The sequence below is a fragment of the Vanellus vanellus genome (assembly GCF_965231255.1).
Source record: "Vanellus vanellus genome assembly, chromosome: 5".
In the NCBI taxonomy this organism is placed as follows: domain Eukaryota; kingdom Metazoa; phylum Chordata; class Aves; order Charadriiformes; family Charadriidae; genus Vanellus; species Vanellus vanellus.
The window spans coordinates 63221316-63339058 of record NC_138910.1 but is presented as its reverse complement, the minus strand read 5'-3'; the positions used below and the strand labels follow the sequence as shown (position 1 = coordinate 63339058).

At 40.3% G+C, this 117743-nt stretch overlaps 4 protein-coding genes across 4 annotated transcripts; 2 read left to right on the top strand and 2 right to left on the bottom strand.

Annotated features, from left to right (window-relative positions):
- Positions 1-1097: 1097 nt before the first annotated feature.
- LOC309672865 (protein SPO16 homolog) lies at positions 1098-9399 on the top strand (the record flags this gene model as incomplete). The annotated part of the gene is made up of 5 exons (XM_082484479.1): positions 1098-1166; positions 3113-3206; positions 4320-4488; positions 7359-7437; positions 9280-9399. 5 exons carry the CDS (start codon positions 1098-1100, stop codon positions 9397-9399), a joined length of 531 nt encoding a protein of 176 aa, XP_082340605.1.
- Positions 9400-9504: 105 nt separating this feature from the next.
- On the bottom strand, positions 9505-31499 carry GLMN (glomulin, FKBP associated protein). Its single transcript, XM_082483322.1, has 18 exons — positions 31301-31499; positions 30678-30803; positions 29120-29239; positions 28186-28294; positions 26720-26966; positions 26153-26252; positions 22337-22524; positions 21802-21855; positions 20833-20863; positions 20378-20467; positions 19795-19836; positions 19637-19710; positions 19228-19312; positions 16919-17028; positions 15758-15821; positions 12144-12267; positions 10637-10719; positions 9505-10501 (listed from the first exon to the last, which is right to left on the bottom strand). Exons 1-18 carry the CDS (start codon positions 31364-31366, stop codon positions 10394-10396), a joined length of 1821 nt encoding a protein of 606 aa, XP_082339448.1. The 5' UTR covers positions 31367-31499; the 3' UTR covers positions 9505-10393.
- A 1660-nt stretch (positions 31500-33159) lies between these two features.
- On the top strand, positions 33160-75322 carry RPAP2 (RNA polymerase II associated protein 2; the record flags this gene model as incomplete). The annotated part of the gene is made up of 13 exons (XM_082484665.1): positions 33160-33220; positions 33911-33956; positions 35005-35119; positions 35797-35895; positions 36852-36917; positions 38143-38231; positions 40500-40535; positions 41421-42360; positions 43425-43519; positions 45901-45981; positions 53018-53086; positions 73890-74039; positions 74606-75322. Coding segments are annotated over 13 exons (1848 nt in total). The 3' UTR covers positions 74607-75322.
- A 27162-nt stretch (positions 75323-102484) lies between these two features.
- GFI1 (growth factor independent 1 transcriptional repressor) lies at positions 102485-112291 on the bottom strand (the record flags this gene model as incomplete). The annotated part of the gene is made up of 6 exons (XM_082484109.1): positions 102485-102663; positions 104749-104914; positions 106469-106606; positions 106696-107111; positions 111697-111903; positions 112177-112291. The coding sequence occupies 6 exons, from the start codon at positions 112289-112291 to the stop codon at positions 102485-102487; spliced, it is 1221 nt and encodes a 406-aa protein (XP_082340235.1).
- Between the last annotated feature and the right edge of the window lie 5452 nt (positions 112292-117743).

Sequence of the window (117743 nt, the reverse complement as noted above, 5' to 3'; positions counted from 1 at the left end):
GCTGAGTCCAATCCTTGTATATTTTATATTGGTATCAGGATCAATACTGGTTCTTTAGTATTACTAATGTTAATTATTTAGTCTTAGCCTATAAAATCCGTTTATATTTCAACCCTCAGGTTTCCTTGTTTTTTTTCCCCCGATTCCCCTTCCCGGGTGGGGAGGGGTCCGTCGGGTGAGAGAATAATTACCTAAACGGCAATAAATTGTTGTGGATTCCTCAGACCACGACACTGACGGCGGCCCGAGGCGGGAGGGCGGGAAGCGCGGGGGACGGGCAGGCAGTCGCTGCTCCGCCTTGTGGCCGGCTCGGCAGGGCCGCCGGGATTTCATTGTAGCGCCTTACCAGGCTTTTAAAATGAGGAGAGGCCCCCATTAAAGTTTATATGGGGAAGCGGCGGGCACAAAGGTTTGGCGGATCCCAGCCCTCCTGCTGCCCCCCCCCACCCCCACGGCGGGGCAGGAAACACCAGCGGGCGCGGCGGGGACGTGAGGCGAGGACGGGCCCAGCCTGCGGGCGGCCCCGCGCTCCTGCCGGGGAGTTTGGGTGTCCCCAGCTGCCCCACATGTGCCTCACTGAAATAGAAACGCCTGCCGAGCTGGATATCCAGGAATGTTTTCAGGAGAGTGAAAGGCAAACACGATGGTGCTCAGGCCTGCAGCGTGGTGGGCCGCTCAAGGCCGGGCAGGAGGCCCGGGGCAGTCGTCCCAAAAATAACTCACTGTAAAAGGTGCACAGTGCCAAACGTGCCCTTTGAAAACAGGGCGAATGTTCCTCAGTCACTTTAAGTAATGTTTTTCTGAAGTCATTTGTTCATTATGCTGCTCCCTCTCATACACCTCTCAAATCCAGAGTCTTTAAAGCCGTTTAAGTATCTAATTGTCATCTTAAATTAGTTCAATGATAGTGGGCACCTGTATATGTTTTGGAGAATTAGGTGGTGCCCTGGTTTTTAATCAGATCTTGAAGGGACCCAGATGCCTTAAATATTTTGCTTCTTCAATTGGCAGGTAATACTTGTCATCTTTCTCTCTCCAAGCTTTTCAGAAGGCAGCAGCTGAGATTTCACTGCAGAGGCATTATACCTTTGAAAAAAATGGCAGCAAATGGTGGGCAGGAGCAGTCAAGATGGATAACAACAGTTATTATGAGTACAGCTCTGCAGGTACAATACCACTTGTCAAGAACAGCATCTGACTCACTAAGAAATGCTGAAAGAAGCATTTCCTAGATTCTATACATGGAAATATTTTATACAATGTCAATGAATATAGTTGAGGATAATACAGTGACATTAGCACACTATAGTAGTGGTTCTTTTGTGTGTGTGTGGTTTTTCTCCCAGCAACTTCTGTAGCTATTTAGTATTCTTGTCACCTGCTATTCTGAGTTATACTGCTTAAGGATCGTCCTCCTGACTCATCATTTTTCCACTGCACTGATGCTGCTTTCAAATTAGCACTATGAATAATTCCATCAGAAATGTTTTTAATTTTCTGATTTTTTTTCCCTGAACACTTTATTTTCTACTAGGCAGTATCAACATTGGGGTAGATTATTACTCAGTAAGTGTGCAATTCAGTTTAAAATAGTGAGTCATACAGATACTGATGTATATTTATATCCATTAGTATCAGAAGCCTGGACTCTGTTCCTCAGTAAAGTGAAAGGGTATGTCAAGGAGCTGGTAATTAGTTCCTGCAGCTGAGACCAATTTCATGCCAGCTGGAGAGAATTTAGAGGCAAGAGGGCTTTGATTCACAAGCAATGATATCTTATGCTAGCTTGGCTGATGAGGTTATCACCCCATCTCTGCTGTATAAGTGGGTGAATGGTGTTGAAGTAATTCCTGAAACCACATCCGTTTAAAGCCTGTTCTTATTTGCCTGCTTGTCTTGGAATGACAGCTTGTGAACTGTTCTGGTTTGGGAACAGCTTCAAGAGCAACTCAATCCATAATATGGTGGGAGGTATTGCAGGGCAGTGATCTCATCAGCTATGCCAGGATAACTTACTCCTAATAATAAGAGCCCCCGCTCTACTCAAAACTAAAGCCGTTGGTAAGGATTCCCAGTGAGCAGAGATATGGAAATAGCTGAATACAAATCAAAGATGGCTTTTCTTTTACAAAGGCATTGGTTTGGGTTATGAGCTTTCTCTTTTTCCTGTGCAGCTATCGTTTTCTTATAGCTGTTATTTATATTTGTGCGTTAAATAATTCACTGCCAGCAGTGGCTTTGAAGCAGAGAGTTCTTCCAAAATTATAGTTGTACCTCATAAGCAGCTGTCATTGAGTGTTCCCTTTCCACACCAATTGAAAGCATAACATTTCTGGTTACTGTCTCCTTCAGGGTTCACTTGCTATCCTGAATTTATTTTGTATTCTTCCACTAAATCACAACACTTCAGTATATTGGCAGGTTGGCTACATTTTAAATGGGCAGGTTAGAGAACATGTCACTAGCTAAAAAGGATTCTGTGATTTAATCTTTAAAATGTGTGTGTTTGAGCAGCTTCTGTAGAACATACTGCAGAAATGCTTTTTGCAGGCTGAAAAATATATCCAAACCCGCTCAATTCCATAGATGATTATGTTGCATTGTGCCATGTTCTAATTTTCCTGAGTGAATTGCGTTCTGTCAAAAAGCTTTAAATAAAATCATGTCCCATACAGATTTTCTGAACTATCTTCCAAATGAAATGCTGATATCTTGGAAAATAATGCAGTTTTATTAACCAGAGTCATAGTAACACACTACTGTATCTTCCTCATTTCTGCAAATCCTCCTTTAGCACATATTACAAAAATAGACTGTAAAATGTTTGAGCTTCTTTATGTATTATGCCAGAGTTTTCTGGTGTAAACTGAATTTATGCATACAAAATTGGCATTCAATGTTCTATAACTTCCAATGCAAATATTTCAAAATTTCATTAACTGAAAAAGTTTAATTAACAGTTTACTACTTTTATATTGCAAGTGGAATAAAAAATATTTTTAAACAATGATGCTAAAGTTCTATCTATAATGGTTCAGACAATGCTTTACGAATATTTCTAACTTGTTGGCTGAAAACATATTTTAAAAGCAACTTTTTAAAATTTATTTAGAATCATGAAATTTCTACAATTCTACAGAGGCAACAACACCGAATTCGATATTCAGAATCAGTGGAAATTGGATCTGTGATTTTTTCTCTTTCTGGTACAGTACTTTGAAGTTCATGTTTTTAAACTCTTAAGCTGTAAGGAGGTACAAGATCAGGCCCTGTTGTAGGCTACACTAAACTGAATAAAAGCTGCCTTGTTGGAATGTCATGCAATAGTGGAAGGAGCTGTGCTGTGCTCCAGAGGATGGAGCAGAGAACTTTGAGCATGAAACATTTTCATTGGTTTTTACTTTTTTTTTGATGTATTGTACTGTTTAGTAAATTCTTGTTATAACTGACCAACGTTATAAGGCTGTTGTAACATTTAGTGCGACAAACGTGTAAGACAGCCACCAAGGTTTTTAGTATTCATGGCTGTAAACACAAGAGTGAAAGACCCTTGGCTTTCGTCTGCCAAGTTGAGTTTGCAGACCTGGTGGTACCAGAGGAGATAGGGAAAGGATTCTTTGAGCTGGCTTGATTAGGAAATCACTGAAACTGCAAATATGAAACATCTATTATCTATCCTTTCTTTTTAGAGCAGAAGATGCTTTAGACAGATAGACAAGATCCTTAAGATGAAGCATTCCTGAACTATAAGGATTAACGAGGCACACATTGACCTAGTCTTTTGCATCCTCCATTGTTAAGCCTCCTAAACATCAGTCTTCTTAACTTTCCCTTTCAGAATAACTTAGTTGACGGGGTTATAATTTCATGTTTCATGGTAGCCAGTTTAGCTTACTTTTAAGATGTTACAGCTGTGTTTATTTATCTTATTTAGAAACGGGACTTGCTGAGCCCTTCAATCAGTCTTTGCATTTGCCCTAAATTCATTCCATTATAGCACTTGCTTGTTCCTGAAGTGTGTGCTTTCAAAGGCATTCAGATGTCTGTACTTTGAGTGGATTGAATCAGTTGGGGTTTTTTTATGTTATGGTCAGAAATAACCTCTGAGTTATTTGTAGTTTTATCTTAAAAATAGTAGTCATCACTGGCCAAATCTCATGATTACATTTCACTGTCAAGATGTGTAAATTCATTCATGTGTTTTGTTCCATCACCTTTTAAACTTAATGTTTGAATAAGAATTCTGCTTCCTGGTTTGTGGTGAGAATTTAATCACGTTCCTGCCATCATGTATACGTTTATATCAATTTCTTCAATAGGTGTTGCATTTATACTGGCAGACACTCAAGACTTAGTTATGACAAGGGAAGAACCGTTTTTCAAAAGAATTCAGAGGTTCATAAACATTCATCGGAACAGTTTTTTGGTTTTGACAGCTGCTCTTCATGGACCAGAAGAATGGAACGTCATGTTTAGGATTCAGAGAAGGTATGATTTCAACATCAAACCAAAATTTTTATCACTAGGAAGAAATGAAGTAGTTGTCTTAGATTCAGCAATGTTATTTTAGGAATTATTTTCAGGAATATGAATTTTCTTTTGCTAATGCACTGGAAAATTATTTAAAGCCTATGTTTATTGACAGCAAATGAAAAGAATACTAAGTGAATCAATCTGAAATGTCATAGGTAACAAAAGGGGACATTCCTCAAAACATAGCAAATAACATCCCTTTCAATCAATTTAGGGAGTGCTATGTAATATAATTTTTTTAAAGTATTCTCTTGAACTGGAAAATTGGGCAGTTTTCTTAGCTCTGTCAGCATCTTTTCACGGTCATTTTCAAAACACAACAGGCCAGTTTCCTTCATGAGGAAAGGCTTTATTGTGAAGTACAGATTCTTTACCAGCTTTTAAAATCTGCTTACTTGGAACAGTGTCTGTTATATAGAGCTAGAACAATTGAAATAATCAATGTTATTTTACACCAAAGTATGAAACTGGACATTAAAACTGGTTTCTTTAAAACTGTATCTGTGATTTCTAATGAGACCTGAAAACTTGCATGCTTCAGTACCTACCTGCTGACAACAGTTATTAGGTTGTGCTCCATTCTTGTAGTCAAAATTTTTTTCTGGTAGGTGCAGGAGTCCTAACTGCAGTTGATTTTCACTCCTGACATCAAAGAAGTGACTATTCTAATGGAGCCTTTGATCTTTACCTCCTTGAAACTAGCACCAGTTTCGTTAAATCCTGGGCACACTGCCAAATGCTGATGAGTAGCAGAGCGTATGGGATGAAATGTAGGAAATCTATTACCCATTTGTGAAAATTCCCTAAATTTTCATGAGAGGTCTTAAAAGCTTTGCCACCATTCAGCAAGAACATGTTATTCAGCTGACAGCAATGCAAATTCTCAATCTACTTTGTGGTTGGTACAACAGATTTTGTGCATGTGTTGATCACTAACAAATGTGATGTTTTGAAACTATATTCCATTTGTTAAGTCAGTAATTTTATTAAAATAAAAAGAATAGTTTTGTCATTGCAGGCCATACTAAATTGATGTTGACAAGGCATAATTATATTTTGGATGCACGTGCTTTCTTACTACTCGGTGTTCTGCTATTGTCTGTAAATCAGTGACTGAACTTTTGCATTGGTTGGGTTGAAATTTTTGCCATATTCTCTCAAACCACAAGTCACCTGTTAAAATACAAAGTCCCCTGATATTTTGGGGACTTCCTGCATTAGTTTCTTTCTGCTTATCTATGGTTTTGTTGCCATTGGGAAAGATTTTTTTTTTGTTGTTATTAACAAGAACATTATAGGATTGTTGTTTAACACCATGAACACTTTATGTAAGGTTGTGTTTATCATGGGGGAAGGAGGAGAAAAGCAATCATCTTTATCACCACAGCTCAAATCAGCATTCCACTAATATCCTCAGTAAATCCATATATTAATGTTTAAACACTTTGGAGCAAAGACCAGCCTTGTGTTCTAATGGCCAGTATTCTGACCATTGATCAAATTAATAAAATACAAACTAAATTTAGATCTGCTGTAATTGGAAGGAAAACTATTGATAGAAATGGATTTTCGTGGATCTAGGTAAGTACATGTAATTGTTTCTTTGTTGCACTTTGTTCATTCACCCTTTGCTTAGCCCACTGCTAGTGTTAGCAAAGTTTCATCTATTTATTTCCCTAATCCATAAAGGTAAATCAAACCAGTTTCTGCATCAGATTTTAGCAAAACTCAACAGTGACCCAAGTACCTACTCTTAGGGAAGGACACTGCCTAGAACATTATTATTATTTTTGCTAATTAGAAGAATGGGTAGCCAAGTTCAGTTGAGGTACCTAACCAGCATGGGTCTTAATGTGAATGAGTCCAAGTCATCAAGCAGACTGAGTTGAAGAACAGGTGGTAGTCACAAGGGGAGGCCACAGGGGAGTACACAATTGACCAGCTGGGTACTTTCTTTGGAATAAATTTTTGGTTATTTAAAATTCCTCATTCTTTGTTGTTAAGTCCCTATCATGTTTTAGCTCTACAACAGAAAACAGAAGCAATGCTAACTTTGTTGTCATTGTTACAACATAATTAAAATACAAGTCTTAAGGAGAGACTGTGCTTGCCTAAGCTTTGATCTCTCTTCCGTGACTGCACTGAATGACAACTGATGCTAGTATTTTAAACCTTCAGATTCCGTTCTGAAGAATGAATGCATATGAATAACACTATTTACAGAAAGAGAATGAATTCTAGGTTAAATTATTTGAATGAACAAGTCTTTACATGAAATTCTTAGCAGAATTATCCTATTATCTTAATTGCATCCGACATACAGATTGCTATATTTAGATAGTACACTACAAAGTTTTAGTTCAAATTCTGAAGTATTTTTAGCACAGTGTTTTTAGATACTCTCCTGTGTTCTTCCAAAGCCATAAAAAAAAAAAACTAAACTAACATTTTTTTTACTGGTACTGAGAACAGTCTTCAACGATATAGCAGAAGAGGGTTTAATTCTCTCTGAATGTACACATGCTTAAGAAATGTTGATTGATAGATTGTCAGAGCCCTAGAAAAGAAAATGAGCCCTAGAAAAAGAAATGAGCCCTTCCAAATCCCACCTAAACAAGTGGTACAGAAATGGGACAGATGGTTATACAAACAGCATGAACCCTCCAGTTGCCTTTAAAGATAAAAGCAATCTTCTACATACTCATGGTGAAGGCGCAGTAAGTTGTTGTTTACAACACATGGGAATGCTTTTTGGGTCTTATGGCATAAGAAATTAAATGTGCACTCTAAAAGTAACCTTAACCTTTATTTATTTTGATGTGTAGATTCCTGGGCAGTAATTTACGTGTAATACCAGTTCATAATAGTGCTGAAACTGTTAAGTTAATGCTAACTATAGCCAAGGTAAGTGTGGTTGCATATACTTAAAACATTTTAGTTTTTCAGAAGTATATTAGCCAGGAAAAGCCAAGAACTATAAAATATTTATTTTTCTTTCATGGAATTTTTTGGGTCACATTGATCACAATGCCTCTAATACATTGAGGCAGGATTGTCACTCTGATGCTTTAGCTGGGTCTTTAAACTATTGTTAAAGGTAACTTTAAAAGCTCTTATTAGCATTTATGAAGACAAAAGAGCTAATTCCTCTGGAGTTCTTGGAAAGACATAGACCTGTTGGAGTGAGTCCAGAGGAGGGCCACAAAGATGATCAGAGTGCTGAAGCACCTCTCCTATGAGGACAGGCTGAAAGAGTTGGGATTCTTCAGCCTGGAGAAGAGAAGGCTCCAGGGAGACCTTTATAGCAGCCTTTCAGTACTTAAAGAGGGCTTACAAAAAAGATGGGGACAAAGCTTTTAGCAGGGCCTGTTGCAATAGGACAAGGGGTAATGGCTTTAAGCTAAAAGAGGGAAGATTTAGACTAGATACAAGGAAGACATTTTTTACGAGGGTGGGTGATACAGGTTGCTCAGGGAGGTGGTAGAAGCCCCATCCCTGGAAACATTCGGGTCAGGTTGGATGGGGCTCTGAGCAACCTGATCTAGTTGAAGATGTCTCTGCTCATTGCAGGGGAGGTCAGACTAGATGATCTTTAACGGTCCTTTCCAACCCAAACTATTCTATGATTCTAATTCAGTTTCTATTTACTACTGCACTTCATTTAGTAGTGGAGAACCAGCATGAGATCTAAATATGTAATGACTTCAACTTAAACTAAAAATGACAATCTGAAAACTCAAGTTTTAGAGTTCTGGATTTTTAACGATGCACATACTAGTATGTTATTTCTACAGCTTAGTGAGTGTAATTTATCTTTGTATCTGCAACATATCCTGTATGCATCAACACAATATTAATTAAATCTGTTTATTGAACCTCTTTAAAGAACATTTTTCTATGAAAATTCTAACTTAGATGCTATCTATAACAGTACTAGCAGCATCCTGTGTACCAAAAATAAGAAGAGCAGGGTGAATGACATGTTAGAAATCGAACATGAATCTATATTTTGTCCTCTCCTGAAGTGGGCATCTTAATAAGCATTAACCTATTCAGAGTATTCATCATTTTAAAATTGTGTAAGCTACGTCTCGCTTATTATATGGCAAAAGCTGTTAAATATTTACTACGATGCTTAATGTTGTACTTAAACTTTTTATGGACTCTACTAATGTCTGGCCCAGTCTCTTAATACAGCATTAACCTAAAAAGCTTTTAAGGTTACTAATCATCCTATAAACTTGAGTTTGCTTTTCTACTTGATCAGAATGTTTACACCAGATGTCAACAGGAGAGCCCCGTAAGAAGTGATGATAGTATATACCACAGATCTATCAGTTGCCATTACATTATTTCTTACTGATGCAGCGCGAAGCCAGTGTAATGAGCTCATCTTTTGCCAGAGAATCCCTAACTGGTATAGGGCCTAAAAAATGACAGGCATGGCCAAGGGAGCAATACCATCCATCTAATCCTGAGCTACTGTACCCAACTCTTGTTGAAATACTATCCAGATAATCAGATGCAATGCTGCCAGGACTGGTTATGTTAGGACTAGTCTTGCACCTAAAGGTAGACATCCAATCACCTCTGTGTCTTCGTTCCTGATTATCTACTTCAGAAAACATGACTCAAATTTCACAGCTCAATAGTTTTACATTTGTACCATCTGAAAAATAAGATGCTGAATATTCTATTACCTAAGAGTTACTGTGTCCTATTCATAGTATTTTTCTTTCCTCCAAGATAACTTCCAAGCCACGAGCAGATGATATTCGTTACCAAATGGCAATGACAAAAACTCAAATAATAGAAAACAGTCCAGTTTGGAAGATGCTTCAGGAGTACCAGTTGCATTGCAATTAATTTAGTATTTTGGTTTTTTATTCATAAATAGAGTAGTTACATTTTAAACAAAATACAGATTGTTCTTAAAAATATAATTATATTTCAAAAGACTGTATATACAATTTATGCACTTGGAATGAAAATTTATATTAAATAACTATACAGTGAAAAATAGCATACGTTATACCAAATGTGCATTCTAAGAAAAAGAAAAAAAAAGCCATCCTTGTTTTAACTTGATTATGAATTTAGGAGCTTGTCTGTTTATAATAATTTCCCAAAATATTTGATATCTTATGGAAAACTTTATCATTAAAAATGAGGATGATAAAAAAAATTCTAAAATGCAGGTTTCCCATGCATAAACAGGTGTATGTATGAAATCTTATACAGTGTGTTTTTTAAACAGAAGTGTTATCTGTTGTTTTACCAAGTTTTAACATCTTATTTGGCTCAAAGTTGATGTGTTTTTCTTTAAACCTGTTTTCATTTGCGAGTGTTTCTACTATTATCTATCTATAGCTTAGTCCTGTCTGTAAATATAGAAGCTTGTTTGTCAACATTAAAAAGAGCTAATAAAAAATACCTTGTGCTTAAACAGTTCTTTTTTAATGGTTCTCCAGTCACTTTATAAAAATCTTTTTAGTTCACACACCAGTCAGCAACTATTATCTAACAAATTTTGAAAATGAACAGAAAAATGCACAACCATACCTCCTTGCCACAGCATAAGAACAAAAAAACATTTTAGTTTCTAAACTTAAGAAAAAGCATCAACTTCTGTAGAGGAGTACTTTGGTAAATAGGCCATCTCTGTGAATAGCATAAAACAACAGTAAAAGAAATAAAAAAAAAGAACAGCAACAAGACATAGGAAAAGCAGCGTTTGCAATTCTTCTAGAGGCCACTCTAAATTGGTCTTCTTTAAAGGTTGGTAGCCTCCTTTTCAACTAAAGTCTCCTGGTCTAAATGATCTTACAAGAAGTATGTTAATTGAAATACTTCAGCTGACCTAACTATTTTCATCCATTACAGCTTTTATTTTCACTTCAATGAGTTCTTCTACTCGAGCTAGAACACTTTCTATTAAATCAAATGTGAAGAGAGCCGAGTGTAAAACCTGAAATGACAGAAGAGATTAATGTTATTTTTACAAGAAGAATTTTTTTTTTCCTCCTGTATGCGTACTTTTGTCTTCAGATTGAAAAGAAAATCTCAATACTTCTGAACAACTTTGAAGGAAATGCAAACTCACCTGAAGCTGCATTTCAGTAGTCATGGCAGGCATCTTTTCCCCACTCACAGTTACAGAACAGATTGTGTTAGAAGTGTGCGCCTCTGTAAAAGAAAATAACCACCCAGAGATCAGGCTGCTGTTTCACGTAACTTTTAGAATGAAAAGAATATTTAATACATTAGCATTTCTAGACAGTAATTGTTAAAGAACACAAACCTAAAGACAGACTGAACACAGGACAGAAGGTGCTGAACCTTAAGAGGAAGCCAGTTTGAGCTGGATGCTATCTCTACACTTTCTACGTCACATAGGACTACATTACTAAACAGGCAATATCTGCAACTCAAAAAAAAATATCTATATAGCTAAAATGCTCCTGAAAAGGAAATAAAAAATATTAAATCTGATTGGTTTGTGATACATTTTTTAATATTTCCACATCCAGAGAGATAGAAGAAGGTTCTTTAGCTTGACTTAATGAATCCAGACATTAAATACATATTTTATTAAGAAAAGGCCGCAGGCTTCTCTGTTTCAGGCAGATTATTTGCAGCAAGCAAAACTACAAGGACAAGTCTGAAAACTAAGGGGAAAAATTCTTACATTCAGACCACATATTTGAAATTCAAGATAATGCTTGCAAAGATTATACATTGGGGAAAAATGCTAAACCATTTACTATTATGAGTTTGATGTCTCTTGAAGTCAAATCTCTTTATGCTTTGTCAAAGGCCAGAGAAATGTAAGAGGGACTTAAAGAAAAAGCTTCCCGATTCATTTTAAAGGATTCGTTTTAGAAAAATATCCACAGGTTGCCTTCAGAAAAATTCCCCTTCTCTGCCTCATATAGTTTACAATAACAGAAGAGAATAAAGACTAGAGGCCAAAAGCCATACTGACATTTTTGGTAGCAGAAGCAAGTTCTTTGGGCTGTCTTAATTATACTGCAGACCACAAAGGAACAGAGGATCTGACATACACAGAGATGGCCTAAAGCAGCTATAGCTCTTATGCCCTGTGGAATGTGTCTGCTTAACCCACAGCAGAATCTGATTCTGTGTCAGATTAAAAAGTAAAAAATAATAAAAAAAAATCCAGCATTTAATCCTTCAGGCTTTAAGAGAGTACCTATTTGCTGTATGAATTATTTCTGCTCTTGTTAACCTCCCCACACCTGGATGGCACCTAAGGGCTATATATTCAGAGACTTAGATGGTCCTGTCTAACCTTAAAATCAAAAGTATAAATGCAGAACAAGCTTTGAAGATCTTATTGTGACATTTCTATCAGGTTTCCGTAAGGTTTACAAATGCAAGGAGAGGGAAACAAGTTCAGATTTTTCTGACCAATTATGAAAATTATTAATATCAAATATAGCATCTACTGAATTACTATTTGAAATTCAGAATAGGGTCAACAGTTAAATAAAACGTGATCTATACAGCACTCACCAATTCTTTGTTTCCAAAGGATTTCCAAACTTTCTAAATATGAACAAAGCTAAGAAAAAAAGAAAACAACTAACCTCTTCTGTTTTCTTTCTTATTCTTTATTTCGGCTTCATAGTGCGCTTTTGACATATTGAGTCCAACATGCAGTGGTTTTAAAAAATTTTGCTCAATCTTGGCAAGTGTGGTCCATACACCGGTCTATTCAAACAGAACACAGAAGGTTACAAATTAAGTTTTAACAGAGCATTGCAATGCTAAGTTTTCAAGCACAAGTTTTTAGACTAGTCTTTATAACATACACTTCTGTGCTATGAGGAAAAAGAAAAAAAAGATTCATCCATTTAAACATGAATAGCATCACGATGGACATTTAAGCTCCTTTTCCTCACTCTCACATTTTCAATTATTTGTTGAAAATTGGAGGATGAAGCAGCCAGAAAAAAACAAAGGGGGGGGGGGGGGGGGGGGAGCAAACTTAGTACATAGGCTGATAACTACAGCAATGGAAACGCACATTTTCAACTTATTCTTGTAAGCAAAGCTGAAAGGATCTTGGTATCGGCGGGGGGGGGCAGTACTAGCCACTTTCTCAGGCTAGAATCTCTACAGTGGGCAAACAGCGGTTGTAGATTCCCCCTAAGATAATTCAGCAGCAAAATGGCACAAAGATTTAAATTCATATTCCCAAATTAACACTATATTGTGATGCCAAATGAAAGCTCTGATAAATGTCATGCTCCCCAGATATATAAGGGTCTTTTCTATATTGGATTCGGTTTAAAAAAGCATTGTAGGAATGTTACTGGATACGCTACTACCCTATCCTTGGGCACAGTAGCCAAAGTGACACATGAACTTCTCCCCAATTTGGCGTGGGTGAAAGAAGGAGTTTACAGTAATGGCACTCAGGAAGCAAGAGATAAAAGGAAAAGATGCTCAAAAGCAAGGCTGTTCAAGGTTACAGAGCCTGAGAGGAAAATTTCTCTGCCTTGGCATCTTATCAGCTTGTAGTTACAAAACTGCTGTAGAAGGAAACAAATATAAAGCAGTCTTTGTGTCTTCAGATATAGGAGCCATTTATGTGACTCCTTTCTTCAGGCAGTATCCTCAAAGGGCAGAGTAGGGACAATAAAAATAAGAATTCTCAATGTTAAATAGTATTGTTCCTTACAGCAGAAAATTCACCAAATTTTAATGCTAAATGACACAAAGTTAACTGGTCAAACAAGAAAATTGGTAATTACTTCCACCAGAATGGGGCTAAAAATGAAGAAATAACTTTCCAGAAAAATACTGATTTTTAAACTTGATTAATGAAAGTACTTGTTACACAGGAATCCAAAAATCTGACCTGACACGAAAGGAAGCATTTTCTGTCTGCCTCACTTGCCCTATATGAACGGTGACAGGGAGGAAGTCAAGAACTGGCAGGGCTTAAATTTAAGGGAAAACTTCAGAAGACGTGATGCTATTTTCTCCTCAAACTGTAGGGACATTCTTTATGCCCGGTACTAGACAGCACTATTACAGCAATTGTGTGCTACCACGTATAAATTTGTTACGAATAATAAAAGAGGAATACTCTCTTTTCTTACAAAGCTATGCATTTACATGAAACTGAGTGGACCATAATAAGCACTTGAATAGTAATCACTTTGTAAATCTGAGAAATTGATATAGTCTATCAATACTAACTAATTACATAAATAGTAAAGTAGAAATGTACCAGTTGAAAACTATTTTTACCATTAATTTTCATTACAGTTTTGGTAATCAGTGCAAGCTATATTACTATTATTCTACTTAGATTAATTACATCATTAGGCACTTATAATACTTGTATCCCTAGATCTCAAAGTGCTCTAAAAGTAGGTCGGATTTTTTTGCGTATTTTAGAAAACAAAAAATGATATGCTGAAGTCTATTCCTCCAAATCACAAGGAAAGTCAAGGAACTAGAGGAGAATAACAAAACATCTCAGGATACTTATTGCTGGTTTGAATATTCATCTGACTATGACACTGCTTATTCAAGTCAGAGAAGGCTTTATTGTACTTTAAAACCAAAAAGCAATTTTTCTTTAAACTGTCACTAATTTAAACAAATATTTTAATGCAAAAATCAAAACATTGAGTGCTAAGGAGAATAGTTTGGGTTGGAAGGGACCTTTTAGGGCCATCTAGTTCAAGCCCCCTGCAATGATCAGGGACACCTTCAACTAGATCAGATGATACTTGTTCACTACATGATATAGTAAATAAAAAGCTACCAAACTGCATAAATTAGAGGAATGGTGGAACACAATGATTTGAAAGAGTCAACAGAAGTTGAATTGACTATTAGAATAAGTAGCCCTTTGGTAGTGGAATGTAATTGGAAAACTAAACACAAATTTAATTCCATTGGCTCTTCAATACTATAGTGACACAATGCAAGTCAGAGAACTTATACATCAGCTGCAAGAATATGGAATCCATACATTGACCAAGTTGTGAAATTCAAACAACCTTCCCCTTGAGTATGCAGAAACACATTTCCATGAACTGCAGGTGGACAGGACTGACTGTACATAAAACCAGCAGATCCATCATAATATACTACACTGAAAAGCCATGCAGCAGTTGCATAACAAATAGAGTTTGCACTGATCTACCAGTAACAAATGTTGCTGACTGCTTCAGACAGAAAAGAGCTAAACAAAACAGAGAAGAAAGAGGTGGGGATTGCAACTAAAGCGATAAAATCCTGCTTTAAACTGAGGCAACATAATACTATATCAGTAAAATACATAAGAGCAGCTTCTATTTTTTAATATACTGCAAAGTTTAAGTATGCAGAGTATTTCTGAAATAGTTACGTTCAAACATTTGCATAGAGGAGAAATGAAGGTAAAGAGGTATATCTATAATAACAACACAGGTGAACTGCAGTGGTGGGCAGTTTAGGCAGGCAAGTTACCTTCGTGCATAAAACATTCTAGGCCGTATCCAGTAAAGCAACGTAGCAGAAAATTGGATAGGTCTGGCCATTCCTTTGTTACTTCAGCAGATGGATCTTACAGGCAGAATTTTTTTGATGCTGGTACCTCAAGAAGCTTTTAACATGTACCTATCATGCAGCTGCACAGTTGCTGCAAATATAGAATACTGTCTTGCACAGGCTAAAAGCTATTTAAATATGATTATTAAATAGTTTCTAAGAAATATTAATACTATCAATTTTTAGCATATCACACAAAAAGTATTTTGCCTAGAGATGAATAAAATTGATTTCTTGAACTGTAAAGGTTTGTATTATTAAGAAATTCACTTGGAGGCTTGCGGGATACCACCAAATAAATAAGCAGTATTAACAAGTATTTTTTTTTCATGGGAATACTTGATAGAGATGTCATTTTATGGTGACATACTCTAAAATTATGGACATAGACCACAGTTCATCAGGCAGAGTAAAAGGATTAGCTTGCTTACAGTAACAATTAAGTATGAATGCAATCAAATTTCATCAAAATAAAAATAACACATCATATATCTCCTAATGTAGTTAATAAAAACATCACTTCTGGATTACTGACCATTGCAAAGAAAAACACAAAAAATATGGCTTTGAATCAAGGATAACTGCGTTCACATGAATCCAGCTCTCAGCCCTTAGCTAATCAATCATTTTCGAATCAATTAGTACTTACTTGATTATCACTTTCACAATCCTTAATGACTAAGTATCTCAGTAGATTTAGTGATGCCATAATCCTGTGAATTAAAAATACACTATTATTTAGAACACAGATTTATATTACAGGGATAATAATTTAAATTGTCCATTAGCCGGACATCCTAAAAATATCCCTTCGTACAAAATGCAACCACTCATCTGTTAAGCATTATAGCCTAGTCTAGAGCACCAGTGTGCAGTAACGTCCATGTTACAACAGCTGACACTTTGCAAGTAAGATTAAAACTGTCAGCAGATTGGAAAAGCCTGGTGATTGAGGGAAAGAGTTCTCTGAAGAGACAGAACCTTACTGCAAAATTTGTAATATGCATCACTGGTGATCCAAAGTTGATATGAAACTAGTGTGACAGTTTTCTTTATTACCATATTGAATTTTTACTTTTGAGTGCTTCTAAAAATATCGGGTATGCTTTTATTTTACCATACTTTTTAGCAGAAACTCTTTATTGCTTTTTCCAGATAAACAGTACAATTAAAGATCACACATCTGGGGTTTTAAGTAGTTAGGTGTCCACCTGGAAACTACCACCCCAAGCTTTACTCATCATATAGGAAGAGACTTGTCCTATACAGAAGATTTTCACAGACATTTCCAGTTATTTTTATATTACTTAATGCAAGTATTTGCTGTTCAGGTGGATCTGTATTTCCCAGCAGCAATCTGTGAAAAAGCCTCAAAAAGGCTGTGTGCTATAAGTTGTATCTGGTAATTGTTATTCCCCTGTGTCACAGAAGAAAACATACCATGTTTCTTTTGTTCCTCCAACTGCTCCTGCAGAAAGCTCACGAACCATACAGTCCTGAAGAAATAATGCTTTACCAATTAGTTCTGTAATCTGACATCTGAGGCCTTATATCCTCAGGGAATGGAGGAATTCCTTTCTTATTGTTAAAATCAATGTAATAGCATTGTGACATTCTTCCATAGAGAGTTAGTTGAAAGGACGGTTGAAATAAGTGATCATTTCTGTTTCTAGTTGCAAAAGCGTAAAATATATTGATGCTGTCACCCCATTAATTACATGACAGCATACCTCCCATTTAGTAAGGTAGTTTGACATCTTTTTAAATGATTAAAAAAGAAGAAAAGCCTCTAACTGTGATTACAACTTACCTATCTGAGTTCTGCAGAAGATCTGTCTCAGCACCTTCTGGAAGTGAAAGCACTAAATCTAGAAGGGAGATCAGGTGATGTCCTGTAAACCAAATGTTGTCACATGTCTTCTGAAAAAATGATACAAAAAGTATAACTGAGTGCAAAATTTAAATCTTAAAGGTATCTTAAATAAATCGTAAATAATTTAACAATTGTGGGAAAACAGAAAGGAAAAAAAAAGTCAAACATAGTAAGAAATATTTTCTAATTACTACATGTGATTGAATTATACAAAGGAGTCTTATCATAATCCTCCCTACTTTGTCTCTTTGTGCCAAGCTGTTTTTTTCAGCTTCATCAGAATAGATTCTCCACCTCTTCACCATACAACCATCTATACAGTTAATATTTGTTTACATAAACTTTGCAAATCCTACTAGGTGGTCTCTTTTTTTTTTTTATACTGAGGTGTGGAACAATTAGCTGTCTTTAACAGTGACCCCATTTCATAATAGTAGTGTCATAATTTTTTTTAAAGATGATCAGGTGTTTTAGGTTTTCTTTGCGTATTTCTAAACTCACAACTCCTAGCAATGCTTGAAAGTAAAGTACACCTTCACCTCTATGGTTCTTTGAGGGAGGAAGGACACTCAGTTACTTTCCTTTGAAAAAGGGAGAGGGGAGAGAACAGAAGGGAGAACCATTTAAGCATAAGATGAAGAGTACTAGGTTTTGAAGTGGCAGAATATAATTATTCTGATGCCGTCTGCATCACAGACAGACCACTCGCTATTTTCATGAAAATTCCCCTAAATTACAATAAATTATGAAGCAAGAAGGCACAAAACAACAAAAAAACACCTGTCACTTCTTTAGCAGAAGTTTTTTTAAAGCCTTTCAGCTAAGACCCTTGAAAATTCCCTCCTGATGAGGATGGCTGAGCCTCCCTGCAGTGGTGCTAACTTTAGGGTGTGCCCATCGTTCTCAAAGAGCAAGTGACCACACACCTAAGTGTCACAGCCTCTTCAAAAGGCTATTTCATGTCAGTACAACGAAGCTGAGAGCATGGAGTTGTTGCAAAGATCCTATGTTGGCAAAGTCCTTCTCTTAGGTAAAGGTGGGGAAGGTTGGGGAAAAGATACCGTACACAGGGCAGAAGCTAGACAAGAGAGGATACTGGGACAAAGCCAGAAATGGACCGGAAAGAAAACTGGTACTAGAGAAGGAGACAAGAAGGGTAACTGTTCAAAGTCAGATCAGATGAGGGACCTGGAAAGATTAAGACTAGCAGGGCACAAAACCTAAGATTTTTTAAAAATTAAAATCGGTAAATGGATAGCGATTGGAAATTGTTATCATTATGTCTATAGCAGAATTGTTTGCAACAAACCTAGAATATTCAAATACATATTATAAGATTTAAAAATTATTTGTCTTTTTGACAGCCAGGCATGGAAGAAACATATTAAGAGAATTCTGAAGCTGCATTCAAAAAAATTAATTACTAAGGAAATTTCAGAATATACTTTTACTTATTCAATTTTACTGCAAGCTCCTTTTGGAACAGTTTTCATATTATCGTCTTCTTCACCCCTGCTGATTCAATATACAGGACAGGCTATGATCTAATAAATAGTAATTCACTGTTTTCTAACATAATTATGCTAGCATAAAATATGCATAAATTTACTATATTGTCCTATTTGACAAAAGGCAGTATCCTTGAGAATCAGAATTTGGTTTGGAAAAGGCTCTAAGCAGTTAAAAAAAAAGAGAGAGAAAAAAAGAGTCAATAATTTACTCTAAATTATTTTTTCCAACTTCCTGGCATAAATGATTATAAAATATGAGATTAAAATAGTTTTGGTCTAGCTCAACCCTCTACTGAATTTAACATTTGTGAAGCACTCGTAATATAATGCTGACTGTCATAATGAAAAACAAGAAAAAACTAATTCTGTCTTGACAGTAGCATTTGAATTATATGCAAGAAATGGGGAAACGTGAGGATAAAATAAAATACTGAATAGTTCCTCTTTGAGAAAGAAGCATGTATTTTCAAGCACAGAAAAGGTAATAATAACTTCTTAGAAAAATACAGTAAGATTGTGCAATTAAAAAGCACATTTATAAAATTATAATGTAAAAATACATACACAGGAAAAAGCTGAATTAATATTTTTAATTATATAATTTCCCTATCTTATGTTTCTTTTCAAGGTGATTTTTTAATGCATCAATCAAAACTTAAGCTGGACACATTTTCTCATCATAATACTAATACAATGTTGAGATGGCAACTTGTTTTTTAGTGGTAATAGCCTCACCGTTAATGATAAGTGAACCTGATCTTTTATATTCTTAATAATGTATCCTTCCACACCAGCATGGTTGCTTGTCTTCAGTAAACACCTTCAAACAAACAAACAACAAGATATTATCTCTTCAAAGGTGCCTATGTAGTTAGGTTAAAACTTAGATGATATTATGGCCTTATTGACTAAGTGGGAGTTTTACCACAGAAAAGTAAGATGACTACATAACCTTTAAACACTGGCTTACATAAGACAGCTGATTTTATGTGAGGCAATCGAAGTTCATTATTTATCCAAAAATTAACATAGTAAAATTAATGTGGTTTACCAGATTGAAACTCTTGTCAGAAATCATTGTATCTATGCAATTAAGTGGCAATAAGGCTGATATTACACCATCTACAGTAATTTGGATGCATACCTGAATAATGTATATTTTCCTTCTGCATCAAACTTGTCTATGAACAACTGCAAAATATTTAAACTCTTCTTTCTCTGAAGAAAAAAAAAAATGTTATCAGATCAATTCTAATTAAATAAATTCAGCACTTAACTGATTCTGTAGGTCCCATTACATACCAGATGCTCTATGGGACAAAGCGTCATAACTTTCACCAAATCCTGCAGTTGGAGAAAGAAAACATAATTTGTAGTTACATACAGATTATTACATTACATCACACTGACTAAAATCTACTCAACACATTAAAACAAAGATCCCAACCAAAACCAAAACCCCAGAGCCCACAAAGCCATGCCTATGAGAAGATTCTCATCAGAGAAATTCACATTAGCTTCAGTGGTTGAAATCCCAGGGCTGATACACAAGACTACTATTCTCGTGCTGCTGGGTCCAAATAAGGGTGTAGTCAAGCAGCAGATTTGCAAGGAAGAGGCAAAGATGAGCAAGTATCATCTTCCAGCAAAGATCAGTGTCCACCTGCCTCAGTGGCCTGTACATACACCAAGTATATTGTAATTGTCACTGAGACTTCATGCTGTAGCAGGTAGAAAAGACAATCAATTCTGTACAGCAAGACACTGAAGGTTTCAATTTAATTACACACGTGTACAAAGGTGCAGTAGTAAGTCCTCTCTCAAACACAACTAGATATTATTTATAATCAAACTTTAAAGACGTCTGTACACTGCTTCTTCTTACCTGTGGTACATTAATAAAATCTCTGAATTCTAAATACTGATGGAGAAGGCTATTATCTTCCATTCTCAATAAACAGCTCTCAAACAGATCCTGCAGGTGGAGGGAAAAAAAAAAAACTGCCAAGATTTTGCACATATATGACATTAATCTATATGTTTAACATTTCATTGCTAAAACCACCTTCACTATAAATGCTCATTCACATATCCAAAGTTCCTAGGAGCTACAAATGTAAGTCATAATGGCAATTTAAACTTTTATGCATGTGTGAAGTTCAATAAATATGTGTTTGTAAGACTGAAGAATACCTAATTAAGCCTCAAAGTATTTCTGAAACTATTATCTGAACTATTATTTGTACCTTTCTTAGAAAGGGAAAATAAAGTTCTACTATTACTTTAAACTGGAAAAAATAAACATTCTAACATTGAAAATTTGATTAAAAGAAAACTTACGAGTCCTTTAGATAACATAGATTCTTCGGTTCTAGAAAAAAAACAGAAACAATATCATATTTAAATTGTTAATTAAAAAGACACTGTTGATAGTTCAGAAGAAATAACAGACCAGAGATCAAAAAGAACTTTTCCTTCAACAATTTTCATTCTATTTTCTAAATATAGTATCTTCATTATTCCTCTCAAAGTTTTTTTAGAATAAACTGGCTGGTGAAAAGTTGAAAATTAGACCCCTCTCTTCAGGGTCAAAAATGGCTCTTTTTTTCCTCAATATTTACAAATGCTCAAAAGCAGCATCTTGTATCTCAGAGGTATCAAGACACTGATTAACAAAGAAAATGAAATTTCTCCTTGATGATTCCATTTGCATAGTTCTGCAAGCCTAAGAAAAACACAGCAGATCCTGAACTGAAGAGACCAGGAAGTTTTGTTTAAATTTTACCAGGCAATGGTAAGCAGTCATAAAGGGAAACTTCCCTCCTACAGTAGTGCTAGAAACTATTTGGTCAACACTGCTGCTTATGGAAGGTCAAATAATCACAATATATAGAAAAGTCTGATTTCTTTTAGAAAGCCTGACCTTTTATCAGAGCGCATATCATACCAGAATACATTCAAATAAGTAGTATCACAATAATCTTGTCTAGTAGTAAACTAATTGTTAACAGAAGTACAAGTAAATATATGCTCCATTATTCTGCATGTGTTTAAAAGACCTTAATTTTGCATTTTCAGAATAAAGTTTCTAAAAATATCCCAATACAGCCTGAAATCAATAAATAAATGCTTTAGACAACTTTTTATATGTCTTAGTAAAAGAAGCCACCTTGTTGTGGAAGTTGCAATTTTAACTCTCAGGTTTAAAAATCTCCTCTGAAATTATCTGGTATATTCAAAATTTGATTCTATGAATTACTATAAAAGACCACACCTACTATCTAGAACTCCAAATACTATAAAGCCTACCTTTTCAGTAGCACTTCAATATGCATCATATTGCATTGCAGAAGGTATGATGGACTAAAAGAGAAAAATTAGGTTTACATTAAAGTGCATAAACCATATACTTTCGCATATAGTTAATATATTTGACAGGATTAGTTTGTGTTTTTTTTTTAATTAGAAAAATATCTTTATAAATGAATAATTTTGAAATAGACACAACATAGCAAGTCAAATTGCTGTTAGTAACTGTTATGTGGAAACTGTCTATAAATACACAGTTGAAAATTTAATACATGTTAATTTTCAACATGTAAATCATTCTACCAGTTTCTTTAAAAAGATAGCTCATCTAGAAGTCAACCATTATAAACTGCAGGATCAGAGTATGTTCTTATGTATATATTATATGCAACATAAAATATAAATGCATAAGTGTTGACACAACACAAATACTAGTGAAATACACGGTTTTTATAACTATTCGGAAGGCTTTCTTCTGCTCAGAAAGAATCTTCAAAGTCCTTACTTATCATAAGTAAGGAGGAACAGTTCTTACCTAAATACCATTGGAAAGCAATCAATGCCAAAATGCTGAACAAACATCAGATATGAAAGACATGCCAAAGAATCTGCAGAATTCTTTCGCTCTATGTCCGCAAACTCCTGATTCTCCCAGCGTGGACTTTTGCCTTTACGATGTAAAAATACTAATGGTATCAATTCTCCTATATTCCACAAAATGTCCTAAAAAAGAAAGACAGATTGCCTACAGTTGCCTTTAAAAGACCTGTATAACAACTAAGTTTCAAAGCTGAAAGCTTTAACTGCATTTACAGTAAATTCTCTTACATAGCATATGTATAAATTAATATAAATATTTTGTGAGTCTTCATGATATATACACATACACAAAAAAGACCCTGCAGGAAAAATAACTACTGTTAGAAGAACGTTACTAAGATCGCAAAGTCAAGCACTCAAAAGTTAGCAAAAGACAAAGTCACCCTGCAAAACCCTAGTTTAGCTCCCTTATCCACAGTGCTATGAATAATGATAGATTCATGATCACATTAAGCCACAGGACCCCTGTGTTTTTCAGATCACAGAGTACTCCATATTTTGTTTTCTGATCAATAACCTATATGCAACGCAACATTTATCTGCTAATGACAAACCCTGCTTTACAGTTAGAATTACCCTGTATGGCCTTTCTTTCCAGTGATGCACAACACAATGACACCTGAGTACTTCACAAATACTAGCGTGATTCCACATACACACACACACATTCATGTGGATTGGAAGGTAGTATAACTCCTATTGTACATATTATGAAGAAACAGCAAGACCAAGGCTAACTCACTATTCTGGGGTTGTCCAAACTGAATATCTGGGACCTCACATTTTGGAAAATCAGGATTACACAAGATGTCATATAGTCAAAGCATGACTTTACTGACCTTAGCTGCAGCTCTCATTACCCAATTCCACAAACAGCAGAAGTGAATTTCTTGAGAAAATGAAGAAAAGGTAATTCATAATTAGCATAAAAAACATACTTTCAGACTGTGCCCAACAGGAGAGGCAGGATAAAAAGCCAGTTTTTCATAGCACCCTTCAACTATCTTAACCATGCGATCAGCTTCTGGTAATCCCTGCCTCCTTCGCTGCACACCCTAGAAGTCCTGCAATAAATGAAGTAAAGGTCTCAGAGACAAGTTTTGCTTTCATTGCACAACCCTGATTGATCTACACTGCAGTTCCATTCTATGCCGAGACATGCTGTAGAAAAAAATGGATGTGATCATGATGGAAAACCTAATTATGGTTGAAAAACAACCAGAAGTTTTGCTAACTGCTTAGTGTGCTTCACTTTACAATCTTAACATTTGGATATAGAATTTTGTGTGAAAAAAACGCTTAGATTTTTAAACACAAACGGGAGAAGAAACAGAGTTGCATCACATGTCAACTTCCAGACTTCCTCTGCATGCATGCACATTTGCAGACACTTATATATAGTATATTTCTGTGCGCTTTCCTCATCCCAGCTGGCTCCAAGTCTTCCTCTTGAAACTCCTTAAGTCTTAGTGTGCCATTCCCTCCCCCAAAATGACACCTTGACTCAATTTCTCTGCTCTTCTCATACTAATTCCTCCACCATATCATATAAAAAGAAGTCTTTCTTCTGACCCCCTAGTTCATAGTTCACAGCCATTTCAGACATCTTCCTCTGATAGCTGGATTTCCTCTGTCCCTCAGCCAGCTTCACCCCCATTCTATCTTCTCTGTAACTTCCATTTCCCTCTTACATAGCTCCAGGCATTCTTTGACTTCTATCTTTCTGTATTCGACTTGTGAATTTTCCTCCTCTAACGAGGGACGACAAGGCAGAACAAAGTCCAAAGCTCAAACCTAACTCTATTCTTTAATACAGTCGACATTAATATGAGAAATAAGTATATCCATAGTTAATAAAACAACTTACAGAAAAGAATTCTAATGGCCAGTTATCAAAACCAGAATTCTATTTTTGTTAACGGTAAGTATTAATAACCAGTTAATAGTAATTTAATGCTCGATTCTCCTATGCATCTAAAAAAGTCAGCTTGTTTTATAAGAGTTGAAGACATTAGCTGCGATCTTGATACAAATGAGCTATTACTGTCTATTCAGTGTTAGCCAACTAGTGTCCCGCTAACTATCCTGAGGGATTTAGTACCGGGAATATTTTCTACCCTTATATTTCATTATAAGATTTACCAGCCTGCTTCTGAATAAACTGTTATAAAATAATCCAGGACCTGGCTGTCAAGAATTTTCCTTCATTTCATCAGCTCAACACAAATCATTGTATAACCACACATTTAAAAGTGTGAGACAACTGATATTTACAAATATTTTAAATTTGGTGTAGTGGGTCTGGCTGGCATGGAGTTGGTTTTCTTCATGGCAGCCTGTATGGTGCTGTCGCTTAGATTTGTAACCAGAAGAGTGCTGATAACATGCCAGTGTTTCAGCTATTGCTGAACAGCACTTGCACAGGGTCAAGGCCTTCTGTTTCTCGCTCTGCCCCCCAGTGAGCAGGCAGAGGGTGGGTGAGAAGCTGGGAGGGGACACAGCTGGGACAGCTGACCAGAATTGATCAAAGTGATATTCCATACGATGTAACATCACACTCAGTGACAAATTGCGGGGTCAGGGGAGTAGTATTTTTCAGGTTAACTGTTGTTCAGAGACTGGCTGGGCATCGGTCTGCTGGTAGGAGGTGGTGAGTGACCTTATCAATTGTATGTATCACTTGGGTGTTTTTTTCCTTCACTTATTAAATTGTCTTTCTCTCAAACCATGAGTTTTTCTTGCTTTTGCCCTTCAGATTCTCTTCCCCATTCTGCTGGGGAGGCCTAAGCCACTGACTGGGTGGGGGTTTAGTGGCCTGCTGGGATCAGGCCACTACATTTGGATTTGTGTAAGAGAGGAAGTATTCTTTACCACATTCAAAACACAAACACAGCACAGCTGTACTTGCTGTAACTTTATTAATCAAACCTACTGCTCTTTCTGAAAACATACAAGTATTGTGTGTTCCAACATACACACGGACTGTACCTGACCATCATAGAATGGTTTAGGTTGGAAGGGACCTTAAAGATCATCTAGTTCCAACCCACCTGCCATGGGCAGGGACACCTCCCACTAGACCAGGTCACTCAAAGCCCCATCCAGCCTGGGGCTATCTCCTATCCAACTGTCTCCTCATAAGGCTTAGTTTTGCTGCATATCTATATAAAATTATCTATACCCACAATAATCTTGCTCTAATAAAATACAGCTGCTATGTGAAACATTAAAAACCAGAGTAACTGCATTGTAGCATGGAGTAGACATGTTCGTGCTGAATTTCCAGCTACAGCATCAGCAGTGGTCAAGCAGCAATTTATATTCTTTAATAGTCAGCTCACACTGCCCTAGGCACATTACAGATTTCTCTCTGTGCAACACCTTGATTAAAGGTAATGTGTAGATTTTGCTTTGACATAATACTTAAGCAAAGATGATCCTTTAGATATTCTAATAAATTCATACATCACCAAGAAAAAGCAGCTGTTACAGCAAAGTAGCAACTGCTGATTTACAGAGCAGTCCAAACTGGTTTATAAGGAGCAAAACTATGTCTGCAAGATTTGTAATTCCCAGAAATGGGACCTGGAACCATTCTAGACATTTATCTACTTGCAGTATCTTATAAGGCCCAGTAAGTCATCCCACTAACCAATAAAGGAAGCAAAATGACCTCTAGAACAAATTATAGGTAATTCTGAACTAGACCACTGGTTTTGCAAACACTGCAATTAATGTTGACTGCACTTACTATAATTTCAGTTGCAAAATGCCGAAAGGGGTGTTCTTCAATGCCTTCAAGTTGCTCAAGCTGAGCTGTCAATAACGGGTATTTCAGGCTTTTCATACAGCTGAAACAAAGAGTGAAAAACAAATACAGACTGTAATAGTGTCACTGATGACCAAGAATAAAGGCTATACTCATATTAGCTGCTGCTATTCCTGATATTCCAAGGAGAAAAAAAACCCCACATCTCCCATAGAAGCATTCCTTAGACTTCACCTCCAGAATATGATTACCCTCACTGTTGTAAATTTGAGAAGAATACCAAAACAGCTTCACAGCACAGAGACTAATATTTCTGCACTATTTCCATGTACTAAAAACCATATAATTATTTTTAACTTTCTTCTCTCACTTCATAAATATGTAAGGCGTGTTTATGGTTTTTCTTTTTCAAAATATCACATTAATTAATATAAGTTTGCAGCATTATAAAACACTAATAAGATGATTTATGTATTGCCTATGTAATAAATGCCTACTATTAATTTTGTTAAGTTATAGGAATACATTACACTAACATAAAACGCTCACAATTTTAATAACTCTTCTTTCAGCTCCATGTCATTGTATTCTGACGACTTTTCCATGTTTTTAACAACTTCATTCACAAAAGGTTTAGCAAAGTCCACCACTGCATTACAACATTGACAGAGACCAAGTTTATCTTCTTGGATTTGTTGTTTTGTATAAGGAACAGGTAAAGGAGTAAGTTGATTCATAATCATGGCCAAAGATAAACCCACTGAATAGGCCTTCTTGTTCTGAAGTTTCAAAAGCACTGAAGGAAAGGAAAAAAGACAGAGAGAGAAGATTTTGAGACATTGTTATTACTTACTTAGTAGAGGAAAATGTGAAGAAAAACAGTATCACTATATACAAAAGCCTTTAATTTCAGGGAAGGAAAGGGACTGACACCTGAAATCACATGAGCAAATCCAGGAAGACTAAACATCATCAGCTAGTTTAATATGCTGTACTTAAGATGACAGTATATTTGAGAATGACAAACATCAAAGCAGTCATGCATTTCAACAGATTCTTCCTTTCTCTGTAGCACCATGACGAGGACTGAAAAAAATCTGTCTTTCTACAACTAGTCTCAGTGAAATAGTATTCATTTACCTGATCTGGAAAATTTATTTACTCTTGCTTTTTTTGCTTGACTCCTCCTGTGCTTGGCAAAACCAGAGGCAACAGCCCAACCTTTCTGCTGAGACCCAACTCTACCTAAAGCAGCTCAGAACTGTTCTATACTTCGATGGCTGAACCAACAGAGGGGCTCCCAGACTGAGGAAGTAGTGCGAGTGGCTCTCCGCTTAAACTGCACTCAGTGCAGGCTGACTGCAGATGGGCTATACAAAAAAATCCACATACTTCTAACTACCAAAACGTTTATCTTGTTAAATTCTAACATAACTCAGAGACTGCTCCAATCAGACCTAAACTTGATATAAGACACTTGATTTCATCTCACATATCGAAACAGAAACTACTACCCATTACCTACTTAGTGGGTGTCCAAACCCAACATTTTTAGTTTTCATATCTAAGCCAGAAGAATGCTTCCCCCCCACCAATCAAATACTTAAACCTGCTTCAATCTGAAGTTTTATACTATGAAGACATGGAATTGTATGTTTTAAAAGTTAAATAATGAAGAATTTCACAAATCCATAGAATTCTCTATTTCTGTAACAACAGTACAAATGGTTTACACCTCTAAATATAACTGTCACAGGACCGAATTCTTGCAAACAATGAAAAATAACTGAATATTGCTTTTTCAACTGATGCTATTAATCCCATCTGAATTCTTTTTCTAACAGGCCAATATAAGCACGAAAATTATACCTCATGTTATTTTGCAAAATATAATAGACTGTAAAGCCTGTCAGGACAGACATATTCTGAAACTCTTCCAGCAAAGGCTAAACTAATTTGATAAACAAATGAGAAGATAATTTAATTCAGAAATCACATGAGAAACTGCACGTTACCTGTCTGCAAAGGCTGAAGCAATAACATGACAGTTTGGCACGCTTGCTCTCCAGAGGTCTGCTCAATCTGCTCAAGTAAACCCAAAAAAAGTTCCTTTGGATTGCATAGCTGCAGGAGAGGAACAACACATATTTTTTAATCACCATGGTCATAAGCTACAAAATTAATCACAGCAAACTTCAATACAGAAGTTCCTGAATGTCAAGAAAGCAGATCTGAACTTCCAATATAATATTTAAGAAAACAAATGTGAAACAGTAAGTACTTCCCTACAATTAATGTCTGCTGTAGAGTGTATATGTGTGTACATTATCATATAAGCTGAAAACATAATAATAAATAATGACTCTAAACTTGATTTCTACGGTCTATAAAAACCTCACAGTACCTTAGCAAAGTAACCCTTAGGAGTAGAGAGAAAAAAAAACTTCAGTGTGAATTCAACTCAAGCTATAGAGTTTGCAAGTTGTTTTTTAAGTACATGAATGAAAGGGAACTAGTTTTCTAGATATTTAAAATTTCCTCCCCCCTACTACTCCACCAGAATCATCAGGTACTCGTTTTCATGCTGTATCTGCAGTAGACAAGAGGCAGTATTTCTGTGGCTGCTCTGACTGCAGCAGCTGGCTATCAAAAACTTTATTAGTTCTATCTGCATTTTTCTTCTGGGTAATGCTCTGTCTCTTTGTTTTGCCCAGTTACTTCAAGAGTAACTTCAATTTCACAAGATTTGTAGGAGGTTAATTACCTCTGAGAACACTAAGCCTGTGGCTACTTCAGATCAAACTGGCCCATGAGTTTAAAAGTTATGGGAAATGGACAGAAGAACCCAAAAGTATTCATGCCTTGTTTTCTTTGGAAAACAGAGGGAAAATTAGGACCTCTTCCTTCCCTACAATTATTATATTATAACCATATATTACAAAAACATACCTGTGCCAACTGATCTAGTATCTTCAGGCAATGTTCTCGCTTATCATCTTCCTGTTTATACATGAAAATACATCTAACAAGAGGAGAGATGAGATTCCAACCCATATTCTTGATGATAACCTAAAAACCAGATTTCCAGAGAATAAACCAAAACTGCTCATCTTCTAAACCCAGAAAGATTGTATAAACGAAGGCCAAAAAGACAACAGATCGATGTCCTGGTTGTAACAAACACCATAATAACGTAATTGAAAATTTAACATCTATTACCATAAAAGTTCTGTACTTGACACATGTTGTATTCTCTCTCCCCACACCTATAAACACAGCTGCGTATTTTGTAAAGTTTTCTTCAATGTATTAATTCTAACATGTCAATATGTATTTCTAAGAATTTATATGACAGTACATTTAAAACAAGACTGAGGATTTTTGCTGAAAGAGAGAACGCTTAGACAAATTGTGTTTAACCTGAGGGGATCAAGATCTTCAGTTGCTACTCCAAGCTCACAAAATTCAAAACCAGACTGTGACCCCCATGTAACATTGTCAAAACATTCCATCCTTCACTTTCCTTCTGAACTTCTTATTTATCTGTGTACAATTTAGTACATTCTTCCAGCTCCCCGAAGTGTCTACAGACATTAGCATCTCTTACATCAGCATCAGCTGAGTTGGCTCTTACAGTTTTGGCCAATATTGTTATATCCATCTGTGATAGGTTGACCCCAGTTAGCAACTAAGGACCCACCACCTGGCTGCTCGCTCTCCTCCCCCAGTGGCACGGGGTAGAGAATCAGAACAACAAAAGAAAGAAAAACTCATGAGAATAACTCAGAGATAAGGACAATACAATAAGTGAAGGACAAAAGGGGAGGGGAGAATGATGCAAACCAACTCCCACCAATGCTCAGCCAGTCTTCAAGCAACAGGTACTTTGGAATGGGTCCCCATCACCGTGTTTTTTTAATCGCTGAGCATGATGCTATATGGTATGGAATATCTCTTACAGAAGTTCAGGTCAGCTGTCCCAGCTGTGTCCCCTCCCAATTTCCCTGCTTACTGAGGGGGCAGAGTGAGAAACAGAGAAAGCCTTGACACCATACAAGCACTGATCAGCAACAGCTGAAACACTGTACAAGCACTGATCAGCAACAGCTGAAACACTGGTGTGTTATCAACACTGCTACAAATCTAAAACACAGCACCATACAGACTGCTATGAAGAAAATCAACTCCATGCTCGCCAGACCCAGTACACCATCTGAAATCCTGTTCTGCAAAAGAGGGACACTGTCACTTTCTCTTAATTATGCTTTTATCCTCTCTTTTTACTTAACTCACTGAAAAAGTTATTAATGGTTTTGTTGAGATTATCATGTCTTGGTTTCTGTGAGCAACCTGAAATTACACAAGAATGTGCACTTAACAGCAATTTATTAACTATTCATAGGTACAGCTTTGTTCCACAGTGAAAGCAGCTTTCCCTTTTTAATAAGCAGTTTTAGCTATTTAACAGTGTGTTAGTGCACAATACACAGTGCAAACTTAAACTCACCTTATTTTTCTCATTTTGAATTACTTCTAATAACTGAGCTGCATACCCATCTTCTAAACATTTCTGACCTGCTACCTGAAACAGATCAAAATCTTCTCCTTTGAAATCAGTTTCTTCCAGAACTTGCTAGAAAGAAAATACACACATTTAACTCCACATTTATGAAAGACAAATAAAAAATAAGAAAATCCAAGCTGTCATTTCAAAATTAAATGTAGTGTCATTGTAAGTCTTTTCTTATATAACATCTTTCACATATTAAAAAGCTACCAAGAGCTACTACAGAAGGCAAAGCAGTATTTCAATAGCACTTTCTAATCTAGACTTTTGCGTGTTGTTTGGAAGATGCATTTTCTACAAGAACCTGTAGGGTTTTGTTACTTCAGACAGGTACTGTTTAGTACAAGAACACTTCTTTCTCCAAGAAGCAGAAATTATCAAGCATCTTGGGATAAGCAACACAGAAAAGTCAATGCAACATGGAGGCTGAACTTAGCTGCCCAATAAGGAGTTCTGCTAACAATTCTCTTGTGTTTTGGGGTCATCTTGGTTTTATTTAAAAAATATGAAGAGAAATGCACACTGCTTACACATGTTACTCCTATGGAAAGAAAACTACTTACACATCTTTGTATTATGGCTTGAAGTTCATCAACTGCCATTATAGTTTGAATTTGTTCTTCTGGCATTGAAAACTACTACAAATTAAAGAGTGCAGCATTAAAACACATGAAGTAAAAACAGAGACTGAAAAATAGTCACATTTTTTAAAAAAATACCAACAGAGGAATAATAACTACCTAAACAAACAGACATTATGAAGACCACGTGATAAAAAAAACAGGAAAAAATAATTTTTATGAACTGTACACTATATTATTCTACTCCCCACATTTGCAGGGGACAGTATGACAGAGAGGGAACAACCTGCATTCTATGTACAGGGAAGAAATTCTTCAAGTAGTTTCAGGGTCATCTTAAGAAGATAGGAGGCCTCAGATACTACTTGGACATTGAAAACTGTAGCTAATGCAGAGAAAGTCTGGTCTTACTGTGTACCAAGCGTGGATGCCCATGATACAGTGTATTTTCTGTGACTATTCTCACCAGAGGAGCTCCCGCTCAGCTGTGACTGGAATGGTCTGATCTGATGCCTGGGATGTGCACAGCTGATCCAACCACCATGCCTGTTTCTATCAACAGTCCAATCACTATTACATATGCAGTATCATTTCTTTCTTTCTAGCATATAGGTTGGTCTAGTTCAGTGGTCTTTTACCTCTTTAATTTAAAACTTTCTTGCTAAAAACAAGTTAAACATTTGAGTAACATTAAGCACATACAATGTTTTACATAGTCAGGACCATGAATTACAAATAAAATTAAGCTTTGTTATCCATGTGATCTATCACAGCAGCGGCAACAGTCTTTATAGCTTTAAGTAATTCCATGTACCTAAACCTGATTATATGATCACTATGAGTGTCAATTACCTCTACACCTGGATAATTAGCTAACTATTCACCAAAACCTCCAAGTTCTATATTTATACAGACATCTCAATGTAAAGTCCTCAATCCTTCCTCTTATGTTTGACCTCAGCTACACCACACAACATCTAGATAACTAAACTACCTGGATGTTTACAAAAGAGCAGGCAACTCACAAGAGCTTAGAGAGCATCTGTGTGTGAATTTTGTTATTCAAAGAACAAACAACTCACTTTCTATTCTCATCAGCCTATTTTAAGATATTTACGTCACCACAATCTAGCAAGGTATCTAGCCTGTCATTTTAATTTGGTCATTATCATATACTTTATTACCACATGGTGCATTACTAGAGCCCTTAATTTTACAGGATGTTACTAACCCTCCCAAGACAATTTAAATATACTTCTGAACGCCAATATTCCTACCTTTTCAGCCCTCAGTAACTTTTCAATGTGCTCACAGCCCTGAAACACGCCCCGAGCACCCACCCTGCGCTTCCAGGGATTTACCGGCTGAGCTCGCAGGCGGTCTCAGGCCTTAATACTTAACCCAGTTTCTAATTAAGTCTTCTCAGAGGTTTCAGCGGCAAGTGGACAGCACCTAAATTATGTGAAACTTTCCATTATTAATACTCACTATTAATACTCCCTCCTCTCTAATAAACGTATGCCTCAGCCCCTTCCCTAGGCAGGGTACAACACGCCAGGCCAGTGCGAACAGGCGGCCAACAGAAGCCTTTAACTCACGGCTGAATTAAAAAACCGCAAGACCACCCACCCCTCACCTCAGCGGGCCGCCGGTGCAGCCGGGCCCCGCGCCGCAGCCCCTCAGCCCCGATCGGCCGGACCCCCTGCCGCTCCACCGGACCGCGCCGCCGCCTCTCCCGGTCCGGGCCACGCCGCGACAGCGACTCCGCCTCCCGGGTGAGAGGTCAGAGGGAGGGAAGGAGGGAGGGAGCGAACGAGCGAGCGCGCTGGCGGGCAGCCGCGATGATGGCGGCCGGGAAGCCGCAGGGCGGCGCGAAAGGGAAAGCCAGCCGGCGGCGCTCAGGTAGGCTCCGCGCGCCGCTTCTCCCCGCCCGGCGCTTTGGGCTCTCCCTGTGCCCTCCAGGCCGGCACAGCGGACTGACCCAACTCGCTGTGCAGGGGGGGGAGCGGCGGGAGGGGTGCGTCAGCGGCGCGAGCTCGGTGGGCCTCGGCCGGGCCGGGCCGGGCCGGGCAGGCTGCGCGGTCGGGGCCGGCTGGGGCCGGCGCCACCTGGGCGGTGGGCCGGACGAGGCGGGGCCGGGCGCCCCTCTGTCGCCTCAGGCTGCCGGCGTTGAGGCCGGGTCGTCGAGTCCTGGCCGGAGTGAAGTCCAGTGGTGGGGCAGTTGGAAAGGACAGCGTTTCCCAGCTGTGGGGTGCAGGGGTAAAGCTGGGTGGGAGAGACAGGATTGGCACAAAGCTATTGTCAGAATTATTTTTCCTTGAGCTTTCTGAATGTACAGAACGTGAGGACAGAGAATATGAAGAGAGTTGGGCCTGTCTGCCCTTACACTTATAAGAAACGTGTCTAACTAGTTGTGAAATGATTATGAGCTTACTGAAGTCACTCTCAGCCACCAGAAGTTTCTAAGCAATCCTCTTGATTATGCTTACAGTTCAAAGGTTTTCATATTTTTCACCTTCCAATGTTTTCCACTGTTAAAGGAAGAAAGTACACCAATTCCTATATTTCTCCATTTGCATATTTGATTTCTAGGAAATAAGCATTCAGCTGCTCTGAAGAATGAAGATGCTGCTCAAAGGTATAATTTCTAACTGACAATACGTGGCGTTCATGTCGTTCTGCCTCACTACGTGGCATTCATGTTGTTTTGCCACACTTTGAAAGCGCATTCTCTGCCTTGCATGGGTTGGGTTTTTTTTTGCTTTCTCAGAATACTGTGAGTAACTTCAGGAGATTGCCAGCATCAACATCGCGCAGGCTTGTTTGGAGTGATGCTGTGTAACTTCTAACAGGACACACATATGTGCATTGTATAACGTGCTATAAGTTTATGAATCTAACCTCCACAGTTTTATTTCCTTAGTCTGTAGTGCTTGCTTTTTGCCATCTTAACTTCTTTGCATACTTGCCATTTTTCTTTATTCGCTTTAGAAACCAAACAAGAAGAAAAAACATTTTCTGCCATGGATAGTTACCTGAATGTTCATTGGACTCAGTAGTAGGCCTAGACCTCCAGGTCAATAGCGTAGACCTTTATCGGTTAAGACAGCAGAATGACTGTACATTAACAACCTCTGTGGGAAGCGCTGCCAAATGGAGATTGGAGACACCTAAATGGTTGCTCTCTGGGTATTTGCTGACAATAGAATAGGGGCAAGACTCAGGAACACTCAGGAAATCTACTGTAGTGGTATTTGTTTGATTTATTCCTTCTTTTACTTCGTACCCTCACACTAAGTCTTGTCCCAGCCCTTTTTTTCTTCCCACTCTTCCATGCCTCATCCAGCTCCCATTCTCCTGGCAACACTCCATAAATTGTTTGTCCCAGGCTTTTTGTCCAGCCAGGTCTGGGGTTACCTCTCTTGCAAGTTGGGTAACCTTGTATGGAATTATCGCAGTGCAATGCAAGTCAACACTTTTCCTGGCTGGTGTGGAAATAAAGCAAATCAAGGTTGGAAACTGCTTTGTGGTTATTCCAGAATTACTAGTCCAGTTACTTGTTGCTTTGTTTGGCCAACCTGGTGTGATGCAGAAAAATTTAATTTCAGAAAAAAAAGATAAAGATACAATTGGAAAATTCTTTATGGAAGTCTGTGCTCTGTCATTCAGTGTCAGTTCTGTTACAGGAAAGCAGCTCTGGAGGCTGCTATGAGAAAGAAGATTGAATTTGAGAAAAAAGCATTGTATACTGTTGAACAGCTCCTGGAAGAGAACATTACTGAAGAGTTCCTTCTGAATTCTGTAGGTGTTGCAAGTTTTTACACTGTTTTGTATCTTAGTGTTCGACTTTTTTTTTTTTTTATTGAGTTCTTGGAACAATTTGTTGCAGTTTAAAGTAGGCAAAATAATTTATTCCCTCTCTCATGATTTCTGATGATGATTGCCCTATTTTCAAGGGTTCTGCAGTGAAAAGATGCCCTAACTTTGCAGGACTGTATACATTTTTGAATCCTCACTTTATTACCACAGCCTTCGTTTATGCCTATGTGGTTCTGGACTGATTGATGAAGTATAAAAATTTAGGTCCACATCACATCATCTGTGAGTTTAGACAAAGTGTTTATAATGCCCCAGAGTTTATCTGGCAGTAAAGTTTTGCTAGAATGGTATGATGATTACTCCTGTTAAGGTTGTATATAGGCTGGTAAACAGGTGGACAAAACATGTAAATAGAGGAAAATTATGAAAATAGGTGCAAACAGAGGCAAAATGATGAGGCTTTTCTATATGTAAGAAGAAGTGCTCATGTCTGTCTTCTTTCCCTATTTACCCTTTTACTTTTTTTACTGTGTAGGTTCTAAATGTTGTTTATTAAACTTAATAAATAAGTTATAAAATTAAAAATAAATAAATAAAATAAATAAATAAAAGACATATTTTCCAGTATCTGTTGTTGAACTATTTTCTTGTAATTTTAGGGAAAATTTATTACTCCATCTCACTATAAAGACATTGTTGATGAACGGTCTATCATCAAACTATGTGGTTATCCTCTGTGTCAAAATAAACTGGAAAATGTAAGTTGCTTTTTATTAATGCTGTTATAAGGATCTCTTCGCGATTTTTGTTCTCTTGCATGTTCTCTTTAATTTTAAACTTACATTATTAAACATAGATTAAAATACTGTCATGTAATGGGCCAGGCATCATATTATTCCATTTCAGTATAATCCTTCTAAAGTAAAAGGAAAAATTTGATCAGTTGACAACCATTACTGTGTGACAGAATCAGTTAACATCTACTTTCACAGTAACAAAGATGAATGAGGTATGGCTTCATAGCCTTTCTTTGTGCGTGCAGAGTCTTTCTGATCTTGTTCCTACTTCAGCGTAACCACATATTTCTGAGAAGGATTGATGTGAAAAAAATAATACAGTGCTGGGATATCACTATGTGAATGCATATACATCTGCTCTAAAAATGTATATTACCGGTATCAAAATCGTAGTCGCACTTCTTTAAGTATGTTATGTCAGAGCTTAAGCAGAGCTCAGAGTTCAGTTAGGTAACCTGTGATATAATACCAGTTATGGTACACCTGATTATCTGAAAAAAATCTACTTGAGTGCAAAAAATTTTACTGTTTTGGACTTCATATATCCCCACAGAAATTCACTTGGAAACTGTATTATATTTTATGTAAGTTCCTTTCTGGGTTTGTCTGGGTGGTGGTGGATGTCTTTGACAGTACAGTCTCACGTGCATGTAAGTAGACATGGATTAAAGAAGGACCTGTCTGTAATTGCCCAACACTTAGATAGCAGTAAAGATTCTACCATGGCATCTCAGTTGTTTTATGTTCAGTGCTGGATTTCTTGTAGATCTGAAGTTGTCTTCTACTGATAGAGAGACGTAAATGATTAAAGATAAATTGCTGTTCTTACATCATTAAAATATGTGAATTAAAAGTGAAGTTTTCTGTAAAGTTGTTATAGAATTAACAGTCTTGCTGATGAAGGCATATTGTTTTAGGTGCCAAAACAGAAGTACAGAATTTCAACAAAAACAAACAGAGTTTATGATATCACTGAAAGAAAGGTATGGTAACAAATCTATTTCTAAAGTGTATTTAATATTGTCTCAACATCAGAAATGCATTTTATAACAGTGTTCATATAGTGGCTTGATTCAGTTTGGTTCTTACAAAAATCATTTTCATGAACTGTTAGGATATGAAGTTCTGTGTGCATTTCAGTTTCTAGATGCTCTTTGGAAAGACAACAACCACTTATTTTCTTTTCTAAATTTAAACATATAATGAAAAATTTTATTTGGATAGCAGTTTGAATGTGGTACAGCTGATCTGTTAAAAGACATTTGTGAAGAAATGTTCTCTGTTTTGCTCCAGTATGGTCAATGAGCATTAGTAGGGTCAAAGTGCACATCCTTTTCATTCATTGAAGTTTGCAGTACTGTAGTACAAGTTACATCTTGTGCATTTCTTAGTGTGACTACCTTTAGGGTTCTTTTTTGAGGACTTTTCAACAGAAAACCTATCTGTTCACAAAGTCTGTTTATTTCTTTAAGCATATTCATCCGTTTGGTTGAGTAAAAGTCATCTTTGCCTGCTCACAGGGTACACAATCATCTGCAGGTACTTATATGCTAAACTGTAGGATAAGTGTTTCTAATTCAAGAAGAAATTTCTTCAGTGTAGCTAGTGTACATTTGTTTCCTCTGGTTACAACTCTGCAATACACAAAATTCTGGGAATTGCTTTCTCAAGCTACTAAACAAGACTCTGAGAAGTGGGATGTTTTGTCTTGTTTCCTGGTGCAAGTGTTCAAGTTAATTTTTCAAAGATATTGCAAAATTTTTGGTGGTGTTCTGAGTATTGCAAAATACCCAAGTTCTGTTGCCAACCAAAATTTTCATTATTAAACACCAGAATTTTATTGCGTGTCTTTATGACTGTCTTGTTGGGTTAGGGATTGCTCTTTGAACAATTTTGGTTTTTTGTTTTTTTTTTTTTAATTATTTTTATGTAGAATCCAGCACTAGTTTGCTTCTCAGTATGTAATAAAAGTGCAAAAAGCAGAAAAGTGGGGAAAAAAGAACTAGCTTCAAGTGGCTTGTGGGGAATGGGATAGATCTGTTTGATGGGTTTGGTGTTGCAAGTGAATTAAAAACCTGGTCATAGGCTTAAAAAGACTGAATTGGTACTTAAATTTTGTAGGCATAAAAAACCGATGACTTCTGTACCTTTGTATGAGTATTAAATTTGTCTTTAGTCACAATTTCTTGCTTTCTGTCTAATTTTCAGTGCTTTTGCAGCAACTTTTGCTATAGAGCATCTAAATATTTTGAAGCTCAAATTTCCAAAAGTCCAGTATGGATGCGAGAAGAAGAAAAGTAAGTATAATCTTATACATTCATTGCTTCTTTTGAGAATATTATTTTCTCTATCCAAGCTGCAATGCTAATTAATTAGCTGCAATTCATCAAAATGATTAGGTTGAAGCAGGGGTAACTGATATTAACATGTTAGCTTAGCATGGTGTTCATTTTAATAGCGTTGTTGCCATATTGATCACAATAATTGACATGACTCAGGACTACTCAGCAGACATGACCATGTTAGTTTAGAGGGCAGACTAGTCATAAATAATAGTCAACTCCGATTAACTTTACAATGTACTTACTAGGATTGGATTTTTACAAACCGTATGATGTACAGGATGAATTCATCTTATCCTGTTGAAAGAGATTTTCTAATTTTAGCATAGCACTTGGCATTGGTCTTAAGGTTAGACTGTGAATACTTGCACCTGAAAGCAGACTATAACATGAAGAGGTTCTTTATCCTGGCTAAACCTCTAATTTCAGATTGCCTATTTCCTGCTGTTACTGCAGTACACGTTTTGGAACAGTGTGATTGCAGTCTGTGTTCCTAGCTTAGGAAACAGGCTTGCAAATAATGGATTGAGCCAATGGGTGTCACTGTTTGACAATAAATACTTGCCTAGAGAGTGTTCAGATGAATTTATTCAGCTTTCGTTCTCCAAGGTACTACTTCTTGTAGTATCCTGGTTTTCAACAAAAGAGACTAGCTGAAATTGTATGTGTGAGCTTGGTTTTGCAGTTCAGATCAGTCATACGAAATACCTGATTAATGAGAGGTTTAGAGCAGCCTGATCTGGGGGATTCTAGTACGTAAAACTAGTCTCTTCATTTAATGTTTAAGTAAGCTTACCAGTATTTTTGTGCTCTTTTTTTCTGTCTTCAAAAAAAATATTTCTAAAATCTCCCTTTATTCTTAACATGGAAAGTGTGTAGTTCTGATATACCTGACGTAGTTAATTATTTATGCTGTGTGGTGGTAGGGAGGTGGTATTTTCAAAAAACAAAGAAACAAACAAAAGCCCAGATAGTTCATGGCTAGGTATGTCTTTTTGCACAACCACATACACATGCACACACTGTTAAACGCTTACACATTAGGATATCTGAAATTCTTTCGATAGAAATGACTACAACCTCTGCTTAAAACTCTGAAGAAGAGTTTAATCATTAATCAGAGATTTAAATCATTGTATGTTATCACCTTTAGTTTCCAAACTCAGTTCATTCATATGAGTGGTGCAGCTTTCATCTTTTGAAACGTGGGGGGTTTTGTATGCTGTCTGAGAGGTGTTAGTGTACTTCTTAAAAGGTTTTCTTTCATTCGTAGGACAGGTGGGTGAGGATTTCAACATTTAGTGTTGGATAAAATGAATAGCGTTGTGATGCTGCCTCATAACTGAATTGAAGCAGATTAACTGCAAGTAGAACTTTGGAAAGAAACCTATCAGAATTTGTTTAGTTATGGTTCTTAGTTTCTGGCAACCTTTGAACTCTACTTTCTTAATGCAGTATAACTTGATTGCCTAATTTTTAACAAAGTAAAATTTTAAGTAAGTAAAGATATCCTGAATATTCTTGTGTGTGTGTGTGTTAATTTGGAGCATTTTCCTATAAACGGCCCAGGATTGTTTTTACTGTAGGAGCTTTGTGACCTGTGAGGATCTTGGCATGTTTACTTTGTTGAAGAGGAGACCAAAGGGTGATCTGAAAGCAGTCTACCACTACTTGAAAAAAAGTTAGAGATTGCAGAGCCAAACTATTCTTGATTGATGGCAGAAAACTTAACAAGGGGTGATGGCCACAAATTATTGCATGGATGGTTCAGTTTGGATATTGGGAAAAAAATTGCACTAAGGTTATGGTGGAATGAAATGGGATAGTCAGCAATGTTTTGAATTCTTCATCTTTGGAGGTTTGCAAGATTTAAATTTCATTAATTTGTGTCTGACCTAATCTAGTACTGGTGATAATTGCATGAAAAGCAGGAGGTCAGACTGGAGACCACCAAAGGTCCTTTCTGGCTAACATTTGTGTGACTTGCTGATTCTGTCAAATGTTGTTCAACATAACAGCATCGTGCTGCAGGCGTGTGAGTCATGCTCTGTGAACATGTATGTATAAACTTGCTCTCACTAACCCTGCTTTGTACAGAGGGTGTTGGACTAGAAGATCCTCAGACGTCCCTTTCAAACTCAGCTATGTATTTTATGTATTAATGTGTATTTCAAGAACATTGATTTAGCAGGAAAATCTTCATTCTGTATTTTCTTTTTGCAGACCACCAGATATAGAGCTGCTGAAGGAGGGACAGAGGTACACTGAACAATAATTTATTATTTTTTTTGTTACAGGTGCTTATAGTTAGACATATTAGCATTGTATCAGGTGAAAAGGGAATCTTTGATTTCCTGTGTTATACACAAGACCTTATTTGAACCTACACAAAGGATTATTGGTCTTGTTTAATTTTTTCCTTTGTGATTCTAAACCAGCATGTTTGATCTGTGTGATTTAGTGTACAGCTGCTCTTGGCCTGTGTGTCTTAATTGAGCCTGTTGAAATCTGAAACAAATACACTGTTTGTACTTCGCATATTTTATACCGTCTATTCTTTATAAAGAAAATGCTACCAATTATATGTGATGAAAGTTTCTGTACTTCTTAATCTAAAACATCTGTATCAGCTAAAATGAAATCATGCTATTCTGTCATCTCTCTGTACCTTGCTTTGTCTTGTGACTTTTTGTTTGTTTTCTTTTGCAACACATGGCCATTAGGTGGCAAACTTACATATGCTAAAAGCAGCCCTGCTGTCCCCCTGATTTTAGGGTATTATATTCATATATATGTTAAGATGCCTATCTTCATTTTAAAATTGCACTATTCATCATGCTAACTCTGACATTGCTCTGTCTTTACTAATACCTTGTTTACTATTCTTTTCTAACTGACAATAAGCAACTGAGAATTGACTTACCTAGTGGTGTGTGTCTATACTTGTCATCTTGCTTGCAAAATATTACAACTCTTTGAGTTCAATAAGGCTTTCAGAAGAGCAGCCATGATTCTTAAACCAAAAAAGTACACATCTATTATAAGGGAAAAATGCTTTATTTATCTTTCTTATGCAAGAATGAAAAGCAATTACAGGTAACACCCATTTCTTATTTCATTGATAGCTTGTGTTTTCTGTTGCAGTGGACAGTCTGGAGAAGAGGTGAAACTATGTGATGAAGTAATTAAAGCTTCTGACATTGAAAATCCTAGGATATCTTCAAATCCATGTGAATCTGGTTCTCGTGACACAGCCAGTGACAGCAGTAGTGATACTGAACAAGAATTTGTTTCTTCCGTCCTACCAGGAAGTCAGTCAAGTTCAGCCAGTTTTGCACAGCAATTGCACAGAAACAGGATCCTCAAAAAGAAGCATGCTCAGAAAGCCGATTGCAGCCCTAAAACTGAAGACTCAGATGTGGCAGAAGCCACTGAACGACTATCCAATTGTAAATTAGATGCTCAAGAAGAAACGTATGCTCACTCTGTTCATAATAAAATAACTGCAATGCCTTCAAAAACTACTACTCTAGGAAAATCAAGTGCTTCAGAAACCTATGAAAACACCTGTAGTGGTTCAGAGATAGTTTTTCTAGGTGTGAGCAAAAGAGGGGCAGAACACCTTAAAAGAACACTAGCTAACTCCAAAGAACATAAAAAAACTGAGCTGAGGGATCCAGTTAATTCCAAAGGCAGTTTATTAGAAGTGCTTAAGCAAACACTTATGGAATGGAGAACTGAGGAAACTTTAAAATTTCTCTATGGCCCAGACTACACTTCTTTATGCTCACCAGAATGCATATCATCTGCCAACCAGAAGAATGAAGAACTTGATGAGGATGACTTAGATGCAGCTGATGATCTCAACACTGTTGCTGCAGGAGAGTGTGAAAACAGTTTGAACTATTCTTTACCTTTCAGAAGCCCAGGTGGAATAGTTAAGCCTGTGCCTAGTTATGAAAAGTTAAAAGAAGAAACAGAGTTCCTAGAACTCCGAGTAAAGGAGTTCTATAAAGGAAGGTGCATCTTGGCTGAAGAGGCGTTGACATATGCACAAGCAGAGGAACATCCAAGCAAAGACAAAGTAAGTGTCATGTGGAATAGTGTCAAGGCTGTATAAAGCCTTCCGTCAAAGAATTACTACAGGCTCTTTGTTTCTGTCATCGTAAGTGGATATGGCCCAGGTAACGTCAAGCTATTAATGTAAAACAGTAAAAGGAAGGTTGGACAGATTCACAACAGTCCCATAAGGTGGAGGAATCATATTTTAGGTTGGTAAGAATGCATTTGTATGACTGTTTGGGACACATTCGATTCTGTTAGCAGTCTTTCAGTTTGTGAAGCATGAAGGTAAGGAAGGTGAAACAACCTGTCATAAGCCAGAGTAGGCTTTAGGTGAGGAGGGAACATATTGGTTTTTTTCCTCACCCTTTGATTCATTAAATAAAACTTTGATTTAATGATTTTTTTTGCCTTTTCGTTGTGACAGGGTATTCTTGAAATTGGATTTCTTCTCTTGAGTAACACTAGATCTCTGGCATTACTTAGTGTTAAAATACTCTGATTTGGAACATGCTGATTTGTTTGGATATATTGCTGCAATCTATACAATTTGGGAAAAGACCTCAGGAGGATTTGTAGACCGCAAGAAATAGCGGTCTGAGGTTTTACCCCTTCCAGTTCAGACAAGCCAGCTGACAGCAGCTGGGTCTTCTTGTCACTACTGTAAAAACAGTATGCTGACTAGTTTAGGTAGGTTGTACAGTTTGTAATGGCATATGAAATTGCTTTTGCTTTTGAAGTTCAAGCATGATATTAGCATCAGAGGGTATTATTTTCATAATGCCGCTTCTTGTAAAACAAAGCTTCTTGGAAAAAGTTCTGACTCAAATTTTGAAGGAATTTACCTTTAGTTGAATTAAAGTATCTAGCATAGGGAAGGAGAAAAATAGGTTAGCTGCAGACTGTATGTTGGGTCAGATGAAACAAACTTCTCTTCATTAAGAAATTACTGTTTTGTTGGGGTTTTTTTCTGTTCAGAGATAAGAGTTTTCTTATGTTTAAACATTTCTTGATGAGCTATGACTATTTTGATGCGTTGACTTTAAATAGTAGGTTATAGCTGTTTAAGTTTTTTGTCTAATACAGGATGATCAACAGGAAGATCTCACCTTCCCACTTGTTGACTCAAATGCACAAATGCAGATTAGAAAACGAATTGTCCTTGAAAAACTGAGAAAAGCGTAAGTAGCCTTTACTTTGGTAAATATCAAGCTGAAGTCGGTGCTTATTTATCATCATTTTGAGAAACACCGTGTGCAATGACGTTCTGGCTTTTTCTATGTGGCCTTAGTCATAACTTAAACTCATTATTGCCCTAAAGAACTTACTTATTTCTGAGACGTTCATCTGTGGTACAGTTGCAGATGTCAGTTTGCACAGCCTGCTGAGTTAGATGATAGAATGTCACTACTAGGGTGTTCTCTAGAAGAAACCTATCCCTTCCTACAAGCATTGGAACTTGTAGTTGACAGCATGTTCACACTCTTCAGTAGTTGGCAGAAGTCAACACGATTGTGCCATTACGCTGACAACTTATGTGGTTTTTGAATCTAAGTGTTGGTATGACACATGGAGCTTAAAATGAGAATATGTGCTTCAAAAAAAATAATCCACAGCACGCCTTTATTTATCATCCTACTTTCCCTTGGTTACCTGAAAACAATCTAATCATATTTAGATTTTTGTAAGTTGTTTAAAAGCAGATTCTGATGGACATAAATATGAAATATTTAAATACCTGTATGTACCAACTGCTCAAGTCTAAACTGAAAAACTTGATTGGGAGGAGTGCAAATATTTGTCTTGTACATTAAGCATACTGTTACTCGTAAACAAATCTACACAGAAGAAAGTGGTGTTTTCAAACCTTTTAATAGTTTAAGCAAAGGTCTTGCTAAAAGAGTTTTCAGTCGATGTTTGGATGGCTGGTGTCAGTATGCCTCTAGCTGCAACCATTAAAGGCCCTCAGAGTTGAGCCTTAAAAATTTCCAAACAAAAGACCTTTTTCATATACATAAAAGAGCTCTGGAGTCCCAGAAAAGAGATTAAGGCATCTCTGCTGTAGCTGTTAAAATTACTAAATTGTCAAAGTTGAGAGGACCTTGAAAATACTCCCGCTGTCAATGCAATGCAGATAAATGAGCATTTGAAGGCCATGATTGTGGTGGTTTTGGTAGGGGTATTTTGCTTTTCTATGGCTATAGTTTGTGTCAGCTAGCCAAACTACATTTTGCAGAAGCATTTTTTTAACTAAAAAAACCCACAACAAAAACTACCCCCGAAAACCCCCCAAAATTCTGTTCTGTTTCTCTCTACCTGCAACAAGTGTGGAGAAGCCACAAACATGGAATCAAACCATGCTGTAAGAAAGGTGGCTGTCTCTGATCTTGCTGTGTCAGTGTTGCATAAATTCCAAGGCTACTACTGTATGGTAAAGCAGTTTCTCTGCTCCTTCAAATTTTTCCACAAATTTGTCAGTCTTTTTTGTCTTCTAGGAAAATTTCTATTGAACTTAAAAGCCTGGTGCTCCATGAGTAGAGAATAAGAAAGACAGAATGTTTTTTTTTTCTTAGTGTCTTCAAAGATTTTATTCTTGACTATCCCCTTCTTTAGTTGGTCTTTTTAAGTTTCACGAGGTGATGTAGTCCTGTCACACTCAAGTAAGAGAGACAGTTTTCATTGTGATAAAGCAATAATTTCTTGGTATGTTCAGACAAAGTCAATGGGAATATGAATATGCCCAGCATTCTAAGAGTCTTGTGTTCAGTTTTTGTACAACATGCAGTGATGTAAAGGAGAATAGAAATCTTGATTCTTCCAACAATATTGATGCACCATGTGCATATAAATGTAAATAACTGGATATTCAAATGCAAGAGGGTATTAGCTACTAAACAAGTAAATAGAGGCAAAAGTTTCATCCTAAATGTGAAAAACAATGCAAGTTATTTCCAGCATTTAGGGATACTGACAGCTAGTTAAACAGTGAGTGTGGTTTGTTGTGTGCTGTCTCAGTTTTTACACACTGTGAAGTGGGGAGGCAATCTGTCTTTTTCTTTCTTTTGAAAATTTGTGATTACCTTACTATCATCTTGATTCCAGCTGTCAGGCTTACAGTGGAATGTTATTTCAGTTGCATCTATGTGAGTCTTAGTTAGCAGATTTGTCTGTGCAAACCTTATTTAGACATATAGTTTCCTTTTGTATTGTTATTTTTGAACCAAGGAAGGCCTGGAATTCTAACCCTCATAAACACTTGGGGGTTTTGGTAGGAATGTCTTGTCAGAACTGAAGTTAAATAAGAATATGCATGTAAAACTATATTTAATTTCTTCACACTGAAGTAGAGCTGCTTATTTTTAAAAACAACTGTTGTAAAATAAAGGTGTTGCCCAAATACCACTCAGGGAATGTGAAATGTAAACTACAGGCCTGATCTGCTGTACCAAAGTCAGTGTCTTTCTCTCTTTATTAACTTTCATGAGATTTGGTGGAAGTCCTACTTGAGAAGAAATGAGAAAGAGAGGAAAACGTATATTGACGGGTGTCTTTCACCTTCTAGATTACCTGCAGTTTTGGGTCCTCTTCAGATTACTCCAGGTGATGTTTACACAGAGCTAAAAAATCTTGTCAAAACTTTCCGGTGAGTATTGGTCTTTATTTAGAGATCCTTCTTGGTTGATTAATTAAACATGCTGTTGAATGATTTGTGATTTGGACACAGAGAGGGCCCCATTGCAGATTTGCCCTTTTCTAGCTGTGTGTTCATGTAGGTAACGTCACATTCCCTGTGGACTAACAAGTCAACCCTTTCCTTGCTCCTGACAGTGGCTAGGTCACCAGGAGTATTTGTAGATTTTTAAAAACTAGGCCAGTGGTCTCTGGAGGATGATGGTGAGTCTTTTAAAGGTTCTGCTACCTCGTCACCTCCTATTAAGTGTGAGTTTCTGAGATCTGTCGCTTTCTTTTGCTCTGGCTCCCTACAGCTGGGCTAAATGGTTTTAATGTGGTTAATAATTGTTACCACTAACTTGTAGAGCCAGGAAGAAGGTCCAGTTTGACCTGTCTTGTTCCTGATTTCAAGAGGAAGTAGATCTAGGGAGCACTTTATCACCACAGAGCTAGTGGATACTTTATCACAGTCAGAAGCACTAAAGACAGTGTTTGGAAACACTGGGATAAACAAGGAGTGAAAACAGAACGGTGGTAACTTCTCTGAACGTTTTTAGGTTTTCTTTGGGATATGACTCATAGCTTGGACCTAGATCATGTCCTGCATCTCAAAGTATTGTCAGGAAAAGGAGCAGTGACAGTGGCTAACCCTGTGTGCGTTGTCACTCTTGAAACTTCCCCCCCACCTCCAACCTGTGTGGGGTTTACATATAAATTTTCCAAAACTCACACATGTGGCATTTGCCACAAGGAATCTAGGCTTTGGGGAATAGAAACACAGCTCTATCTGACTCCTTATGATTTATCTGATGTCTGGAAGGATGCCACTAAAACATGAGTCTCTATATGCAGGATTTCTTACTGTGGTAGATATTCTTTTCATATCTGGTGACTCTGTGCATAATCTCTTTTTTTGTTTTTTTTTTTTAAGAATTGTTAGTGTTTGGAATTGATTCTGTAATAGCAGTCTTTTAAGTTGTGATTAATCTTTTAATTTAGCAGCAACACTGAAACCAGGGAAGATATTTTTGATTATAATGGAGCAGCATGTGTTTACTGTATATATACCTACTATTTGAATAAGATCTTTGTGTCTTAAAACAGTTTTGTTGCTCTGCAGTCTACATGCTTAATTGTCACTTTAGCTTATGGAGTGATAGAACTGGAAAAACTACATTTGGTCTCTTTCAATCTACTTTTGTATGATTGATTATGTAAGAAGTCCTGGAGATTCTCAAAAGCAGAACTTCTATTTTAAATCATTTTTGCTATTTGAAGACAATGTGGCTTGAATATGAAGTTTTAAAAGTGGTTTATAGCATAGAGGCCTTGAAACTTATATACACCTGTGGATTTACAGAATGGAACCAAATCTAATTAATTTGGACTTTTATCCCAGTATTTGGCTCATGTAGCAATAATTTGCCATATTTTAAAAGTCTCCCCTGATCTATTTCTGATCCCTCAGATAACACCTCTTCAGTTTATTTTTAAGTCTTTTTTTGTTAGGAAGTAAGTTGGAGGTAATGGTAGCAAGTTCTTGGGGCTCTCTTACTGTTGAAGATTCTGGATAAATTGCTTAGAAATACACCATTTTGGACTGGGGATGGTTGAAGACAATTGTGGGCACTACACAAGAATTTGTAAGTGCCTTCATATAGATATATAAGACTTTTATTGTCACTGATAGTAAAATAATACAAAAATACAGGAAATAGGAAAGCAATAAAAACCTTTGTGCCCTTTCTCCTTCTTGTATTTCTGTGGGTACACAAAAGCTAACTCATGGATATTAAGACGAAGGCATAGGTTTGAATCTCCAGTTCTGTATACAGGTTTAAATTTACTTAGTATGAGTGGTCTCTCTGATTTTAGGATGAATGCTTTGGCAGGGGAACCTGAAATAAGTTTTAAACGGTACTTATGTTTGCAGGGTATAGGAATTTAATTGTTACTGTCTTTGTTAGCATGGTTAAAATGCTTAATGACTATGGAGGGAGCACCGACAAATGCTAGTGTTCTTTCTTGCTTTTTATACTGGAAATATTTCAGGCCAAGAAACTTGCCAAAGAGGGTAGGAGATAAAACACATGGCTGTAGTAGAGCTTAACTGAAGAAGGGTAAAAGAGCATGTGGTGAACTAAGCAACAACGATTTTCAGCTCCATTGGTTTTTAAAGGAACACTTGCAGTTCAGCCTCCTTTGGGCAGCATTTTATTCAATCACCACTGCTGGGAAACGCACTAGCGGGATCTCAAGAGACATTTTAGAATGGTTAGAGCTCTTCCCAAATAAAGTCCCTCAGTGCCTGTAAGCTTTTGTTACGAAAACTGAGATGTCAAATAATTCTCCAGTGTGTAAGGGCACTTTGTTAAAAGATTGAGAGAAAATTAGCTATTTATATATAAATTGAGGCTAAATTATTATGTTTGTTAACATGTGGTTGGTTTTTTTAAGCATAATATTTCACATGGAAAATATAATTTCATCTGTATCTTACAGTTGCAAATATTTTAATTCCTTTTTTGGAGCTTATCATTGACTCAGCCAATGAATATGATACAGTTGTTTCCTAAAGATGCATTTAAGACTTTTTATTACAGTCTTACTTTCTTTCCAAGACAATACTTTAGCTTTTAAATGTGTATCATGAGTGTATGTTATCTGGTGTATACACTCACTAATAGGCTTTTATCTATTACCCTTGTTAAGTGGAATTTTAGGTCAAGTCAATCAGCAATACTTTGTCATTTTCTATGACTTTGTCAAGATTCTGCATGGAAATGTTAAAGTTCCAGAATGTTAATGACCTTTTCTCAAGTAAATGGGCTTCTCTTGAAGAGAGCCGAAAGTTATAATAGTAGCTTATTTTTGCTGGTTGTCATCAAACTAAATTATACTACGGTATGTAAATATGTTGCTCTTCTTCAAGCAATAGAGGAGGTGTCTTTTATGGTTAAATTGGTCTACTTGAAGCCTAAAGAAAAACAATTTATGCTTTAGTATTTGCCTGTGCTGACCTGGGTTAGTTAAAGTTCACTCGTCTCAGTGCAAGTTTTGTAAAAATTGTAGATAGCTGAGGTCCCCTAAAGCCACAACTTTATCTCCTAATGCCATGAAGTCAGCTTGCTTAAAGAACAGGTGAATGGCCAAACTAACAGGTCAGATTCTTGAACTGGAGTTACCTATGCCTACACCTGGGAATCTGGCTGTGGGAACAAAAGGGCTGCTTCATTTGAAAAGATGCTGATGACTTCACTTTGCAACAAAGATAAATTGTGAAACAAAAGAAGATCTCCATTTGGGGCACTCTTTTTTTTTTTTTTTTTTCTTTTTCTCCCAGTGTAAGAACACAGACATACTAGGTAAAACTGCAAGTCAGCAAGCATGGACCTGTTCAAAGGAATATTTTTTCACCAAATGCATATTTAGTACTCACTGCTACTAGCTATTAGTCAAATTCATAGTAGCATGTTAAAAATTGAGCTCATAGATGACAAGTATGTTCTCATTGTAAGGATAAACAGACTTCTAGAAAAAGAAATAACACTCAAGACTATAATTTATAAATAGCTATAAAGAAAAAATATACTTTAAAAAGATTGTTTTATATTAACCAGCTACATTTTCTTGCATCTTGTTCATAGTACTTGAAGCTAGAGGCCTGTTAGGGGATAACTATTTAGCATAATTATCTTGGTGTCCATCTGCCATTCCCCATTGGACAGTGTTCCTGTTATCAAATTGTTTCTTAGAAATCCCACAAAATGTAGTCCTGCTGAGGAAAGAGTGGTGAGCTCCCACATTGCTAAGTTTCTTTCCTATAACTTCAAGTTTGTTGTGGTCCCTGCTCAAGTTCTTGCACAAGGTGCTTAGGGATGTGCTTAAATCTGCTGCCACTGTTTACAAATCAGGCCATCATTTCCTAATGGGAGTTCTGCTAGCAGTATTTACAGCTGACAGTAATTAAGTGGGAAAACAACTAAAGGAAAAGAAGTAGAACCAACTGTGCATGCATTTTTCCTGTCATTTTGCGGTTTATTTTTTTATTTACTGGTAACATTGGACTACGCTGTATTCCTACAACTTCCATATTGGAGTTCACTTTCTTTGCAGGGTGGGCACTAGTCAGTTACTGGGAAGTCACTTGGGATGGAATTTTTATGCATCTTACTCTTTAGTCCTTAATCCTGTCAGCTTCTGCTGCCTGGATCCATCTGCTCGGTCTGAGCTCCTCCACAGTGTGAAAACTGCTGCATGGGTCCTGCCGCCTACTGGATAGTGGAACTGGTCCAGTCCAGCTGCAGTGCATCTTGCTGGGGTGAACCACAACACCCACAGACTAACAACTAAGCAACCCACACAGCTATCTGGGATCATCCAACCTTCCTGGCTTACTTATCCTGCCCTGCAGAGGCCAAGAAAGTAGAGGCATTCTGTTTTGAAAATTCGTGTATTGTTTTCTTCCTTTGGGTAGTTGAGGGAGAATTTAGCCGAACTGTTTAACAGAAGATACTGCACTGCAAAACTCAAATCTCATACACAAAGTTCTGTAGAGTTCTAACATTTCCATGTTATATGTTTATGATGGAAATCTAGTGACCTCTCTTTCCTGGATTGTTCTGAAGTAACAGTTTTGGCTAGAGGCAAGACAAAGAACTAATGAACCATTTTTACAGCGGACTTGCACTTCCCTGTTTTCTGAAAGCTTTGCTCTTCAGAGGCCTTGGTGTTGACACACAGCTTGTCTTTGAAAGTGACTGCCCTTCCACTGCTCCTTATTATTTAAGGCTTCACACCTGTAGGTTGCTAGCTTTAGTCTGATCTGCCTGAAATGTTGTTTTTTTTTTTTCAGCTGCACAAGTGCTTTAGGACAGGTGTTGTACTGAAAGGTTACTCATTGTGGAAGCCTGACTTGACTGTTCATCCAGTCCAGTGACAGTAGTACATCAGCAGATCCATATTGCTGTATCCTGCTGGTTATCTGTGTCTTTTGACTACCTCCTTCATAAATAGCATATTGATGGCAATGACTAGTGTTCAGACCTTGCCAATCAATACTAACATTGAATAAGAGTTAATTGACACAAATAACTGGATCTCTCAGTTTGTGTACAAGAATGACACCTTCCTGTGCTCTAATCAATAATAACTCCTTGTAGACCATTGAAATAAAGCTGCTTTCTCTATTTGACAGTTTTCCCAAGTGGCTCGGAGCTGTCTCTTCCATTGTGTCTCATCACAGCAGATTAACTGGAATGTTACATATGAATTGCTTGTCAAGATGATTCTGTCAGGCATTTCTTGGTAGCATTTATCACTGTCATCAGTATTGAGTCCAGACGTTCAGCCTTTGTTTTGTCTCTTGTTCTATAGCCAGAAAAACGTAACAGTTTGCCAGGTACAAGCTTTGTTGCCAGCTAACACCATCAGCTATTTCAAATAGCGATTGGGGAACGTGAATCTTTTAATAACAAAAATAATCTGTATTTGCCAGAACTATTGGTTCTAGTTTGATGTGACAATTCCTGTACATGTTGTACAAAATGTTGCTTTTCCTTTCCTCATTTAACAAAACTCAGGCTGCTGGGACACTATTTGAGTAATCACTGCTTCAGAATCTTATTTTGCTTGGAAGACTTGAAGATTTGAGGAGAAAAATAGGATAATATTGCTTTAAACATTACTATCCTTAAATAAAAATTATTTTTATTATTTTTTAGTATCTTTCTGAAATAGGGAAATTGCAAAATGATCCTATAAAACATCTTATTTGTAACTGCATTTTTAATTAGCATTTTGAATATAATTTGGGGGAATTAGTTAACAGAACTTGAATTCTAACAATGGCAAGTACAAATACTTTCATTTTTCCACTTTTTAACATGTTTTTGGGGTGGCTATATACTTGCTCAAAGAAATTAATTAAAAAACCAAAACCAAACCCAACAACTTACTGGGGAAGAAAGCCCTAGATTTGAATTTGTTGCCAGGTATTTCATTTCAAGCAACCTCCCATCTTCACCCGTGGCTGCAGAATTGGGTATGAATGACAGGGTGGCTTCATTCTGGGTTTGAATTTATACAAGGCTGCATAGAAGGGAAGCTGAGAGCAAGAAGGAAGCAAACATAGGGAGGCACTTGCCCCTCACTATTTCTGTTGGATGGTGCCATCTGTCTGAATACCATGAATTTTGCTAGCCTTTTTGGGTGCCTGCATAGCCACAGCTTCGTTTTTTGCTGTAGCTTTTCCATGAAATTGCTTGTCTTGAACACCATGGGTCATGCCTAAATTCAGCCATAGCTAGTCACATGTGAATTTTTTTAAGTCAGATTAACGTTTGACTTAAAGCAGATCTGTTTTATTATGAAGTTCAGCCAAATGGATCAGTAGGTATAAAATACAGCAGCACTTTTGTTGAGCACCCACGTGGTTCTTGATTCACACCTTATTTTCTTGCTCTTATGTCTGTGCTGGCTCCCATTGCATAAGTTAGAATTCCAGGTTTCCATTTTAAAAACAAGAATCATCAGAGGATTGTCTCCAGTATCTTATAAAAACCCGTCTGTTTCCGCAACATTAGCTTTTACAGCAAATCTGGATCTGAAGCCAACAGGGGGGAAACTAAGTGTAGGAAGGCCCATCTCTTCAGAAACGCATGTGCAGTTCTTGAGAATTTCCCAGTGGGCATGAGTGAGAGCTGAGCCCGCAGAGCAGCCAGGCCTCTTTGCGAGCTAATTCAAAGAATTAACTGCTGTTCAGTCTTCCCCATGCCCCTTTCATATAGAAAAAAGATATATATTTGGAATTCTGCAATTCCTCCCTTACAGGGTAAGATGAAAGAAAAGCTTAAAAGCTGGTGAATTGCTCAGATACAGCTGTAATTGCTACAATGTAACTCAGTGTATTAAGTCTTTTAATGGTAGGCGTAAATAAAAATTTAGCAGTTAAAATCTGTTTAATTTCACACTGAAATGTTCTGATTTTTTTATTATTATTTTTTCAGATTAACAAACAGAAATATTATTCACAAAATGCCGGAATGGACTCTAATTGCTATTGTTTTGTTGTCTGTGTAAGTACCCTTCAACGTCAAATATTCTCACACACAACTGTCTTAACTAGCCTATAGAGACAAGATTTAATTTTCAGATAAATGGAGGTAAAGATTTCTTTAACTGAGAAATCAACAGAATTATTTTTTCATGCAAATGAACTAAATTCTCTTGACAAAACAGGATTGTCACACTTGCAGCAACATGTTAACAATGGACAAACCTAATGTTATGTTAAAAAAATAAAAAGCTTTAGGGATTTTTAAAGAGAGCTGGTGGGGTGAAGGAGGAGTATATTTCACTATTCCGTTTGCTGCTGACAGACATTCTTCTCCTCTGACAGTAGGGCAAAATGTCATGTGTATTGTATTACTTGGATTTGTCATAACTGTTACACTTTTCGTTTCTCATTTTACTTCTAATTTTTTTTTTAAATTTCACTTTCACAATTAAAGTCAAATTATTTCCATAAAGATACAGTGTGCTTCTAGATATGTTTGTTTGAATATTCTAGCAAACTTCTTTGATAGGGAAAAGCTTTTTTATCAACTGCCAAATTTCTGAAAGGAATGCTGGGACCAGTATTTTATTTTTATGAGGATTAGCTTTACTGCTAAAGATTATGATACTACATTGCCTACAGTCCTCCTTAGCTTTGTTCTACTGTAGAATTAAATTCTTTCCAAGGGGAAATGGGAAATTCCCTAATGGGAAGCCTGATTTTCTTATAGTGTCTTTCAGTAAACTTTTACACAGAGGCATGATCAATAAAAGCTGTAGTCATATGCATCAAGTAACTTCCTTGATTTATATTTTCCAAATCCACGTACATTTCTGAAGTTAAAGATACAAACTTTGCAGTGTGTAAAACAGTTGTCTCACAAATTCATATTAAACATTTAACATTAGTTCACCTTTTAAGAAATCACTGGTGGTTTCATGCAGTGTCAGGCCCTGCCTTTCACTGGGGTTAAACCATCAAGCAATCTTTGTATGTCTTTCAGCTTGAATTACAAGTTTGCAAAAATCTTATTCCGGAGACCATTTATTACCGTACTGCTGCTGCTTCTTTTGGGCTTCCTGGGTCACTGGAGCCTGTAGGACAGAGAAATACTTACAGACATTCACAGGTCAAGTAGTGTTGTGGGCCAACCTCATGGCATCCCCAGTACTGCACTTACTTTGCTTGATATTACTTCAGTCTGACACATTGTTCTGGCTTTGCTGTCCCAAGGAAGACTATACCAGCAGGCATTAGAGTAGGCTTCAGCGAGCCTTACATCTGTGTCACCCAGCCAGATACCGCTCAAATGATTCATTAAATCAGAACACAGAAAGTAACTTTACTTGAATGCCTTGGCATAAATTTTTTATCAACTATAAGAACAAATCTTTTGTCATTTTTACTATATATTCTTATGGTTGAATTGGTAATTTGTGAAACGGATCTTATGAATTTTTCAAGTAGTTTCTGTACATTTAAGGAAATGGTGACTCTTGATCAGAAGTTAAAATATGTTGCTGGTCTCTCCGCATATGATGAGCTCTAAATGTTTACATACCTAATGATTGTTTTACAATTGGTTTAAAATGTTATACAAGTAGCAGGCAGTCTTGGTGGCAATCGGTAGAAGCAGAGAACCAATTCTTTTTTTACTTTTTTTTACTTTCGCTTCCTAAGGGTCCACCCCTAAACAAATGAATTATATTTGATGCTAAAATAGAGTAGATTTTATTTCTAATATTATTCCAGTGAAGTCATGACTAAAGCTTCTGTTAACTTCAGCTTATTGTAAGGTTTTTGCAACCTCGTGATCTTCAGATTATTAACAACTTCTCTCAGCCCCCTCTTAGGAGAGGATGTGGAAGAACGTAGATGGGGTAGAATGAGTGTTAGGATTGCTCTAAGAAGATGCTAGTGTTGCATCATTTCCAGAAAGATTAAAACAGAACATTTAATTATTTGGGAATTCTAATCAAACTTTAGTGAAAGCCAGAAGCGTGCAGGGAAAAGCTACTGAGGACCTGGGCAACCCCTCGCAGACAGGTCCCCAAATTGTGGCCTCTTCTCACCTCTTACAGTCTGCCAAGGGATCTTTCTTATCTTACTAATACTGCTCATAAAAAGAATTACACTCTGTTAAGTCTTCTCTGGCTTCCCCTTAGCTATACTGAGAGATGATGCATGTTGCAGCGCATGTAATGTCATTTAGATTGCAGAGTTGTATGGGGCCTGAGTCAGAGTGGCTCTTTACTAGCTTCTGTCACTGAAAGAGGAGAACACTTTCAGAATATGTATTCACAGGTCTTGACCTGGTCTCAGGCACAGAATGGCCATTTTAGTCCTAACACTAAACAGTGAAGCAGCATAAGCAACACCCTGGAAGAGGATAATTCCTCTTTCTAGGGGGATGAAAGGCCACGTTACAGCTACCCGGAGGTGCAGGAGGTATAAAACAGACTACAGAAGGCAGAGTGAGCAGAGTATACCTCAGAAGAAACTACTAAGACCTCAACTATTTTTTGTTTTGTTTGGAAGGGGACAGGGTTGTTTTGTTTAAAGTAGCAACTGTTGGACTTTGCTTGCACCCAGTTTTGTGCATAGATATTGTGGCTCACCACTTCCTTCTCATATATGGCTAGCGTGTGCTGAGGACTCCAATGGTGTACCTGACTCCACGGTGCACTTTCAGAGTGCCCCGACCCTTTTTGTGATACGCTGCTGGGCAGAATAACCATTATCAGTACTGCTGTATTGAATTCAAGTGTCATCACTGCTTAATACTTTGTATTATGTTCTGATAATGCTGTCCTTTCTTCATTGGAGTGTGCATATTAACTCTTCGTAGGATACAGCACGTTGGATAGTTGTAACACCTAATTTAGGTGCTTAAATTAGACCTAGGCTCCCTTTATAGTCTGCTGGTCCTCAAGAAGCTATTAGAAGTACTTATGTGCCCTTAAGTCTACTATTAAAGAAACCTGGGCTTCTAATTCATTGCTCTGAAATAAAGTGCCTGAAACTAGAAAGTGTGACTGTCTGTCTTGAAGTATAAAATGTTGGGGATTGCAACAGTGGACGATTTCCTGTTCATAGTGAACAGCTGGATTTATTCAATCAAATTATCATATAAAATATGAACAGCCAGTCTCAGCCTTTATTGAAAATCTAGCCTGAGGCACTCCTATCTTTATGACCAGCACATTCAGCAATGTTGTATCGACCTTAGAGTACTCTGACAGCCCGAGAATTATGTTCAAATAATTGCACTCCTGCCTATCATGGAGTGGGTGACTCTTTAAAATTATCTGTAGGTCAAATTTCTTATTGATTTGTAATAATTTTAGCAGTGGTAGATTTCTGTGTCTTCCTGTTGCAACATTTAGTATGTTAAGCAGAATTTTTTGTTATAGTAATAGTTGCTTTATAATGTACTGTAAACTAGGATCTTGCATCTTTTTCCCCAAAAGAACTTTGCAAGATATCAAATGAAGCAGATAAATAGATACAAATACAGTAGTTCAAGAAAGAATGGAGAAAGCAGTGGGAAGATTGGTTGCTATACAAGCATGGGCACTTGCTGTTTTTAGTGTATACCCCTGGCACAGTCTAATGGAAAGCTTTCAAGATATTTTCAGGAAATGTCTGCTTTCATCTTACTTATCTGAGCTGGCTGGTTCCAGTGAACTGTGGTCAGCTTCATCTACAAAGCCTATGCAAGAGGTTCCCCCACTAAAAGCTTTGAAGCATTTCAAAATGTTCTGGGATTAGTTTATAAGCATTCGGCTGCAGTATTTAAACAAACTCAAAATGACCACGATCACTAAACAAAAGCCATCATTATATGTGTGCAGCCACTTTAGATAAATGTGTCATGTGGAGATGTACTCTAGAGGTTTAATCTCTTGGAGATAACAGTTCAAGAACTGGAGAATCTTGGGTTCAAGTATGCGTTTTTACTTCTTTGCACACGAGAGCACATCTATTTCTCAACACTGACATTTCTAAATTATTTTAAGAGGAATTCAGATGTTTGTGATATTGCTACTGTGTTCTTGTCTGAAAATGTCTGAATGTTTGAAATGTACAAATCTGATGTACAAATACGTACTGGATATGAATCAGACTTGCAGAGTGACTCTTTTTCCTACCGAAACCACATGCAAGTCAGCTGGATGATCTTTTGTTTAGCAAGTCTGATAATAGAGGATTAATTCCAGGTTTCAGCTGAGAAAAATCATTTATCGTTAAGCTAGACATATAGTTATTTCCCATTTTGAAACAGAGTTTGCAGGAACAAAAATCCAAAAAGCCTTTCTTTTTATAAAGGAGTTTGAATGTGGTCATAGTATTGTCTCTACTCTAGGTCTCTATCTGTAGAGTTATATTATTGGGTGAAACAGGGAAAATGCAAGTTTGTCTTAACACGTTAAAAACTTAAAAAGCATATTCTTCCCTTTTTCTCTCCTAATAATTTTAGGTTGTCATTTGGCGAGTGTGAACTCAAAATAGATTTTTCTGTTAAGCAGTTCCTACTTATCAGCACTTTCTAAGCAAATCAAATCTGCTTATTTGGCATATTTTGGAGGAGATCAGTATTACTTTACTTCCTCCTAACGTGTTCCAGTATTACTTAGAAAACATTGTATAGAACAGTATTTTGAGGGATTTGCAGTGTTGTTAATTGGGACATTAATCAGTGCCAGCTTTAAAATTAATTAAATTTATCTTCATCATTCATCAGGGAGAAAATAGAAGAAGAACCCTTTGTTTCAAAGAAGGTGTTTCTCCTTACACAACCCCCCCCTCCCCACTGTGCTGGGTAGTGCTGTTACGCAGGAAAGTGACACTCTGGGTGTCATTGCAGCACACACAGCTGCAGTCTTTTTCCATTCTAGTATTCCTCACGTGTAGCTTTCTGAACGGGAGTTTTGGTTGTGCTGTGTAACTTCCATGCATGCCCAGCACAAACTCTCTAAGGTGAGTCCAGGATAATTAGTTCCCTTTTATAGTTCTGGTCCTTGACCTCATCAGTAGGAGCGGAGCCTTAGCGCACGCAGTCTCCTGGACTTCTGTGGCGTGGAGTTAGGGGGGGTGGCTCAGAAAGCTGTCTTCTCTGCACCTGCCAGTTTTGCTGCCCAGTGCAAGGGAAGAGCAGGGTCATGGCTTTCTGCCAAGTGTCTTGGAAATCCCTCCAAGAGATAGAAATCTGTATGTTCTCAGCAGATGTATGTGTGGGCATTCAGACTGAAGTTGTGCCCAACTGCACAGAGCTGGTGTGCAAAATGCATCACCAGTTATAAATTGTCCTTCATGGCAGTGGTGTTCTGACTAATTTTGGACCTTCTGCTTTAGTCACCCTTGGGAACTTCATATTCCAAATGTTCTTGTGAATTAAGAATATGGTAGTAGGGAAAGTACTTTCCTCTGCCACTTCTTTTTTGCCTTTTGCGTGAGTAAACAAGATTTTTTTGTTGCAACTTCTGTTTCAACCCTCTGAAAGATAGTATGCTAGATTTCAGAAGACCGCTTTATCATGTTGACTCTTTGGGGAGCTAACTCGGTCAGTGGAGTTCATGTCCTATTGAACTCTATGCCACAACTGTGTGCTGATCAAGCAGATGGAAAAATTGCCCAGAGAGAGAACTGTTTTAAATTTGTGTTTCTTGAAAAGGTATATATTTAGAAGATTTCTTTTGCAATGTCATGTTTTTTTCTCCTTCCACAATTGTTGCATGTAGCTTTGCTTATTGGAAGTTATGTCATAGTGCAGAAAAATTTGTACAGTTACACAGGCAGATCTAAACTAATGCTGCGAGACATGAGTGATCGACACTTAAACAGCTACCCTAATGTTAGTTTTAAACTAAATATATTTTAACTTTATCCACTGAGCAAACTGAACTGTTAATTTTGCAACTGAACCCTGAAGCTGTAGCCCTATGAAAATATACTTGCTTCCTTATTAATAATTAATCTTAATACATTCAATGCAAACATTTTTTTATCATGAAACATTACCCATCTGTTAAAGGAAAAACATGACTTTGACACACACTTGCATCTTTTATTTTCAGAGTTTTAACTTTATCTTAGTAGACTTTCTAAAGAACAGCCTACATTAATGGGGACATGACACAGAGACAGGGTTTTTGACTCACAGGAAATTTCACCGTAAGATGAAAATCAGTGTTGATTTGGCTTGTTTCTGAACCAAAAAAAAAAAAAAATTTAGAGGTACACATCATTGGAAAGATTACTATGGCTTTCTAGCATTGAATCCCCAGGTATTTTGTACCAGCAGAATTTTTAGCATGGGTTCTGGATTAGTTTGTTTGGTTCTGTGCAGGGAGTTGTAATAGCACCTCTGCTAAGCTAAGTGGTGTGTCCTGTTCTTCTTTAGTCCTGAAATAAATTGTGCTCAAAGTAAAGTATTGTATTCCTTAAATCTTCTGGAACCACCATAAAAGAAAAACTTTGACCGCAGAAAATCCCTGAAAGAGCAGTATCTTTTGAAGATGTAATGATTCCTCTCCTTATGGTACTTGATGCAGACTATGGAATGTAAAACCTTATAATGCTATACAGTAAGACAGGCTGCCTAGAAAGACAGTACTTCATTCTGGAGATTCTAGCTGCCTTTGTCACGTTGCTGTTGAAAGTGTCAGACTTGACATGGCAGACAATATTTTTGCTATGAAGCGTATAATGGTTTTCAAGGAGGAAGAATCCTGAAAGTGATTAAAAACCATGAAGATCTTAAAAATCTTGCTTTATGAATGAATTATGTCTTAGAAAACAAAATTAGTTGAATAACTGAGTGAAGTTATAACTTGCTTGGATCAGAACAGTGATCCACAGACCTACTTAAAGACCCATGTGTCAAAGATCCACTCAGTTAGGGGGAAACAGAGACACATGCATTTTATTAGCTTTCATATCAATGATGTTACGTTGGGGAATGTTGGTGTTCCTGTAATATTCTCCAGTGACCATGGATAAACTAAAATTACTCAGAGGCATGAAGAATTTGGAGGGGAGAGGAGAAGATTACAACTAATTAATTCAGAAAGGAGACAAATTATTTTTTATGTAATAATTGATAGTGGGCGGTACAGTGATGAACTGGAGACTTGTTTTTGTTTCCTAATGCTGTAGGAATGGAGTGCAAAGGAAATTTTTACTTCTTCTCATTAGTTTGTTACTTCTTGAGATATAAAAATGTTTTGACACCCAGTGGTTTCATCGAGTCTTGCAGTTAAGTTCTGGTCCTGATGTGGGATGTTAACAGTGAAGGCAAAAAATGTACAGGAGGAAGGAAGGAAATACATGTTACTGAGAAGATGGTGTATCTCTAGGCGATGGGCTATGATGAAGCTTTCAGAATTTGCAGACAATCCAAGCTAGAGGATGTAGAATTGGAGTGCAGGTGGCTCTTTTGACGCAAAGTATATAATTAAAATAAATATTTGGATTAAGATGACAACCACCAGTTAACGAGAATGTTGCATAAATAAACATGAAATAACTATATATTCATAAAATTTTGCATGGCATAATACAAAGAAACTAGAACAAGCATGTCCATAACAGTACATGTTCTTCTCGTCCCATTCCTTCCCAAAAGTAAAAGTGTGCTTTAGTTGGCTGGTAGCAAATATAGCTAACCAGTATATGGGAGCATAGTCCAGAAACTGCAAAGTATGTATGTGTAATTACATACTATTTGGTTGAGAACCAGCATCACTGCAAAAACTGTACAGATGCTTGATTGTACATATGCTTGGGATCTCAGTATGTTTAATTTCATTTTGATGTATATCACGCTTATGCCCTGTGTTCCACAGAAATGCATATATTGCTCTTGCTCTTCCACCTTCTCTGTCCATCTCTCTCTATCCATCTGCACATTTTAAGAAGACACTGAATAGATGTAACTCATTCATCATAAATCTCAGTATTTCTGAGATGAGGTATGCAGATTTTTAAAAGGATAAAGAATAGTTGAAATTGATGCGGCTTTTCATTTTTGTTTCAAACCTTATGACATATGCTTTTTTTAGGTATACATTTAGGTCAGTGTACTTTCACAAATCAGTGTTAATGGTGTTCTTCTGTTATAGAGATGGTAAAATTGAGTTTAAGAATAGAAAAGTGATTTACTGGAGAGCATCAAGTCAGTAACAGATATGGAAATAAAACAATTAAACAGGAAAAGGGTTTGGGGGGGGTTGTTTGTTTCTTTTTCAAACCTACTGTGAGCTGGCCTGTCTGGGAAAAAGGTGCTTAAGAATCTTTGAATTTTTGGGTGATTTTTAAGAGTCTCATTTTGAGAGGTCCAAAACTGCACTGGCATTTGTTTTCAAAACTAGGAAAGGCAAGTAGAAGAATATTGAGCCCCTTATGTTTAACTTCTGAAGAAAAAAAAAAAATTGGGGCACAGTAGTAGTAAGTCTATTCCTAGCATGTCTCTTTACTCAGCTGCATTATTCCAGGTGTTTGAGCTCTATATTGGACTGAAATGCAGATAATCAAGTTACAATGTTAGAAAGTTGTGAAACTAAACTATTATCAACTTTATGATCATTGTTTCCATAGTAACTGAGTACAGGTGAGTACATTTTATGAAGTCAAGTATTGACAAATTATTTACCTAAGCAGATTGCATTGTAGCTGTTTTAACTGTAAGACAGGATATTTTATTTAATCTTTATTGAAATTTCTTTTGCATATCACTGAGATAATGAATCGATAGGAATAGATTACCAGTATGTGGCAGCAATTGTCCAACAATTGAAACAGTGGATGTATATGAAACAATGTTTAATTCATAAAATGCAACACATTTGTATATAAAGGCATTTTTTAGATATTAAATTGTCCCACTGCATGTGCACGATAATTTATACAACAGTGTATATTTTACAAAGTACTTAAAAGGTTCAGGGTCTCAAAAACTACATCTTAGCGGTTTTTAATCTTACAGAGACTTACACCTGCGCTTAATGTCACGTAGCAAAGCAACCCAAAGACTTCAACGGCATAGATTCCAGTATTTGAGAGGTGTCACAGGAAAACTTTGTGGAACGTAAAAAGTAAGAAGTAGAAGACTGAAAATGATGAAAGGATCAATTTTAAAGTAAAAATTTTAAATTTAATAAATTTTAAATTTTTACTAAGTTGAAAAAGAAGGAAAAATGGGAACAAATGGTAGGACTGAGAAGTACCTTTGATCTGTCAGCTGGTTAGCAGGAAACAGACTTCAAATAAATGGAGCTCTTTAAACAAGGCCTGTCCTTGAAATGTGTACCTAAGAAACTTAGATTTGTTAGAGAGAAATAGCTGATAGTGATTTCTTCTGGGTTTATATTGTGAACTTTTTTTTGTCTTGGCTTTATGCAGATCAGTAAGCTAAATTGAAACCTTTTGGAACAAATCCCTGTGTGAGTGTAAGTGCTTTAAATGGCACAGAGTATTATAGAAGTTCTGATGCTTCATGTCTGTGAACTAACGTTGTAGTAATAACTTGGAATTTGGTAATGTAGAGGTGGGTACCATACTCCATTTGGTTTTTAAAAAATCATCCTGCAGTCACATCTATTGATACTAAATGGTGAAACACAACCTCTGATCCAGCTAAAGTTTGTATTAAGAGTGCTCTGGATAAGAAACCATAGATAGCATTGAGCCGGTTTTGATGCTTCCTTAGTCGTCTTGTCTGGCTAGAGATTTTTCTAATCCACCATTAAAGAAATCTGGAAATTCTGTTTTGCATATGATTGCCCAGGTAATTGTTTTTTGCCAAACTTACATGTCATTTGTGTTGATGGCAGTCTCGGTAGTCATTTAAAAATAAATAAGTGTTAGAAAATAGAGTTTCTAAATATCACTAGAACAGGAGGCAAATGGAACCATTATGTATCATTACTATAGCTTTAAAGGAGTCGTGGCTCCCTGAATGTTTGTTACTGGCATTGTAACATCAGAGTATTTCCAGAGTGTTGGCTGTTGTCTTTCTCATTAGACAGGCTAAGCCTGGGTTAAAACCAGTGATGCCCAAATACTTAACGAAGCCAAACTCCTTAGTATTACAGGATCAGCATAATGCTAACAAATGCTTGCAGAGAATGTGACTTCATTTTCCACCTGCTGAATGTTGTGACATGTGCAATTCCTTTCCTGGACAACTGCTGAGGGAACTGACTTTATTTTATGTGTTCATATATAGGGTCAGGAAACTCGGTCAGAAGGAACATTATAGCAGTGATACTGTGTGGGAAGAAACAGTGTTGATATTTGTATTGCAAAGGTTAAAATAATTGTACAAAGCAATAGACTTGTAAATTTTCTCTTAGATGAATAGCATTGTTGCTATCATACTTATGTGCTACTGGTCGCTCACAGGGAACTGAAATACGAGAATAGTGAGAAATGCCATTTTCTAGTTACTTTCTGAGAATTGGATTATATAATTAATTATGTTGTAAAATAGTATGAGTTACATGAACTGAGAGTTTCAGATGTTTAATTTTTGAGGCATTTTAAATTTAATTTTTTCGGTTATTCGTATATACAGTGTACATTCTTAGGCATGTTGTCTTCAAGTGTACAAAGTACAGAACAGATATAAATAGCACTAAATAGCTATACTAAATTGTTACACCATTTGATGAAATGTCTCACCATAGTTTCTTTGAACACATTATGTATTTTCAGATTTATTTTGGGTGTTCCTTTGCATTAGACTTATATTTGGCCTGTAAAATTAATTACTGACATAATTACGTAAATAGAATTTTTATATATATAAGAAAGTGTTTTACTTATCCTTCATTAGAAGTCAAAGGTCTCCTATCTTACAGAAGTTAATATTTTGAGGACGCTCTTAATTTATTTGAGTTTTTTCCTTTTTTGTATCTTGCTGTATCTGTGCAACATTATTATAAAATCTTTTCATTGTAGGGTCTTTGAAGTTACACAGCTGGCTGTTATAAATAACAGCTGGCAGCTGATGGAGCGATCCTTAACTTTCAGGGGGAGAGGAAAAAAGTGGCATCCTGCTGTTCATGCAGATAGTTTGTTCATAAGCTCAGGAAAAAATACAAAGATCCAGAACACTGGTGTTTTATTAAATCAATTTTAAATAAACAGTTTCTGTACCTGATAAGGTAGCTGTAAGCCTGTTGCCTCAACACGTCTCCCCTGCATAGTATAATTAAAACATTGGAGTGCCTTTCAAAAAATTTCCTGAGGAAGCTTAACAGAAAACAAAAAATGAACTTTCATATGGTATGTTAGAGTAGAACCAGCAGCGTATTTTGCAAATGTTCACTCGGCTCCGAAGCCCGTGTGAGGACAGCATGATATGACACAAGGGAACTCTGCTGCACACCCCGGTCCCAAGGGCCCGACCCAACTCCCTGACCACCATCTGAGAAGGCAGTGGTGTTTGGGCTGGTACAGCCTAGGTGCACCTCAGGTTGTTTTCTGAGTCGCCAGTTGCCTATTTGGATACAAATAACTGACTGGGGACAGGGGGCGAGAGCAAGAAAGTGGGGGGGGGAGGGGGGGACACGACACCAAATCCATTGTCTCTTTTTCACTTGTTGGTAAGCACTTTTATCAAGTGGTTAGATAAAGCCTGGTTATTGTAGGTATGCTTTCCTTTTACTGTGAGTTGTATCTGTCCGGCTGCACTACGAGTGAATTTTGGCTCCATTAAAAGGGAGTGGAATTTGACTTATGTCTTCACACCAGCTATATGAAAAGTGTGTGTGGAAGGTGAACTTTAAAAAGATATATTTAGTGAAAGTATATACATAAACATGTATCAAAGAGAACTTTTTTCTGGAACAGACTTGTAGAAGCTGCATAGGAAAAAATGAAGGCGGTGGAAACAATTAAGAACGTGAACTTTTGAATGAACCTTAAGTTTTGCTGTATACTTGGATTATTTAGGAATTCCAGTCATTGATTTTGAATCAGTGTTTGTAGCATTGATTTAAATGTAGTGGACAAAAATTTTAAACTATGAATAATTTAGTTTCTGTTGCCATCAGAGGATTAAAGTGTCTGTGCTGGATTCTGTGGACAAGTCAGTACACAATAATGAAAGGAAGTTAGATAATAAATAAAACATAAGTTGCACTTTAGCTACAAAATTCTTGTCTTTATGATGAGAATGGGATCTTCAGGCTATATTTAAAACTAGACCAGAAGTAGCTTTTTTTCTTCAGTAAGAAAATTGCCTGTTTATCTTTGTCAGTTATTATCATTCAACACTGTGGGCTTTAGAGTGTTTTATCTTTCATTAAGAAAATAGAATACAGGAATAAATTTGGGGAGATTAAAGAAAAGCGCCCCCAAATACTGACTTCCCTCTTTGACCAATAGGATCAAAACAAGGTCCCCAAATTAGAGGTTGCCTTAATTTCAGAGCTGCAAATAACACTGATCATAATTGCTTTTTTTTTTGGCACTAGTATCAGTTAATTTAAAAGAAGACTTAATTCCAGAGATATATTTAAATACTTCTGCATCGTGTTTGTAAGTTAGATGCCTCCAGTTCAAGATTGTCTGTCAAATATTAATGTGTTCTAATGGAAAATGTTCACTCTAGAGACAGACTTTTGCTTTTAAGTTTTTTTTTAAATGTTGAGCTTTTTAAATCATGCTCAAACTAAAGTTACAAGAAACAAGTGGGTTTTTTAACCAAAACCGTGAGTTTAACAGCTAAATTACATAAATTGAGGCTGTAATGTTTTCTAATTTCTGAGTGTACGTTTAAAACAGTATGACTGTGTAACCACTTAATTATACCAAAGGTTATGATTTTTTTAAGCTCCGTGCTGTTGCATCTTTAACTTACAACTCCACTCACATTGTGCTTCAGATCAGCTTTCCATCCAATACTAACTTCTGCCTGCTGGATGCATTATGCTTTAAGGTCTGTGGAAATCCCTGCTGTGATTTAAGATACTTTACTAACAAAATTGCTGCCTCTAGACAAGTGTACTGTGTCCAGCGATTTACTGGTAAGTGAGGGACTCTACCTCAAATTAAGCAAGTCGTCAATATATTGTGAAGAACATTCAGAATTACAGTGATGTTTTGACTTATTCTGTCCAAATGTCTGAGCACCTTTCAGTAGGGGATCATGGAATGGATAAACACAGCAAGTGTTTCAGTTCACCCCCTGAACTATTATTAAGTGATTGATACATTGGTGACACTCCAGTTATATGTACAGGCAGATGGTCTACAGGCTGACTCAGTCTAGCCATTTGTCTTAAACAAAACAATTACTTTTGTTTAATCAGTTGTGTTGGAGATTTCCTTCATAGGAACATAATTAAAATGGAATCTAAGACTGTATTCTATAAAACTGCAATATTAAAAGAATGGCATTTCTGATTAATAACACTTTTATTGCATTGCATCACCATCAAATCTGTAACATAGGTGTAGTGCAAATATATTTGAAGTATAAAAAAAACAAAAACACAAAACCAAAACACCACAGTCCTTGTGTGTTGACACAGTAGAACGTGTTATAATGGCATGGTTGTCCCCATTCATTCATTTAACATGGCGTTGTGTATTTTCTAGCGGGTTTTTAACACTAAATGAGGTGAACTGTTACTGAGATTGACCTGCAGTATCATACCGATAATTAGTTTTTATAAATCTGCTCAAAACTTTAGTTAAATCTGTGGATGAGGTTTTGTCTCTCTTCTTGCAGTGCAGGGAGTAGGAAATTTACAGTAGACAGCTACTGAAAGAGTTTTGGGCTGTTGATGAAATTAAAGTCCCTTGTAATACTGAAATAACTTTAGGGGCTCCTGTCTAAGTAATGGCATCCTCTTTGGTACTGTCCTATAACCCGCCTTTGGTCCAAGAAGTGGTAGAACATGCTCAGCTTGGCCGTCCACCTGCCTAGTGCAGAAGGGCTTGTTGTGGGCTCCTCAGTGGAGCGCCTGTTCACCGGTCTTCCACAGGGTCAGTTTGAAAAACAATCCCTCTCCTACTACTTGCCAGATGACGTTGCTGTATACAGCTTTTTTTGATCCATGCAGTACCGTTCCAGTCCGTTATACCTTGTAGAAGCAATCAGAGATTATTTCCCTCATGATTTCAATTCAAAATGGTAGGTACAGAGTTGGGAAAAAGAGTATGGTAATAATCCTTGTAAATCTCAAAAGCAGTTGATATTTAGGTAATACTGTCCCAAATGTTTACCAAAAAATATGTGGAGGGGGGGGAAAGCTGGAAATCTTGTGGTTTTATGGCCTTGTAGCTTAATTCTTCTAAGTACCAATTAATTATTCATAAAGGTGGGCTGTCCTACATTCATGACTTTGTTTTTCCAAGTCTGGAATTGATTCGTAATAGTCTCGCAAGTGTGAGTTTTGAATGGAAATTTGACAGACTTCCAAATTAATTTTCCATTATCTGCGACCCACACGATGGTGGTATTCCCTGCTTTTGAATTAAAGACTTAGACTTCCATAAGCTGTTCTGCTTTCAGAGCCATTTTATCACACACACAAAAAGAGCACTGGATCGCTAACCAGTCCTTGCCAAATCCCAGCAACACACTTCTATGCAGAGTTTCCATTAAAATATTTTTCATTTGTGTCTGAACACTGGCAATACCCTGGAAGACTTCTAGTATAAAGGATTTTTCTATTCAGACAGTGTTCTGTTTAATGCTTTATTGTAGTAGTTGCCAGGTAATGATCAATGGCAGTCCTCAGAGTGTCTCCTGCACAGGTTACATTTCATCATGTCTTTTAGCATTGTTTCTCCTAAATCAGTCCTTGTTAACACTGTGACATGACTTTGTCATAGCAATGGAGCAAATATGCTCTAGCGTAGTGCTAACGGCACGTTGCTGGAATGTCTGATTGATTTCTCAGAACCTTAAGTAGCTATGTTAAATCGTCTGAACTCATGTTAGAGGCTTGTAAGTACTTTTACTCTTTGTTAAGCGTACATAGTACGTGGTCCCAGACCTTCAGCTAAAACACTTGTGGGATGAGAGGACTAGATTGCTCATAGCTATAGTCCAATTTGTGACTGTTCAAAGACAGCAAAAAATGCATTGGACTTCCTCGCAGGTAGGGACCCTTAGCACGAGTCTGTTGATGGCACCTTGATCAGAGGTTTGTTGGCACCCTCCCTATGGCACATATGCAGTAGTCTGTGTCTGTGTTTTTGTTGGGGAAGGAAAAAAAAGTGCTGCCTATAGTTGCTGCCAGCTCTTGCTTCGTTTCCATTTGCTGAAATGAGTGTTCAAGAAACTTTTGTGATCGTTAGTGCAACTCTGTCATTCTGATAGAATAGTTACCAGTCATCCTGGTTATGATGATCTTTAAAAAGTTAAGACTTAAGTGACTAAAACAAAAGGTAGAAAGAAACTGAGAGAATTAAAAAAAAAAACCAAACTTTTATGTTGTGATGATTATGTTAAGAGCCTTATTCACGGTGCTCAAATGCCTATAACTATCAAAAATGCTTATATCCTATTTTTCAAAGATTTCTATGGAAGGACAGGTGGTGCTTGCCTGTTCTGTCATTCTGCTTTATCATTATGTTCTTGTTCAAGTTCCAAGCAGCCCAGACAAAGTAAGGGACTGAAATAATTGTGTTCCGATCCATGGCTTCTGCCATGATCAGTGGCTTTTATTTTATTAAGCTTATGCCATTAGAAAAAATTAGGAAGGCTGGCAATACTTATCTTTTTCTAGGAGGAGCTTAGTATTATTCTTTCAAGAGTAAGCATACAGCTTTTCTTCATGAGTATACAAGTGCTTTGCATGATATTGGGTAAATTTATGTGCACTCAAATTCTCAACACTTTTCGTATAATTTTAAGTGACCAATTTTGAGGAATGGAAAGGAACCCAGCTGTTAGGTGGTTGTGTTCTTATCCCTGTTTTCAGGCATATGTTTGAGAGAGCTGTAACTGGCTGGCATTGAAAATTTAACTTTTTTTCAAAGGGGATCACAGAATTCATCTTGAATAACAGGTCCAGAAAGGTTTCCCTGAGGGCCAGTATCTGAGGGGAGGATGGTACTGTACAATTATGGGTTTCTTTAGAAAGAGTATTCACATGTTTGAATAGGAAGTACCAATTACTGCTTTTAACTACATAAAAATATTACTCCACCCTCATCTTTTCTGAATGTATTCAGCTGTCTTGGTTAAGGTATGCATAGACCTAAGAATGAGTTGCACACATTACCATGTCCATTAATGAAATTTACTCCATATAATGTGACTGACTTCTAAAAACATTTTCATTTAGGTTTAACGCCTAAATATACTTGTGAAATGTTATTGTAAGGCGACTAATTCATAGAAAGTTTGGGTCTTGAGTTGAAGCACTGAAACTATGTAAACATTTTGTGGTAGCCAGATGTCATTTAACAGCTTGATAATAATAGCTTGGTCTTCACATGAATTTCACTTTTTTTTTTTTTCTTGAATATGTAACATATGTGGAATAGCCAGCAAATACAAATTTTATCAATCAGATATAGTTTGACATTTTTAACACTTTTTAAACTTTACAAAGACCTGTTTACCATATGGTGTAAGTGGGTGTGCAGGAAACGACACTGTTTCATGAAGTCTGATATATACTGTACTACTTTTCCATGAACTGAGCATGAACGTTTCCTTTTAACGGGTGTGCTGCAGGCAAGCCTTTGAAGCATGGCTGTATAATTTTGGACAGCAACATTTATGTTTGTGTGCTTTTGTAGGTGATTGTTTTGAAATCACTTAATCCTTTAGCTTTTCTTATTTTACTTTATTCACAAAAGTTTGTTCCACATTAATGTTGCAACATGTGAAAGAAGTAACAGAAATGCAGAATTTGTATTTTACTTTTCATTGCTGCAGTAGCCAGTTGTTACTGTTGTGGTCCTAATCCTTTTTCCTGTTTATATTCTACATCTTTTGAAGATGCTTCAGAGTTTCGAGGCAATTCCATGATCCTTGAACTGAAATCCTGTATATCATTAAATTGAATTAGTCACGATAGTTTCTTCAGAGATAGGGTCATTGCAGCTTTCAGTGAGTTGAAGATATTGATTCCAAATACTCTTCTGGCTTATTGGCATACAATTGTGGTTTAATTGTGCAGTACCTTGAATTTACATTGGACAAGTGTTACTTCGAGCATGGCACTTAATTTACCACTCAGTGCAAACCAGCAACTTCTGCTTGCTCCTTTTGGAAACAAAAGCTTCTGCTTCTGTTCCAATGGCCACTTAAAAGTAGAAAAGTGCTCGACAATAATTGCTTTTCAAATGACAAGTTAAGGCATCGTTTAAATGCCCGAATGACAGTTTTCCAAGATTAAAAGTGTTTGTACATATATTCATAAATGTTTAACACGTTGTCGCATCTAGATGCAATTTTTAACTAATTGCTAGAAACTTACACCTGCCTCTGAAATTACTTTTTGATTTAGTCTGCTTATCAGATAATTAGTAGCTTAATTAGTTTTTAAATAAAGTTCAGGAAAAAAAAATGATCCACAGCTAAAACATCTTTTCTTTTTTTTTAACTTTGTTTCTCAATATTTAATGCCTGGCAGTTTCTCTGACAATAGCAATACCTTTTTCTTAGTGTGGGCTATAATACCTACTCTTTAAACAGAGTGTCTTAAACAACATATGATAGTTAGGACATGTTTGTAACGTTTGTAATTCATGAAACTATGTAATACCACAGACTGCTGGTCCAAAAAAAAACCAAAAACAACCAACCAAACAAACAAGCAAACCACCCACAAAAAAAACCCAAACAAACAAACAAACAAACAAAACCACCAGACTGCTTAGCATGAGAGCTTCATGGAATAAAGATTTTAGTTTTAGAATATTACTTAAAACTGCACAAGTTTCTGCTCTTTTTGAAAAATAATGTCCTTATTAAGGTCATCTTAAGCCCAAGGCAGGAGGAAGAAATTCAGCTAAAAAATGCATGTAAATCTACAACTTTGCCAAGAGGGTGTTTTACAATGTTACAGCCGCCTGGCACCAGCACACAGGAAGTCACGACTGTTTATGCCACCAGTCTCTTTTCATATATAACCTACTTAATCCTGAGAAGGGCAAATTGAAGACTAGTAATAATGCATCTCCAGGTCTTTCTCCCACTATCCTTGTCTCCAGACTAATGCCCTGAAATGGTCGCTCTGATCTTCTATCAGCACTTCCTCTGCTCCCCTGCTGATAAAGCATCATAATGCAAAAATCAACCTCTGGATTGTCAACACCGGGCAGAGGCGCTCTGTTTTACCATTTGAAATAGTAACTGCTATACTTCTCACCAGGAAAGAAACAACTCAGTCCTGTCTGTCATGAAGTACCTTACAAACCTAGTGGCCTCAGTCCAGAAATCACAAATCCAACTATGAACACTTCTCTTTTGTGGGAGGGTTTATATAGCAGAGTTTGTGCATAAGTCTGTTTCTTTCCGCACCATGTCCTTACTTTGAGCATCTCTTAAAGTCCTTCTCACCAAGTGTCAGTGTTTGATAGTTGAAATACTTAGCTTAGTACATACTGAAGTGGAATCCAAGAAGAAAGTGAAAGTAATTTAACTCATTAAAAGTCTATTTGTGAATCAATTTTATTGTTCTAAATTTATTTTTTTATTAAGGGACTCTATTTACTATGTCTTGTAAGATCCTTTGTTGGTGTTGTATCGCTATTTTTGCTTAATTTAAGAGAGTCTTCTTATGGTCTTAATGTCAATGACTGCAGGGAGATTGCTCTAAGCTGGTACTCGCTTAAAGGCTCTCCAAGCTGTGAAGGTTTTAGGAAGCTGTAGAGTACCTTGAGTTTCTTATTAAAAGTATGTAATTTCACAAACATTCTAAAATAACTCTTTCCTGTATGGTGTCAATGGCACTATTTATCTAAATACAGTATTCAAGACGAGGTAACAGTTGCTGGGATATGAGTTCTTGTGAAGTGATCTTGTCAGTAATGTTTGGTGTTGAAGTTACTAAACATTCAGCATAAGCTTTAATACTTGATTTTGTTCATTAAAGATTTTTTTTTTTTAAAAATTGTGCTTAGGAAGTAGATCCAGCTATACCTTTGCAGTATGTTGCAATAGAATTATGAGAAAAAGAAAGGACTTTAGGATAAAAATCGATTCAGATAAAATTAAAGCACAAATGAAAACCAACAGCTCAACATTTCACCTAATCGCCATACAGATACTGTGCACGTAGATGATGTGCATGCTGATTGCTCCTTCCAAACTGGGGAATGTGTTTTAGCAGCACTGTGCATGTTTGGGTTTGGATCCTTTGAAGATTATGCCTTCTGTTGCTGTTCTTGTTGATTCTGGAACTAAATGTGATATACAGTAATGCATGCCTTGCAGTTTCCATGATTTCAGATGATGAATAACATTCTCTATGGGGATGTGAACTAATGCCCTATTTATTTCCATTGTCTGTTGTCATGCAGATACTTTATTCTCCTAGTTGGCAACTACTTTCAGCATCCATTCATTGTAATTTTTAAAATCAGTGGAAACTGGATTAATTCCATCTACTCGGTTCAGAAAATCAGGCCCAAATGAAAGATTTTCTGTAAAACATTGTTACTAAATAACAAATTTTGAAAGGCCAGATATTGTTTGTATTTTAAAGCTAAATTTCCTGAGCTGAATTCAGAAATATTATTTCTTCTCTGCCCCCCCCCTTTTAATTCTCTTTTCTGAAGCACTCTAAGACTGCAGCCACTTTGAGACTTTAAGCACTTAATTTTATTACCAAAACAGAAAATAGTTTCACTATAGCAAATCTTTGCTATAGTATCGGCTTTAAAACTGAAGTTTAGTATCCCAAATAAAAACTTCTCAAGACTAAATTAGCTTTCTTCTTGTTTCGTCCAGCTTTCTTAAAGCCTATTTTTTAAACAGTTCAATGTGTAAGAAGTATAATTTAAACTGCTTCAATGTACAGGCTGTCAAAACTAAGGAATCAAATTGCTCTGATTACTCACTCAGATTGCTCCTCAGTTTGAGAATTTAATTGATGTCTTGTGCCCATGTTCATCAAGTGAAATTAATAATAATCAAAAATACCTCTATGAGAGGCTTCTATGTGTTTGGAGAAATTTCAGCTTAATGCAAAATGTGTTTGCTGTTTTGACATAGTATGTGTTTTATGGCATACAGAACAGGGGGAGAATCATCTAAGTAAGTGACCCTCTTAAATGTCTTTATGAAGTTTGACAGTGTGTGACTTACCAATTAAATACAACTTCTGCAAGAAGACCTGTTAATAATTTGTAGATAAAATATTTTTCTTGGTTACTTGAAGATTGAATTTTATAGTTCTTTTATATTTTACTTATACCAAGAACTATCCAACTTTTACAATATGAATGTTTAGGAGCTTTTTGGTAAAGAAGAAAATAATGACTGGTATCTTTCCTTTTTTATGTGTAATTATATAACACTTTGCACTTCTGAATTTTGTTTGTCCACATTATATAACATCCATATACAACTGATTTAGAGGCATACAAACTACTAGCCCATTTTTTCCAATTAGATTTTTTGTTTCACTACTTCTTAATAAAAATTCATATTTCAGTACATATTTTATATAATACTTACAGTCTTACGTACTATAATTAATCAAGTGTGATGTTATAAGCTGCCTTTCTTTAGTACAGTTGTTCAAACTCACAAGCTTTGTGTTTTTTACACCTGACGCTGAAAAGTTGCTTTTCTATATCAAATAAGTTTTTTGGTGGTGTTTTTTTTTTTTTTTTGACAGATTGTCACAAATTACTCCACTTTTCAAGAATACTCAAACAAGCCCAACATATACACAATTCCTGACTACATTGCTGGAAGAACTGCATTTCAAAAATGAAGATCTGGAAAGTTTAACAAGACTATTTAGAAAGGACTGCCTACTTGAATGGTCAGTCAATTTTAAGCTATTTTGTATGTCATAAAATTAAGCCAGTTAACAACAGTTTTATTTTCAGCATTTTATAAGTATGCACGGTAACTACAGATCATATCAGCCAGAGTAGAAAATGTGTAAAGTACATTTTAAAGTAAAGAAATATATATGGTATGGAAATGAGTGTCATCATTTTTTCACTTACAGTAAATGCCAGCTGCTTACTTATCGCTTTAATCTTTTAAGAATATATAGTTGGTTTACTGCAATTTTGGGAGGAATTTTTACTCAAGTTCTACTATGATTTATAAAAAAAAAATCTGCGTGGTTAAGTCTCAGCAGGGTTGGGTTTTTTTGTATGAAGTTGTTATGCTCAGTCTTTGATATAAAATTGAGCTAAAAGCCATGTATTTTTTGCATAATACTGAGATTACATTTTGCATTCTGGGTGGGCTGAAAAATTTAAGAGCAAATACCTCATTTATGCTGATCATATTCACCTGATTAAATGAATATAGCATCATACTATTTAATTAATTAGTGTATTAACATTACTGATCATGCTCCTTTGTTCCCCACAGAATAAGGTGATCATCTCAACATCTACTATAGAAAGAGTACCACAGAGAACAAAAGAACACCTTGAATTATTGAAACTTTTTTAAAATGAGAAATGAAATTTAGTATTAATTGTACTTCTTGCACTGCTGCTTTTTCATTTCCTTCCTATGAGTAAGAATTTTGAAGTCTTGTGGAGAAGCTGACTATAACAGCAGTTGTTCAAGGTACACATGAAGACTAGTTAAAACGTGGATCATCTGAAAACTGTCTATTTAAAAGCAGTAGAAAATATTTTGGATTGGTTTTGTTTTTTCTTGCTTTGGAGATTTTCAGCCAACATTTGTCTACAGGAATTAGGGAAAGAGAGGGGAGAAAAAACAAAAAAAGCATATTAGCCTGGGGTGTTAAGAACACTGCTGCTGATATTTCTCCGTTTGACCCAATGCATGGAGCAGTACTCTTTAAGAATGATGACAACAGTACACAAATATGTCTGATCTATAACCTATCTCGCTACTTCTAAGAAAAGGGGTGATCTTTGAACTTGTGTAAAAATTATTTTTAAACAGCCTCTAATTGTTACTAATTTGGACTTTAAAATGTATTTTAATAACTAAAAACTTAATTTTTGGCTTTCAGTAGTCATTTTATTTAAGAGTTGTGTTGTTTATACTGAGTGTGTTTAGACTTGCGTCTGTCACTAACTGATTATAAAATGCAATTTAAAACTAATCCACTAGTAATTCTTAATGTTTCCATAATATGGTTTATTGCATAGTTCTCAGTTCACAGGACACTGTCCTTTGAGAGACTTAAGAAAGTTGTAACTGACAAGTGCTTAGTCTGCAGCAAATGCCAGCACTAGTTAACACTGAAGCAAGACGTACCAGGGCTGCTACGTAGCAATTCCATTTAAAAAAGAGAGTTTAGTCCTTTGTCATATTTCTGTAATTGGACACCAAAAGGAAACTCTGCACTTAATTAGTTTATTGCCGTGTAGTTCCTTCACGATAATCAGGATAAATATGTTGATTGCCCCCGACACACAGAAGCCTGTGCAGCTTTTCTCTGGAAGCTTCATGGTGCGGCAGAGTTTATTTAGGTGATGCTTGACCAACTTACCTTGTAATGGGAAGTTACGTTCAGTGTAACTTGTAAAAGCAACAACTTAGAATGACAAAAACCTTTAATGCAGTGTTAAAGTGATGCATTTTTCTAAGTATGCAATAGGAAAAAAATAGCCGTTGTGATCAGAGCGTGTCTGATGTCAAATTCATAAGAATGCACGATGTAATCTGGATAGAAGGTATGTTGGTTTTGTACCATGATGGAAAACTTTTTACTTGATAAATATGCAAAGAAGGGACAAGACCTCACCAAAAGATAAGATTATAAAAGACTGAGTAATAGGTATAATACTCTGAACAAAACTTAAACCTTGAATTTATATCTATCTGCTTCTGATTTTGGAAGTTAAATATCTTTCTATTTTTAGCTAGTACTTCACTGTAGATTCTGAGCAAGCCATTGTTCTGATCCATGTACATTTACCTTGGGGTGCATAAAGGTTACAACTACCCCATGACAATGCTGCTATACTGAATACGCTTAGAAGCCATTACAAATATACATCATACCGGGAATATGACTGTGTTTCATTAGGTTCGATGGCTCTCATTTGGAAAGTTTTTAGCACTTCCTGTCAGTTTAGTGGTGCGATTTTGTTAGTTATTTTTAGGCTTGGTCTTCAGCACTTACTGTGTAGGAAACATATGAGCTTGTAATAAGAGTGAATAGGTCGTGGGCCCAAAGACCTCTTTATGAGGGTTCACTGTAGCTGCTTTACTGTCTGCCGTAGCAGCTCAGAAAAGTAAGTTTCCAGGATTTTTGCTTCCCATCCTTGGCTGCTGTGCTTACAGTAAGCTCACTCATTCTTTTCCTTGCCTTAAGAGAACAGAATAACCTTTGTCCTTCCATGACCACCTTCACCAGTCCAGAAGAGAGACTTCTATAAGATGCTGGAAATGGCCTGAAGGGATATTCTTCGCTTACCGTTAATGATTTAATCTCCCTTAGATGTGAGCAAAACACATGTAAATAAATGCAGAATGTTTACATATGCCCACTACTTCTGAGTAGGAGAAGGGCTGTAGACTCATCTCAAAAGGACCTTTCATACTGCCAGCCTTAACTCGTTGTACAAAGAGCCCAACTCAAGCACCAAAAATGAAGTTAATTTATGTAGTTTTCTTATGAGCATGTTTTGTAACAGCTTCACTGCTTAGAAATGTTCAAATCTAAACCTCATTTATGAGCTTAAAGCTAATTTCTGCCAGAATTATCTGTCCTTTAACAGACTACTCTTTCTCAGCTCACGTTCCACCCTGAGCCCCTTCTCATTTTGGTTGAGTTTGCAGGCAGTGTGCAAGTTGCAGGCAGTTGCAAGGCCTTGCAGCCTTGCTGCTGTGCTTACTGTTTTTCCTTCCTATGTTAGTTGAACGGATGAGAACAGCTGACACTCAGTTCAGTGGTGAGTTTGAGCCTTCTCAAATAGGCTCAGTTTTAGTGACTTACTCAGGAGCTGCAGGCGTGTAGGGTCATTATGGATCTGGGGCTTGGGGTAGATGGGACATAAGCCTCTATTTCTGAATAGCTCTGTGAAAGGGACATGAGCTTGGTAAAGCCATCAGCTGCTTAGATCATAAAGTCATAGAAGTCCACTGCTGTGACCACGTAAAGCATCCAAGTGTCTGGCAGTGGACCTATAGCAGGGCAAATACGGTATGATGTGTTTCTTGTAATAGCAGGGGGGCGGGAGGGGAAACAAACTTCTACGGTGATGTTCTTTATTTTTGATGTATATAATGGATATAGTAAAGAAGAGAAGAATGCTTTAGTTTAAAGCTTTAAAGCATAGCCTGCTTTGTGCTGTTGCAGCTTCTCAGCATCAAAGGAGGAACGTGTGACATATACCTGAGTAGTGCAGATAATGGTTTTCTTACCAAGTTTTCTATAGGTGTAATGAAGTAATCTCAAGAAGAGAACAGTGTTAATAAAACTATATATACAGAGAAAGTCAAGTTGTTCAAAGTTATTCTAAGCAGTCTTTGTGCTGGCTGAAGAGGATGGAGGGAAAGCTTTTGTGTTTATTTTCACACCAAAGTTCAGTTCACAGTCCTGTAAGTACTGTCAGTATAAGTACTGCACTCTGTAATACTGAATTTCCTAGTGCAGAGCCTTTTGCTGCTGTTCAATTCTTTGTGCTCATTTGAGCAAGTTTGCTGATTTTGGGGGGTTTTGGAGGGAAGAAGGGGATTCAGAGTGGTTCACTTGATATTTGCTATTTCAGGAAAGGGGGGAAGTCATAATGTTACCTGTAAATTATCAAGTATTCAAAGAGATTACTCTGCATCTTTGTAAAGTTTGCAAATCGTGTTGTGCCTGTATATGGTAATGCAAAATTCTACATTAAAACAAGCAGGAGAGAGCTTGATTTATTTCATTGAAGACTATGAAAACAAAAAAAAGTGCCTTAGTAAGTCTAGAGTAGCATAATTGACATGGCTGTGCTGCTGGCTAAACCCAGGACTGGAAAGTTACATCTACCCTGTCTTTAAAGAGCGAAGCACGGAGCAACAAAGAGCATGGTACATACACGAGATGCATCTGGGGCCTCAAAGGCTGTGTCCACACAACACATAAAAGATTCACCTGTATTTTCACTCTGCAGTCTCAGTGAGTAGTTTAAGTGAGGCATCTGTTGTGGTTTTGGGGAGGAAATACCAGTCCTGTGAATTTTGGTGTTAAACCTGCGTGTCCTACCTTTCTCTCCCTAGTTTGAGAGAATCTGGACTCTACAAAATGCAAGCGGGAATGAGCAGCTCAGCTGGACATTGAGTCTCAGCTGACCTTTAACTGCTGGAGAGAAAAGACCTAACACATCAGGGAGAAGAAAAAGGAAGAGACAAGGGGAAAGCGGTATTCACACCTTCTAAATTTAGGCATCCAAGCTTAGGTACCTGCCTGTCTCCATTTACTTCAGAGAGAACTGATGCTTTTAAATTTAGGTTCTCCAAATCATACCCTGGTGCAGTGTATGATGTGGGTAGTGTTAATGCCTCTGTCCCTATTTCCTGGTGGCAGAAAGAAAGCAGGTAAGTCAGCTGAGAACTTTGACCATAGTAGGCTGGCTCTCCCTGGAGCAATTTATTTAGTAATAATGTGTGGCACAAAACTGAATGGGGACCTGCCTCTGCAAAGTGGGAAGTTTCCAAGTGGTTTGATCTTACTGTTCGGTTATTTTGATGGCTACTACTTCACAGAGAGCTTTTTCTTAACCTGTAAGAGTTAAACCCAAAGAATTAAAGTGAGTGACAGTCCTTAGGAAAAAAAATAATGCCAATATGTTGAAAGTACATCCAGGAGGTTACACTCTATTTCTCCAATTTGCCTCTAAGCTTTCCATACTTACTGTTTATTTCTGCAGTTGCTTACGAACATCCAGTACTGTGGGTGTGGTTTAGCTTGATCTCACTGGGGTAGCAGGTAATGCTGAACTGTCATTTCCAATGAGCATTAAATATTGAAAACACAGAATCGGCCCCTCTTTGGCAAGTCTTAAGTTTCCATAAGTGGCAGATGGTATACAAGACAGGGCTGGGGACCTATAAAGACCTCTGTTTCTCAACTGCATATCTCTACCACCTGACTGCCAGTCGTTCTCTAATCAGAGTCAGAGGAAGTGGGTGTGCCTTCCATTAGCAAAGACAGAAAGTAATATAACTAGAGACCTTTCCTCTTCTGAGCTTTCTTTTTGTGACTCTTCATCTTAGAACCACTTCTCTGCACAGGCTGCAGACAGTGCTTTGGGGCTGCCTGAAAGACACTGTAGAACGTGAACTGTGGCATTTGTGGTGCTAAACAGGATTTGGTGAGGCGGGGGGAGAGAGCTGGAAACCTATGTCTTCAAGTAGCTCTCATTTGAGCACTGTGGTTTCAAAAAGCAAGTGAAAGCATATGTCGCCTCAGTGACTGATCTGGACATGTGTGATAAGTGTTAGTCATTCACCCTTGGTTGCTTGCAGCTGTAGAGCGAGGAGCAAGGCAACCTTGTGTTCTGAAAAAAAAATTACTTAAGACTAGCCAAGAAGAGTAATAATTAGCAAGAAGAAAGCTGAGAAACAAACACGAGCCTTTTTTAAACTGTTCTTGCCCTGGAAAATGGGCAATATTGTGAGATACGTTTTGGGCATCCTACTCAAAATAGTCTCCTTAGTACAGTATCACATTTGGGGCAGCATTAAGAGTAGTGGCAGGGCTGGAAAGGCCAGGAACAAAGGCCACCAACTTTCTGACCGGTGTTTCTGAGGTCTGTGAGCGAGGTTTATCTTCCCACTGACTTTGCCACCATAGTTGAATGCACAGACTTAAGTTCTAGACTTAGGATGGCTTATCAATCAGAATAATGCAGTAAGTGTGGTCCCTGTAACACTTCACGTGTCCACCTGTTTGTTGGCTTTACTGTACTATCCTGCATTTATCCCAAAATAACAGCTCCCTAATGAGTCCCTTCTCCAAGAACAGACTAGAGCTGACACATTGGTGATCGTAAGGCAGTTGCATCTTGCCACTATGAAAACTACCCCCTTAGAAGTCAGTCCCCAGAATGCTTTGGTAGTTGTCCTGCTTTGAGGTAAAACAGAACCAATTTTCTGTTCAGTAATTTTACTTTGTAGCTAAGCCTCTTCTAACTAACTTCTCCTTGGACAGAGAGGTGAGGAAGAGCATCTGTCATTCGTTTTCAGTGGCCAGTCTGGCGCAAACCACGACCATAGCCTTTACTTTAAAGGCAAAGTCTTTAGTACATTTGTGCACACTGTGATTACCTGCAGGAGCTGTATGCAAAGACCAGAGAACAAAGCCAGTGGGGCTCCTGACCGTGGTACGTCCTGCATCATTGCAAGCCACATCAAATCAATGCCATTTATGCTACTTTTTAGCCTCTTAAATTTCATGGGGTACGTAACTGAATTGAACACATAGTGGGACAGCAGCAGCTTCCTGGAGAGTCCTAAAATTTGTTAGAATTAGTCAACACTACAGAGAGTTTGAAGGACTTTGGATACAGCTTTAATAAGCTGCAAACACTTAGATCAGGATTTACATCATAAATCTTTGCTTTTTGTTCTACTCAAATGGGAGTGTCTACAAAACAGGTTAATAAAATTTAACAGTACGGTAGTTAAGTAACAAAAAAGGTCATAATTGGTAGTATTATCTAAGAAGCCAGAACAACACTGCTTACAGCTGCCAGCTAAGATCTGACTCATCTAAGGTATTTTATAGCAACCATATGTTAAGCACGTCTCTCTCACCTATCATGCAAAAAAATGATAACGTTTCCTAATCAGGATTTGCCACTGAGCAGGATTTTCCGTAAACATCTCAGTATTGCAAGCACTATCCACAGTCAGGAGAAAGCCTTTTGCAGGCACTTCTGATTTGTTAATTTAACAAATAGAATAACTAGCTACAAATCTGTGGCTAGTACTGATTCAGCAAGGCTGGCTGTAGTTCAGAGTATAGCTATAACTTTGGCAGTTGACGTGTTAAAACATCACTTAGGAATTCTGTGTTAGAAGGTAACTGAAGAATATCTGCAGTTCTTGTGCAAAAACACCACGGGTATTTCAAATTGAAGACATGATCTCGAAGCAGGAACAACCATGCGATATATTAAAAATACTTCACTGAGACAGCTCAAGCAAAGTTGTATTGGTATAGTATATTTACCTGCATAGCCAGAAAAAAAGAGGGTGAATTCATATCAGTACAAGAGAGAAAGATTAAAAATTAAGTTTGAAAATATTAAGGTCTTTTGATAACAATGCAGTGGGTTAAGCTAGACTAATCATTGTATTTTAACAAAGGCAGACACTGCTGTAAAGCCTGTTGGCTCTTGGGTTTTGAACAAGTTTGGCATCCAGTTCACTTTTACACAGAAACGTGCCTAAGCCTACACCCCTTCTCAATCTAACTTTACTCCTTCTTGCACAAAGACTGGTTAAATGTCCATCAGCCTTAACTATTCCTAGGCTCTTGCTGCAGTATCCAAGTAGTCTAAAGAAATAATATGGGGGATGAAGCTGCAGTACCAACGCTCCCTTCTGTTCTCAAAAGGGCCGTAGTTTTACTGCTTAAAGTTCTGATGACAAAGCTCCTGTTGATTCAAATGAGAGCAAACTGTTGTCTTGGTAATTATATGCCTCGTTTAGGAATCACAACCTCTTTTTTTCCTAAGAGAAACCCTTTGCTTGAAAAACTTTTTGGAATATTTTTTTTTTTCTGAACTCTGGGCTCTCACTAAATTTAAAAAAAAAAAAAGTAAAGGAGATACTTCACAACTAGAGATATGGTTAAAGTGTTTCTTATTTAGTTAGTTTCTCCAGAGGGCATTTGAAAGCTTGGAAAATAAGTGATTTTACAGATACTACATTAGCCCTCAACAGCTCTGGGTCAAATACATGTCAACTCTGCTAACTATTCATTTCTAAGATCCTCCCAAGCTCTGCTTTTTTGTACACTGAACATCTGATGCTTCTTGTTTTTCTTCTATAACCACAGATGTGCCCTCTTCAAAAAACTCACAATCTCAAAATACTAAACTGACAAGCTGAGTGTCAAACCACACACCCCAAGCAGCAAGCAGTGCTGAAGAAAAACAGAATCACGCTTGAAGAAAAACAGAAGAAATCACACAAATTGTTTCCAAAGAATGAATCTGAAAAGTTTTCAACTCGGTGCAGGCATTGTTTCTTAAGAATGCAAATGCCATTTGATGCTTTTAGTTTTTATGCTCGCTTACTATATAAGTAGAGGCTGCTCTCAGAAAGAAGAGATTACTTTGAACAATGTTTTATATTTTCTTGTTACAATGAGTTTTATCTCTCCGAGGTAGGCTGGAGCCTTGCTGTAGGACCAAGAGGGGTCTCCTTGTTTGCCAAAAGGCAGCACGGGTGTTCCTGGGCTAGTTAAGTTACACGCTAGGGTAAGCGAGGCCTCTTCACTGGGAACGTGTGGTTTGTGTGCGCCACAGAACCTCTCTGCATCAGAGCCCCCATGTGTTGCTCGCTGAGAGCGCACCGGAGAGCTGGACAGGAGCCGAGCAAAGCTCATATTGTGAGCAAGCAGGCCCACAGCTACTGGTTTGCTGTAGCAGGTCCCTACATTGCGGAAGGCTATTTGAGCACAGGGGAGCGAAGTGATTTGTCCAGGTCTTCATGGACGAGCTCAAGCAGGACCCACAGCTCTTTCAGCCATAGTGCCTATCTGCAAGCCATCCCTTCTCCCACTGCAGGGGCTGATGTGGGACAAGATTTGGTCCACAATGCTCTGGTGCCAAGTACTTAAAATTCAGCTTGGTAGTGATGCTATGAGTTATCTAAAAGGCCTCGTGATACTGTCCTGCAAAGAATAACATGCAGAAGCAGTAGAAGGGGTCATTTTCACGCTGAAAAAAATATGTAAAACCAGCTAGCAAGTTTCTTAATTATGCTGTCAAGCATGCTTCAGACTTTGCAGCATGCATCTCTACATTTCAAAATTTGTCATAGTGTTAAAAAAAGTTAAAATGTAAAAGCATAGCTACAAACATGTATTTAGCTGCCTTGAAGGTGCTCTGTCAACGTGCAACTGTAAGATAATGCTGCTGTGCAGGTTTCATTGAAAGAAACATCCTTTTTTTAATCTGGTGATTCAATGGTAAAACATTGACCTCCAGTTTTGGTACTTGGCTGCTAATCTTCTATAAAGATCTATGTAAGAGTAATTCTGGATTCTAGGTTACATCATTTATATTTTAAGCGTTTGAGTCAAAAGTTGGATTTTTTTTTTTCCCTAGTTCATCTCTATCTGATAACCTTGAATACAAGCAAGATGATGCCTGAGGCAAAGCTGATAAAGTCACCAGTACTGAGAAGAATGTGTGTCGGGGGGAAGTACAACAGCATAGATACATATCTTCACATCCCTATTTCCTTTACAAACTGAGGAAGGAAGTTCCCTGCAGGTTAGCCCAAGAATATCTGCTCTTACAGCCTGGGCCACGTTTCCAAGGGCCACAGGCTTTTTAAAATACTGAATTCACACATAATACTCACTTCATCAAGTTTTTTCTATACTTAGTGCAACTGAAAGCCTTTTACTAAAAGTTCACAACTGGGTATCACAATCAGAGTTACAGTCACCCCACCCTGTTTCCTCTCTCTGCTCTGTTCCTCTCTCTCTTCCCTCTTCGTCCAAATCTTTCCTATTCTTCCCATCCCAGTGCCCAGCCATTCCTTTCCACTTTACCCCTTCACTAATTCCAACAGCCAGTGCTCATCCTCCTACCTGCTCCCTGTCCACCCCTGTAAAGATCCCACCCAACAGTCAGTTTCCATGGCAGGAGCCCCTGGGCTTCCCACCCCTCATGCTGGCTCCTTGCACCCCGCAAGGGGAAGGGACAGCACTGCCCAGCAAGGGCCACCTCGTGCCTCCCATCCTCTGGTCTGTACACCAAGCCACTGCAGGGAACCTGCTGCAGGGCTCATTTTTTCAGCACAGGAGGGCAAACAGGCCATCTCTCACTCCTTGAAAGGGGCTCACACGTCTTGGTTTGGTGCCCATTTACTCAGGCTGCCTCTCTAAAGCTGGCAGGACACTGCCTCGGGGCCGCACGACTGTTGCTGGATGGACAGAAATACTCATATAATGATTCTTACAACAGCATCTATAGATTATTACGAAACTTGTCACTAAAACAGATATGAATCGTCCAACAGCTACAGCAGTGCTCCTGTGCAGAGATGATTAACAATTTTTATGCAACTTATTTAATCAGAAGAGGCCTACTTGGTTGAAAATGAAACCTCTGCAGGAAAAGGCTGGTTTTGATTAATTTCTCAACTTGAAAAAATGTCCAAGTTTTCAGTGTGTTTCACTTCAACATTTCTAAACACAAAGGAAAAAAAAAAAAATCAAGTTTAAAGTCACTTTTCAGATTAAGACGAGTTGAATTTCATTATGATCAACTGGTATCCAGCCATTTTAACACACTTTACACCATTAACTTTTGTTTGCAAAAATTTACATTTTCACTTGTCTTCCCAAATTGTTTGTTGTAGGTTAGACTATGTGAACACTCAAATGTATTTTTCCTTAGTAGAAGTCCAGTGTTTATTTTTAAAACTAATGTGATGAGGAGCAGTAAGTGCTTTGTTCAGCATTTCTTGCTGTATAGGAATCCCCAAATAACAGTCCCTGTGTCTTTCTAGGCTGTTACCTATCAAAAGCCATTATCTTTCATAATGCAACCTCAGGGAAGATTTTATTGCTGCAAGAGATGCATTCCTACTTTTAACTAATTGTTGTAAGAAATTGTATAGTTTCAGAATTTTGACCAAGATTACAAATTCACCACTGAAGATGGATCAAACTGATCAGTGATTACACAGGACCGTTGCTTATTTTTAGTTGCTAATTTTTTTGACTGAGCTAATGGTCTTCTTATGTTACATTTACATGTACTGAGGTAAGCTCTTTACCATTTGAGGACTCTTTTAAGAGGATTATCAATTAGCAGTTTCATCATCAATTTCAAAGCATTTTCCAAAGATGGGTAACCCTTTTTCACAGAAAAGGAAAGTGAAAGGGGAGCAGAGTGACTCATCCAGGCACGTGGACTATGTCAGAGACAGAGCCAGAAATAGACTCTGAGCTCCTGGTCCCACACTCATGGCCTGGGCACTTAATGTGGCTTTCACCGAAACTGATAGCTGTCATCCCACCATTTTGCAAAAGAACATCCCATTCTGGTAGAACATGCATTTGAAATTCAAAATATATTTGCTTTCTTCTACATGCTGAAATACCTCCCTTACTCTTTTACCTAACCCTACCCAGAGCGGAAAGAAAATTAAAAGTTCATTGAACATATTTTTCTGTATCAGTTGCTTTGCCTTGATGTTGCTGATACTATAAAGTTGGCTCCTAACCAAACAGAAATGTTACAGCTGAATTGGGTCAGATTTTCATAAGTATTCACCACCAGATTTGGGTCATATCTGTAGATATACCTGCTGCAACCTTTTGACTTTATTTTGAACATGGTGAAGTTATGTTGAGGCCAGGCACTTTAAAATAAAAAGAGACTAGAAGCAGGCCGTTTGCTCTGGCCTCAATTGGGAATGCTGAGGTCTTTGAGGAATCTAGGCCCCTTCGTCTATCTTCTTGTCTATTTATAACCTTTCCACCCGTTGAAGAAGACAAGACAAGGCTACAGAGGTAAGGGGGAGCAGATGGTTGGGACAGAGCTACATGGGAGATGTTTGGAGAGCATGGGACAGGAGCGCTGTGGGGACGGAGACTTCGAGATCCTTTGGCTCAGTGCTGTTCATTGCAGCCACCTAACAATAAATTCACTGGGTTAGCCCAGGGGCTTGGAACTGAGCTCAGAGAGAAAACAATGTGGCCACTCTGGTACAGTGGACTATTCTTGGCTATATGAGAAAGAAACCAGGAGGATGTTGTCCTTTTATGTGACAGAGTGGATGGACAAGACCAACTAATGTTAGTTTTTCAAGAGTCTTGCCACATGGGAGTATGTTTGAAAGCAGCAATGAACTTCTGTACGTTTCCAGTAGTAAAAGATGAAAGAGAATATGACAGACAGTCCAAGGAAGCCTAAGCCAAGCGGTCCAACAGCAGTTTGGGGTTAATTTAGGACCACGAAGGAAGAAATAGATGCAAGGGGGTTGGGCATGGGTTGAAGCTGTTCTTATAAACTAGTAAGATTGCAAATCTTGAGTTTCTCCTACCAGGCATACTTATTAAAAATAAAGCCTTCTATTAAGGAGAAAAAATAAGAGGGACACACATTAAGTGTATCAAAAACTAGCTTGCTGATGAATCTCAGAGCAGAATCTGTAGTAAACGGGGCTGACTATGAGCAAAGATTGTAAGTATTAGTTCTTGGAGAAAATGCTTCTCAGTAGGTGGGTTGTTTTGGGGGTTCTTTTAATCTTTTTTTTTTTAATCCAGACCATCAGTGTGGGGGCATTTTTCATTTAATGAACTGCATCAGCACAACAGGCAAGATACATACAGTGTGTGACAGAAGACCAACAGCTTTTGCTGAACTTGCCAGCTTGAAGCCCCTCACTAGCACTGGTTCAGAGAGAGGGATAAAGAAGTGCCAGCACTAGATGCTGCATGGAAACTTCAGCAGCACAAGTGTAAAAAGAGAGAAAACATCAGCAGAGGTTTAGGGAAGAGGAGGAGAATGACAAGAGAGGTTTGGTAGATAAGGAGGGAGGAGCAGATGAGCCCACAGTGTGGATGAGAAAGGGGTGTGGGGAAAAAGCTGCCATACTAGAAATCTGTAACAGTAGAATTGGCAGAGAACACTAGAGCATGTGGAGCCATAGGGTGATAGGGAGGGTAGGTCAGTGTAACAGAGTGATCTGAATCACAGTCATAAAATGTGTTTTAACAAAACCAGATGCAAGAGAACCCACCTGGGAGAAAAGAAAGCAAGCTCCTGTGGTAGGATGAAAGTCTGCCTCTGAAAGCAATGATGGATACTAGGGTATGAAGTCAGCCTGGACAACTAAATGCTCAGCAGAGAACCGTAATTATGTTTTTAGCATCTGCATCTACATATCAATGTTATGTACTACTTATCTCTGTACAGATGTTTGTTTAAGTACAGTTGCAAATATAAATAGAAGAACAACCACAAAATCAGCACAAGCGTCACAGAGCTGTGAAACCATTGCAGAGCCAAGTCATGTTGCAGATGGTGACATACAGTGTTGTGTGGGAGTTAACTATTTCCACATTAACGTTATTCAATCACAGTGGCCCATTTTCACATAGCTTGCTGAACATCAGAAAGTTTGCACAAAGGTTAAGGTTTGACATTTTGAGACAGAATAGCTTAGTCCTCTATCCTCTAGTGAGAAGTACAATAAATAATCAATAATAGAAGAGAAACACAGGCCCTTACTTCATCCCTTTCCAGGGTGGAAGCACTGAAAACATGCTCTTTTTTTGACACAAATGCTTATTCTGAGGTCTTCATTACCAGGATTTCCAGTAAAATAGCCATAGGCAAGAAAGCACTTAATCTGACTGTTACATTAGGCTTCCCGAAACCACATGTAGGTTCAGTTGCGAGTGCAGGCATAAGAAAATGTCCTCAAACTTTTGATAGAAATATCATTTTGTTAGTCCATTAATATGTAAGGATGTGATGAGGTCCTCCATTAAGGGCAGTCATTTAGCGTGTTAGGATTTCTTCTATTCTTTAACTGGTGTGACTTCTGTGTTAGTTTATGCAAAGCATGCCTCTAAGAATGAAACAGATTGAGACAGGGCATAATGCATTGTTCACAGCAGTGTAATTCATGACTGCACTCAGAAATCACTTCTCTCTTTAGATTCAGGTATTCGTTCAGAGATGCTTACTTCTCGAAAGCAGAATTCTCTCTGAAACACTCAGTTCTACAGATCCCTAAGCACCTGTTTAGCTAATTTATTGCTGCTGGACATCTGTTATTTCTGCAGTACAGGGTAGATACAGCACATCATCTTCCGCGTTACTACCATCACAAAAACACCATATCTGTAGGTGTTTGCACCACTTCTTAATCAGAACTTTCCAGTTCTAACAGGACTGGTGTAATAATTTACTCCTGACACCTAAAATAGACATCCTTCAACTGGACAATTTTCCCACTAAAAGATACGCATCCTCCATCATAATATGCTTAGGGGTAAACTGTTGTCTTCTGAAATGGCTTCCACCACATTTGAGTGCTAGTTTTTTTGTCCTTGCTTAATTGCTTGCAAATGGGGTGTCACATATTTGGCTGTTAGGGATATTCTCAGTTTTCAGAGCTGGGGGCGCAGAGCACACATCGCCCACGGTGGAGACACAATCGGTCTGTGACAGAGCAAAAGTCCAACCTGACCGTAACAAACCACACAGCCCCTCCAAATGCAGAGTCAGACCAGGCTCTGCATCACACCAGCCACTACAAAGCCTCCATGGCTTGGTGCTGCTCATTAGCAGCATGACTGCTACTTAAGCTTCCAACTGCACGTGTGAAGGAAGTGGTACCCTGTAAAGTTTCCTGCCTTTCCCACTTAGATACCCATCAACCTTTGCAGCCAACAAGACAGGGATCATATAGAAAACCACCTTCTTTGTTACCCAAGTCATGAGTCCTCTGAAAGCAGGTCAGCCCAGAATGTATCCTCTGGATAGAGAGCAGCCTGTGGTCCTGCAGTCAGAGCTCATATAGCAATGGATGTGCACAAGCAGCACTGAAAATGCTGGCGTTTCCACAAGACACCTGCCTTTGCAGCCATAAGCATGTTCATTTATTAAGTGTTGGCTGAATTTTGCTTGCAGAGAAACCCCAAAGCCCATTAGTAGAAAAGCTGTTGTGTGGCAATGAGGCTCCTTTTACAGCATGACTGTAGCTTCCAAGCTCCAGCTCCCTCAGCTGCGCGCACATTCTCTTCCTGCTCGTTTCCCATTCCAGGATCCTTGTCCCAGATTTCAGTCTCCTCCTTTTAACCTGCCCTTGCTCCCCTACACTTCAGGAGTCCTCCACCTGTATTAGGTGATTTGTTCCATCCTTCACACCGTGGCACTCGGTGTCCTGAGGAAGAGGGAGACCCTGGCGGTAGCCTGCCTGCTCTCACCTCTGCCTCCTGCATGCAAGGAAACATCTTGAGGAAAATTAGCTGCAGAGACCTTGAAAGTCCCCACCAAACCTGTACGAATTGTGGGTTCACAGCTTGCAGTAGGTCTTACAGGTTGGACAGAGGTAGAACCCTGATACTAAGCCCGAGATCTTTGCTATAGCCTTGATCCCAATGTCCTGGAGCAATGAAAAAGCAGCAGAGGTACCAAACTGTTACCCATCACTAACACAGCAGGAGTCAGAAGACCTCTGCTCTGTGCGCCACTGTCAAATCAGCAGCTGAAGCCAGCAGCACAGCAATCCCCTGGTACATAGCTGAGAGCCACTGCTTTGCTCTAGGAGAAGACTGCAGCAAACCCAGTGGTGACATCCAGACACCACTCACAGGCATGCAGGTAACAAGCATGACATAGACGTAATTGGCAGGGTCATTAAGGAAAGTCCATACTCCCTAGTCTCCCCAGGTATAGGACCCATTTTCCTATCACACACCTTGAGGTGAAGGAACAAAGTGCCCAGCTCAGAACAGCAGCTTGAGAGGGTTGAACTCTTCCGGGTGCTTTTTCCCCCTTGGGCCAAAGCAGTTCTGCGGGGACCCTCCAAACAGGAGTGTGGAGAAAAGGGAAGACAACCCACCCAACATGCCATGAGAGGGAACTGCAGCTTCATAAAGAGAAGGGCACAGAGCCAGAGTGACATTTCCCGAAGACCTCGTTCTCAAAGATTGCTGAACCACAGTGACTGCCTGTAACCCAAGCAAGCAGCAACATAAAAGTTCGACATAAGGGAATTCAACCTACTTTGTTACTCTGACAGTTACAGGCAAATGAGAGTGGGGACCATAACACCGACTGTTAGGCAACTTTTAAACACATGGTGTGTGTTTCCTATAATCATAACATACAGCAATCACCAGGAATAACTTCTCTTAGCATGTAATGACTGATAAGTCACCTGCAAAAACAAACCCAACAAAAACAGCACTGAAAAATTCTGCTTTTTAAATGCAACGAAGACATCCGAAAAAGGCATTTGAAATAAGTATATGCTACAAAAGAGGAGAGGACTTGTCAAACCCTGCTCTGTGCATTCTGCTAATTGGACCAACCCGCACTCCAAAACACACCACATTTAGGCAGGGTGTAATCCCACAGCAAGAAGGCTCCTGTCACACAGTAACCTCCCCTCTCCGCTGAGGTCAGTTTCTGACAGGGAATGGGGTCCAACCTTCACCCTGGTTTCTGAGAATTAACTGTTTTGTGATAGCATTGGATATGGCACCTCCAGTTTAATGCAATAAATTTCAGGCTGACCACAATCCGGTGTGCAGCTAATGAGTGCGAGTTCTTTCTCTGGCCATGTTAAAGAGTAGCCCTTAGTCTTATGTTAGTTCTCGGCCTTGAGGAAGAGCAGAGTTAAAACAGAGGCTGCCATAAGCACAATCCCAAAGTGTGCTGAGCCATGCAGAACTGAAGCAGAATAGTGGAGATAAGAATAATGCCTACTGATCTGGCACTTCCAATAGTCAGCAGTGACCAGGAGACAGCCATTTTCCCCCAGCAGACAAACTGTTGCCAAGTTTAGCCTGCAGAAGCACCCCACCAGTGAGACTCTCGCTACAGATGCAGTCTACATATTGTATTGACTGTGTTACAGAGCTACTACCAGGTTCAGTTCAGTTTATAGCACAGACCACTCAGATTTACCCTAAATATGACAGATTAGATATAGGTCATCCTACAGTCAGGTTCTTGCTCTTTGATTTCAGTTAGAGTAAGATAAATCTGTCACATGTGAGTCAGCTCCTAAATGCTCTTGGGGCAATAGGAGTTTGCCTATATACAGAACTATGTAAATACCAAAAAAGAAACTAAAGGTTTGACCTTTGTTTTCCCAAGCGAGTCTCAGTTGACCAAAAGGCAAGTCAGATTTTAATACCATTTCTAGGATTGATTCAGCTCTGAATTAGGCCAACTTCCACAACTCAATTGCAAGTACAGTATGTCTGGCGGCAGAAAGCCTACACAGAGACCGCAGTTGCACCAGGAACCTGCAAGTCACACAAAATAAACAGTTTGGTACAAAAAACTGGAACAGGAGCACAACCAGCATGGCAGATTGCACTGATTTATTCACCGCCTTCGCTCCAGCAAGGAGCCCCCTGCTGCAAATGTCTCCACTGGGTCTGGCTGCCCCAAGGGAACACCTAGCAGGTCAGAGAAGGTGCAGGAGCGGTGCCAGTCCCCCAGCAGCACCAGCGATAAGTCAGGCTCTGTCTGCACAAGCACACAGGAGGAGCCCATCTGAAACTATCACTAGCAGCAGCAGTGCAGGAGCGGCGGTGTCAGAGATGCCCTGTCACAAAGCTCTGGGTCCCTTTGCCCACACGTAAATTCAAGACCAATCCTCAGTGAGGGCACTTTTCCCTTTAGTCAGAACTGCATGACCGTCTTTGTAATACCTTGGGCAAATATTGACTCGGATCCAACAGACTGAAAGTATTTGGTTTGCATCAGATGTAGTGCGTATATATCTTTGAAACATTAGCTAAAGGAGTGATTTGGGAAAATAAAAATTCTAGGTGGATGTGTTTACTTTTCAAGGTTGTTCACATTATGCTCAGATCCCAAGAAGTGTGCGTGAAGGCGTTAACCACAGGAAGAAAGCCAGCTGCAAGTGCCACAACGCACAGTAAAACTGTGTGTATGCACGTGCATTCCTGCATCTGCAACTCACCCACGTGATAGCTGAAGGGCTGAAGATCACTGGTGAGTACATTAGAGTCCATACATTCCTGCCCCGAAGAGACCCGAAAAGGTCTGTCAGGTGAAGAAGAAATTACTGAGCTTATCGCTTCAGGACAGGTCCTCCAAAGTACTTGGCATCTAATGCTGGGCCTGCTTTTTCCAAGAACCTGGGCACCATTCCTCTGGCTCCCAGCTGACAGCAGCTTTTGGAAATGCTGACACCGTTCCAAGGGAAGGAAAGGTAACTGCCCCCTCCTCTCCCATGTCTCTTGCCCCACCTTGTTAGAAAGAGTTCAAGTAAAAAGCATGTGTCTAAGCAGATAAACAACTTCTGTCAGAAGGTTGAAAGCAACAGAGAAGTAGTTTGAGTGATTCAAGTTGGTTCAGTTTTCAATTCTTAGGTCCCTTCCCACTCCGAGTATCAATTCTCTGTGTGTGTCTACTGTCTCCTGCAAAAAATCATCAGTCAGGTGCGGCTTTGGCAGTTGCAGAGCTTGCATTATGGGAACCAGGGAAGGGAGGGAAAGCAACAAAGGAACTAGTGCAAAAGCACTTCAGCACCATTCAGTAACCTATGGATATTCCATTTGTCTAATAGTTTAAATTTGGGAGTTGATGGGCATTTGCTTTAGGAGCTTTTCTGACAGACCAGGAGCATGAAAAGAGGTGCTTTTCCATATTTGCCAAATAAGCATAGAAGAAAAGAAAAAACCAAGGCTTCTGTTCAGTATATTCACAGGAAGAATCCTAGTGAAATATTTGTCTTCTAGATAACTTAGGGCCAAACTCAATAGGTCGAAGTTTGTACATAACAGAATTATTGTTTGGGACTGGTGGACCGTAAGTTTATAGCAATGTTCTTTGACCACCTCTCTTAAAATAATCCTTTTTAAGTCTGTAACACATCCCAGGCAGCACTTGAGAAGTACAAGAGTAACATTTTGCTGAGGCGCTTTCCACAAGTGAATCTCTTCATCAGATATACAACACCTGACACCTGGGGCTCTCATGCCTTCTGAACAGTCAACAGATATTGCCCAGAGCAACAAAAACGTGCAAGCCACACACTGATCTGCACGTACACCTACCTCTAATGGACTGTCTCCCAACCCCACTGGAAATTTAGGGGTGTTGGATCTTTCCTGGTCATGAAAGACCACCACAGCAGCCAACCCATCCCTCCAGACAGCTTACCTACAGGCTCACTGTGAATCCCTGCAGGAAACTAACCCTGAAAATTTTACTCAGACACTAAGCTTGCAATGAAATCAGATAACAGTTGGGACCTGCAGGAACATCGCACCCCCCAAAGGGGAGTTACAGATTGGTTTCAACAGGATGATCAGTTAAACCGGCACTAGAGAAAACATTGAAACTTTGCCCATGTGTTTCCTTGAAAATATTCCCTTGTGCCACAAGTTGACTACCAGAGGCCAAGACACTTCACAGTAATATACCACGGATTCGGGACTTCAGATTATTTTAGAGGAACCCCTAGAAAGACAATTTTCTGTACTCAGAGTAAGGTAGTTAAGCTGAGGCCACAGTATATCACAGCAGCACACAGAACCTCCAAATAGCTGTAAACCCAGAAAGGCCACTTTGAGGCCCCCCCCCTGCCAAGGAAACTCTTTAGATATATTACAGTTAATATGCCTCATACCTGGAGGTTTCTGAGCCATCATCCACACTAGCAATGCTTTCTACACCCCCCTCCCCAGCTAATTATTGACGGTCCAGCACACTCTTAGTTCTACATGTCAGAGTGAGTTCAGCCTAGGTTTTCCTTCCTGAGGATCACAGCATGTGTTTGAATAATCCATCTCCCAAGTCCTATTCAGGTCATATTCCCCTTTCAAGGTGTTTGAGGCATTCTGGTGGAGGAATCAAATTGCTCCAGCACCACCTCACAAATCCTCTGCCTGACCTTTCTGGCTAAAGTTGCCCAGAGCCTGGACGTGCCAGAGGCACTTGCCGCACACGCATTTTCGCTCAAGTATTGTGGTGGAGTTTCTTCCACCTCTTTGTCAACCACTGTTACAACATACAACCAAGCACCACCGTTAGCAAGACATGCAATTACCCTATTTGAAACTTCTCTTTCAAGTTTATAGAACTGCAAACGTGCAAGGAGTCCTTAGCAGGTCTCTGTTGCTGTGGATGGGTGGAGTTAAACACAATCTCCCCTGGCCCACAGCTTTCTCATACTGATGGCATCTTCCCTACTCCCCCTGCTTCTCTGCCCTGACCAGCCTTTACACAAAGGGGTATTTTAGTTTGGTTTTGTCCCACAGAAGTGAATTTCAGTCCTCGGGGCATCATATAAAGTTGTCAAGTCAGATTCTCAGTCACACGAAGACAGCTTTGTATGGAGCTAACAATAAAAAGGACCTTTCTTTGAAAAGCCCTTTTATTGCCAGATGAGGAATTAGGCCCATTTCACACTCGTTTAAGTTAACAAAATACTTTGTTATGCTGTGAACAACACGAAACCTCCCAGAAGCACAGCTAGGGCAACTGCGGTGTCAATGTGATCGGAGATTATGCCATGTCCCCTGGATACTGGGGGCTGCGCTAAAGAAGTACTTCAGCTCTTTTAGCCAATATACCCGATTTCAGTCACCACCCTTTAGTCACAATAAAAATAAGAGCACCCCTTTGGAGTACAGGGACTGAAATAATAGCAGCAGAGCACCCAAAACACAGGCCACATGCGTGGCAAGCCAGGAGCAGGGCTGCACGGTCACAGGCCTGTCCCTGGCATGCACCAGCTTGGCTGAGAGCCAGCTCTTAGCACGGGCACCTGCCACCAACTCTCATACAGATGTGACCCCCATGCCTCACACTGCGGGGGTCAGGGAAAACACACAGCACTGAATCACCCCACAGCAGCAGCAGAGAACAGGCACAGCAATGCCCTCAGCCCAGCTCAGAGAAAGGTAAGAAGCAGCTTTTTGGGGCAGGAAGCAAGGCACAGTATTTGTTGGCTTCTACAGCATTCAGGAAAATAAAGCACAAGGAAAGAAGGGGATTTTTTGCTGTTGGACTTTTCTTCCCTTTTATTCCCCCTTGCAAAACAAAGCCCACTGGACCTCCAGCATTGCCAGGCCACTCTGGTCAAGAGGCGGTGGTACCACTTGATTCACCCGCCAATACTTGTGCTCTCAGGGAGCTTCACTGATTATCAACTGAGTTCCCACTATGCAGCTAATCAGAAAAGGGATCAGACAGGGGGCAAAAACATTTACCTAGGAGACTCTCAATACCAGCAACAACAGGCACCCTCACTGTAACACATGCTACACATCTAGTCATGCTGCTTAATTGTAGCATTTCCCCCGATTTGGATGAACAGCAGCAGAACCCAACCCAGCCAGTGCAGTTGTCCTCCTGTGTTACTCTTTACCGTATGGGATCCTTGGGATCCAACACACTTTCTGGGCTGAGAACCTCATGTCCTTAAGTCTGCATTTTGCAGAGAGCTCCTTGGCTCTCTGGCCACTACTGAGATCTAACAGCAGCGAAGAGAATGAAGTCCTTAACCTTGCCAGAGCATCAGTACAAAGGCTGCAGCAGCCTTCTCCATCTCCTTCACAGGAGGCCTGCAGAAAAAATTGCTCAAACATGAGATTTCAGCAACCGAACATGCAGAGGAACAAAACGGACATCCAAGTGGAAAGAGCCACAGTTAAAACCAAACCACCGCAGTCTCAAAAGAGAGAAGTAGCAGTCAAACATGTCCCCCTCTGAAATTATTTGGTACCTAGCAGTTTGAGGCACTTCACACTTAGGCAGGCACATGCTCCTCCACAGCCCCCCGTCTGGCTAGAGTCTCCCTGTGAGCAGCATGAAAGGTTTCAGACAGAGGTATTTAGAATTTAAGGAAGAGTAAGAGAGGGCAGAGCTCACTCCACTTGCATAAAACCCCTTCCTCCCATAAACGCAACCGTTCTTTTCCATCCCTGCAAGGGTCTGTGATGCAACTTGGGCTGGGGAAACCAGGACGGAAGCACCCGCTGGAACATCGCCCCCTTTGCCTGGAATGAAGGGAGAGGTGGCAAACGGCCTCGCCACCTCAACTGGCCACAGAAATCAGGCCAGAGACTGCCAAACCCCTGTAGGAAACAACAGCAGCAAGCCCTGCCAGAGCCAGGCCCAGCGTGACAAACAGGCAGGGAGGGAGCGAGGCTACCCAGCTCCTGGGGCAGCAGAGCTCACAAGCAAAATGCCTCAGCTGCGGTGGAAATATCACACAGGAAGAAGACCCTTCTCAATTGCCATTAATGTTAATTTCAGCTATTGAAAAGACAAATAATTCCAAAACTGACTGACAGCAGACACCTAGAGTACATGGCAGAGCTCAGCAAAGGTCAGGCCCCTGCAGAAGCACACAGGAAGACCCAGCTCTTTGCTCTCAGAGCTCGAGGCGCTGGCACCCTGACTCACACCCGCTATTACTCAGTGCGAGCAAAAGCATCCCTGTCCAGTGGGCCCCGGCTCCCCCACTACCAGGTTTGCAATATAAGGGACATCTACACCCACAACCACCGCTCCTGCAGCAGCTGAAAGAGCTGGAGCAGCTGCCTAAAGAGGATCAAGACTGTTTTTCACCTATCCCCTGTGCGGGAGCTGGTCTCGGCCTCCTGCCCGCCTATCCCTGTTGCTGTGTTTCAGAGAGGCAAAAGGCAACAGTAGAGGCAGAGCTGACAGTTTGTGAAACTGGGAATTTAGCAGGTTTAGCAGACAACATAAGATCCCTCGGCTTAAATCAGGGTAAATTAATCACTAAATGCAGCCACTGCAAGCAATTTAGACCAAGTAAACGTCTAATCTCTTCCAGCTGATCACTTAATGAAATAGAATTAATTTGTTGTGGCTCTTCACTGCAATACTTAAACTTTCCTATATGAAACACTGAAAACATCTATTTTGCCTCTTTTCTTGTCAGATGAGTGTACTCTTTTGAAGCCCGGGAGTTCAGCTTCCTGTCTCTTGCACTGATACCTCTTTTTCCCCTTTGAACTCACTCATTGAGTCTATCAGTGAGTTTTGGGAATGTGTTATTCATAGGGAAAAAAAGAAAGAAAGTGTAAAGCATAAGTAGTACATCATACTGAACTGTCTGTCACCTCAGACGATTACAACTTCCCTTTAATGCCAGCTGGCTACATTACAGTAACTAAATCAATTGAATATATTGACCACTTTAAACACATGCTGTGCTGCGCTCCTGCCGGTGCCACCTCTGTCTCGTACACCAAGGAAGGAGCTGGCAGGACAAGCAAATGGCCAAGGTGCCTTCTGGACTGCTTGAGCGGAGGAGTCCAGCATTGCCACAGCAGCTGCTGCCAGTGCCTTGGCAAGCTGGGTTTGGGCGAGCGGGGGGTGGATGTGCCCGGTGCACGGCAGTATCCAGCTGGCTGGGAGATTACACCAGCTGAAATTATTTTCTTATTTTAATACAATCCAGCCAACTTTCATTAGCTGTCACATTATTTTCTTTCTAGGTTTGTCTTATTCAGTATTCTTTTGTCATGTCATCTCTACTTTAAAAAAAAAAATCCAGATGAGAAGCAGCATGTTGGAACAAGCACAGAAAAGTAGTTTGCTTCCATCTTATTTGAAAGATTTATCACATGGTCCAGGTTAATCTGTTAGGCAACATTATTCTAACAAGGTATGGCCAGCATTTTTATAATGTATGAAAGATTTTCTTCCAGATTTATGTTCTCCCTCTATTTATAGTCCATATGTTGTGTATATTACAAACTGGTGTGCTAAAGATTCAGGAAATTTTCTGATACTCGTGTGTTGTTTTGTTTTGTGATTGGTTTTTGGTTTTTTTTTTTTTTTCTTTCCACAGTAGGGAAGTCCAAGACACAACTAGATACCCATACCCAATGCATATTCAGATGTGTCCACAGCTTTAGATGCATGAATATCTTTTCAAATCCAGTTCCATCATTTTACATGCCTTATAAGGCATTACAGACATTTACATGCCTTATATCTATTTAGACTGCTTTATTACTCAGAGGAAAAAATACTGGAAACTACCACTATCTTATTGGCAATAAAAAAAAAAAAAAAGAAGAATTAGCCTTGGCATTCTCAGAAGCCACCTCCACTGCAGGTGAAAACAGACAGACAGAATGCGGTTTGGCAATGGAGTAAGGTCTAGGATTCAGCAGGGAAAATCTCTGGAATTTTAACTCCAAGCAGGCATCTTATAAGGTCCCTGCTAGAGAAGCACTTCATTGACTTACATGCATATTTCAGTGCTTTTCTAAATCAGAATTTCCTCAAAGGGCTGTATGCTGAGCTATATTTCACTATTAAGTTTAGCATAAGACCGAAATCATAAATAAAGGCAAAATCCATTCCTGATGTGAACTGGGGTTATGCTGGAGATGAATTTGACATAACTGACCTGTTTGGTTTTTCTCTCTTAAGGAAGGAAAAAGCAGAGACTTGAGGAGCACTCATTTGTAAATGTGCAACAGCAGCACAGCTTGCAAATACAGTTGCATGAATCTTGCAATCTTTCACCCAGGGCTTATTCTAGAAACCTCTTCCTCCCTCCCCCCAATCAACTGCAACAAAAGTTTTGCTTGAGGAAGGAGCAAGACCCAGAAGAACTGCTCTCTCCCTTGTGTTGCAATATTCAATCTGAGTGTTACTATCAGCTTTTGGAAACTGACTGTATAGAAAACTCAGATGATGTTTGCATATTTTAATTTTAAACATCTCTGCTTGGCATAAGGATGGAACCTAATAAGTTGCTTTGTTTCTGCCTCATGAATTAATTCAGCCTGCTAACTGATTTGGATAAAGTATTTTGATTCCAACTAATAAATTTGTTTTCTGGGCAGGCAAAGCAACTTTTTGAGGCAAAGTAATAAGTTCATTAACTCGCCGGGACTTCTATAACATCTGTAAGGAATAGACTTTTTCTTTTTTATCCCACTTGTTCCACCCATGTCTTTTAAATCAATCAGATAAATTCACCTTGTTTTTCAATGCCCTGAATCCTGATAGCTCTGCACACCTGATAGGTAATTTAATCATCGTTGGTGTGGATGAACACAAGCTCAAATTAGCTTCTGAAAGGCTTAGTCGTCCTGTAGATAGCTCTGCCTTTCCACTTTTATGCAGGAACTGAGCTTCACCAACTGGTTAGCTAGAGGTGTCATTAAAAATTTACAGAAAGAAACAAAGGTGTGCTCCAGCATCTCTCCTTACCCTTTCTACTGTTACTCTGGCAGACAAAAGGTATGGAACCTACTTCATGAATAATGAGTCATGCAATATGCATAATGCATTTTTAATGGCACGCAGTAATAACATTGAGAGATATTTCCAATCTTCAGACTTGCACCGCGGCCTCTCAGTAGCCTGTTCTGATTCTCCCCAGATAGATCATCTTTTCCTCCTTTTCATTTTAAATTCCTCACCTTAAAGCCATGACTTTTTCCCACAGGTAACCACATTTCACCCAAATCAGCAGCTGCGCTGGCGCTCGATGCAAGCAGGGCTGGTGAGGTGGAGAACACCCTCCCATGCAGCCACTCACCACCATTTCAAAGGGGTTCAGGCCTCAGCAACAGGTCAGCACTGGTGCACTGAGGTATCTACCAGTAAGTTACAATACACTCTGGGGGACAGCACGCTTAAACCAATAAAAACAACTGCTGAGTCTCTTCCCTTGAAGAACACTGTTGCCACCCTGGCTGTGCCGGTGCTCCTGTCCCACCAGCAGCTGCCTCCACTGGCCGCCCAACCCCAGCCAGCAGGTCAACAGTGGGCTCCAACCACACCAGTTAGTTATCCCATTTGAAAATGAGACACTCGGGGGGGCAGGCAGACATTGCTATTGTAGTTTTAAAGGTAAACGCTGGTACCTGAGCCCACTTAGGGCCTGCTGGAGTAAGGCCTGCCTGCAGGGAGGAAGGCTGAGCCTGTCAGGAAAAGGCCCTCCTGAGGGGAGAGGGGCTGGCTGCTGCGCCCTGGCACCCTGTGCCTGGTACCCCTGGCCAGCACTCACTCCATGCACAACAATATCTTCTCTGTAAAATAAATATCAAGTGTTACCCCAGGAGCAGCCCCAAAGCCTACCTGTGCCACCAGCTGAGCAGCTCCTTGGAGCCTCCCCTAGTCTGGGGAGGACCTTCACCAGTATCACTTAGTCTCCTACACTGATTGGCTGCATTAATTAACCCATCATAATAGGCCTAATGTGGTCTTCAGAGCACCTGGCAGCTCCTGCAGTGCCTGTGCTTCAACCTCTCACCTTAACCACTGTGATTGTGTGCCGTGTTTCTGTTTAATAAAAGCCCCGTCTGTGAAGCCTTGGTGTGGGCAACTGTGTGTGGGAGAGCTGATCCCTGCGCAAGCAGCACATGCTGGGTTAGCCTTGCGGAGATATGCTCCAGCCACAGCCTGCGAGGGCAACCCTGCAAGGAAGGGACTGCAGCTGAAGTTCTCAGAGGTGGCAGAAGGCAGAAGCATGGAGGGACCTGAGCGGCACAGTGGGAGGTGGAGTGGCACAGCCCTCGGTTGGGCAGGGTGCCCTGGTTTTATCCAGAAGACAGGTACAAAGCTAGAAATGAGAGTTTATATCCACGTGGGCACACAAGGTTATAAGCACATGTAAAAGCCCAGGCTGCCATGCTGTGCCTTGCTGTGAAAAGGACAAGGGACCCTTCCGTTATCCTCCTGCTTCCCTTCTGTATGGGCTGCAACTGCCAGATGGAGCAGTCCCTGCTGACAAGGCAGGCAAAAGGTAATTCTGAGAGTCCCAACAGGCTTAAGTATAAATGATGCACCTGCTGCTCAGGTGTCCCTGCAAACTCCCAGACACAGACATTTAATCTTGCGGTAGGCATTCAAGTTCCTCCTGGGCTAAGCAGGGACTTCTGGCAGTCTGCATTTGCAAAGCAGACTCTTAAAACTGCTGTTTCCTCTCTAAAACCTTTTATGGCGATAGTCCTAAGCACAGTATACCCCACTCTTCAAAAGTGTGAACTGTTTAACTGAAATCAGTGGGAGTTGGACAAATAAATATGACAGTGGTGTTCTTTAATCACTAGAACCCTTGTGCAAATTCTGCTATGCCTGTATTCCGTGAATGCCGTAGCCCTGACCATCACTGTGGTGTTATCGTTGTTAACAGCTGACGTTCACAAATGTGCTGAAGTTACGTATTAAATAAAAATCACTCTGGACCATCCTCAATACTTTATTAACTTAAAACATTGTTCCAATAAATATATACCAATAAACATAAGACACTCTATAAAATCTAAGTAAGGACATTTACAAACCTGTCAACAAAGTGAAAACAGCAATTTTTTAACTGAGGTACATGCAGGGTCGTTTAAGGCAAATTCAGTCAATTGTACTTTTATAATGATTCCTGCCCACCTCAGCCAAGTTGCCCTTTAAAAATTAAAAAATAAAAACAAATATACAAATGACGCTATTGTATAGCTATTTTCCAGTTATTAGAACAAGCCCAGAGTGTGGAAGCCAGTAATAGTTCTGGACAGAAATTCTGTGCTCCTGCCCGCCTCAATCAGGATCACTCATTGGATGGGTTTCTAGTTATAAGGCGTAACGCTGTGCTTTGGCTTTTCCACTCATCTTTCACAAGCTTCCTTCTCCCCAGTGGATGTACCAAGAAGTAACCCCCCATGCCTCAAACACACACACACCTAGCCAGGCCTTGCACAGACAGAGATGGCTCTGGGAGGATAAAAAGGGCCTCTCTATAACTGTTAATGCAGCTACTGATTTGCACCAGAACAAGTGAGAGCAGGATCAGGCCCAAGCTGGTACCTTTGCTTAAAAACCAGCAAGATGTCAAACTGTACAGTTCAGTCCTGACCCTTCAGGTTTTCCTCACAGGAAACCAAGGCTGAAACCATTCAGCACTGCAACTCAACCAAGGAAAGCACTCCCTGCACCACATGCTGATGGCTCTCTGTCATTATCATGTAAACACTGTTATACCCATGTTTCCCTTCAAGGTGATTCAAGCTACTGAAAACTTCAGGGGGGTCATCTTGGCCATGGGAGAAATATTTTCCAGCTTAGAGATATTTGGTAGCTTATCCGTCTTTGGAGTATCAGGCTTCATAGCTAAAAGGCTTATTTTCCAGTGTTATTTCAGAAAGAGAGGGGAAGAGAAAGAGAGAAATCCCAGCCTTTAATTTCTGCTTTCACAGTCATTCAGGTTGAGCTGTCAATGCATGGCCCCATCCTCTTCTTTCCTCTCCGAGCTCCTGGTCAGAAAGGTAATGACAGGGTCTGTGCTCAAGACAGGGCTTGGGTCCAGCAGGGAAGCCAAGGGAGTCTGTTCTCATAGTGTTGTAGGCGCTTTCCCTATTGCAGCTGGGACTCATTTCAGGCCATGCTGTGTCTCCCGGTGTCTTCGTAAATCCACCTTTCGTTGGAAGCCTTTGCCACACAGATCACAGCCAAAGGGCTTGAAGCCTGTGTGCTTCCGACTGTGGGTGATGAGGTTGGAGCTCTGACTAAAGGCTTTTCCACACACCTGGCACTTGTGAGGCTTCTCACCTGCAAGCAGAAGGTTGGGGGAAGAGAGAGACAGGGTGTGAAAGAGGCAACATGGTGCTTACGCAGGACTGGAGAAAACAGGAAATGTACACCAGGCTTAGAGCTAATCAAAGGGACTCCTGTGTGATTACCAAAGAAGTCATTCTTATAAAAAGAATGCAATTGGGAACCCCGAAGCATTAGCTGAGCCTGCACTGCAGCTGAGCAGGCCTGAAACTATCGGCCCAGTATTGTCCTGGGAGCAGCCTGAAGCACAGAGTGCTCTCAGAACCCCATAATTTGTGAATGCATTTGGCTGTATGGGCTCTGTGTGATTTAAACTGGCTTTGTGTCCTAGAAATGTCAGGAACTCCTGGAAAGACCACCAGGCCATGCTGAATGCCTGACATCGATTATTATAGCATTAGCATGGGGGCAGGTGGAATAGATAGATGGAGGTTGTTAAGCCAAACCCAGTGAGTTGTGGTCTGTCCCCAAAGGAGTTATGAGGGCCCTTAAGTGAACCCTGAAGGACTGGGTTCATCCAGAGATCTGCTCTTTTCTCCATTCCCTACACTGAAATGCCAGCAGTCACCCCAAGCCATCCCTGAGGTCTTCCTGCAGGCAGAAAACGTAAATGGGAATAAATCCAGCCTCCAGAACTTCTCCTACGGAGGGGTCAGTGGCAAAACTCCACTGGCCTCCATGGGAACAGCATCTCAGTGCATTTTCATAGTATTTATTATCAAATAACGGATAAAAGAGAACCCAACCACAAAACCAAGCCTGATTTTCAGAGTGGCTTTGCACCTGCAGGGCCCACTGCCTTCAGCTGGAGCAACAACTCTTTGCTCTTTTGAAGATCAGGTTCTTAGAAACATGAAATAATACAAAATGTGCTGGAGCCTCAGGTCACGAGTGTATGCTGCATATTAAAGGGATCCTTGATTCTGTTAAGGACCTGGTTTTATACTAGCAATTTAAAATCCCAGGCACAGTTTCTTATCTCACAACAAAATAATGAGTTTGACTGATTCAGAATTTCACTGAAATTCCACTTAATCAAGCCTTATTTCAAAAAGTTACTATGGAAATACTTTTTGTATTACTTCCTAAATAGTTCATTTTCATCCAGCAAACATCTGGTGGAAAATCTTTATAAGTAACATGTATTGTTCACTGCTTGTCATCTAGAAAAGTCCCAACCAAGCAGCGCTACATATAATGCCATCTTTCTACATACTTGCCATTTTTAGGCTTCACCCTGGATACCTGCTAGTGGTCACTATCAGGAAACAGAATTTTGGTCATCTGAACCTTAGGTTTGGCCAGTACAGCTGTTATTTCATGTCTACAAAATGCTTCTGTATCTCACACATCATTCATTTCCCTCTAATTTAAGTCAATGGTGCAGGTCTGAAAGGCGAGATTTTCTTTTAAAGATTTCTGATAAACTTGCCTTCTCACTGAATTATATTTTTAAAACAATTTCCTTTGGTGATTCACCTGCACTTTATTAGTTTCCATGTTTATTACTAACAGTGAAACTTGAGAACTCTGCACCTCTCCTTCCATTCTGTACCAAACTGCAGCTATTTCTCAGAAAGCCTGGGTGGAAGTGCAGACAATCTCTGAACAAATATTTAGACTAAGTGTTGGACCCTAGGCCCTCCAGTTTAGTATTTGGTCTAGAGGAGGAGACTCCTGTTGTTCCTATTGTAAACTGGTAGATCCTGCAAAAAGAAATGCTACAATTAAATTCACCTGTCATTTTCCAGGGAACTCAGCTGTAAATCAAGGCTACACGAATATAATACTCTACAAATCACCTTACACAAAAGCCCTTTGAATAAAGACTGGTGGATCCTATTAAGGTAACACTGATTGGACTGTGAATATTTGGGTTATTTTGCAGCTGCTGTTCATGAAAGCACATTCAAACGACCCTCCTTTGCATGAGTAGAGCTCTGATAGCATGAAGAGCAGCAGGGCAGTGCGAAGTACGGGGACGTGCATGTACTGTAACACCATGGACTGCTGCAGAGAGACCCTTTCAGCAACCTGCCCCCACAGCTGGGGCTGAACACCAGCAGCTGCAGGGCTGACCTGTGTGAATGAAGGTGTGTTTCTTCATATCAGATTTCTGGTGGAATCGCTTCCCACAGTACTGGCATGGATAGGGCCGGGTGTCCGAGTGGATGAGTAGGTGGGTGGACAGAGTAGAAGATCTCTTAAAACTCTTGCCACAAATCTTACAATCAAAGCTGCGTTCCTGCAAAGAGAGGAGCCCAAACACACGTTACACCACAACAGCAACAAACTGCCCAGTAGCACATCAGTGTTGCCCCTTCTGCCTTAGCAAGCACTTCCACTTCTCCAGAAAGCTGGACTAGCCTGAGGAAATGCTAACACTGGCATGAGAGCATCACATGATAAAAAAAAGATAATGCACCCTCTTCCAATACTGTGCACCACTCCTCACAAAGATGTAATTGAACAGCTTTTCCTGCTGGCAGGAATGGCCAGGTGGGAGCAGCCCTGACCAACCTGCCATAGTCCGCCTGCACATTGCAACAGGGTCCCAAGACATGATCATTCCACTGGGAAGCCCAACTGCTGCAGCACTGTTCAGAGGCCACCTCTCCACTGTACACAGGAAAGCAGGTGCTGAGGTCTGCTTGGCTCTCCTGGGAAATCTCTGTGGCAGGGTAACAACTAACTGCTTATTTGTAGTTCCATTAAAAGTCAAGTGGAAGGTACCTTGAGAATCTGGGGAAAACAGCTTTTTGGCTTACTACTTTAACATATCAAAATAAATGCATTAAGACCTTTCTGTCTCTCTCCTCTCCACCACTTTATTCCACTATAAATCATCTCTTCTCTTCATCCCTTAACTACCATCTTCCTCTTTCTACTATTGTTTCATTCAGTCACCTTAGTTTATTGGGCTTTTAATGCACTCTCCCTGAAATGTTGTCCCCTCCATGGACATGCAGTGCTGCTCTTTTCACCATTATTTAATGGGTGATGAGATATTTCCCCTCGTTGTGTGCTCTGCTGTTGCATACTCATGAAATTGTAAATAAAACAGTCAGAAAAAAAAAAAACCACATTGCTGTAACTTTATCCTCCAAAAACCAATCTGAAGAAGGAAGATTTGCCAGGTCAAGTGGGTGGGTGAAGGGGAAATGTGGCACAATATCAGCAGGTGGAAAATGTTACAAGTCCTCCTACCAAAATTAACTACCATATTCTTTTGGTGTGTGACTCAGAGTGTGTCGAGACGGGTGAAGTCCGTGTTCGATACCTGACTGGTCGTTCAGATGTTCCCTGCACAGACACAATGACTACAAACACGGGAAGACTCACTTCTTTGGGGGAGGGGAGGAGAAAGAATGAGGAGAGCTGCATTGAAATAAAGCACAGCGAGTTGCTTAGGCTGATAAAAAAAGTTGACATCCGCATTACAATTTCCATCTCCGAGAGTGAAAATTTATTATTTATTATCTGTTACTTCTGGAGTGCCAAAAGTGCCCTTTGCTTAATAGAGACGCACGCAAGGTCTGGGGAATGGAAACAAAGCCCGTGTTCTTTAATTTGTTGATATGGTCCTTTGCTCACTAGCTGCCCACCCCGTCCTCTGCCTGCCACCATATTCTTCACCCACAACTGCCCACTGCAGCCCTACTATGTTCTCTTTCTCTCCTCAGTTTAGATGCCCACCTACTGCCCTGCGATTGCCTTCACAGCCTCCCTAGAGCCAGCTAACGCAAGCAGCTGGCCCTGGCCCTCGGACCTCTGTCCTGGCAGTCCGCCCCACTCTCACCTGTGAGTGCACAGCCTTGTGCTGCTCCAGGCTGACTGCATGGCCGAAGGTCTTGCCACACATGTCACAGGCAAAGGGCCTCGTGCCACTGTGTGAGCGGCGCACATGTACCTCAAGGCCATGCGGCGTGGAGAAGACCTGAGGGGAGAGAGCACACAGGGTCAGGCTTGCCAGGGAGAAGTGGCTGGGGAAGAGTCATAACTAGTACAGAAGAAAGGGATCCCTACCTTGCTGCACTTGACACACTTGTAAGAGCCAGTGCTGATGAGCAATGGGCGGCACAAGAGGTCTGACTCCACTTTGATGCCACCTGGCCCCTTCTCTTGCTGCAGCCCAGGTTGCGTCTCAGCATAGAGTCCAGGTGCTGCTGCCGGTGGCCGCTCAAACAGCCCCGGGCCCGGGGGGCCGAAGTCACCATAAAGTCCAAGGGAAGAGCTACACTCTGCACCATACAGGGCAGGCTCAGAGCCTCGCTCGCAGAAAAGCCCCAGGGTTGAGGTTCGCTCCAGTGTCGGGCAGGGCCTGTAGCTTTGCACAAGGTGCCTCAGCTCAGAGCCACCAAGGCTGTTCCACATGTACGGTTTGAAGGGGACCGAGAATGGGGGTGCTTCGTCTAGGGATGGACACACAGATCGCTCCGAGGCTGCAGAAACACAAGGGCATGGGAATTAGTACGCTTCATAATCCAGCCACTGTCATGGGGCAGAATTGTCTCAGCACTCAGACTTGTGCTCAGAGCCAGACCCCTGTACTGCACATTAAAGCTGCCCTTTCATTTCTAATCAGAGGACATTTTATATTGCACAGTAGGGTCTGTGCATCCAGTACTACTTACTCACGTGCTGTCCCAGCCAATTTATTTGAAGCAGCCACCAATTTTGTCTACCTCCATCTCTGGTTGCCCAGGTGTCTACACACTGATCTGACTGTTGAGACACTGAACAACTCAGTCTGCAACTTCCTTTGTTTTTATCCACAGCTCCTCAGAAAAGTATAGCTACTATGTCCCAAGACAGGCATCAAAGCTGACAGTCTACATGTTTAAGCTCTAATGTAGATCCCACACACCCGTGTAGCAAATATGACATTATGGAGGTGCCAGAATGAGCAAGAGTGCCAAGATTTACCCGTTCAACAAAACTAAAAACTGCTTGTTGCACAATTTAATGCCCAAATCTAGCTTCTCAATTTCACGCCACAATTGTGTGTATCTATACTACCACATAATTGAAATAAAGAACAGCTTCTGAGGTGTTTGAATGTCATGCCTCACTTTTTCAGAAAAAAATAAACTAAAATCAGTCCTCATCTGAAATAAAATCATGGTTGTTTGAGTTTCTCCAAGTAAAGAAACTGAGTCATCCCAAAACATAGAGTTTCGCAAAATCATCGGTATAGGCCACATTAAAAACTGGAGACAAAAAGATTTTCCTAGCAGTTGTAATCAAAGCAATCTTCCACCAGAACAAGCTCAGATGGCTTCAGTTGTCTCTCACAGGCTCACCTTTGGCAATGGCATCTGACCAAGACAGTGGGCACCACATGATGAATCACACTTGGGGGGCCCATAGCAGTCTGATGCAATGGCAGGAACGTAGCCTTTGACACCAGTGTCTAAAGGCACCAAGGCTCAGGGAGCTTTGCATAGAGGAAAGCGCAGTTGGGCAGGGAACATGAGGTACCAGACCCCAGCTGTGTCTGCCAGAGATGCTGATTAATGCCTGAGGTGCTCAGCTTTCACTCTTCATCACAACAGGCAGCAGCACTGGGAGAGTCAAACATCTCCACTGGACAAATGTTTTAGTGAACCAAGGAAAAAATTAATTGATTAACTGCTGAAGTGCTGATGCCTTCACAGAAACATTGGCATCCCTTACAACTTGGGCTTCCAGAATAACCTCCCTTACCCAAAAACTTGTCCACCCACAATTGCTCTCTTGCTTTTTGTCATTCCTGTCAGCTTCACAGCTCCCATGGCTTTCTCAACCTTTGGCAAACCAAGATAACTGGGGTGGGCTAGGGAAGGAAGGCATGACGTGTTAGGCTTATCCATTTGGATAGGCAGATGGTCACTGAGGGTTACAGAAGGGGCCGGGAAATGAGGTGGAAATTGAGCTTTGAATGACTTGACTGTTTCCTGTCTTTTACATAATTTCAGATGTTAACAGTCTCAAATTCTACCATTGAAATTAGCAGTCATTTGGTTGGAAATATATGCACACATACCAACTGGGACATTTAAACAGAGCGATGAAATCAAATTAGCTGACATGGTGCTGAGCATGATTTTTCCTGTTCTGCATTGACTGCAAAGTTGTGGTCAGCGTCACATCATCTATCTTGTGTCTTTAAAACCAGTTTCAGTGTTGCCATCTCTCACGATTTTATCGCAAGATTCAAAACTATCTTAAAGCCCCAGCTCTTGAAAGTGTATGATTTCATCAGGCCCTCAGCTTTCCTTTTGTTTGCTTGTTCTTAACTATTTTTTTCCTCTTAAAGTCAACTTCTAGCTCAGACTGTAAAGAAAAGCACGAAAACATAAACCCTCAATATTTCAACACTAGAACGGAATATCCATAAGGTATTACTTACAATCTTGATTTCTAAGCCAGTCTGTTGAGTGAGAGGGAAGGCTGACCTGATTTTTGAGCCCTTGGAATTGGCAACACGGGACACGGAAAACATTGCACCACAGATCAGTTTGCGTGCAATGTTCCTTCCATCACCTCACATGCTTTGGAGACCTCTCAAGCACAAGTGCAGGGGAGCCACTCATGCTATACTACTCAGGGGCAACCTCAAGCTATCCAAGCCCTGTACCCAGTGTCAAGGCAACCTGCAAGCCCTGCTTGCCACACTGCAGGGCACTTCTGTGTCTGCCTCTCCTCTGCTCCACAGCATCTAGGCCTCCAAGGGGTGAACAGGGAGGGAGAGACAGATTCTCCCTCCTCTTCCTAGCAATGCTGTGCAGCCTTTATATAGACCACTTCTGGGAGAATAAACATCAACCTTTTTTTTTTTTTTTAAGACAAGGCTAATTCAACCTGAAATGGTTGGGAACAGATTGATATGCGTGGCAAAGAAAGATTCAAGTGTCCTCCTCCACAGACCACAAAACACTACACGCTCTGCACAACCCCATTATGCTCAGTAAAAGCCTCCCTGCAAGACTACAGCTTCAACAGTCTCATCAGGAGATACTAATATACTGCTGCACTGAGTTATCAGGCACCTTCTGTATATGCAAACGCATGTGATCAGACACATGTAGAAAGTGAGGTTAAATAACAAAGTGATTTACACTGATGGAGTCAACAATGCATTAGAGTGTTAACAGGTATTGTGTCTGTGCATGCCCGCCTAGATCAGCAGCACAGCACCCAAAGACAAACCTGAAATCTGACTTTCACTGCATATTGAAGTGCAACCTGCACCTATGTTCACTTCTACTACTCACTGCACCTGCCCTAAGCATGATTTAAAAACATCATTTCTCTTCTGCCCTGCCTGTCAAAGCACAGAAATTGTGCCCCACCCAGACAAACACAATCATAGAAATCCAGTCTGTGGCCAGTGTGTCTTGCAGAAGTGATCCAGGCACAAATTCCAGCCTTGCACTGAATCTGACAAAGCAGCTGGAAGATAGAGGGGTTAGGGGAGAGCTGTGGGAGGAAGCCCAACTATCTAATCTTGCTGCCACTGCCTTCATCATGAATGTAACAGCATCTTTCTCAGCACACCGAGGTTCATTTAATAAAGCACTTTCCTTACAGTACTTGGAGTCCCTTGCCTTCCTGTTCCTCCCGTGAATGCGATCAGATGTGGGGAGGGGATCAGCCTTCGCCCACTGCCCCCGAAAAATCTTGATCTGGGGATGGTCACCCTCATTTTGCAAAGATACCTTCCCTGGCTAGCTGGATGGTTGACTGGAAGCTAACAAATCCCACGGCAGGGGGAAGAAAAGCATGGGGAGGAGGAAAAGGCAGAGCAGCCCTGGTAAATACCCGCTCTATTTTACATCTGTCTTTTAGACACCTCCTGAAAACAGTCAGAAATTGTAAGGAAGGAGGAGCAGGACAAAATCGTTAGAACAAAAATTACACACATTGCTACACTTTGTGCAGAAATATTAGCAAAAGAGAGACTGCTGCTTTGGTCCAGTCTGTCATTTGCAGACTGAAACTGTCCCATGGCTGGCTGTGATGATACTGGGCAGCATTTTGAATGTCCCCTCAAAGGGCTTTAGGACGCTTAAAAGAGGGGGAGGCTTTAAAAATGCAAACCCACATCATTACAATCAGCCATTGATATGCAAGGACACCGTAAAGATGAAGTGGGAAAATCGATGGGAAAACAGGACTAAGAATTTGTTTGCTGGCGTCTGCAGTCAGTTGGTAAAGATGAGACAATTTTTCCTTCACTAAGACAGAAATTGTTCTTTTTCCAGCTGTCACTTTTTAACCAAAGCAATAAAAAGTTGTTTTTATATATACGTATTTTTGTTATAAAATGACACCATTGTATTTTTAAACGAGATAAGTATTCGCGCCAGGCTGGGGACAGCATCTCCCACTGCTCCAACCACATCAAAGGCAGGACGAGGGAGCTAGAGACAGGCGCTGCAGCCATAAGTGTGAGTTTCCTGGATTTGGCGTGTTTAAATCTGACCGTCATTATTTTCATCTGGTTTTTACGAATGCGTTTTTAGAAAAGAAAAAAAAAAAAAAAAGAGGGGGGGGGGGGGGGGGGGAAGGGAGAGGGAGAGATCCTTTTTATAGGCAAGAAATAACCTGAAAGGGAGTCAGGGAAAACGTCTAGCAGGTAGTACAAAACACAAAGTCAACGCTGTTTACTACAGTTACATAGATAGCCTAGCAGAAATTTTTACTGTCTTAAAAAAACATCTAAACTCCGGGTAGCAGGACCCTGTAGAAAAACGCTGGGACCTTTAAAACATAACTAGCTTGTCTCTAGCAATTCATCAGAAACCAAAAAATAACACCCAATGGCATCACAACGTCCCTACAGCCTGTCACCCGCTGCTCCCTCAGCAGTGGGAGACGGGCTGGAAAAGCAACCCGAAAAAGATAACCTGAAAACGAATGGTTTCCCACTGCGTGGGAAAAGGCAAATCTGTCCCTTCCACTCGTTCTCGACGGCGGTGCCCAGCCACGAGATATTGCCCCACGGCACCGACACGCAGCCGGCGCTGCTCGTCCCGCTCCTACCTGGTGAGACGGAGGGCGAGGGAGGTCTCCAGAAATCCTCAAACTCGGACACCCTGTCACAGACGCTGCCCTCGCAGCTGGGCGCTGATTCGGAGGTGCCATCGGCAGCCTCGGTAAGGTGGGATTCCGGGGAGAAGCGCCCCCGGGAAGGCTCCGGATCGGGCAGGACGGTGCGGCACAGCCCTGTGTCCTCGGGGATCTTGCTGTCTGCAGGGCAAAGGGGGCGAGAGGGCTCCTTAGTGCGGATCCACGGTGGGAGCCAGCCACCTCCCGCGGCGGCCCCGCTCCCACCAAGGTTTGCTGCCGGACCTTCTTCCACCTCCGCATCAGACCCTCCGGCGTCCCGCGGGGCCTGCGGTGCCGGGGGAGAGCTGCACAGCTACCGGCCGGTGCTGGTGCCGCTGGTAGCGGGGTGATGCGGGGCGGGAGAGAGGGGGGCTGCGTCCGCCGCAAGCGAGGCTGCGACCGAGGGACTCCTACCTGCACAGATCTGGGCTAGCACTGTCTCCAGCCGCAGGCTGTAGTCCTCGTCGGCGGAGCGGGGCTGGTGGTAGCTGTGCGCTTTCTTGCTCTTCACTAGGAAGGACCTCGGCATGGTGGGGTGCTGCCACGGCCGGCGCGGCCACACTCCCTCTCCAAGCGCCGGGCACGGCGGCGGCGAGCGTCACCCCCGAGTCTCCCGCGGGGCGGCGGCGGGGAGGCGACCTGCGGGGAGGCGCCGAGCCCGCCGGTGAGGGCCGGGGGCGCCGGCCGGGAGGGGCCGCTCGCCAGGGGCGGCGCGCCAGGTGGCAGCGCGCAGGTGGCTCTGGCAGCCGCCCCCGGCCCCGCTCGCCTCGCCCCCCCCTCCCCCTTCACCTTCACCTTCTCGGAGCGCAGCTACTCAGCCTCCCGCCGCCCCCGACCAACGTTGCCACCACCACCCCCACCACCCCGGTGCCCCTGGGGCCGTCCCGGCCACGCTCCAGCGACCCGATGGCGAACGGTGCCCGGCCCGTCGGAGGAGGGATGCCGGCCCGACGGCGGCTGCCGGACCGCGGGGAACGGGCGCACCGGGCACCGTTCGTCGGACGAGCGGGGGCTGAGGGGGAGGTCATGTGCACCCCTATCCCTCCGCGGGAGCGAGGCTGCACTGGGCGGCATAGGCGCACCGCGCCTCCATCTTTGCGTGCGCGCCGACAGCAGCGGTAGCAGCGGCCGCCAACAAAACGCACCCGCGAAACGGCTCATCCGTCCCCGCCACTTAGAACGGGGTGGACGGCGCAGGTCTGCTGCCGGAACGGGCGGGAGAGTCGTTACAAACCCGACAGCCTAAACCAGACGTCTGAGAAGGTGTTGCTGTCGGAGTGACTGATTCACTCATCCAGCGCGAACCACGATAACGCGAAAACGAACAAAACGGAATCTCTCCGGCAGCCCGCAGCTGTTGGCGCCGCAGCACCTTGCAGCTGCGGGCACCGAAAGCCGTGGCGGGGAGAGAGACGAGGTGGGAAACCTCCGGGGGGGGGGCTTACGGAGACCCGGGGGCCCGAGGGGGACAGGGGCCGTGTTAACCAAAGCTGGCCCAAGCCTGCTCCTCGGGGAAAAGCGGGAGAGGCTCACTCAAACCCGTCCAGCGCTGGACCGCCTCTGTCCTTACACTTGACACTTTGCAAAAAGCGAGTTTAAACCACGTTCGTTTTGGTCTTTCGGGGGACATAGGGGGGCTGCTTTTTTGTTTTTTCCCCTCCCGTCAGTGGCCTCAGTTTTGCGAAAGAAGGGAAAGGGCCTGGCCCCGACTGCCCCAGCCGGAGCGGAGCCCGTCGGCGGGGGCGCGGGACGTGCCCCGCAGGTGGCGACCCTGGCCCCGCCGCCAAGCTCCGACGGGGGCAGGGCCTCTCCGCGCCGCCGGGGAGGCGCCGCCCCCGGGCACGGTGCCGGGCACGGTGCCGGGCGGGCGGGTGGGAGCGTTGCTGCCCAGGCCCACCTGCGCCGGGGTTCATCCTTGAGCAGGGACTGGCAGCGAGCGAGCCGGAGGGGGGGGGGGGCGGAAGAAATCAAAGCGGCCTGATAGCGCGTCGCCCTCCCCGACAGCAACGGCAGTCGCAGCCGTTGTGGGGGCTCCGGGCGCCAGCGCGGCTTCTGCCGCGTGTTTTCGTCCCGCCGCGGCGCTTTTTCCCTCCAAAAGCCACGCCGCCGAGGCGCCGCCGGCCTCCCCCGCCCCGCCGCCCAAGGCCGGAGCCTGCCAGGCTGGGGCCGGGCCAGGGCCCGTGGGAAGGCGAGTCCCGCACCCACCTGGCCGCCGCTCCTCCGCGGGTTACCGGCCCCCGCTCCTTCCCCCCTCTCCCGCCTCGCCGGCCGTTGGCCTGAGGGCCGCGCGCGCGGCAGCCGCTGGCGGCACGCGGGGCGCGCGCCCACCAACGGCCACCGCTGTGGGGGCGCGAGGCCGGCGCCTCCCCGAGCCAGGGCTGAGGCAGGGCCGGAGCGGTGAGGAGAGGAGCGCTGAGGGGAGAGGAACGGTGAGGTGAGGTGAGGAGAGGAGAGGGTTAGTCGGGTCGCCGCCACCCCGGCCCGCCGGCAGCTGCCCACGCGAGGCGAGACAATCAAGAGCGCTTACCCATTTGGAGCGGTGAAGGAAGCTGGGCTGCAGACGGGGTTTGCGCTGCAGCCTGCTAGTTTGGGTGACTTTAAATTTAGCCTCCCTTTAAGGAGCAATGGTGCTTGAGTTGGCTTTTTTTTTTCTCTCTCTCTCTTTTCTGTCTCTCTCCTTCAGAGCTCGGCCCCCTAAACCACAAATTCCACTTCCTGAGCGTTAGGAGCTTCTGCAAAAAAAAAAAAAAAAAAAAAAAGCTTTTTTTTAAAAAAAGCCTCACAGATCGGCACTGTTCCCCCTCCTCTCTTTCTCTCTCATTTTTCCTTAAATGAAAATGTCTTACCGTATTCCACCTCACAAGGCTCGCTGAAGTGACATCAAAATGTCATTCTGGAATCGGGCGTTTCATTTCTGTCGGGGTTCTGCTCTAGAAATTACACGCATCTATCTGAACTATTCTTGGATCCACTTCAACTTCCGCAACGAGAACAAGTCACAGATTCAAAACACAGATTGACTCGAGGCGGGCAGAGGCAGAGGGCAGGGGACGGAGGAGCCGGCGCCCTCCCCGCCGTGCCGGCTCCGCGCAGCATCCCGGCCCGGGAACGGGGGGACCCGCCACCATCGAGCCCTGCGTGGCCTTGTAATCGGGGCTAAGGCAGGGCCCTGGGCGACGGAGACCTCCCCTAGACTAGAAATAACTTGTTGTGGAAAACTCTGTTGGGATAAATACGCCCAACGGCGCTGAAAATACCTTAAGACCCAAGCCTAGAGGTTTGCTCATTTCCCTTCGGATTTAGGTAATGGTTAAATATGGAAGAGGTAGGCGAGATCCCCCACCACCCCCCCTCCCCGGCGCATGGTGGCTACTATTAGCTTGCGAGCCGTTCAAACATGAAGGCGAAAGAGCGGAGCCAGGCGAGAGGGAAGCGGTTGCGTGCCCGGTGCTCAGGCTGCTAACTCGGGGAGGATCGGTGGGGCGGGCACCGGCGGGGAGCACGGTAGCGGGGGTCCGCGGCAGAGCGCCCCGCACCGCCCGCACCTGCGGGGACCCCCGCGCTGCGCAGCCAGGAAGCCTGCTGCCTTGCTTTACACACGCACCCCGGCCCCGAAACACCGTTTTTCCAGGTCTAGCCTCGGATTCCTGATGCAGCCAAGAAATCCGGCTCGGGGCTTCGGTATCTTTCTGAGGTGATTCTGGGCTTCGCTCTGAGACATCTCAGGCCACCAGAAACTTCGTTTCGGTGACCGTAGAGCCGCCCGAAGTAGGGCTCTGTAGTCAGCGAGTCGAGGTTTAACACCATTTCCCTTGTAGAAACGACCGAGACTGAAATCGGACGAGGCAGGAGCAAACTTCAGCCTCCCTCACGCCCAGGAGCATGCTGGCTTTGCGGAACAGGTGCTTTTCTTCACCACCACCCCACCCCCGAAGTATTCACAGAAACGTTAGTCACTGTGAGCCCCAGTGGAACACAGGATTAACCCGACTTCCCAAAATCTAACTAAGCAAGCAAACACCACCACGAGAAAAACTGTCCAACCTTTTGCGTGATGCTTTAGTAGTGACACAAAAGGAAGTTGAAGAACACGACTGACACATCGCCCTTAACACCTTCGTTATTGCCGGCAAGTTCCTGGTGCTGGGCACAGCAGTTTTACTTACGGCATCTGTGTACCGCGGTCTCCTTGCTGCGCCTTTGGTTGATTACTCTGAAAATCATTAGCGCCGTCAGCTTCAAAAATAACGAAATCAGTAGAAAAGGCATCAGTAGAAATAACCAGATAACAACTGGGTGTAATTTCATGTATGCGTCTTCGTTGACTCACTGTGACTTTTTGCAAAACAATCTTTCTCGTTTGCCTCTGAAACGGGATGATAAACTAATAGCCTTTCGATCCCCTTGCCGAACGGCGCTTCGACTGCGTGTAGTGAAAGCAACAGAAAACATTACTGTAAATTACTATTAGCGCTCATAAACAATTCTGACCTGGTTACGATGCAATACATACTCGGCTTTATACACCTAAGTTCAAAATTTATACGGGTGCTTGTGCGCGTTCTAAAGCGCCGTGACTCCCGTGCGGAGGACGCTCGCTGCCTGCCGAGGAGCGGGAGGCAGCGGGAGCAGACACCCAAGTCCCGGGGGCGTCAGCTCTCTCAAACGGCTAGAGGAGAAAGTGTACGGAAACGGATTTGTTTGGTAATTTGCAAAACCAACTCGTGCCTGAAATGCACTCTGCCTCCCCCGGTGTCCCTCAGGACGGACGGTTTGCTTTGCGCCGCCGGTGAGGACGGGGCAAGCGAGAGGCGGGAGCCTTGTGCCGGCTTAGCTCAGTCCCCGCTGGCTGCGCGGCCAGCAGCCTCCCGCCGCCCCCGCCAGGCTCCGGCTATCGGCGCAGTCTGGCGTTACCGGCGGCCGGGAGCTCCCCGCCATAACGCTCCGCGCTTCTGCGCCACGTGCCTGCGGGCGGCGGCGCGAGGCCGGGCGAGGCGGGAAGCGGCCCCTCCTCCCTCAGCCCGCTGAGGGGGGCCGTCAGGGCAGCATCTGCCGCACACCGGCGGCGGGCCGGAGTTGCCCGGGGTGCTGCGGCGGCCCTTTGCCGGCTGCTCCCCACGATGCGAGGTGCCCTCGGCGAGGGGAACTGGCGGGCAGTGCCTCCTCCTCTCCCGCGCACGGGGCTTTGCCGGCCCCGGCTCGTGCTGTAACGCGGGAACTTTTTTCATCTCGTGGACTTCCAGCCCTTTTTATCTGGCAATCGCCCCTCACGCGTTTTATCTTGCAACCCAGAAATCTCGCGGGGTTCCTGTCTCTACACGGAACAAGGGACTGAAAGAAAAGTGCTGCAGCTGCTGCAATCCATAGGTAGGGGCTGAAGGCAATTTCCACTCCTTCCTTCGCTTCTGACAGCCATTGTGCCAGGGCTCTTTCCACTCCCGAGAGGAGCTTGCTATGTTTAGTAACAGCACGCTGAACAGAGGTGAAGGGACTAAGCTCTTATTCTTGGTTTATGGTCTCGTGTATGCGGTGGTCACCATGTGACGCTGCAAGTGCTGTGTAACAATACCAAATATTCTGTATCCCAGTGTGAAAAAGACAAACGCCAACAAGTCCTGAGTTGGCAGAGGGATGTAATTCATCTGAAGTGTAGGTGATGGGCTCTGGAGATGAGTTTCAACAGAGCTGCTGTAATGCTTCCTCCAAAGGGAGTGTGATATTCAAAGTAAAGCATAAAAACTTGGTAAGATACAGTTGAATGCAATGGTAAGTACAAGATCATTACCCCATAGTGACAAAAGAGGGAAATAAATAAATAAAAGAAGGGGTTTAAACTAGGGTGGGATTACATTATAGTCGTTCTTAAGACTGAAGAGCTACTCAATGTCATTTACTGCACTGTTCACAGCAGCTGCCTGTGTCAGCATTAGAGCTAAGAAGATGCCAAATAAGGCACCAAAGGTGACAGGATGCAGATGGAA

Coding starts and splice junctions, on each gene's coding strand:
- GLMN (XM_082483322.1), bottom strand. CDS start 31,366: ATGCCAGAAGAACAAATTCAAACTATAATGGCAGTTGATGAACTTCAA. Junction 30,804..31,300: donor AAGCCATAATACAAAGATGT/GTAAGTAGTTTT, acceptor TTTTCTTTCTAG/CAAGTTCTGGAAGAAACTGA. Junction 20,468..20,832: donor CTATGTTATCTAAAGGACTC/GTAAGTTTTCTT, acceptor CTCCACCTGCAG/GATCTGTTTGAGAGCTGTTT.